Here is a 144,179-nt window from a genome sequence, read left to right as displayed (position 1 = left end):
TTGACCTATCTGATTCTCCAGGTTCTTTATGGAAGCACTTGTATTTTTGTTGTTGGCTCTTTGCTCCTCCATGAAAGCATTTGAATGTTGAGCCATCTGTGCCACTAGCTTTTCCAATTCAGAGGGTTCCTTTGCTTGAATTTGTGGAGGCTGCTGGTAGTTATTAGATTTGTAATCCATGCCAGCTCCTTGAGTTCTTCGCTGAAAATTTCCACCACCACCTCCAGCACCATAGTTATTGTTCCTTGGAAAGTTTGACGGCTGAGGCCGCTGGTCATACCATATTCCATTCACTTGTACTTGTTGAGGTGAATCATCTGATAACGAATTAGAGCATTCGCTGGATTTGTGAGCTTCCTGAGGAGTTGATTGAACATGAGACACTTGGAATTTTTGAAATTGCTGCTCCAAACTGTCAAACTTACTATCAATCTTTTTGGATAACAGTTCAGCGAGCAAAGTGTCATTGTTTTCTTGTTTTATCACTCCTCTTTTTACTGAGGCTGGAACACTCTCATTTTCATCTCTTGCCAACTTCTTTATCAGATTGAGAGCTTGCTCTGAGGTACTCTGCCGAATAGAACCTCCAGCTGCACCATTAATCACCAACCTTGTTTCAGGAGAAATGCCATTAAAGAAAATTGCTACCTTTCTGTCATTGTCTCCTTCCCATTGTGGACACTTCCGAATAAGTTCTTGGAATCTATTCCAAGTTGCACACAATGATTCTCCTTCAAATTGACGGAAATTCGTGATTGCATTCACCAGCTGATTATATTTCTCCATAGAAAAGAAATGGGCAAAGAATTTGTTTGACAAATCTTCCCATGTTGAGATACTATTTGCTGGTTGCCTTTCTATCCATTTGAGAGCACTTCCCTTAACAGCAAAAGGAAATAGTCGGAGCCTGATAGCATCAGCTGGCACACCATTGTGCTTTGTAGTGTCACAGATCATCAGCAATCGATCTATGAACTCATGAGGGTCTTCCTCGTTAGCACTAGAATATTGAGCTCTTGCCACCAAAGAAATCAATGATGGTTTCAACTCAAAATTGTTTGCTTCCACCGTCGGCCTGACTATGCTTGAGTTTGGCCTATTGAACACTGGTGTCAGAATACTTTCCAACAATCTTGGGGGGTGGATTGTGGCCTATGCCACCATCATCGTTGTTGTTTCCTTCCATCTCTTGTTTTGGTTGTGCAGGTACGCTTTTCAAATCTTCCCAAATTATCTGCCTAGCCGCCTTCCTCAGTCTCCTCTCAGTCCTTGAAATTTCAGGATCAAGCAAAAAGTCTTTAGGTGGAAGTCTACCTCGCATAAAACTCAGAAAAATTTGTTAATAGCACCTGTAAAATGCAAACAAGAATAATAAAAATAAAATAAAATTCAATCTCAAAAATCAAATGTTATTTGTAATATTGAAATTTTCAATCCCCGGCAACGGCGCCAAAAACTTGATGCTATCCGGCAAGTATACCGTTTCGCATAAGTAGTAAAGTAGTAAGAAAGATCGTCTCCTCAGGGATTGAAAACCAAGTACTAAAATAATCAGTCACTTTAAGTTGAAAAACTTGATCCTTTGTTGGGAAAATTAAATTGAATCTTAGTAACCATAAAAGTAAAGACTTATTTTTGAGTTTTTGTATTTTCAAGAATGAAAAGAATAATAATAATGGAGTTGGTTTTGAAAATATGAGAAAGAATTGCAGTTAGGGAACACTCTCCCTATGATCCCCACTTATTACTTTGGATTGATACAAAATACTTATTTATATAATTTCTCAGATAATTATGATCTCAATATATTAATAATTAAATCTCAATCCCTTGGTAACTTAACCCTTTAACCTCACTTAGAATCCTAATCACTTAGTAACCCCTCATGAGAATTAAGCAATGAACACAGTAATTCCAACATCTGCAATTAAATATACATCTATCCCTAGTATGCATACCAATAGTTATCTTATCTCCTTTCGAGATCAGAAACCCCAATATCCCTATTTAAGGTTCTAACCCTTAAACTATTTTCAACTATCAAATTGATCAGGTTTAATAAAGAAAATATCAAATACGCACAAGATAAGATAAAGAAATTTATATAAACGAGTAAAATAATTTAAATCAATCCGTCATAACAAAGGTTCACATAGGGTTGTGACCCTAACTACAATAAAAGAACTTAGCCAGACATAATCATATCTGACATAAACAAATATTTAAAAGAAAGCATAAAAACTATAATTACTGGAAAGAATGGAAAAGAATTCTTGATCTTCAGTCCTCTACTGCTTGCTCCGAGTTGTGAATTGGTTCTTGTGTTGTGCTCCCAATCTCCTTATTTATAACCACCGGCATTGAGCCCATCCAAGAGTTTGTATTTGATTTAAACTTTGTTTCCTTTTTTTCATGTAACAACCTTGGAGATTTGATTGATAAATTAGAATTTCAAATCTTGATTCAGTCTTACCACAAATCATCTAATCTTATCTCTAATTTGGATAGAGATCTCATTGCTGAATCAAAAACTTGATTTTTAAATCTTTTTCTTTTCCAAAATTGCCCCGTTGCAAAACACGAGGTCTGAGAATTCGCAAACTGACGCTCTCAGCGTCAAATTCACGCTTCAAGCGTGAACGCTTCTGTCTGAAAAATTTCTTCCACGCTGTCAGCGTGAGATCCACGCTTTGAGCGTGGATTTTGATTTTGCAAAATCCTCGTTTTGCTCCAGTTTGTTTGCTTTTTCCTACAAAATTAGCATAAAATCAGTATTCAATCCTTGATTAAGATTTTGACAAATTAACAGTGATTCTTGCTCTTTTTCTCAAGATTTCATCAACATTCTTTCTCTTTTTGGCTCAGATTTCCTTATATGCTAGGCGCATATCAATTCAATTTTAAAAAAAATTCTCCCATTGTTCCAGCTGACAATTTAGGATTGCTTGTTTCACAAATTGATAATAATGTGCGTCTTGATGAAAATTTTGTTCTTCATCTATCTATTGCTGGTTATATGTTATTGATATGAAGATAAGCCAATTCATCTATCTATAATAGAGAAGCCAATTTCTCTATTATACATTATTAATGAACTTTCCAACTAACCTAATGATTCACTTTTGTCAGAGTTTGACAGTACATAACTTCTACTTCGGCGAAGGGTCAGACATGACAGGAGTTCCAACCAAGATGCTGACAGCAAATTGTTCAATGAGAATTACAGTGCATAACCCTGCAACATTTTTTGGCATTCATGTCAGCTCCAAGTCGGTGAATCTCATGTAATCTGAGATTATAGTTGCAACTGGTGAGGTCAGAATTCTTACACTGACCACTACTCTTTGATTTAGAATGTTTGGTTTGAGGGGAACAAATGGAACATATGTAGAAGAGAGCTTTCTGCTTCTGATGTTGATAGTGATCGCCACTCTTATTTCTGTTTAATTCCATGTTCACATACATGTTGATGCAGTTGAAGAAATATTATCAGCAGAGAAAGAGTCACAGAACAGTGTCTGTCAACCTGCAAGGAAGCAAGGTTCCTTTATATGGCGCTGGTGCGAGCTTAGCTGGCTTGGTGGACAATGGGAAAATACCAATGACGCTTTTCTTTGAAGTGAAATCAAAAGGGAGTGTTGTTGGGAAGTTGGTGAGTTCTAAACATAGACAGCATGTCTCTTGCTCAGTCACCATTGATTCCCACAACAACCAACCTATCAAACTTAAAGAGAATGCATGTACATACGTATGAGTGGTTTGGTTTTGGTATAGCTGCAACTAGTTTCTTGTATGCTATTTCAATTCATTCAGGTGGTATGAAAAGGGAAAATTAGTCTATAAATGTAATGGTACAATTTTATTTCTCCTTCCTACTAGCTATTTGTCATTTCCGTTATTGATATCATCTTTCCTTGAACTAAGCTTTTTCCTATTGTCTGTGACAATAAGGAAATGATGACATACATATCAATGTGGACTCGCCTCAGCGATTTTATGAGTAGTTCAACTGGTTTAAACTTGTAGTTCCGGACAAAGTGGAGTAACTATAATTTGACCATTTTCCACTTGAGTAACCCAATAACTTCGTCTCTTTATTCAAGCCTCACTGTCACAGTTAAATGGGTGAGAAAAGCTGTATTATGGAGATTAAATATGGCCCCTAATCTTCCAATTATTTCCTATAATTCTGTATTAGCAGATTACATGAACCAAGACGAAGGATGAGGAGGAACTTAAAAAAAATTCCCAAACATCGTAGAGATAGATGCTTTACCTTAAAATTTGGAATCTTGGTTCCGCAGGCCTTTTCCTTAAAAATTTATGAGTAAATACCTTTTTTTTTTGTAATAAGAGTAAATACCTTTTTTAGTATTAAAGATCAAATAGGCCTCGATAAATTTGTCAAGGATCAAATAGGGCATTCGATACTAGGGTTAGCTGTTCAAAACTCCAAGAAGACATAAGACATACTCAAAACGTCGTTATATTACTTCCACGCTGGACTACTTAACGGTGATTCGGCAAACTAACGTTCCCACACGTGTACTCTGTTAGTTGGGCCGTTAGATGCCAAGTAACAGAAGGACAAACGTGACACTATTTTTGTAGAATTAAGGATCAAAATGAACTTTTTTATTGTTGGGGACCAAAAGGGACTTTGCGAAAATTGTGAGAATGAAAAAGAAAAAGGGTATTTACTCTTTTTCTTTCCTATTCTTCAAAACACCCGGCCGCCGCCACCATGTCTCAAATCTAGCTTCAAGAAATTTATTCCTGGTCACTATCGTAAACAACTGACATTCGACATTCGTCGCTTGACTACTGTTGTTTTCCTAGATGAAAAGAGTCCTATTCTGATTTCAAATCCCTTCTTTTTGACACTGCCTATAAACTCCTTACTCTTTTGCTTTGGTTCCTGCAATTAGACATTCAAACAACATTGGAACAACAGCAAATAATCCAGTCCCTTGTCCATGGTCGCCATTTGCTGTCCGTCGCTGCTGTTTGCCATCTGACATGTCACCCGTTTGTTGCCCGACGTGTTTGCTTGTTTGCTTCCCTCTGAACTTCATTTGGAAACCAAAGAGTGTCCAAGGAACGATGGGTAAAATTGGTTTGTAGAATTTTGGAGTTGCTTCTTGCTTCTGCTTTTTTCAAAAGCCAAAAATTTTGACTTTAAAAAAAAGTAATATTTTGACTTTTTTTGTTAACTTCCTCCGTTAAAAGCTAACATCCAAACAGTAGAAAAATTTCAAAAAAGCACTTTTTTTAATTAATACTAAATAGAGAAAAATAAATACTACTTGTTGATGGATCGTTTGGATGAGTTTTTTTTCTTCACGCTTTTTTTCAAGAAAAAAAGTACTTCTCGTTTTTAGTTCGTTTGGATGTCTGCTTTTAAAAAAAACAAAAGTCACAAAAAAAAGCCAAAAATATATTTTTTCCAGAAACTAAAAATTTTAACTTATAAGAAAAGCAAAACTCAAAAGTTAAATATTTTTTTCAAAAATTAAATATTTTTATATAAATATAAATAGCTTTAACTTTTATAAAAATCACTTTTAAAATAAGGAAGAGATAAAAATTACTTTTTTAAGAAGCGCAAACAAACGGGCTCTAAGTGCAAACAAAAGAAAAAGAGAGGCTAAAGTTAAGCAAAATAAAAAAAAATGTAATTATTTATATTTTAAAATATTTAACGTATTCTTTTTAACTTGGTCAAATTTAAGTACAAACATCAATTTATATAATTTACATCATTTAATTCTCACTTTACTTATTATGCACTGTATCAGATTCTTATTTTTAAACAGTTGTAATATTTTTTTCTTATTAAATATGTTATGGTTGGCAATAATGCAATATAGATTGAGTATCTCAGAAGATATCAAATAAATATATCTTTAACCCCAACTAACCTCTTTTTTTAATTTTATTTTTGCCATTATTGGTTTTCTCCCAAACCAAAAACGCTGCGTTGAAAACTGTTTGATTTCCATTTATAAAATCAAACCATGTTTTTCATCTTTTGCATCTCACTCCGCCGCGCCGTACTTCGCTGCTCGTCGCAGTCCACTCTATTTCCGGTGATTTTCTTAGCTCTCAGTTATTCTTGTTTGTTTATCATGTTACCAAATATATACTTATATAATTGTACTAACTATAATGTATCATTTTCCCCACGTTTGTGGTGTTAGTTAGACTTACTGTTAGGTCTCAAAGAGGTTGACTAATTTGTTTGTTTATTGAATTGTGGCTAATAATTTTATTTTTCCAACTCTTTTGAGCTAAGTTGTGTTCTTCACTTTGGATCTCTGATTCATGTTGTTTTGTTCCGCCATATTCATTGAATATGAGTATTTTGTTGTGCTACTTAGGAATAGTGATTTATTGAACATATTTTTTTTAAAAAAAGAAAATTTTGTTTTTAGAAAATTCTGCTCGGCTAAGCAGGAAGTTAAGAAAGTACTCATTGTTAAGAAAGTACTCAAACGATGGTTGAGATTAAGATTTTACTTCATTATTTTGAAGAAGAAAAGATTAAGGTTAATGAAATCCTGGGTTGAAGATTGTATTCATTTATCCTCTGCTGCATTTTTGTTGGGCTGAACTTTGTTCTATAAATCTTTGTATTTAAACTTAAAACAACAAGATGTTTACTATGTTCACTAGGTGCTTTTTGCCTTCAGATATATACCGTATATACAAGAAGAAGGTGCTCTCATCTTTAGACCAAAAGAATGGCTTTATTTGTTTCTACCGATTGTTTCCTTCCTAACCATCAGTCTCGGCTTGGATTTGTGCATCGTGATGGCCAAGATCGTTCTTGTGGTAGTAGTAATGTTTTACATCTTCAAAAGGCTGCTAAAAGCTCAAGGTCTCTCTCATTTTTGCTTTCTGTGCGAGGTTATATTCTTTGTCCTTTCTGATCTTTTGATGATTGATGTAAAACATAATGAAGAATCCAATTTTTTGATGTTTTGTTTTATTCTGTTCATCAAAGAATAAAAAAATTTCGGGATGCTTTATCCCACTCTTAACTGTGGTCATTCCTTTTTATGATGCATTTAAGCTGTTTTAGTGACTGAACAATTCACTTTCCTTCTTTAGCTTCTGATATTAAGCCACAAGTTGCTGTTCAGAGCAAGGGTCGATCATCCTTTTCACAGACAGCAGCTGTGCGGCATCTTACAGGCTCTGTCACCAGAACCCAGGGACTTCGTTTTGCTGTGGTATGTATTCCACAAACATCAATGCTTAACTATTTCATGCAATGTTTTTAACAGACGACAGACAACAGTCTGTTAGTCTTATATTATTTTCCTGTTTTTGTTTTTCAGTCAGGCAGAATGTGTCTAGGTTCTGTTGTGGTTTATTATTATTTTTTAAATATTTTGGGTGCTGGTTCTCTCGTGATTTATATTATATGCAGGTTTCTGCTCTATTTCTTTAAAAGTATTTTCTTATATGAAATTCTAATTTATATATATATATATATATTAATTTTTTTTAAATTTATATTAGCTTGCCCATTCCTACATTTTTGAAAATTAATTTATCCCGTACCCGTATTCGTACTAGGTATCGTACTGTACCCATTTCTATGCATTGTAGCTTCTTGGTGATTAATTAAGGTTTTGACAATAATGAAAATTTAAAGAAGTGGGAGAATTTTGGAGAGAATGGAAGTTGCAAATAGAATGGTGGTGCGGAGAGGATAAACAACAAAGGTGGGGATATGAAGTAGAGAAACAACATTGTAGTCAATCATGAAGAAGTTATCGCATTCTGCTTCAAGATTTTGCATTTCTTTTCTACTTAAAACCTGATTGTAATCATGAAGATTTTCTGATTGTTTTATGTTTCTTTGCTCACTTCTAAATGCTCTTCTTTTAGGTTGTTGCACGGTTTAATGAAATAATCACCAAGCCGCTCTTGGAAGGAGCTTTAGGTACTTTCAAGAATTATTCAGTTCAAGATGAGGACATTGATGTAAGTAAGCTGCCTTATAAGTTGTTGAATATTAATTTTTTGTAAACTACAATGTTGCTTTTGTATTTTGGCTAGTATTCTGTGGCTTTAATATTTTACTTCTTCTAATGTTTTTATAATGGGTCTACTCTTAGTATCCTTTCTGAAAAAACTTGTTGTTTTACTCACTTTTTCTGTTCTCGATGCATTTGATGTTATTGCCTTGTTCATATTCAGTTTTATTGAAATATGATGTAAAACAAATTATGCATGCTTTTCATAATAAGCTAAAACAAGAGGCCTGTCATTTTTCGCTGCTCTCCTACCCTTCATTTTCAGATTTTTGAAATTTGAAAACATTTATTATTTTCTATCTTAAAACAATCTTTTTATATTTATTTCATCTATGAGTATTGGCTTGGTGCAACTAGTCATAGAATTATGTCTCCATTGGTCATGGTTTTAAACAAAAATTTTATGTGCCATTGCTTTCACTCACAAAAAAAGAATGTTAAATAATATATGAATTGTGGCAGACTTGCCTTGTTCTGAATTTTAGCGTCATTTTCTTTTGCAGTGAATGCTGACAGAAACTTGTTGCTTTCCCCTCTCTCTTAGGTTGTGTGGGTTCCTGGTTGTTTTGAAATTGGTGCTGTTGCAGCAAGACTGGGAAAATCAGGCAAATATCACGCAATCTTATGCATAGGAGCTGTGGTATGATAAATCTTGACAAATAGATGAAAATCTTTTATAGAATTTTTATGATTAATAAGTAACCATTATCTTTATTTATGTTGACTTAATTTGTGCTTCTATTGTGACCAATGTTTGTTGTTAACAGATACGAGGAGATACAACCCACTATGATGCAGTTGCTAATTCAGCATCATCTGGAGTGCTTTCAGCTGGTCTAAACTCAGGTTATATTCTGTTAATGTCAATTGTAATGTGCAGATACAAATAAATCATACTTGAGTATTCAACTGCTGTCTGTTTTCTTGAAAATAAAATATGCATGCTAACATTGGTATGGAGACTTGTCTTTGTAGATCTAGAGTAACATCAGTTGATAGTGAGGTTATTTTATAATTTTTTGTTGTGGTTAAATCAGTAACACTTTACCTGCATAAGTTGACTCTAAGATTGATCTTCACTGAATAAAATACTGAAACTTTTTGTTTCCTCTAGCTAGTGACTATAAGAGAACATTTGATCTTTTTTCTTTTGTTTTTTGGTTGGGGACATTTAATGCTATTGTTAGCACTTGTTATTCCACTTCTTTTTCATTAATTGCCATTAACATGGAAAACTGAAGCATTTTGAAATGACTTTGCAGGTGTTCCATGCATATTTGGTGTCCTAACATGTGAAAATATGGATCAGGTAAGCTTCTGCCATATTATTTGCTGTGAAGGTTATGTAATTATATTCTTTGCTGATGAGAATTGTTATTACTTGGATTTTTATTTGTTCCTTTTTTTGCTATGTGCAGGCTCTAAATCGAGCTGGTGGCAAATCTGGGAATAAGGGTGCTGAGGCTGCGTTGACTGCTGTAAGTTGGTAACTTGATATTGTAAAGTTATTATGCAATAATCATCTCAGAATTTGTATAAAGCTTTCAAAAAATTCATATGCACTGACTGTTGTAGTTTTCTCATGTAGGATATTATCCACCTATCTTTGTATATATCACGAACAACATATTCCAAACCAAAAGTTTAAGTTGTTAGGTGAAGAATCATAAATGGCTTAATACAAATCCAACATGCTCCCTCGTACAAGAGCCTTTGAACTTGAAAATAATGTACACATCGACTTTACTTTGTGCTGAATTTAACTTTTATTTAAAAGAATGGAGTTGACAAAGATCAAATTCGTAACCATTTGATTATAGAGACTATGTCATGTCATGAACCAACCATCCCCAAAAGGTTTGGTTATCAAGTGAAGACTCATGAATTATTTAATTGCATCTCTAACCACATATCTCATCTTTCCTAATGAATTTCCTTTTCTATATAAAAAAAATTATATAAAGGTATCTCTTGAGTTGTGTAAAGTGTGTTTCGAGAAGGAGTAGGTGGACGGTACTTATGGAGTTTACATACTCTAATTGGACTTATTTAGAGCTTCATCCAGCTTTGAGATAAAATGGTTAACCATTTGGAAAAAATTTAGATTGTAACTAAGCTTACGTACTCAACCCCATATCTCAAAATCTCATTCTATTCTAACTTGAGGGGTTGTCATTATGCAACCACTTCTCAACAAGGACAGATGTCGGTGCACAAGTCCCCCTTAGTTGCGAGAGTAGATCTGTGTAGGTGAGGGTCGAGCCATAGGGATAAGGGTAAATTGTACGCAGGTTAACCTTTGTATTTTTGCAAATCTGTATAGGTGAGGGTCGACCCATAGGGATAAGGGTAAATTGTACGCAGGTTAACGTTTGTATTTTTGCATAGAGGCTATTTCTTATACTCAAACCCCTGACCTTTCAATCATAAGGAGTAATCTTACCGCTGCTCCAAGCTCGTACTCATGCAACCACTCCTGTCGTAGTTGTGAAATTGAATTGTGAATTGGAAGTCTGACAAAGAAAATCAAAATAAATTATTACACATTGGGACTTTTAACATTCTGAGTTATTCGTGAGATTTCTTACTACTTGAAGCAGGTATTAGTTGAGCTACAAGCTCATTGGCAGTTATCCTTTATGGTTGATTTCATGAAATGTCAATATTTGTGTTGAGATATATAAAACCATTAATATAGCCTCACCCAATAGCTTAAGCTTTTGGGTTGAATTGGTTCTTTACATAGTATCAGAGCCTCGTGTCCCGAGTTCGATCCTCATCGCCCCCCACTTTCTTTCAAGTGGAATTTCTTTCTTCGCACAAGTAGGTAGGCCTATGCATTGTCCACCTTTCAAGCCCAGTGAGCTTTCGTGTGAGGGGGCGTGTTGAGATATATAAAACCATTAATATAGCCTCACCCAATAACTTAAGCTTTTGGGTTGAATTGGTTCTTTACAATTTGTCTTGCAGCTTGTAACTTTTAACGGGTTAGTTGAACTAATGTTTCATAAACTTTTGTTTGTCGTACAGATTGAGATGGCATCTTTGTTCGAGCACCATCTGAAGTAGTCATAATGTTTGAACCAATCTTGAAGCGCTTTTGTTGGAACGGCGTGTTGATCGCTATTTTCACTTCCAGATGCTTATGTTGTAGTTCAAGGGATATATATTCTCTTATCTTCTGAATCTATCACGGGGTTAAATAAGCAGAAGATTACATTTTTTATTTTTTTTTTAAATTAAGTGTCTGTATTGGCACAGTTGTGGAATCAATTTTATGAAAGTGTCTTTTTGGCGAATAATAGCATTTTAGAATGACATCTCTCTCTCTCTCTTACCCAAGTAACAACACCATTATTAGCAGGGAGTTTTGTACCAGGAAGAACTTTAAATGTGTTACCAGGTTGAATGAGCAAGGAATCGATTTCCCTTTCTTAAATAGATATACCACCTAGAAAACAAAACATTTATCGTCAAGTACTAATTTGGTGTTGCAATGAAATGACCTTCATTGAGGAGTATTCAGCCAAAATTAAAGATAATCAACACGAAAGCTGATTCTTTCACCTCTTGGATCTCCTTCCTTTTTTTTCTCTCTAAACTCCTAAACAAAATCTTAGGGGACGTTTGGTTCAAGTGAAAAGAAAATTTATTAGTGAAATGACCAGGGATCTGCAGAGAAAGTAAGTTAGGTAAGAAAGTTTAAAAAAGTTATTTGGTTGAGCAAAATATTACCGGATAAATTGAGTGAAAATTCTTGAATTCATGTTTGGTTGAAGATAAAATATTGATGAGAAACCAGGATGAAATTACAAAATGCACCCTTTACAATATTATATTCTATACGATATAATGATGCTTAATTCAGAAGTCCGCAAGGTTTGGTGTACGCATTTATTACCAGATGAGATAAACATAAGACAAGAGATATACAGGATATCAACTAAACATGATATACCACATCTTCCAAAATGGTGGAGATGGGTCACTTGTCCGATGTGGTTGGTTGGGTTTTGGAAGCTTGGAATAAAAAAAAATATGAAAAGGGGAAGGGGCTGTGGGTGGCAGGAGGAGGGATGGTGGTGGAGATGGCTGAACGGTTGTGGGCTGCGGTTGGAGAATGGGTCGGGGAAGGAGATGTGGTGGATGTAAGAGAGGTGGGTGGCGGTGAGGGGGGAAGGGGCTGTGGGTGGCAGGAGGAGGGACGGTGGTGGAGATGGCTGAACGGTTGTGGGCTGCAGTTGGAGAATGGGTCGGGGAAGGAGATGTGTGTTAAGGGAGAAACCCTTAAAAGGAGAAAGGAAAGGAAGATGAAGAGGAAAAGAATTATGATATTATTCAAGATGATTCTGAAGAGTATCTCTTTACATGTATTTATACAATTCAACATTAACCAACTAATGTAACTACAAATGCTATCTGTCCATACACGTGTAAGCCATTATTATTCACATGCTTCCTAAGCTAACGCGTTTCAACAACTAATACGTGTCTAAACTACTAACCACTAAGCCACATAATCAGCTAGAAGAACTGAATCCCTTCTCTCACGGTTTGATCTCCTTCGACTTGTAACAATGTGGCGGATGTGAGAGAGGTGGGTGGCGGTGAGGGGTCTTCGATCAAGAAGGGGTTGTGGTGTGGTGGTCTTTACCGCCAAGGTTGAGGGTATTTTTGTCTGCTTTGGCTTGCCCTTCTTGCCATTTAGCCGGCTAACCACAAAATACCACCTTCAAGTTGACTGTTTGAACAGTGACTTTTGCTTGCTTCCTACGACCAAATCTCAAATGCTATGCAAATAGAACAACTGGGAAAAAATTTCAAAACTGTCTACCAAACATGGACGTCTTACTTTGCCAATTTGATTTGCACAGGCAACTATTTGAAAATCCCGAACCAAAAACCACCTTAAGGAAACAGAGCACATGAAATTCAAGTGACACGCACCTTTCTCTTTGACAACCAACAAAGCTGTATCGGGAGCAAGTTACTAGCTTCTCTCAACGGCATCAGATGTCTTTCCCCTGGCAAGGCATTCCACATACTTGCCAACAATACGAATGTTATAAGCATAGCAATTGTTTCAAAGTATGTTGGAAACCAAAATCCAGTAAGAGCACCATACAAGAGCATAAACAGAATAAATATAAGAGGCCGTAGTTCCCAAGGCCACAGAGGACATCAATATTTGTTGAACGGTTGAACCATTTCTAAGAGCTCTGCTAGCTGCTATGTAGAAGCGCTTCCCAACCCAACCACAAATTGGATGAGACTCACCAATGCCAACTTCAGCCAATCACCCATGAGGAAAGGCTCACATCTCCAAAGTAATGAGTATACCAATGGTATATGGAGACAAACTACCCCATGAACAAGAGAAGAATACGACACAAATGAAAGTAAAACCCAATTTAACCCAAAACTTTAACTTGTTAGATGAAATTCATGTCAATGATTTTATATTATATTTTTCTAACACTCTCGTACAAAAGCTCATTGAGTTTGAAGAATGGACAATTACGAGCCTATTTACCTATACATGTAAAACATGTCAATTTAATCAAAAAAACTTAAATAATTAGGTGAAGGTCTATATTATATATCTCTAACAATGCATCAAACAAAAATCAATGCAAAAGATTAAACAAGAACCTAAACAAAATAAGGACTCCCCCATGCATCCTCTACGGATACCCTTTCTTTCTGAAACACATTGCATTATTGCCAGCATTTCTGTGTGATGCGTTTTGGAAAGATATCTGTTTTTTCATATAATGAGTACTTGATAAAATCATCTATCGCACAAGGATTTTAACAGCATATCCATAAAGATAGCAATAAGTTGACAAAATAAAGTAAAATGAAACAATCCACCAAAAAAAAAAAAAAAAAGTAAAATGAAACCAAAAAATGTATATAGAAATATCTCTATATGAGAAATGATACTAAAGAGATACTCACACTAAGAAACATAATGGAGGTCTCTGAAATATGTTGAGAAGCCATTCTGGCATACGGGTTTCAAACATTAACGTCAAAGGCTGTTGAGTAGGGGTGTAAATGGGCTGGGCTGGGCTGGGCTTTGGCCATCCTGGCCCAAGCCTACGTCAAAAAAAGTTCAGCCTATTTGGCCTACTGGCCTATTAAAGGCTTTATTTGTAGGCCAAGCCCGGCCCATTTTCAAAAATAAGAAAGCCTGACATGGCCTACAGGCCTTGTAGGCCTCCCACTATATATACTGAGCAAAAAAATAATTGTATAGGCCAAAGAAAGTTTCATTCATGCATGCACTAGTACTTCTTATAAGAAAAAATTGACAAACAAGAAAGAGTCAACATAATACCTCAGCTCTAGAATGTATATCATAGAGGAATAGAGTCAAAGAAATGGGAAAAATAAGAAAAATACAATTACTGGATGCTGAAATAAAGTCTACAAGAGAATGTCATTCATCTAAAAATCTTTAAACCACCATCAAGACAAGGGAAAGAAGAGTATTATTGAAAGATCTTCATCAGTAACATCATAATCCAGCAAGGTACCCATTGCTCCATGGTATTAAGCTGCAACAGCAAGTAAAATTTGGAGACATTAGACAAGTTTTTCTTTCCTAAAATAAAATAGCACAAAAAGTAAGAGATATTGATATTTGGAACTTTGTGTCTTTGCACATAAAATAAATATTATTTTATTATTTTATTTTAATAAATTAAATAGGCCAGCCTACAAGGCTGTAGGCCGGGCTTGACAAAATTGGCCTATGGCCTATTTATTAAAAACGCTTTTTTATAAGTCTAAGCCTACTCTACTTTTCTGAAAGGCCGGGCCTGGACTGGGCTCAATGTAGGCCGGGCCGTAGGCTGGGCTGGGCCAGCCTGACCCATTTACACCCCTACTGTTGAGCAATTGTGATATATATACGGGAAATAATTATGTTGCATGAGATTATTATCTTATACGACAGAGATAAAGGAATAAATATATTATTTAAAGAAAAAAAAGTGGATCTCACTATCTTATTTCTATTATATAAGATAATTATCTTATGCAACATACGATAAATAGATTCATATATATAATAAAGTTCATTAGTTTCTACTATTTATTGTTTAATTGCTCGTGTTTAATAAAAATAAAATAAATAACTTATTCCAAAATTTTATAATTACGTAAAGTTATTAAATTCATACTAATATGATAGAATTTGCATACTACTTTTTAAAATTATTTCGCTTATTAAAATCTTCACTAACATCTAATGACTTGCGAATATATCATATCAACTCACATTCGTGTTAGTCTCCACCTATGAAGCACCGACACTTCAAGAATCCTGACGTGTTGTGTCCGACACTTTTCGACACTCACCGACATTTCGACACTCCAATACTCGTTGCAAAGACTCAAAAAGATTCAAACGTTATGTTGCGTTGCATTTTGAGTTCCAACTATTAGATTCGATAGATTAGAATTACAATTTTATTGAGTTTAATATAAATATTTGGAATATATTATGTGTTTTTGCAAAATTGATGGGTGTTATAAGTTTAATTTTATTTTTTTGTTAAATTATTGAATACTAAATATAATATAATATCAAAACGTGTCCTAACGTGTCGAAATTTAACAGTTTTTAGAATTAACGTATCGGAGTGTCGTGTCGTATTCCGCGTCCTGCGTCGGTGTCGATGCAACATAGGTCTCCACACCTAGTCTATACTAATACTTAATTTTGTTAAATATAATGTTCCAATAATATGTTATCCGAAGAAAAAAAATTAAAAACAAACAATGAAAATGGTTCCAAAGACAATAAATTTACATCAATAAATAGAAATATATTTCTTTAAAAAAATATATTTGTTTTCAAATAAAGATACGAGGTATGAAAGTAAAAAAAAAAATACGAGTGGTTTACAAAACTAAAGACTCCAACAAATTAAGCCCATATTTTATTATTATAAGGATGGGCCTAGGCCCAATTCAAACAAAAGCATTTGATCTTGCGTATATAAATCAATCAGAATTAGGGTTTCTTAGTTACCTATCAGGTGCAGAACGAACCCTAGAAGCTTAGAGAAGGAGAAAGAGGAGGAAAATGGTGAAGTTTTTGAAAACGAACAAGGCGGTGATCGTGCTGCAAGGGCGGTACGCAGGGCGGAAGGCGGTGATCGTGAGATCGTTCGACGAGGGGACACGTGAGAGGCCATACGGTCACTGTTTGGTTGCGGGGATAAAGAAATACCCGAGCAAGGTTATCAGGAAGGACTCGGCGAAGAAGACGGCGAAGAAGTCGAGGGTGAAGGCTTTCGTGAAGCTCATGAACTATCAGCACATCATGCCAACTCGTTACACCCTCGACGTCGATCTCAAAGACGCTGTCACACCCGATGTACTTCAATCTAAGGATAAGAAGGTCACTGCTCTCAAGGAGACCAAGAAGCGTTTGGAGGAGAGGTTCAAGACCGGGAAGAACAGATGGTTCTTCACCAAGCTCAGATTTTGATTCTCTCTATTCTTGTTTTGAGTATCAGATTTTCTTTTATTATTAAAAGACTAAGGGTTTTTTTTTTATTGCTACTTTTTTTTTTTTTGCAATTTTGTTTGCAATGCGTTATGTTGGGCTTTTATTTTAATATATGAGGTTTTTTAATACATGAGGAAAATGAATGCGATTGTTTGTTTTTGTTTGTTTGTGGATTAGATGCAAATTTTGACATTGAGGGTAACCCTTTCCTATTAATAGGATTTTCAACTCTAATTGATGTTCAACTAGAAATAAGGCTTTGTAATGCAAATTGCTTGTCACAACATCAATCACGGCAAAACGCTATTTTTAATTATGATACATACATGCCTGCGTAAGAAGAATTTTGAGTTGATGTAAATGGTGTACAATGTCTTTAAGAACACACTCATTTTGCAAAGTAAACACTTGATCAACTAGGCTTACACTTCAAGCACAAATGAGTTAAGTTAATGTAGGGTCTATATCCTATAAGAGGGAAGGAAGGACAAGGAAGTATAAAATTCAGTTGAAACAGTATTAGTTTCCTGCCTCTTTTGGCCTCTTTATTGGAGGTATTGGAATCCCTCTTGGATAGGAATTCAATCAGTGAGGATTCCTAATACTTCCCACAACTGTTACACCGCAGTCCCCTCCACAAACAAATAAACATATGTCCATTCATATGAGAAGATTTCTTCATGGATTCAAACGCTGTAATTGTAGAATGGAACTGAAGTTACAACCAGTAGGTGGTCATAAAGGTAAATGCTAGAAATGGCACCCTTCATGATGAATTCTCTTCTATAATCCCATAATTATTATATACGCTTCTTGTGATCACTGACAATAGGTCACATCTCGCAAGCAAAACCTTTTCGGTAATCCTGCATATTTCGAATGAAAGTTGCGCATAACTTAAATAAGTTGATAATCCTTGATAAGGTGTCCGAAGTTGTATGGTTAAAATAGAATAATCCTAAAGTTCAATTCATATGTTAAATAAATATAAAACTGAATTCTGGTTCATAACACATGCACTTAATATTTGTCATCAACTCTTTTAACATAGTGTAGATTTTATCCTTTTGTGGATGCTGTTGATCTCCAGCATAAAACTTATGAACCTCCCCTTTCACAGAAATCCAACTATATCCTGGTTCCTTTCTAATGCCTCGTTTTTTCATCACATCTCTCAAACTAACCGCATCTTCATATAGTCCTGATTCTATGTAAGTGTTGGACAAAAGAACATAAGTAGAAGGATATTCTGGTTGGGTGGATAGAATCTTTTGAGCAGCAGTTTCTCCCAACTCGGCATTTCCATGAATCCTACATGCTCCTAACAAGGTCTGCCAAACCATTTCATTTGGCTCGATTGGCATCCTGCTTATAAATTCCACTGCTTCATCCAATTGGCCAACACGACCTAAGAGATCAACAACACAAGCATAATGTTCCATTTCTGGTACCACACCATAGGTGTCCTCCATTTGATAGAAAATTTCCAGGCCATCCTCTACCATTCCTCCATGGCTACAGGCAAAAAGGATACATAATAATGTAACAGCATTGACCTTTACAACCGACTGTTCCATCTTTCTGAAGAGTTGAAGGGCATCTTCAACAAGACCATGTTGAGCATAAGTGGATATTATGGCAGTCCAAGTAACATTGTCTGGGTTAGATATCCTTTCGAAAATTTTCTTTGCTTCCATCACATTGCCACATTTGGCAAACATGTCAATCAGAGAACTTTCTATGCATGTGTCAGTATCCAAGCTGGCCTTGCATATCAGACCATGAATTTGCTGGCCATATTCTAGTAAACAAAGACCACCGCATGCTGTAATAACACTAGAAAGGGTAAAATGATTGGGTTCAAAGCCTTCATTGCGCATCTTTGAGAAGATGGCCAAGGCTTTCCCCCACTCAGAATATTGACAATATGCAGTCACCATGGTTGTCCAAGATACTATATCTTTCTCTTCCATTCTATTAAATACCTTCTCTCCAGCTTCAAGTGAGTCACATTTGGTATATGCATCAGCAAGGGCATTCGATGCACTAATATTCATCGCATCGAATCCACATTTCAAAGCCATCCCATGAGTCTCCTTTAAGGATGTCAGACACTTCAAAGCAGCAACTGAGTTGAACACACAACAGAATGTGTAAAAATCTGGTTTTATATCATTTTGGCACATTGTTGTGAACAATTTCAAAGCTTCTAATTGAGAACCAGCTTGTGAATAACCTGTTATCATTGCATTCCAAGGTGTGTTAACCAGACAACTTGTGAACTTGGAGTCGAAAAGAACCCGTGCATCAGACAAAGATCCACACTTGGAGTACATATCGATAAGAGCCGTTCCAACCAAAGTATTGCAGTCCAATCCACAATTAGAAGCATACCTGTGAACTTCATGACACTTTTTAATGTCACCAAACTGCCCAACTGCTTTGGAAACACTTATAAAGGTTAAATTATTAGGTGTAACTCCTTCTTCAATCATGTTGATAAAACAATTGAATGCTTGTAGGTGTAGACCATTAGATGTAAATCCTGAAATCATTGCATTCCAAGAGACATTGTTAAGCTCTGTCATGGTGTTGAACACCTTAACCGAACTCTCACTCTTCCCTAACTTTGCATACATGTTAAGAAGAGATGTACCAACAACAGCATGTGTCAGAAAACCTCCGACAACAACTTGGGCATGCACCATCTCACCCAACTCAACCGAATCTAATCCAACACATAACTGCAAAACAGCAGAGAGGGCAAAGCCATCAGGCAACACACCATGGCCCAACATCATGCAAAACAGCTCCACCCCATCATGGTAGTAGCCATGTTCATTCGACGCAACAATCATGACAGTCCAAGAAAACACATTTCTTTGGGACATACCATCAAACACCTTACGAGCAGCAACAAGATCCATACATTTGGAGTAAACATGAGCTGCATGATTCAAAAAAACCAACAAGTCACGGCCACCAAAACCCAATTTTAGAACATGCCCATGAATGCAATTCGCCTGTTTAAGAGACCCATTTTCCTCACAGGCCTTCAAGAGATCAATGAGTGGTCGAATACGGTGGTGTTCATGAGTTTCAGCAGCTGCAACGGGCTTTGTTGATCTGCTTCCGCGGTGGTCCTTTGAAAGCGTTGGAGCCTGCGGCACAAGAAGAATAGGTATAGGCTGGTGTGAATAGGCATTGTTTGTGGAAACACGAGAGAGACGAAAAGGATGGTGCCCGCACTGTGCAACGGAGAAGCTCATGCTGCAAGTGGTGGTCTCTTCATTCCTTTCACTAGTCCCAGAATTTCTCTGTTTCTATGATCTTATCTTCACTAGTGCTGCTGATAAAAAAATAAAAATAAATTATTATTATTATTTAAATAAAGGGGAAGGATATTGTGACAACTAAGTTGTGTTACTACCAAGTGACTACCAATCAATCTCACCATTAGATCGATTATGTTGATCTAACGGTTATATTTATTTCCATCTTTGTATGGTCATGATTTCTCAAATTTAATACTTTATATTTATTTTCACTTTTGTATGGTTATGATTTCCTATATTTAATGCTTTCACTTTAAATATGGGGAATCATGACCATACAAAGATGGAAATAAATATAACCATTGGATCAACATAATCGATCTAACGGTGAGATTGATTGGTAGTCACTTAGTAGTAACATAACTTGGTTGTCACAATATCCTTCCCCATAAATAAAAAATTAGGAAAACATAATATCTTGGAACCAATGTTGTCAAACTCGAGTTTTTACGTAGAAACGGAAATGGATGTTAGAAACGTAAAACGTAGAAACGACACGAAACTTAAAGTTTCTACTTTCTACCACTTAAGGTCAAGATAGATACAAAATTATATATATGCATGTAAAAAAATATCACATAATGAACATGTGTGTTGAGCCACTTATCTATCTAAAAAAGAAAATTATTTTTCATAACCAAGTATTAAAATTAGAAACAGTGATAATCAACAAGTAATGAATAACCAGTCTGCTCTAACTACTTTATACCAATGTTATTAAAACCGGTCTGGTTAATGACCCGGTCGAGATCACTAGGCCACTGGTTCAACCAGTAGGTCATTGGTTCAACCACATGACCCGTTGATTATATATAAATCTATAATTTATATTAAAAAAATTATAAATATACTCAAATAGCTAAAAAAAATAATATAAATTATAAATATTTTAATATAAAAAATAATAAATTATACATTATTGTCTAATAAATGATCAAACAAACACATAATGCTTGTTATATTGGTATTTCAGGTTCGATAAATGATATCTTTAACTATCAAAACAAAATTTCATGCATAGTGCATAACTGAGATAATATTAGTATTGTAGGTAGATAAGTTATGTAAGTTAATAAGTAACAGATCACTCAAATATGTCAATTATGATTTTTTTTATGGATTTTTTTTTTTAAATATTTTTTTTTTAACCCCGGCCGGGTCACCGATTTTTCACCAAAAATTGGCTGGGTCACACCGGATCGTACCGGGTCTGATACTTGACCGATCCAATGTGATAACCGGACTAGTCAGATGATCGGTTCACCGGGTTCCGGGTCAACCCGGCCGGTCCGGTTTTCACAACAATGCTTTATACACTCTGAAGATTTTGTATCATCGCTCATCAGGATATACTTCCACCTCTTTCAATGCACACAATGATCCAAAAACACAAAACGATTCTCATAGCATAACTTATAATAGAATTGCAGTTTTATAAGACATAATTATAAAAAACATATATCCAAACAAAAAGATATTAAGATACTGTGATTTGGGGAAAACAAAAATTAGGTTTTTTTTTAAAAAAAAAATTGCAAATCTTTTTTTAATTAAATTTTTAGTTTTAAGTAAAAACGGTAAAAGTGTACGTTTTTACCGTTTTTATGTGGTGTCTCTATTAATTTTAAGCAATGACAGTTTTTACTTAAGTTTTAACACGTACCACTCTAGTAAAAACGTAAAAACGTAAGCTTTTACGTTTTTACACTAGTTTTTGACAACAATGCTTGGAACTAATTTATGGCTTTATAATAATCAGTCATGTTCAAAATAGATATGATTGGTCGCGTCCAAATAAGGCGCATTAGAGTGTTTGGTTGCGCCGCGCGCGACTCATCCGATGATGATCACGTGGTAGTCAAAAGTCAATAATTTTATCTAAAATTTCGGATTGCCATAACTTTTAATTCGAGTCTCAAAATTAGGGTTTTTTTATTACACATAACTTTTTTGAGATCTATACAATAACATCTCATTGAAGGGGATTAGGTAAAAAAAATTCAATTTTTTTTTTCGAATTTGCAACAATGGTGCCACTACAAAAGCATTTTATCTCCCAATTTTTTTTCAAAAAAAGGACAACATATATTTATTTGCTGGGAACGTTTCTAACCATCACAATGGCTTCCTCACCATTCGCACGCATAGGCAACAAATGACAACAACAATAATGTTTCTTCTTACGGAAAGTCCTAAATTACTGTTCTTGTTGCTGGAAAAACCGTTGGTTCAGAGACTAACAATGGCAAAAAAGGAGTGTTAAATTGTTGGCTCGAGTTAATGGAAGTTGGTGGAACCATTGTAACGGGGTAACAGACACAAATGATGAAGTTCGTGTGAAAGAGAAGAAGAGACGAGGAAGTAATACTATTGACCACTAGGCCAAGAAATCGATGACACGTGCTGGCTGCTGCTCATCATGTTTGTTCGGGGGCTTCTGGGTTTAAACACTCTCGTGGTTATGGCACCATTATTGCAAATTCAAAATATATTTGGGGAGAACTTCAACTTAAATAACATCTTTCACATTCACAAAGATAAAATGTGTCAAATGGAGCATAAGGAAGCATTTTTGGGGAAAATTTTTGAACAGGTATATCCATATATGCCAACGCGTAGCTCTCAAAAAGTTACGTTGAATAAAAAAAAGCACCTCATGCAAACATTCAAGTTAAAAGTTATAGCCTTCCGAAATTTTACGATAAAATATTCCAAATTCGAAAAAAAATTGGATTTTTTTTATCAATTCCCCTTCAAAGAGATGTCATTGCGTAGATCTCGAGAAGTTATGAGAAATAAAAAATACCTGATTCGAACACCTAGTCAAAAGTTATGACATTGCGAAATTTTTCAGTCAAACTATTGACTTTTTTGTGTCACGTGTCAACACCGGATGAGTCACATCCAAATTGGACGCGACTCGGCACCATAATGAGCCTTATTTAGGCGTGATCGATCGCCCCCCATTTTGGCACAAGTGTTTACTATAAATCCATAAATTGGTTCCAAAATGCTACATTTTTGTAATTTCTTATTTAAATAATAATATTTAAATGTTTTCAATTTTTTATAAAATAAATGGTATAAATTTTCCAAACTTGTAGCTTTCAAGTTTTTTTAGATAAAAAAATTCCATAAGACATCCTAAATCCAATATCTTTGACCAAAAAGCAAAATTTTCATTTGTTAAACCATTTTTGTTCTTTTATAGAGTTGCTTTCTTAAACTCTCTCTCTCTTTTTCACATTACATTTTTAAAGTTAATTTTATATTTACATTAATTATAATGTCATTGTATACAAGCGACAAGAGTGTTTCTTACATTATGGAAAACTTGAGTTCATGTTGTGTGAAATAAAGAAACTTCAATGCTTGAAAGAGGTGAATTGAGTATTTTGAAAACTTATTAAAAAAAAAATATTTCAGAAATGGTTGTAGGTATTTGAAGGGAATAAGAGCAAAAGAATGCTCAAGCATTCTTCTGAGATGTTATGGACAAACTAAGTTTAGAAAGGTATGATATAAAGAAAAAAGTAAAATGTATTCAACAAAAAAAAAAATATTAAAAAAAATAAATAAAAAAAATCCCGAGATGTTCACGTTGATGACTTGGACAAACTGATATCTTGTACTTCACAAAAACCACACTAGGTCGATCTGGAATGAACAAACCATGACCTCAAGTGGTCACTTTTGAAGAATAATGCGCAAATAACATGAAATAAAGAACGTAAACAAAGACTCCAACAAACACAAAGTAGAACAGTGATTGATATGTTTTAAAAATTTTAAACTTCATAATATTCTATCCACATAAATAAGCATTGCTTATTACAAATATCTCATTTCCTACACAAGTATGCGAATTCTCCCCTCTCATGGAAATTTAAAAATACAATCAAATTTCAACTATAAATACAATTCAATATTAAACGAAGGCATTGAAACCAGACTATTGGACAGGAGTGACCCCTAAAGAATCTCTAAGCAGTTGCAGTTTCATTATCACTTTGTACTTAATCGGGCATCAGTCATTCCCACCTCAAAATCTAAGTTAGTCCTTCCTGAAACAGAACACTTCATTAGCCATAATTGCACATGTAACACTTAAACTTTATGCTAACCAAAGAATCCAGTGAAGAAGAAGAAGCATCTCAATTAATTCAACCAGAATATGTCTTTCCAAAAAAAGAGGGTAAACCTACCCAGGAATAACTATTGGTCGATGTGGGTGGAAATAAGAGTAGAAGTTCTAGGTTAGCAGGTTACTCAATAATAAAGCAAAATGCAATAATTCACAATACAAAGCAAGAATGTTTTACATATGCATTTATGTAAATATGCATATTTGAATATGTATGTGTGACCTGTCCATATCTACAATTGTAATTGGAAAACAAATCCATGCAACAATATATAACTGATTAGTAATCACATCTAGAACAGAACAAAATATGAACGAATTGAAATGCCAGCAATGTAAAACAAAATGGAAGAAGGGAAATAACAGCCTCACAGGGCATACATCATATTAAAAGGACGAAAGAACCAGAGAGAAAGTAAAAGATAAGAGAGAAAAAGTGAAAGGCGAAAGCCAATTTACTTTGATTATGAAAAGACTCACTGTTCAGAAGCTCAGAACAGTGCCTATATAGTACAATAGGGCCTAACTAAACTCTTAACAGTTCTCTAACCATCGTAAGAACATAACAGCTGTCACAAAAGAAATACAACAGAAATACAGTGCACCTATATTACTCTAGGTGCTACAGAAGTAAACTACACAAGCTATACTAATAATGTTCATGTTATTAAATATTAACAAAGCATAACAGAAGTTAAACCCTGAAGGCTTACTTGAAGAGTTTCTCTGTAATATAGTTCAATCGAGCAATATCAGCACCTACAAGTTCATCAGCCTTTTTCCCATTCTGAAAGAAATGGAGTGTTGGCTGCAGCAAGATAAAATATTATGTTATCTCCACTTCAGAAGGAAATATATCGTGGTGAAGAAGCATCTATATTAAGCCATATAAGGACAGCAGGTCCAGGTTTGCAAGGACAAGCATTATAAAGCAAATTTTAGTATGTCCAATTAATTAAAAAAATGAGAAATGGCATGTGTCAATTTAGTTACATATGAACAATTGAACACATCAGGTTAAACAAGTGCATTTCATTAGTCATAATCATCAGTCATTCACCATGAAAGTTCCCAAGCAAGTCAGGAGATAAAATCTAAAGTTCAAGTCATGAATTTCACTTTACCAAAAGCCTTGCAGAAATTTCTGTTTTGAAATTGTCAAGAATCCTTATTGAGTCCTTAATTACAAATCGATATTAAAATCAAAGCTAGAACATAAATGTTCAATAACACATAAATCTGTGCAAGTGCAAACTAATAAGACATAGCAAAGTCAATTGACAATGAAAGCATAGCTTACCTAATGAAAACAGGCTAAAGAACAATTGTCCAATAACACATATCTATGACTCAAATTCTATCTAATATTAAGTTTATTTTCCCTGTTTCACTAATAAAGTAATGATCCATTAGAGGAGCTACAGGAAGGCAACAGAAAGTCTAATATAGTTGAAATAATGGAAGCAATACCAGAAAGAATGCAGCAAAAAAGAGATATGCATTAATAAAAAGGATGGTTGAATTAGAGTAAAATTTCCCATTGCACAGCCAGATTCATGTATACAACCAGATATAGAAGTTTTTATTTCCACAAACAAAATCGGAACACATAAATTTCTAACAAAAAGATTAAATAAAGTACCACAGATGTAATCTGCAACTTGCCCAATGTGCCTTGAAGTGCTTCCTGGGATACATGGGGACAAAAGGTAACAATTTTAGCCACCCTGATGCATATGAAAAGTTTCAAGCCATCCCAAAACATACTTCTAAAATAGAGGAGACTAATGGAAAACCAAAAACAAAAGTAAGAAACCACAGGATCAAAAAAGGAAATAGTCTGATGGTTGCCACACATGTAAGTGAAAGGCAGCAGTATTTGACAACCAGCAAAAGTAGCAAGGGAAGAAAGGAGAGAAGCAAGCTAAATTTTTAATTTACATGCTAATTTTTCAAAATTGATCATATAATGTCCTTGTGGCTAGCATTTAAGTATTTTATATGTTATTATTAAATATCAATGTTATTAAACATGTCTTGTACTTTTGCCTTTTAATATAATAAAAAATAAAAAATAATGTCTTATTATGTCATACATTTATAGTATTCAAAAAGAGGATTATATTGACAAACTTTTTTTTTTTACAAACTTACAAACTACACTATGTCTGACCGGTCAGACATAGTGTAGTTTGTAAGAGTTTGTAACAAAAAGTTTGTAAATATAACCTTCCCCATTCAAAAGATAATTAGACATATTTAAAACATAAAATTTAAGCTATTTTCAATTATGAGTTGCAAACCTTATTGACAATCCAATTAACAGTTAAAAAATGGCCTTTTAAATTCCAATACATAAATCATAATTCGGTTCAAGATTCAAAATTATACATTACACCATTAAATGTATTCCACACCTGATCAATGTCAATCTTATATGTTGTAACATGAGGGTACTTCTTACTGAGCTCCCCAACTATAGGAGAAATAAACCTGCCTACACAGAAATATACAATAGGAAAACCAGGAAAAAATTTCTCTAGAATATAGAGAACACAAAATATATGAACAATGAAGCATGAACAGAACAACAACTCTTAACAGATTGTCAATGGCTATGTCATATCATCCTTACACAAGCATAATGGCAGTTTCAACAAATGACTAAACTTTCAACCAGAACAGGGGCAGAAATTTGTCTTGTCAATTTGAAGTTTTCAATCAAGCTCTTACAAATATTTTTCAACATCCATGAGGTGTTTGGCGAAACTACTATTGGTAGACAAACCTAATATCCTAATTCAGATATAGGTCAGAATTAATTGAACCAGTTCTTGTTATATCACAAAAAAAGTGGTTCTTTCGAGTTTAGCAATTAGCCGAAGATCCCTTGTGAAAAAGACAAAAAGAGATAACTGCAGAGATGGCTTCTGAAGAATATTTGAAAGATAAAAGACAAACATGCCACGCTCAAAGCGATTTAAATAGGAAATTGCGAAGAAATGCATCAGTTTTAACTTTAATACATGAATTTATTTTTAGTTGTCCTCCTGATTTTTTTTACACTTTGTTACAGAGTTTCTCTCTAGATATGACAGCCCTATTTGACTAAAATCTAAACTCAGAAATGCTTTTTTATGACATGTTTAATGATTGAAATTTGTAAGTATTATCTGGTACATAGTTTCAACCTCCTCGATGATTGATCTTTATACAACTATAATTTTATTCACATATTTTCATAAATTGGTTCATAATATGATTCTATATATTACTATTTGCGAAAATGATACTTAACCCAAGTATGGTATGGGATTTGTTCACTTTTCCCACCTGTGCGTTAAAAAGTGTCATTTAGCCTGCCCAAGATTCCACTTTATACCTTACTATGCATATATACCTAACACCTTATGATTTGGAGGTGCACATTTTACCAGCCTGTTTGGGATTTGTTCACTAAACCCCCTTGAGGTTTGCTTTCATACAGGAGACTTAAGGCAAAAACTACCTTGCATATGATTTTTACATGCTTATTGGATTAATGATGACACGGACAGAGTTTAAGTGCGTGAAGTGATGCATTCTGGAACATGGGCAGATAAAGTGTACCCAAACCATACATTGGTGAAGTGCAAATTATTGTTCAGTATCATTCATCAAGTATTCATTTTAATTTAAAAGTTTATGGTCATCTTCTCGTTGACCTTTTGCAATGGTCATGTACATGGATAACCAAAACAGCACAAAGAGTACAATTAAGTGCAAAGATCTTAGTCAACAAAACAAAAAAGGCATAGGAACTTACAAGGTCCACACCAAACTGCAGTGAAATAGAAGATCGCGTGCAACGAGTTATCTATTTAACAGAATTTCATCAGAAAGAAGAAATCAGCTCTAGATTGCTCCATAATTAAAAAGGGTAACATTTATTCACATAAAAAAATAACTGAACGAAAGAATAACAAAGTGTATTTACAATAACAAGTGAAGGGAACAAACCTCCAACTGCTTAAATCACCAAAAAACAAAATCTTACATAGAAAAGAAACAAAACAAGTAAAAAACACATACCTTGAACTTTGCTAAGGATATTATTGAACTCTTCCTCTGAATTAACAAGGATAACGTCGGAAGCAGCTGAAAATATGTTTAACATTGACTTGTTACAATGAAGTATAATAAAGTTTAAACAATTAAGAAAAAAATGTACTAAGAATTATAGTAGAAAGCAAAAACAAGAATAATTCATAGATGGTTAATGAAGACTTGAGTAATCTAGAAAAAAATTATAGATAAGTGCAGCATGTAAATTCACGCAAATGTGAAATGAAAATTAAATTAACATAAAATCAAATTGAAAATTGAGAATGAAAGAGAGAGGAGAGGGACCTGAGGCGGAGCAAAAGGAAAGGGAATTGTGGAAGGGTGAGAGGAGAGAGAGCTGAGAAGAAGCAATGGCGGTGGCGAAGAGAGAGGATGAGATTGGTGTTACTGTTGACGAGACTGAACGAATGTGATGGTTATGGTTGCGGGTGAAGATTGGGCGAACACTGTTCTTTATTGCATTGCGAAAGGCGAAGGATCGAACGATCAAGCTTCTGGCCATTTCTCTCTCTCTCTCTGATTCTCTCACGTTTTCTTTGCTCTGCTCTGCTCTGTTCTGTTTTAGGGTTTAGGGTTTATATTTTTCATCTCACTTCATTCTGTTACAAATCATTCGTTCTTTTTTTCACAAAAACTTTCCAACATTTGGTGTTTCATGAAGAAGAAATGTTTTTTTTTACTCATTTCCAAGGTGGAAAAGTGAGTCTTCAAAAATATTATTAAAAAGTTATTTAGTAAGTCAAAATATTATCATAATTTTTATCAAAATTTTGTATTGAATTTTCCATTTTTCCTAGAAATTGAGTGGTATTTATTTTGGTTTATATTTTACACACAAAATAAAATTATGAGAAAATCATATTTCTCGAAAAAAAATTCAAAAATCTTCTATCAAATATAAAAAAAATCGATTGTCACACTCACTTTTCTGCATATTTGAAAATAAATTTTTTATCAAATGAATATGTTTGATTTCTAATCTCAATTTTTAGTTTCTAAAATAGGAAAAAATTATACTTACTACCTATTTTTCTTACCATCTCTTAATACACTTGTCAAAAAGGGCCATACCCTTAGGGCTAGCCCATTTAGCCCTATAAAAAGCCCATTAATTTTTCAGCCCTTTGTGTGGAGGGCCATCTTAGCCCTAACCCATAAGGCCCTTCCATTTATTGGGTTAGGTTAGGGCTGTCCCATGGAACAAAAGAATTCAACTCATTTTCTGATTGGGGTTAGGTTAGGTTTGAAAGTGGTTGCTGAAACACTTTATAAAATAAAAGAAAGTGTTAAGTATGTGAGAGGATCAGATGGGAGGATAATTAAGTTTCAAGATTGTGTGGAACAAGCAGGCATAGGTACAAGCATTGATTTGAGATTAGATGTGTCAACTAGGTGGAATTATACATATTGGATGCTAGAAAGTGCACTTAAGTATGAAAAGGCATTTGATATTCTCCAAGTGATAGATAGGAATTACAAATATTGTCCGTCATGTGAAGAATGGAAAAAAGGAGATAAAATATATGAATTTCTAGAACCCTTTTACGAGACTACAAACATGATTTCAGGTTCGTCTTATCCAACCTCTAACTTATACTTTGTACAAGTTTGGAAGATTGAGTGCATACTGAATGAAAACTTGTATAATGATGATTATACTTTAAGTGATATGTCAATGAGGATGAAAGAGAAGTATGACAAATATTGGAAGAAATATAGTACAATTCTAGCTTTTGGAGCTATTCTTGACCCGCATTTGAAGCTTTTTTTCTTAGACTTTTGCTACACAAAACTTGATCCTTTTACCTCTCAAAATAAGGTTAAAAATATAAGAGAAAAGTTTGAGAAGCTTTATGAAGAATATGCGAGCAATCTCAAAAGATCAAGTGCTTCTATTTCTCATTCATCTATTAAATCCAATCTCCTGCACAAGTCAAGTGGTGAAAGTAGTAGGCCTAAAAATTAAAATTATACATCAATGTAAATTCTTTCATACTAATTTAATCATTTTTTCATTGTTGTTTCGTTTATATAATTGAGATATCAAATCTTGCAAGAGTTTGAAATGTTTGAGAATGAAAGTATGCTTGATACTGGTAAGAGTGAATTAAATCTTTATTTGAATGAACCAAAAGCTAAATTTGGTGATGGGGATGATTTTGATGTGCTTAATTATTGGAAGAACAATGAGAATAGATTTCCCACACTCTCAATTATGGCCCGAGATGTGCTGAGTATTCCAATTACTACTGTGGCATCAAAATCTGCTTTTAGTATCGGTGGGCGTGTTCTTACCAAATATAGAAATTCCACTCTTCCTGAAAATGTCCAAATGTTGATTTGCACCAGGAATTGGTTGCATGATTTTCACGTGAATCCTAATGGTAAGGCTTTGAGTTATTATGCTTAATATTTTAATATTGCTTGGTTATATAGGGATTGATTGTCTCATTTAGTAGTTTTTTTCAATTGGTTATGAGTTTTAGATGAAGATGATTCTAATACTAGTGATCATAAAAGAACAACATCACAAGCCAATGTGCATCAAGAAGTTCAAATTGAAGATTAGAGAAGTATTTCTGTTAGTAGCAAGTTGAAATTTATAGTTTAGATCCATTGATTCTATTTAGGTTGAGCTTAATTGATTTAATTGTGATGATATTTAGTATTTACATTGATTTTGTGCAGGATTGTTCCTATGGAGTTTAGGCCACTGCTGCTGCATACTTGGCCTTCATTCTTGAGTATCTGACAGCTGAATTTCTTGAACTTTTTGACAACAATGCTGGGAATTTACATTGATAGCAATGCCTCCATTCTTGAATATTTACATTGACAACAATACTGGAAATGCATGTAATTAGAATATTTTGTCACCTTGATTCAGTTTGTAGGAAAGTATGCTAACTTTTTTCACTTAATGCTTGGTATTCTGAAGATTTAGTCATTTAATTTCTTTGTTACAATGTTGACATCTTATTGTAATCTGCTGCCCCAGATGGATCACACAAGTCATTTTATATAAGATTAGTTTCCTCTACATTACTATAAAATCTATTATCATTAGTGTTCCAATAATCTATAAGAATATGTTGTCACTTTTTTTTATGAGAAAATGTTGCTCCTTAATCTATTTTTAATGTAGGTAAGGACTTTTGAGACACATTGTGGATCCCTGTGCCATTAACTGTTCTTGGAGAAGCTATTGCTGAAGAAGATATGAGTGCCATTCTCTTCATTTATGTAATTACTGAACTACGAAAATTTGGCCATATTTGTTTAAATATTGTTTCTTAACTTTATGATAGTTTACCCCAAATTATCATGAGCTTCTGATAGTTGATTGTAAGTGAGTTTTCTTTGAAGAGAAGTTTGAGTGTGAGACATCTTTAGCAAATATATATATAGGGAAAAAATATTTCTACAACCACTTTAGATAAGCTTATCTACAGCTACCCTTTTATAATTATGTTCTCCCGGGAGAATATAGTTATAACACTAAAGTTTTTTTTTTCTCTCTCTCCACGTCAGCAGACAGGTTCTAAAAAGTAAATGAGAAGAGAAAAAAAAACAACTTTAGTGTTATAACTATGTTCTTCCGGAAGAACATAGTTATAAAGGGTAGTTGTAGATAAGCTTATCTAAAGTGGCTGTAGAAATGTTTACCCCTATATTTATATATATATATATATATATATATATATATATATATATATATATATATACATTGTTTGTGAAGCTTAAGTATACCACCATTGTTGATAAGGTTTGAATGCATAATTATCAATATCGTATGATACACAATATGATTCGTACTGTACGATACGATTCACAAGTACAACGATACGTATCGTGGGGTGTAACAGAAAGTGATCTGTATCAGACGATATGATACGATACATATCATACATCATACGATATGAAAATTAAATTAAAAATTTAATTTTTAATAATAAAAAAGAAATAAAGATTTGATTTATGATATAAATTAAAAAATCTAAAAAATTATTAATAACAAGGAAAATAAAATAAAGATTTGATTTATGATTTAAACTCAAAAATCAATCTTAAAAATTTGTATTAATAAAGGAAATAATTAAATAAATATTTTAATATCTATTTTTAAATTATTTTTTATTATATTTTTCTATCTTATGAATCGATACGATTCACAATACACGATACGAATAATCAATCAAACTACTTATTGCGATTCAACAATCTTGTTTCAGTGCACCTCTTTTGTGACTAGAGAAGTTTGATACTTTTGTCATTCTCCTATTTCACAGTGAAAGATTTTCTAAATTAACGTAATATGTTTTTTACCTCCGGAGAGGTTTTTCATGTTTAAATTTGATGTGTCATCTTCTCCATTTCCCTGTTTTTTTTTTTTTTTTTGCGTTTTTGGCTTCTCTGGTGATTCCTGATAGTTTTCTGTGTTGGCCGACCGGTAAGATAGTTTTACCGACCGATAAACTAGCTTTTGCATGAATTATTTGAGGTACCCATCCCAACACAAACATGTATAAAACAAGACATTGAAAAATTGACTTTTTGATATTATGTTTTAAACAAAGCATTGTATTTTAGTGGATTTATAAATATAAAATCCAATAACTACAATAGGTGCATTTTAAGATTTATATTGCATATAAAATGATTACTTATGATTTAAAACAACACATAATTTATATTTAATGGATTTCATCTTATATCAAATATAAAAGTAAACACTGTATTTTATTTTATTTTTTGTAAATAAGGAGGGGATAAACATTGTATTTTAGTGGGACGTTTTGATATGATGTGCTACTTTAACTTTTGTTTTAAAATAATAACTCTTTGTAATACAGTAAAATTAATTCTCTTATAAAACTAGATTATTTTTATTAAAATATTATTCAAATTTTAAAAAATACAATTATACTATAAACTAAATTATAGAACGTAATTAAAAAAGCGTAATATTTCATTTAAATATAATTTGTGTAATAAACTATTTTTTTATGAACGTGTAAATGTATATATTTTTAATATTTCAAATTAAAAGGAGTATATTTAAGGTTGCATCTTTTATTAGCAAAGACAAAGTGGAAAGTCTTTTGAATATGTTTATAATCTTTTGAACTCAAATATTTTAATAAATCTTTTGAATTACTTATATTAAAATCATATTTTAATATCAAAGGGATTACTTATGATTTATAAAATCCTATAAAAATCATATTTAAACTTATAATTAATGACTTATAAGATTGGGTTAAAGTCATATCTGATTCATTATGTGCAATCGTTGTATAAAACACAAGTGATTGGGTTAGATTTATATTTTTTGTAATCAATTTATAACGAATTAAAGTTATGGCCTCTGCAAAAGGGCTAAAGAATGATTCAATCAGATGTGATGAAGTGGCTGTAGGGATTTGTTGCTTGTGATTGGCATTTCGCGGTTCCTTTGGTTGTGTAGATGACGTGAGTAGGTTTACGTGGATGACTTTGCTTGCTAAACTTTCAGTGCGCAACAGAACCAGTAAGTGGAGCGGAGGTTCAAATGTCTGTCCAAATCATGAGGAAACTATTATTCATGTTCTTCGTGATTGTAGACATGCTAGGAAAATTTGGCAATCTTGGTTTACAGGTTCGATACCCAATTTCTTTATGAATTCGAATTTGCAGGATTGGTTGACTTTAAATATCGATAACATGTGGTCCTCCAATAAAGTGAAGGACTGGAGGGATATTTTCTTTACTACTTGTTGGTTTTTGTGGAAGTGGAGAAATTTGGAGATCCATGAAGATCATTTCTGTCATGATAAGCAATCGCAGGCTTCAATTTGGATGTTTGTCCAACAGATTCTGCAAGCCCGAATTTATCAGCGCCGTGGTGATTCCAACGATAGCGTTTGGACAGCCCCCAAGCAAGGGTGGGTTAAGTTGAATTGTGATGGAGCTTCTTCTAGTGGCATGAAAAAAGCTAGTTGTGGTGGTATATTAAGAAATCACAATGTATCCTTTTTGGGAAGCTTCTATTGTAATTTAGGTTCCTGCAATCCTCTTGATGCAGAATTATGGGGATTACTGAAAGGTTTGGAACTGCTTTGGGGAACAGGATTAAAAAGAATAGAGCTAGAATGTGATTCTAGCCAAGCCATCCAGATGTTAAAGGAGCAGCATGAAGATCCTAGGGACTCTCAAGTCACTAGCAGATTGAGATTATGATTAAAAGCAAATTGGACTATTCATCTTGTTCATACCAAGAGAGAAAACAACAAATGTGCTCATTGGTTAGCTAAAGCTGGGCAGACTAATAATCTCCATTTCAAGATTTTTAAAGATCCTCCTCCTCAGTTGATGGAACTTATAGTTGTTGATGCTAGAAATATGTCTAGCTTGTTAGTTTCTGATTGGTAATTTCTTTCTGTTTCTGGGGCTTAGCCCCTCTTTATTTACAAAGAAAAAAAAAAGGATATAAACTTAGATCCTAACCATTGATTTCTGTCCATCAACGGTTATAATTTATTGGCTCATTAAGTTTGGCCCAGTAGATTATAACCGTTGATGGACGGAAATCAACGGTTAGGATCTAAAAGGATATAAACTTATATCCTTTAAAAGGATAGATGTTTTTTCCTATTATTTTATATAATATAACTTCACTTTCCTACACACACATTAAAGAGGTGGGGTCCACATGTTTTTCTTTCTCTTTCATCATTTCACTTTCTCTCTCCTCATTATTGTGTATGTTGGAAACTACACTCATATCATGTAATATAACATTAATAAAACTCTTTTTTTTTTTGGTAAATACCTTTTTTTTTATTATTGTGTTGTGTTTTTTCCCCCTTAAAATTGTTTTATAGAATAATTAATAAAATGTGCATTTTTTTCATTTTGAAATTTAAAAATAAAAATATAACAAAAGTAATTCGGATATATTCTTTAAATTTGATGCTAAATTAAAAGACAGTTATAAATTTATAATTTTAAAAATTATTTTTATAAAACAGAATTTTTTTTTAAAAAAATAATTTTAAAAACACAATCCAAACAGATCCCATATTTTTGGCTTCTGTTTAATGAGAATAATATGTTGACAAAAACTTCAATACATCACCACTATCGAATTCGGTATTTTTTTTTAGGGTTCATTTTTTCTACAGTTACTGCAGATAAATTATCTCTGCAGTAAGCCTAATACGACGTCGTTTTGGGCATAAATCATGGTGTTTTTGTAATTTTAATTTATTTCAGGATTATAGTAGTCTTTATATTTAATTTTTTAGGATTTTAATACCAAAATAACGTCGTTTTGGAAATAAATGCAGATAACTTATCTGCATTAACTGTAGAAATATTTTTCCCTTTCTTTTATTAAAAAAGAAAATACTTTTCCATTTCAGGATTCAAAGGTTACGTTGCGTTGCATTTTGAATTTCAACTATTAGATTTGTTGGATTATGATTACTATTTTATTTGAGTTTAATATAAATATTTGAGATATCTTATGTTTATTTGCAAAATTGTTGGGTATTATAAGTTTAGCTTTATTTTTTTAATTATTGAATATGAAATATAATATACACTACATAAATTAAAAATATTATATGATATCAAAACGTGTCCTAACGTGTCAAAATTTAATATTTTTTAGAATTAACGTGTCGGAGTGTCGTGTCGTATCCCGTGTCCCATGTCGGTGTCGGTGCAACATAGTATAAATGAAACGATAAAATGCATAAATAAGAGATACATATTAAAAATGTTAAATATCGTTTACAAAAAATATATATTAAATATCGATATAAATCCAACAAAAATTGAATAAAAAAATAAAAAAACTAATAATTACAATTTTACTTATGATGGTGAAGAATTTAATAATTAAATTACCTTAAAAATTTATTTCTTTTATTTCAAAATTCGGGTTACAGGATTTGTTTTTTAAATATAAAAATTTAAGATAGATATATAGACAAATAAATTTATTAAAAATTTATTATTTAATATTTATAGTATATGTAACCAACAAAAATATATTAAATATATAAGATTTGTTTTTTAATATTTTTATAGAGGATGTATATATTTATTTATTTATTTTTTAATATATAAAACTGAGTCAGTGTAGTGACCCCGTGATCTCCGGTTAAACTCGTGACCCCGTGATCTCCGGTTAAACTCGTGATCCTGTGACTCCTGTCCTCGGTCTGGTCGATGGTCGGGCCGGACCATGTCTTTAAACACTGGTTGTTTTGTTATCAACTCATATTTCCTTTAAATTTCTCTTTATACTTCAAATTATACTCCCTAACTTTTGTAATATATTTTTGAACTCCAACCTTGTAATCGTTGGTTAGATTCCAATTTCAATTAACCTCTATCATCACAATTTTACCTCAATTAATACAATATATACAAAAATTATATCTGAAAAGTATAAATGAAACAATAAAATGCATAAATAAGAGATACATATTAAAAATGTTAAATATCGTTTACCAAAAAAAAAAGTTAAATATTGAGATAAATCCAACAAAAATTGAATAAAAATAAAAAAATTAATAATTACATTTTTGCTTATGATGATAAAGAATTTAATAATTAAATTACCCTAAAAATTTATAAATTTATTTCTTTTATTTTAAATTATCCTAAGAATTTAATAAGATGGCAAAGAAATATATACTTGCAAACCCCAAATGAAACGAATGAAAATAGCATCTCACATCGTTCCAAAGAAGGAAAAAATGTAATCCCAAAACATTTGACATCCTCACATAACAAAAAAGAAAGAAAAAGAAACAAATATATTTTTTCAATATTACGTTGTCAGCATAACAAAAAAACCCATATTCCATTCCCTAATGTATCTATCACCTGTATACGTGGACCGAACAATAATGACGTGTCTATGTCACTGTGCTCTAAATTTATCCAGAGTTTATATAATACTAAGGGGGTGTTTGGTTTAGAAGAAATTTTAAAAATAATAGGGAAATGTTATTGATAGGAAAATGGGGGAAAAGTGAGTTTGATAGGAAAATGTAAAAAAAGTTGTTTGGTTGTAAAAAAATTTACCGAGGAAATTAGATAACATTTATAAAATCTATGTTTGGTTGTAGGTAAAATATAGATAGGAAAAAAATATGATATTACAAAAATAACCCTCATTTTTTCAAGCGCCTTCTCTCTTTCGCTCTGAGTTCTTGGGTATCAGTGGATTCCACAGTAGCTGATATTGAGAGTTTGAAGAGTCTGGTTTGAAAGGAGAGAGAAGGAAGAAAGGGTGTAGAGAGTTTGTTGAAGCATAGAGGACTCCATAGCAGGAGCACCCCTTTCATCTTCTTTCTACCAGAGTGGATATTATCGCACCTCTTGGTTTAAGAGTTCTGTTTTCCTTGTTGCAGATGTACTGAAGATCCTAATGGAGGCTCATCCTGAATTGTCAATGGCTATTGATCCATCCAACACCACGACTTTGCACACAGCTGCAACACAAGGGTATATTGAGATAGTGAAATTTCTATTACAAGCAGGTAGTAGCTTGGTTATCATTGCTAGAAGTAATGGGAAGATAGCTTTGCATTCTGCTGCGAGAAATGGTCATGTGGAGGTTGTGAAAGCACTTCTGGAGAAGGAGCCTGGGGTTGTAACACGGACATTCCACATGATTGCCATTTTCCTTTCGCGCGCAAAGTCAGGGTAGGCTTGTCTTTTGTTTAGAATTCAGTCTGAGCAATTAGGCAGCTTTCCTTGAATACCACATTGCCCATAGGATAAATTTGGCCGGCTAAATGGACAGAAAACATATGCATCTAGCTTATGTAGGAAACTGAGTTAGGTGGATAAATGTGAAAAAACCTTCAAGCAAACATGGTTAACTTAGATGCCCATCTATCATTTCCCTATCAATCTCAACCAAATCCCTTAACCAAACACCCCCTAAATGTAATTTGCGAGCCACTCTGAAAGACCATATTTGCAGTTGATCGCCTTTTTGCAAACAGTGATGAGTGACAACACTCTTCCAGTTTTTGGTGAGGCAGCATATGCTGCTGCTTGTCAAGTTTCACTTCTTCAATGACAATGTACACTCAGTAAGAGATGGATCCAACAGCTTCACTTCAACTCCCACAAGTTTTCCTTTTGCGCAATCTCTCTCATCCAATGTTGCTTTCTCAGCCTCGATTAGGAAATCACAACGAACTTCTTTCATTAGCATTGATAAACGGTCGTGATTTGGGGTCAGATCTGTCTGGAAAAGTTTCTTGCTCATCACAAATTGAATGTCGCTGCCATTCAACTCTCTGATACGGTTCTTGAATTCATCAGGCAGAACCAGTGGTGGGAGTGGTGGTAATCGCAGTGGCGATGATGCTGGCAGCGGTGGCTGCAGCGATGGAGACAGCGATGTTGGCGGGGATGGTGTTGGCGGGAATGGTGTTGGTGGTGATGTATTCTTTGTCTTTTCTTGATTTTTTATTCAGCCATGAGGGAGTGAGCCTTAGCCTTAACTCATCGTCATCCATTTCGCGCCTTCTTTTCTTTTCTTTCTCTTTCTCTGGTGGCTTTGTCTTTGACGTACTTGCCTCTCCGTGTTGCAGATGTTGTTGTTGCTGTTGCCGTTCTTGGAGACTCTCTTCATGTTGTTGGGGTTCCTCTTCTTAGAAACAACTCTTAATCAGAGCCAATTCTTCATCGTTATAATACTGTGGTGCAAGGCGCGATAAAAATAGATCCCAACAGTGAGGCCTAAAGGGTTTGGTAGACATCTTTTGACACGTCTCCCAACAATCTATAATCCTCCCCACCAATTCCCACAAAGTTTTGTTGTCCTTCTGAGTCATGGTGGCAAAGCAAAGTTGAAGAATGGAAGCGTACAAGGTTTCTGTTTCAGGGGTTTGGAATAGAGCAGAAAAAGGTGGTTTAAGGTTTATGTAACGGTCAAGTGAGTGAGTGAGTGATGGGGTTTCTGTTCAATTTATAGTGATCAGCTATCAGAATTAGAATCTTTCGAGATTGTAGATATGCTATATCGTCACAAGTAGAATTTTTGGAGATAATCTTTTAATATATGTGTAACTCGATTTGTTTCTTTTAAATTTTCATATCTTTTAAAGATTTAATATCAGTAAAGATAATTCCCATTAATAACTTTCAAATAAATAGCTGTCCAAATATGTGACTAACTAACACAGTTATTTTCATATCTTTTCTGATTTGATATTAGTAAAGACAATTTCCTTTAATAACTTTCAAAAAACATAGCTTTCCAAATATAACTAACTAACTAACGGTTTATTTGATTTAAATTTTCATATCTTTTCTGTTTTGATATTAGTAAAGAAAAACATAGCTTATGAGATCAGCTGCACACTTCTCTTGCCATGTTTGTTTGGTATTGGTGCTCATTGCTATGAATTTTCTCGGTAGAATAACCCCACTGTTCCCTGAAATTTGTCTTCTTTTCAGATCCTATATGAGTTTCTTCTGTTATGCTCTTCTTTTTTGTTTATTGCTCATTCTGTATCCTTGCTTGGATGTTGAGAAATTCCTCAAATGTGGTATATGGTTGATACATAACAATGCCTTGGCTTATTGACCCTGATACATAACTAATTTTTCTTCTCACTCATGATCTATATCAGGATGATTCCATGTTAGTTTGTGGCATTTTGATCATAGGATTCTTTAATATTATTGTTTCAGTTGATAATATGTTGCCTGCCTTCTTGATAGATATCAAGCCTTATCTTATTCCAGCAGTAGAGGTTGATCTTCCAGGATGTTCATTCAATCCCTCATTTGAAAGTCATCAGGTAGTTTCTTGAGAAATGATTTGTTCTTTTGCTATTTGGAATTTTTGTCTCATCATGACTCTTGATAAAGATTTTTAAAAACTTAATTGTTAAAGCAGTATATATTAGCTTATGCTGTTGTGGCAGAAATGCAAAAAATTTACAAAAATTAATTGGGCCCTGAACCAGTGGTTGTCTCAGTATGGGATGAAATATATAAGGTTCTTTGCAAAGTGAATAATTTTGAAACTGCAAACTAGTAAATACTTATTACATTATATTTTATGGTTGTAAATACATGTTGTAACCTGGTCATTGTTTCTTGTCCAACCTCAATCCGGAACACTACTAAGACATATGAGTTTGTAATATATTTGGGTATGTAAATCAGTGATATTTATGTTTAACTTTGTGGAAACCTTAGAATGTATTACAACAGAGAATATTTTAAACATGAATTTTTTTTTTAACAAAAAAATACATATTAAATTTTTGGAAAGCCCATGGGCTAGCCCTGACCCTTAAGTGGTGTTTGGTACAAGAGTATCTTGTAGATTACTGGTAAACCTTCTTTGGTAAACCTTAATTACCATGTTTGGTACAAGTAACACAAATGAGTGAGTTCCCAGATATCTACGGTTTACCGGTAAAGCATATTACAAAAATTGTTTACTGTTGTGATTATAAAAAAAAAAACGTGGGTTTCATGATCAGTGGGGGAAGAGAAAGCATATCAATATATTTTTGAGACAATAATACCTCCGACATATCGTCGGTAAGCTTCGAAGTTTGTTCTTCAATGGAGGTTTGAATTTGCAACATAGTATAGAGTTTTGGCTTACATTGGACCTTCTTGCTTTGGAAATTACTCAAGCGTCCAAGGCTGGGACAACAATTCGAGTTCGAAACTCCAGTGAAGCAGATATTGCATTTGTACCATTCTTTTCATCGCTGAGCTATAATCAATACTCAAAACCTAATCCACAAGAAAAGAAGAAGACCAGGAACAAACAAATTCAAGAAAACTTAGTGAAGTATCTGACAGAACTGCAACCATTGTAGATTTTATTTCAATTTTAAGCAAGCAATTAAAGAGTGTCGAACATTTTCTAAGGATCTGGAGTTGAAATTCAAGAGTTTTCCTCAAGCACTCACATCTCTTCGTGAGACCAGATGCAGTATATGAAGAGGTGGGAGAGATGTTGAACAAAACCTGATGTTCACCGACAGATCCTTCTTTCAACGGGTGTGGAGGTACGTCTATCAATTAGAAAAGTAAAAATAGTCGTTAATTCCTACTAAATATTTTGAAAAGACTCCTGAACGGCTTAGTACTGCTAGTGGTTCAAAACTTCAGGTTAATTACAAATTTCCTAAAAGCAATCATTGAAAATAATAATTTAAAAGTTGAAAGGGTTATTTTTGTAAAATAATCTCATATTCCAAGTCATATTTCCTCCTAAACCAAACATGGAATCAATAATCTTTATCCAAAATTCCCGGTAAAATTTTGGCGAAGAAAACATCTTTTTCTTAACATTCCGGGTAAACTCAATTTCTATTCTATTCTCAGTAATCGTGATTCTCGGATACCAAAAAATTTCTCTTGTACCAAACACCCCCTTAGGACTTTTGTCCCATGTGGGCATGTATCATTGTGGGCTTTTTTTGACCCTACCCCACGCGGCTAGAGCTAAATGGGTCGGACTGGTCCATTTTGACAACTTAATCTCTTACTACCAAATCGTATTCGTTAATTTTCGTCAATCTAACTGTTATAATTTATTATAAATTAATAATTAATTAATAAGTATGTCTCCATAAATTATAAGCGTTAAATTGGCAGAAATCAGCGGTTGATATTTAGTAGTAAGAGATAGTAAGAAAAAGAAGTAGTAAATATAATCTCCCATTTTGTTCTGAATGGCCCAATGACCTTGGGGCCCAAAACCCTATCCAGCCAGCTAAAGAGTATCGCCCAAGACCGCTTATCTTAGCACCAAGTTATACTTGCTACCGAGTTGGGAGGCTTATGTTCTGGATGGCCCAATGACCTTGTGGCCCAAGGTCAGGGCCCAAAACCATATCCACGTCAGCACTATCAGCCTTCAACCACGAAGAACCCAAGGCAATGATGCTCCCCAAGTGAGACACCAAAATGTCTCATCTAGGGATTATAACTCCCAAAGGAGACCGCCCCAGATGCCATAAGAGGCAACTGTCATATGCCTCATGCTGACAATCGCCAGGCGCAGGGGGTGCATCACTTGGCAGGCATAGCAGTACCTGCCGCCTTTAGTAGCGCCTGCCACCCTTAACGGAACCCGAGAAGAGTTGACCTTCTCCCCTTGAACCCACAGAAGATCAATGGGACCTTCATCTATAAATACAGCTCTGGACACAAAAGAAAGGCATCTTATGTATCGTTATTATGTACATTTGTATTAAGTCACACAATACACACACCCAACCTTCCTTGGTTATTAGCTTGCTTCATATTTGGAACAGTACTTTCTAGCCTGGTCTTTACCTTCGCTAAAGGTATCATCCATATAGTGACATCATCTCCAAAGGGAACATTGTAGGCTTATAGATTCCAACGGTACACATTTAAAATAAAAAAATTTGTTTGAAGAAGTTGTTTTGAAAATGATTCTAAAAGTCATGATTATTTTTTTGTTTTAAAAACTAAAAAATCAGAAAAACCCGAGGATTTCAAAAATTGTTTATTTTTTTATTTTTGAGTTAGCAATTTTATAAATATAAGAATTTATTAATGGTACTTTTGTAAATTAATTTAATTTTTTTAATTTTAAATTGCTTTACAATGACAATCTTGTAATTATGAAATTTTATTAATGGTACTTTCGTAAATAAGAAGATCCCCTTTAACAAATTTTACTATTTTTTAATTCCCAAAATCGGTTTTCAGAACAGTTTTTATATATATAAATGGGAAAACATTTTCTCCTTTTAAAGGAGAAAATTTTTCTCATGTTAGTGACACATTGTATAAGTGGGTCCCACAAAATAGTGGAAAGAGAAAAAAATTAAAGGTGGGACCCTCATATGCTTTGAGTCACTAACATGAGAAAAATTTTCTCCTTTAAAAGAAGAAAATGTTTTCCCATATATATATATATATATATATATATATATATATATATATCAAACATACTGTTTTTATTCCTTTCGTTTAATTGTTTGTAAAATTATTAATAAATAAATATACTCATGAAGGATCTTTTACTCTAAGATTAATGAAGTTTTATTTTTTATATTAGTCATTTTTCATTGATAAGATAATTATAATTTACTATAATTAATAATTAATTAATATATATAATTCAATAAATTGTAATTATCATATGAATGGAAACAATAATTAAAATGAAAAAGTAAGTTTTTAATCTTATACCGAAAATAAAAGATTTTCAAATTTATTATAACGGTTTTACAAATTTTGGCATCTTTATAGAAAGTTTATTTATTTTTTGGGTGTGGTATAGAAAGTTTATTTGTTTTAAAAGTTTTATTTATTTAAAAATATTTTACATTAATATTGAATCAAAATTAAATTTAACAGAAGTTGTAGCCAACCTGTGAAATAATTCATAACATAATGGAAATAGGTTCACTGGGTGATTAAAATTTCTAACCCAAACCGAACTAAGTAAATCGGCTAATACGAATTAAATTACTATTTGATTTTATTCTTGTACTATCTTGGTGGCCTAATTATTAATTTTATTTTTATGATTTGATATACAGGTTAAATCAAACCATTCATAAACACACACTCATATATATATATATATATATATATATATATATATATATATATATATATATTAGATTCCCACATTTTTTAAAAATTCCTTTTACCATACAAAATGACTTCAAATTTAGGATTTGATGTTTGTCATTTTAAATGACCTAAGTTATGTCATTTTATGAGAGAGATAGATACAAGGAATGGAAATCATGGAAGAGAAAGTAAGTGATTTTTTTAACTTAAATCTTAAATAAAAAAATATTATTTTATATCTATCTCTACGTTAAAATGACATAACTTTAAGGCATTTAAAATATCTAATACTTTTTCCTAAAATTTATGCTATAAACCAAACAGGCCTGCAAATTCAATTCTTGTTGGGTCTTGAAAAACAGTGTCCAATACCCATTAAGCCCAAAAGAGGTTATGAGTTCCCACTCAAAATCCAAAACAGGCTAAACCAAGATACTGTTCTGTTCCAATTGGGCCATTCCTAATAAATAAATAAAAACCCTAAAAACCGGATTTTGAGATTTCTAGGGTTACGCTTACGCATATCTGGTTTCTGTTCTGTCTTCATTGTGTCAACTCCAGCAACCAACGAAGATGGTGAAGGGACGACAAGGAGAGCGCGTCAGGTATTCTTCCAATCCCATTCTTTCCTCTTTGCTTTCTCTTCAATTTTAGATTTGTTTGTTTGTTTGTTTTGTATTGGTAGCACTTGCCTTATGCTGAATTTTATGGTGTATTATTAACACTCTCAAATTTAGGGTAGATTTTCCTTTTCTTTTTCAAAACCCCATGCCAATTTTTTTAGGGTAGATTTTGATTCATGACTATGATGCTTACAGTAAAAAGGGATTTGAACTATGGTTTTTGTGGCATTTCAGAATGTATATTTGTTTTTTTTTTTTTTATGAAGTCAAAGTTCTTGAGTGGATATGTTGATGTCAGTGATCTTATTTTGTTGTTATTCATTCCTTCCTGAATAGCCATAGCTATTTGTTCCTCATTTTGTGAACTGATATTTGTGAGTAAAATAAGCTAATAATATAATTTTTTGTTCTTTTGTATTAGGCTCTACGTGAGGGGCACAATCCTTGGATACAAAAGGTAAAAGCTTCTTGCACTGTGTTGTTTTACTAATTTGTATTTCGGGTATATCATCTTGTGTTTGGTTGTTGCAAAATGAAATGTCTGGTTAGTTGCCCTTTGGCATAATGTTACTTTTGTCTGATTTTCCATTAGTCTCAGCCAGATGGGCTTTGTTATGTTATTTGGTGTAATGATAAAGTGCTGGTATTTTTCAGATCCAAATCAAACCAGTACCCAAACACATCTCTGATCCAAATCGAGGGGGTGAACACAAAGGAAGAGGTAGCATGGTATGCTGGCAAGCGAATGGCCTATATCTACAAGGCCAAGGTGAAGAATAATCAGAGTCACTACCGCTGCATATGGGGTAAGGTCACAAGGCCTCATGGTAACAGTGGTATTGTTCGGGCAAAATTCAAGTCAAATCTTCCTCCAAGATCAATGGTAATAATTTCACTGCGTGATATTTAATTATTTATCATGAGTTGTTTTTTTAATAGTATTGTGATTTTTTTGACTTTTGATGCATTGCAGGGAGCCCGGGTAAGAGTATTTATGTATCCAAGTAACATATGAGGTAAGCCTACCTCTTTTTTTAATTTGTTTGTCCTTTCTCATTTCTATCCAGTCTTTCGATGTTACATTCTTGGAACTCCTGGGTTGTATTGTTATGCATTTTGTTACATCTTTGGATCTTCAAATATGTTTATCACATTCATGTTGATTATTCCTTTGTCATGCAACCCTGCTTGACTCGTTCAATTGCATTTCCTTGGTGCCACAAATGTACACTGACGCCCCAAAACCCAAGATATAACTCAGATTTCTTACACTAATGGATCTGCTTCACTTCTTGGGTTATGACTCAAGAAGGTTATGAATTACTTTTTTTATGATAACTGTATTAAGTCCTTGATTCTTAATTTTCTTTTAACGAATTTTTTGTGAAGTTTAAAAGCAGATCTCTGTTTTATAATGTTATCAATTTTATAATGTTATTCATCAGTTATGGAAAGTGTATCCTGGCTATTATTTAAAAAGAGCAATGAACCCTCTGCAATGTATTCTTATGGTTGGGTGCTTGTTTGTATGTGTCAGAATTTTTTTATGTTTGGTTGGTTTAATTAACTCTACTTACCTGCATGGGGTTGATGCAGTTTATCTTTTCCTAACTTTACATTGAAATTTTGCTTGCAGATTCAGGTGATTAGATGCTCGGTAAAATTCATAGCTGATTTGTAGGTGCAAGGATTTTTATTTCATTTTCGATGTAGTTTATTGTCGTTTATATCTGTAACTTGTGAGAATATTTTTTTGGTTTTTACGGTTTTAGGACCAAATGGTACTATCTATTGTGTTGGCTATTCTCTATGAAGATTATATATTCATTATTATGAAGTTTGTCTACTTTTTCTCCCATGTTTGCAGTTTTTATTTTCAAGTTATACTGAATTTATTAAGTGGAGATAGGTATTCGTAACAGTTTTTGCTTGGTTTTTATTTACTTCTACTTGGCTGTTTTCATATGGACATATATATTTTGATGAGGTTTTTCCCAATATTTCCAGAAAGAAACATGTGTTGTCAGATATTCAGTTGCAAAAGTAGAACTGTATCGCCTCACTCAGAAGTTAGCATATAACATTTTACTTTAATATTTATACTTAAACTCAATGACCAAGATCCTCTACAGTTTAATCTTAACTGTAGATCACCAACCTCGAAAAATACAATTAAAAGTGATGAGTTTATTTATGTAAATTTTGGAGTGAAATGGCAGTACAGTAATAGTTACTCATTGTTTGACTAGTTAAAATAAGTTTGAATATCATTTGTAGGAATGCACATTTTCTGATGGACGAGCAGTTGTTATTGTTTGAAAGTTTATTTCGTAATGGATTACTTCATTACTTTTATGTAAGAAATTTTATTAACTGAGTTTGATTTTTAAACAAGGACCTTCAATATTGGTAGGCTAAGAGTATAATTTATTTTATATTATATTGGTGCAAAATATTATTTATTTTAAAAACATTTGCTTCAAAAAAACTATGTACGTAGATGCGGAGCTTTGCTTCTGACGTCATGGAAACCCTGAAATTTATTGTTATTGCTATGTTATGCAATTATACATCAGAGGGTTGATGACGGATTTTGATGCGTAGGGTGGAAGGAAGCGGTTTAACATTGAAGCATGGATTGTTTTTTTGTTGTATTATTCTTGGCTAGTTTGCTACTGTGATAAAAAAGTGATCTTCTTGGAGAAGAAGTGGTTTTGAGAATTTCGCAGATGTGATTTTGGGGTATTGCTGTGTAGTGTTAGTTGTGTGGAGCAGCCAAGTGTTGGTAACGATGTAATGGGATTCAGATTTCTGAGTTCCCTTTTCTTTAATTTAATGTAATGAAGATTTGTTTTATGCAACGAAGAGTTGTGTTAAACTTGGAATTCAATCCATAACCATCAAGAAACGGCTATAATATCTCAAAGTAAGCAACATTAATACCATCTTTTGTCAAGGAAAACATACAAATATTGTTGGGTTCAACTTGCAGAAAAGTTGATTTGTTACTTTCACAAATAAAATCAGGGATAGCTTTCGGGGCTGTATTTTGAGAACAAAGTGACCGGATGAGGTTGAACGAGGATACATTTCAGGTTATACAAAAAAGTAAAATAATAAGTCCTACAAAAAATATAGTGGGTCGCATACAATAGAGTCCGTTTAAAAAAATTTGTCTATATATTTCGAGGAGTAGATACATTATATGTGATAGATAAAAACTTCTGCGTTAAGTGCATGTTTTTCCAAATATTATTTAGCAAGGAAAATATGGCATCCAATGTGCCAACGCCAAAACTGTTATAACAAGAGATAAACTCACAACAAAACAAGGATATAACCTCTAAAAAATAAATAATTGACATTCTATATCATCTCAACTAATTATGGTGTATCATGACAGGCTGTCTTTTGTTTTTTCATAAATTAATCGACTAATCCAATTGAATCGGGTAGAACCATAAATATGAGAAAGCTCTCTTTTATGTATGTTTTACATGTGATTCTTTCGGTCCTTTCAACTGTTGCTCAAAGCTGGCCACTAAATAGTTTACTTTTACTTTTACGCCAAATATATTGATGAAAATTTCATTTCCACTTCAAAGTGTACCTTTGATACATCATTTAGCATATTGTTCTAACTGATTTCTCATCATCAGAAGAAGGATTTAGTGTTCACAAGACATTAGAATCCCCATCTTCATCAATCCAATATTCGGGGTACAAAAGGCCTTTAAACAAATTTAGAAAAATATTTCGTTTTCTATAAATTAAACTTTTGCATTAGACCATAGCACTATTTTGTTCCTGACTATCAAGCTTGTTCTCAATTAGTCTCGGAACAAAATTTTCTCAACTTTAGTCTAGGAAGATCAAAAATATTTTGGATCCCTCCTATATCAAAATTAAGAATTTGGCCAAGTTTATAGGCCTTGTTTATATGAACAAAATTTAACTTAACAAATTTTAGAAATTTTAATAATTAATAATAAGAATTAATGTATAAATAAGTTAAAAGAAAAAAACAATTTAGAAATTGATTTAAAATATATATATAAAAATATGTTATAAATGGTATTTTTGTTTATCCATATTCAGACAATATTTGATTGGCTACAAACATATAATATGATAATATAATCCTACTAAGCTGTGTATTGAGTGCACATTAAATACATAATATAATATAGTTTAAGAGGCTCATATTGTTTTTCTCTACCAACCAGGAAGCATGGATATGATATTATGATAGCCAGGGATGGCAAAGTGGGCAGCCCGCTTTGTCCCACCCCGCCATCACCTCTCAAAAAATAAGTTAGCTCGTCCTGCTTTGCTTTTGAAAATGGGCTGAAAAACTCAGCCCGTCCCGTTCCGTTTGGCGGATTATGCGGGTTGGCCCACCGACCCGAACCTATTTTACACTGACTCGTCTCGGTTCGCCTATGCCCGCCATCAACCCGCCAAAAAATGAGTCCGCCCCGCCCCCTTTTCAGATGGGTTGAAAAACTCAGCTCACCCCGCCCCGTTTAACAGGTGCGACGGGTTGGCCCGCCGAGCCGAGCCCGTTTTGCCCTCTCTATCAGACCAATACAATATGAAATTTTTTAAAAGTTCATAAAAGACACGTTGAATTTTTAACATTATAAAATAGGAGAAATATTTTTATTTTTATTATAATTTTTTTTTCTACTACAATTATATAAAAGTAAATGGATCCCATTATAACAAAAAGAGAAAAAAAAATATTAGTGAGACTCACTTTTATACATGTGATTGAAAAAAATTTCTTCACTAAAAACAAAAATATTAAATCCTTATAAAATTTTAAAATCTATATAGATAAATTTATAAAGTTGTTAAACATATTAGTCAAGAATTTTTAAGTTTCTTTACAAAAAAAAATTACCATATACTTATAAGATTTTATAATTTTCATTCAACGTGAGAATTGAAATCTTCCTACACGCTTTTTGATTTCTATTATAACATAAGTACTATATATAATTTTTTCTTACATATAAATCATATACTTTTTGTCTCCACACCATAAAATTTTAATTATCACGTAAGTTGAAAATTATAAAACCCATATTTTTAACATGATTATATCGTACCTTTTTATGATCGATTGAAATTCTTATCTTTGACCTAATCACCTAAAAGAGCTTAATCTGTATGTATAATTACAAAACTCCGAGAGGAGAGAGAGAGAAAAAAATTGGACTGTGTGCGACTCTTCTTGAGAAAAATTAAGGAACAGCATTTCAGGGTTTTAGCGTTGTTACAGCATACAACTGGAACGGGAACAAAAAGGTGTGTAAGCAATTTCGATCACTTTTAGGTTGCTTGCTTCTTCATATTATTCTAATGATTCATCATCGCCAATTGCTCTCTTCCACTATCAAACTCACCCATCATCTCTCTCTTCTCTCACCCTCTTGCTCCTTCATTTCCCCAATACCCTTTGCCCAAAAGTTAACGTTTTTGACCTCTACAACCACATTCCCTACCAGGTGGAGAAACCCAGGTTTGTGCAAAGATTTCAAGTTTGTGGGGAATTTTAGTTTAATGAGATTTTATTGTTATGATAGTGGTGGGTCTAAAGAGTGGACTGAGGAAATTGAGTACTTGGATGAATCTGGTAGTGTTCTTTACAAGGGTAAGGGTATAAGGTCCGTGGAACCTGGGCTTGATGATCATGTAATGGTGGGTGATGTCAAGAAGCCCTTTTTGAATGCTCTGGCTGTGGCCAAAATTGTTGAGGTTGTCAAAAGGTGGAAATGGGGTCCAGAATTGGAGACCCAATTGGACAAACTTCAGTTTGTACCAAACATGACTCACATTACTCAAGCATTGAAGGTCATTAATGATAACGATGCATGTTTGAGTTTCTTTAGGTGGGCTAAGAGGCAATCTTGGTATTCACCTAGTGATGACTGTTATGTTATGTTGTTTGATGGTTTGAACCAGCGCAGGGATTTTGATGGGATCCAATCATTGTTTGACGAGATGGTTGGTGATTCTGCCAATGGTGGGGTTTCCTTGTTTGTTGCTTATAATCGAGTTATTCAGTACTTGGCTAAAGCTGAGAAGTTGGAAGTCTCTTTTTGCTGCTTTAAGAAAATACAGGATGCTGGTTGTAAAATTGATACAGAAACATATAACTCACTCATTACTTTGTTTTTGACTAAGGGTTTGCCTTATAAGGCGTTTGAGATATATGAGAGCATGGAAGCAGCCAATTGTTCATTGGATAGTTCGACTTATGAACTGATGATCCCAAACTTAGCAAAGTCGGGCCGTCTCGATGCTGCTTTCAAACTCTTCCAAGAAATGAAAGGAAGAGATTTCCGGCCTGGTTTAAACATCTTTGCATCACTTGTTGATTCAATGGGGAAGGCGGGGAGATTGGACAGTGCAATGAAGGTTTACATGGAGATGCGAGGTTTTGGGTACAAGCCACCTCCTACTATATATGTTTCTTTAATTGAATCTTATGTGAAGTCTGGAAAGTTAGAAACTGCCCTTAGGTTATGGGATGAGATGAAGAAAGCAGGGTTCAGGCCTAACTTTGGCTTGTATACATTGATCATTGAGTCCCATGCAAAATCAGGGAAGCTGGACATTGCTATGTCTGCATTTTCAGACATGGAGAAAGCAGGATTTCTACCCACCCCATCCACATATGCTTGTCTCTTGGAAATGCATGCTGCATCTGGACAAATTGATCATGCCATGAGACTGTACAATTCAATGACTAATGCAGGTTTAAGGCCTGGCCTCAGCACTTATACTGTTCTTTTAACTCTACTAGCTAATAAGAAGCTGGTGGATGTGGCTGCCAAAATTCTACTTGAAATGAAGACCATGGGATATTCGGTGGATGTGACAGCTAGTGATGTTTTGATGGTGTATATTAAGGAAGGTTCAGTCGATCTTGCTTTGAGGTGGCTGCGTTTCATGGGTTCGTCAGGGATCAGAACCAATAATTTTATAATCAGACAGTTGTTTGAGTCATGCATGAAGAACGGGTTATATGAGTCAGCCAAGCCTCTTCTTGAAACATATGTTAACTCTGCTGCAAAAGTTGATTTGATACTTTACACCTCCATTTTAGCCCATCTTGTTAGGTGTCAGGAAGAGCAGAATGAGAGGCATTTGATGTCTATCCTTAGTGCTACAAAGCATAAGGCCCACTCTTTTATGTGTGGACTTTTCACAGGCCCAGAACAGAGGGGACAGCCGGTGTTATCTTTTGTCAGGGAATTCTTTCAAGGTATTGACTATGAATTGGAGGAAGGTGCTGCAAAGTACTTTGTCAATGTTCTTCTCAATTACCTAGTTCTTATGGGGCAGATAAATAGAGCTCGATGTGTTTGGAAGGTTGCTTATGAGAATAAACTTTTCCCAAAGGCTATAGTTTTTGATCAGCACATTGCTTGGTCTCTTGATGTTAGAAACTTGTCAGTTGGAGCTGCTCTTATAGCAGTAGTGCACACTCTTCATAGGTTCAGAAAGCGCATGCTATATTATGGCATTGTCCCAAGACGGATTAAATTGGTAACAGGAGCGACTTTAAAGATCGTGGTTGCACAGATGTTGAGCTCAGTAGAGTCTCCATTTGAGGTTAGTAAAGTGGTTCTTAGGGCATCAGGAGATTCTGTCATGGAATGGTTTAAGAAACCAATTGTTCAGCAGTTTCTTCTGAATGAAATTCCATCCAGGGCTGATATCCTGATGCACAGGCTGAACATACTTTTCCCCAGTTCTGCACCTGAAGTTCGATCTCTATCCCCTCCTAAACCTCTCATTGCAGGCAGGGCTATGTAAACAGTCTTGATATCTAAGGTTAGTAACAGGTGTTTGAGATGTTATTTTTAATTCAAGGTTATTGTGTTGTGCACTTCTTCATATGTTTTGAAAGCCTAGTTATAAACAGATATGTACTGTTTAAGCATTTGAAATAAAATCTTTGAAGACTCAAGTCCCCCCCCCCCCCCCCCCCCCCCCAAACAAAAAAAAAAAAACTTTGCAGTAGATGCATAGAGTATGGTTTTTTCATGATTAAGGCATTTGTATATGTCAAATTAGGGTTTTCTATCCTGGTGAAATTAGGATTGGTTTAGTTGGCTTATTAGAGAACTATGTACTATTTCTCAGGTTTTAATTGATTGTTCTTATTGAGAAATTGTTAACCCTCTTCTATCTCTCTCTAAACTTTCCCTTGTTATTTCTTCTCTTTCTCTATTCATATTCAGGGTAATTTGCGCAGTGGCTTTCTCCTTTCATGAGAAGTTCCCTTTCTTTTTTTTTTAAGAAGAAAGATCTTTTTCAGAAAAAGGCTATGGAACTCAAAGTTTTCTCCACTCCCACATGATTTAGAGGAAGAAATCACCCAATGGGAAATTACAAGAATGATATTGAATTACAGGTGAAATATTGGAAGCTGGAAATCAAAGGGCAGGCAACCATTTGTTAGAATCTGACAGATAGGACATCATTATTGTGCCTGTTACATGGAAAGATAGATTTGTCAGAATGATGGTTTTTTTTTTTTTTTTTCCTGGAAATTGTTCCAAGGGTATCCCCCAGCCGAAAGCCAAGAACTAATCCCCTTGAGGCGGAGAGATCATGCGATCGTGGGTACAACCTCTATCAACAAAGTCTTTTATATACACACGGCCAGGGATCGAACCCTTGTCAACATGCTTAAAGGACCCAGCTTTCTACCAATTGTGCCGGGCTTTGTTAGTCAGAATGATGGTTTTTGATCCATGACTATTATACTTACAGTAAAAAGGGATTTCAATGATGGTTTTTGTAGCATTTCGGAATGTATATTCGTTTTTTTTTCTCTTTTTTCTGAAGACAAAGTTCTTGAGTGGATATATTGATGTCAATGATCTTATCTTCTTGTTATCCATTCCTTCCTGAATGGCCATAGCTCTTTGTTCCTCATTTTGTGAACTGATCTTTTGCAGCAAAATAAGCTAATAATATACTTTTTGTTCTTTTGTATTGAACTCTCCGTGAGGGGCAAAACCCTTGGATACCAAAAGGTAAAAGCTTCTTGCACTGTGTAGTTTTACTAATTTGTACTTCGGTTATTTCATCTTGTGTTTGGTTGTTGTACTTGGGTTATTTCCTCAGCGAGAAGGGCTTTGTTAGGTTATTTGGTGTATGATAAAGTGCTGGTATTTTTCAGATCCAAATCAAACCAGTACCCAGACACATCTCTGATCCAAATTGAGGGAGTGAACACAAAGGAATAGGTAGCATGGTATGGAGGCAAGTGAATGGCATATATCTATAAGGCCAAGGTGAAGAAGAATCAAAGTCAATACCGCTGCATATGGGGTAAGGTCAAAAGGCCTCACGGTAACAATGGTATTGTTCAGACAAAATTCAAGTCAAATCTTCCTCCAAGATCAATGGTAATAATTTAGAGCATGTTTTTTATTATATGGGTTGTTTTTTATTAGTATTGTGATTTGTGACTTCTTTGACTTCTGATGCATTATAGGGAGCCCGGGTAAGAGTATTTATGTATCCAAGTAACATGTGAGGTAAACCCGCCTCTATTGATGTTAATTTTTTAATTTGTTTGTCCATTTTCATTTCTATCCCATATTTCTATGTAACATTCTTGGAACTCCTGTGTTGTAATTTTGTTGCATATTTGGATCTTCAAATGTGTTTATGACATTCACGATGATTATTCCTTTGTAATGCAACACTGTTGTCGTGTTCAGTTGCATTTCCTTGGTGCTTCAAAAGTATACTAAAGCCAAAAAAAACCATGATATAACTCAAATTTCTTACGTTAATGGATCTGCCTGACTTCTTGGGTTATGACTCAAGAAGGTTATGAATTACTTTGTTTACGGTAGCTGTATTAAGTCCTCTATTCTTGATTTCTTTTAATGAATTTTTTGTGAAGTTTAAAAGCAGGTCTCTGGTTTATAATGTTTTAAATTTTCTAATGTATTAATCAGTTATGGAAAGTGTATCCTGGCTATAATTTAAAAAGATAAGTGAATCCTCTGCAGTGTATCCTTATTGTCTATGAAGATTATATATTCACTACTGTGAAGTGTGTCGACTGTATCTCGAATATTTACAGTTTTATTTTCAAGTTACATTGAATTTATTAAGTGGATATAGGTGTTCGTAGCAGTTTTTGCTTGGTTTTTATTTACTTTTGGTTAGCTGTTTTTGTTTGTATGTATATTTTGATGAAGTTTTTCCTCAAAATATTTCTGGAAACAAAGGTGATGTCAGATATCCAATTGCAAAATTGGAACTGGGTCACCTCACTAAGAAGTTAGTATATCATATTTACTTCAATATTTATATTAAAAAATTAAATTCATTGACCAAGATCCTCTGCAGTTTAATCTGAATTGCAGATCACCAACCTCGAAAAATATTAGTAAAAGTGATGTGTATATTTTCATGTAAAAGTAAAGTTTGGATTTGTTTGAGTGACAGTAGCGTAAGTGACATGTCCATTAGTATCTCACAGGAGATAAAATTATTTCACACGCACACATAAAAGTGTGTGTGGGTCCATGTGAAAAGAAAAAAGAAAGAAAAATATAGATTTTATACAACTTTATGAATTATGTTTGTGTAAGGAATAATTTTATCTCTTACCTCATAAGAAATATTAAACTCTTAAAAACAATTATGCTATTTGGATTAGTTCATTTCATTTGAGTTTTTTTCATACACCTAAACATAAGCTTGCAGGGCAAGTGGCATAACTCTATTATTTATAAGAGTAAATTATCACTTTCGTCCTTATTTCACCCATTAGACATTAGTTTTTCTAAACCCAACACGAAGTTCCAACATGATGTTCTAATTTGATGTTTCGAAGGTCTAAGATAAATTTTGTATAGTGTATATTACATGATCTATACATTAATTATTAATTTATTTTGCTCCCATATAAATTCATCCAATCATAATCTATCAACTAAGCACAATAAATTTAATTAGGGAAAGATTATATTTATAAAAAATTTATTTACAAATTCAATTATGACTTATTGGTAGGAATGTACTATTGGTAAACAAAAAAGTTATAAATATAATTTATTCCATTTAATTATCAATCATGCATTAACGTATAGAATATCATGATTCTTTGAATGAATTATAGACAATTAAATGTATAGGAATTTTACCCAAAAATAAATTAATATGTATAGCATAGCTAATTATGTATGAAGCATACATTATTTTAAATTTTTAATCATTGTGAGTCGTTGATATATTAAAATAATAAGCGACATATTTTCTTTTTATTTTTTATTTTCATTAAACTGTCTCTCTCCATTTATCTGTTGCACAATCAATTTTAAGAACTTGCAACCGACGCTCTATGCTTCGATTTATATGAGCCGATCTAGTTGTTGTGAAAAGTTAGGGTAAAAATGTAAAATTATGTTCTTAAGTTTTTACTAAAGTGATACGTGTTAAAACACAAGTAAAAACTCTCCTTAATAAAAATTAATAAAAATGCAGTGTAAAAATGTACAAACGGTAGAAACGCAAGTTTCTCAATTTCACGTAAACAAAAAACTAAACAATGTCTTATGAAAAAAAAAAAAAAAAAAAATATTGAACTAGGTTAACTTTTAACCCATGACCTGATTTTTTTAAAATAATAAATAAATAAAATCTATTTTCATTCCCCTAAATCAAAATGCACAACGAAAATTATTATTTATTAAATATAAAATTTTGATATTTTGTCATAATATCTAGTGTAAAAAAATAAATTGTATTGCATTATTAAATGCAATTATTTTTCTAAAAAAAAATTGTGTTACAATGTTACAAAATGTATTTTTCTAACCAAAATATTCTTCCTTGGCGCAAATAGAAAAAAAATTAATTTTCTTCAGGATTAATGTTAGAGGATAGAAATGTCATGAATTATGTCTCACTATTCTAAAATTGCCAAATAAAAAAAATAAATCACATAATTAAAACTTTGTAATAAGATAGAAATTAGGTTTTTAAAAGTTAATCAAAACCAAACATATTATTACTTTTAATTGTGTAAAGTGACGGGAAAGTATTTGTTTACGGACTCATTAAACATTGTCACTGTTTTTTTTTCTTCATTTTTTCTGCGGTTACTAGTCAATACGACGTCGTTTTGAGTGGAAATCATGGTGTTTTTGTAATTTTAATTTATTTCAGGGTTATAATAGTTTTTATATTTATAATTTTTTGAGATTTCAATACCAAAACGACGTCGTTTTGAGAATAAATGCAGATAACTTATCTGCATTAACTGTAGAAATATTTTTCCTTTTTTTTTTTTAATTTAGAAACTATGTTAATTTTCTACAATTGAGAAGTTAAATCAATTATAAGTCTTATTAAAGAGTATTTATGCAACTAAGCTAATAAGCTAATGTTAATTGTATTGATGCAAATGCAACTAAAATGGATGTTTTCTTATGTAGAATCAAGAAAACAATAAAAGAGTGAGGTGATATACTTTAAAAAGAAAAATAAGAAAAGGAAAATGGGTACACCCACACGTTTGTTGAGAGCAAGAGCAATAACGCTTGGAAGTGATTCGAGGTGGTGCGAACAAAAAATCAGCAAAAAAGCCAATAACTTGTGTGTATTGTCAACAAGGGGAAGGGGCTTTTCGTGTTCCTCGCCATTAACAGTGATAGTTTCTTCAATGACTTACGAGAAGGAGCTTGCTGCTGCAAAGAAAGCAGCTACTCTCGCTGCTCGTCTCTGCCAGGCATGCTATATTATCCATTCTCTTCCCTCAAAATCCTTACTTTTTGTTATTTTATGCACCCCCACAAATTTTGGTTTCTCAAGTTCTAAACTTTACCATCATTATTTTCAGAATCAAACATACCCCCCTTTTTATTTTGCTTATGGGTGTGCATTTTATTGGAATTATAGATTGATTTTTCGTAATTTCATTGCCCACTTTGCTGGGACAATTGATGTGGATTTTGTTTATGTTATTATTGCCAAAATGTTATTTTTTTTTGAGATATTTTAATGAGTTTGTCACGGGATTAGTCCGATTTAAGACAGATCCAGAGTTAAGGCTTTAAACCCTGCTAAAGACAGTATTGGAAACACATGTTCTCACCCCATCTACTCAATTCCCTGACTAACCGACCATCATTTGATATTATTGACTATATGTTTATATGATATTGGAAACACCCTTCTTAATGATCTTGCAAATGCAATAAATGAACCTAAAGAATAAATGAATAAATAAAAGAATATAAGTGAGGCAGAGCTCTAATATGATGCTTTGAATTTAAATATTCTCATATTGTATTTTGTTGTATATCCTGGTTAGTAAAATTCTTCAAATATCTGATTTATTTATTTTATTTTTATTTTTAGTTTTTGGTTTTTTATCTCCTAAGTGCTGCTAGAATTATTGCCTAGAAATAAATAAATAAAGAAGAAATGCTGCTATAGACTATAGTACCTATGGATACTGATTCTTCATTGTATGTTTTGTCCAGAAAGTACAAAAGGCTCTGCTGCAATCCGATGTCCACTCAAAATCAGACAAAAGTCCTGTCACAGTGGCTGATTATGGTTAGTTGTCTTACTCCTCAGAACATGCTGTTTGATTATATGTGGTAATATTGAATCAGGGTTGCATATTTTTCCTGCAATCACTCATATTGATAAGCTATTTGTAGTTGCAAAGTTCAGTTATTATTTATTGACTGAGTAGAAGTAGTGCTAACTAGGTACAAAATTATCCTCCTGGCTTACTTATATCAATACTTGAACTGGATGGATTACATTTAGACAAATAGAAGCTGAGCAGTGGGAAATGATGTGCACTTTCTAGTTATCTTCTTAAATACTTGCCATGTTTTATATAGATGGATAATATGGGGTTACTGATCTCAACATTTTCTGCATGTTGTATAGTTTATCAGCTTCTGTATGTAAGATATTTCATATCCTATCAAAAGAGCCATTAATTTGATCTCAAGATAATTTGCTCCTGACCTTTGAAAGAAATTCTTGTTCCTCTTCCTCATAGTATGATGAAGATGGAGTCCAGTCCTATCATATTCTCACATTTGTAAGAATTTTAAATTAAAAATTTTCTGTTTATAATCGGAATAGCTGATGCATTCCATTAATATTTAACTAATTCCAATTTCAAGAATGAGCCAACAATTTTCTTAACAATATCATTATAGTTTGAAATCTATTGTATTTCTATAATGATAATAAGGTAAGCTTTTGCAGTGCTATAGTTTCATATGTGTTAGAGATATAAAACCATTCCTGAGGTCTCCCCTAATAGCCTAAGCTTTTAGGAGAGTTGATATGGTATCATAGTCTCTAGGATCAAGTGCTCATGAATTTGATCCTTGCTGTCCCCATTCTTCATGATTCAGTTTATTTTATGATGGAACCTTTTTTTTATAAATCTGAAATTGCAGAAAACATAAATGGAGCCAAGCTCCTTACAAGATAAAATGCAGAAAATAAACTCCTAGAGACCTCAACTCCCAGAGATCTCCAAATTTTCCCACTAACCAATTCTGAATTCATGCATAAAGAAACCCCACTCTAAACATCTCTATATATACTAATTCCTAATTAATGGGCTTGGTTACTTTATTGAAGGCCTATCATTTTATCACTATGTGAGCTTGTGAGCTCAATTGGCAACAGCCTAATCGTTTAAGATTTGGGTGTGATGTTGATGTCGGGGTTTAATCCTCCTCTACTCCACGTATCTCCCTCTCTTACCCACATGCTTTCACCTTCTATGTAACTGTAAGAAGGGCTTGAGGATTGTTCATGCTTTAATCCTACAGGGCCCTTGCATAAGGGGATGTGTATTAACTTTAAAAGGGCTTGAGGATTGTTCATGCTTCAATCCCATAGGGCCCTTGGATGAGGGGAAGTTCAAAGAGTTGGTCTTCAATAATATTGTTATAAATATGTTAGAGGAATATAAAACCATTAATGTGGCATTCACTAGAATAGCTTAAGCTTTTGGCTTGAAATGATTGTTGTACATGGGTCATGAGTTCTATCCTCACCGTCTTCATTTTATTAATAAATAATTAAATATTATAAAGTTTTTACACATATGTAGGTGGGTCTGTGCATTGTCCACCCTTTGAGCCCAATGGGGTCTTATGTGATGGGGCGTTTTAATGGAATATAATATAAAACAATTAATGTGGTATTCATCTAATAGCTTAAGCTTTTGGGTTGAAATGGTTGTTTTACGAAATACAAACTCTACACCAATATCTTATCAGGTTTTGCATGCTATTTTTGGACTGTATATTAGAACTCTGCATGAGTTGAAAGATGTTGATGATTGGAGCACTGATCCCATTTTTTATGATTGAAATTGTATAAGGCTAAGGTTGGCTAGTATAAAGCATTTTGGCTTTCATGACAAAGATGAGGAAAAGCCTTCCACTTGTATATATTTACCTTTATGTTATAATATGCACCTGTACTGAATGTTTTGTATGTATTCCCTGCTATTTTATAAATTTCTATCGCACTATGTGTCTCCAAATTTTTTTTTTTTTTTTATAGATTCAAAGTAAGAGGACTTAATTAAATTTAGCTCAGCCAGCAAGTTCTTGGGCAAATTTCTCTTGAGCATAACAAAACTAGTCCATATTGTCTAAATTAGTGGATATTCCTTTTGTCCAAAAGAACAAAAAACAAAAAATAGTGAATATTCCATTCTAAGGTTGGATATTAAATCTCTTCTGGCAATTTTCTTTTTGTTTACACGTTGAGCTAGTGCTTCATTGTCTATTATATGGATCAGTTTGAAAAAAGAAAGTTATTTACAAATTTTGCAGCAATTTTCCATTGTAATTTTTTTTTTAGTTGCTACTCTCATTCATTGAGGTTTAGCTGTAGTGCAGATTCACTTAGTATAACTATGGGTTGCTTACATGTGGTTTACAGGTTCACAAGCCTTGGTCAGCTTTATACTTGAGAGAGAACTTCCTTCTGAACCATTTTCATTAGTAGCTGAGGAGGTGAAATTGTAAACTCTTAACAGATTTCTGGGACATGCAGACTCTGCTTTCTTTTCTATGCTTGAATGTTAAGTCCAGTTTTAAAACTCTAGGATTCAGGGGATCTTCGTAAGGACAGTGGCCATGATACATTGAAGCGCATTACAGAACTTGTCAATGATACTCTTGCAAGTGAAGGATCATATAGCTTTTCTACTTTAACAACAGATGATGTTCTTGGAGCCATTGATAATGGTAAGTCTGAAGGTGGTTCTGTTGGTCGGCACTGGGTTTTGGATCCAATAGATGGCACTAAAGGGTGAGTTTTTTTTTTTTTTTTTTGCGTTTAAATTCAATATGTTTTCAATACTTTCTTCTGTATGTCAAAGCTATGTTAGTTTCTCTTCCTAAAAAATTGGGATGTTGTTGCAGCATGGAGTTGTTTGTAATATCTTATATTATAAATATGTGAAATTTGTGTAGTATTATTAATCTTGATTATTTACTAAGATTGCAGTGATTGTTGAATATCTTATTTTGGTAAGAAAGTAAGGACAAAAATAGAGGTTGAAATTTAATTTGCCATCACTTAAATTCAAACAAATATATAATTATGGTTTTAATTTTGATAAGGAGATATTATCTATCACCTGGCTCGGTGAAATTGACAATTTGCCTAGAAGACTTCAGGTTGCTGAAAATTGGAATCTCTGGTCATGTTAATAAAGATTTAAATCTCTGTTTATGGAGTGACTAAAATTTGATGATACAAAATTTTGGAGTTGTATTTACTTTTATTTCCTTTACCCATCAAAATAACTAAACATTTGATTAAATAGTTCCTTTTATTCATTAGTTTCCTAATTTACAGTCTATATGTTTTATACTGTTTGTTTCACTTGCATGGTTGCTGTACTATCAATATGCGAGTCATGGAGTATCTCATGCTTGTGAGATGACATTATAGGTTTGTGAGAGGAGATCAATATGCTATAGCATTAGCTTTGCTACATGAAGGCAAAGTTGTATTGGGTGTCTTGGCTTGTCCAAATCTTCCACTGGCATCCATTGGCAGTAATCAGCAGCATTCTTCTTCTCATGAAGTTGGTTGTCTTTTCTTTGCTAAAGTTGGTGATGGAGCATATATGCAGGCATTGGATGGTTCTACACAAACTAGGGTTAGTGCTTATAGAATGTTGTCTTACTTGAAACTTCTGCTAATGTCCTTGACAATTGTGCTGTGACCAATTAAGTATCTTGTTATCATCATCCAGGTGCATGTCAGTGCTATTGATAATCCAGAAGAAGCATCTTTTTTTGAATCTTTTGAAGCAGCACACTCCTCACATGACTTGTCTAGCTCCATTGCAGAAGTAATGCTATTTCTATTGTCAACCTTTATCCTTTTTATTGTTTTTTCAGTTTCTCTTTCTACATTTTTAGATTTAATATGCAGACATTCCTGAACATTATGACTTCATGAACAGAAACTCGGTGTCAAAGCGCCACCCGTCAGAATTGACAGCCAAGCAAAATATGGAGCTCTGTCTAGAGGAGATGGGGCTATATATCTGCGTTTCCCTCACAAAGGATACCGTGAAAAAATATGGGATCATGCTGCTGGCTGCATTGTTGTGACTGGTGTGTATTTTTCTTCCTTCCTTTCTTTATTTTTGTTATGAATAGTGTTTGGTTTGGTTTTTATGTTTATCTAGGCCTACTTAATGTTGAGGTTTGTCATAAGATGTTTCTTCAGATATTTAAGGTGCTTCCGAATAGTTATGTTATACGATTTCAATCAATTGTTAGTTTTGACGTGTTTTTAGCATTGATCTTTGTTTGGTCTTATAATATATGCTGGAGTTTTTATGGTAAGTAAACAGAAGGTGGGAGAAGAAATTGAAGGCAATACTTTGTTTTTTGGTTACCCCTAAAGAGAGGGGAGGGGGGTTATTGAATTTTTTTTTGTTACAATTTTCAATACATAGCACACAAGTCCTCAATGAAGATATTATACTCTCACGGAATAGTTATATATGCTGAACTCTTATATACTCATGATTGAGAATGAAACATGCAGAAGATTGTGACTTCCGTTGACATGTTACAATATATAGGTTTTAAAAGGTTTGATATTGAGTGTGTCTTCTACTTTTGATCTTGTATACATGATTGTTTGACAATTTAACTTCTGCAGAAGCTGGAGGTATTGCCACGGATGCTGCAGGGAACCCTTTGGACTTTTCTAAAGGAAAGTTTCTTGATGTTGTTTCTGGTATTATTGTTACAAACCAGAAATTGATGCCATCGCTTTTGAGAGTAGTTAAAGAAGCACTCAATGAGAAAGCATCATCCTTGTAATTTCCTTTGTGTAAGATTCTACCACTGAGCTTGCTAACGTTGTTGTTAGCTCCAGTTAAATACATGATTGGATTTCCATGTACTTCTTTTCCTTTTCTTTTTCTCTAACTTTTTTTTTCTATTAATAAACCGAGATCTTTACGTAAAATTTTTGTATGATGATTAACTCTTCTATATTAACTAACTTGTCAGGGTTGATGTGATGACATGTATTATTTCAATGTATATATATATATATATATATATATATATATATATATATATATATATATATTTCTGCAGTTAATGCAGATAAGTTATCTGCATTTATTTTCAAAACGACGTTGTTTTGGGATTGAAAGATTAGAAAATTATAAAGACTATAATAATTCTGAAATAAATTAAAATTACAAAAATACCATGATTTTCGTCTCAAAATGACGTCGTATTGAGCTTACTGCAGATAACTTATTTGCAGTAACTGTAGAAAAAGTGAATTCATATATATATATATATATATATATATATATATATAGGCAGGATCCTTTGACACCGGTGTCAAATTTGAAATTTGACATCTTATCTGAGAGCCGTTAGATCAAAAAAGATCAATGGTGTCACATGTTTACAAATCAGAGCCGTTGATCTTTTTTGATCTAACGGCTCTCAGATGAGGTGTCAAATTTCAAATTTGACACTGGTGTCAAAAGATCTTACCTCATATATATATATATATATATAAATTAACCCAATTTTCGTGAATATTAGGAGAATAAGGAAACGATGGCAGTGACCTCATGCATCTAAATTTTGAGTTTGTTTTGTAGCAAATATGAACTTTGTAGCATGCAATTATCAGCTCTTGAATATGGCTTGAAAGGCTATTATTTATGCCATGGATAGTTCTTGTAAAAAATAAGAGATGGGAGAATTGTGTATGACCGCTACAGTGTTAACGAGGAGCTTAAGAGCGACTATAAATTCTTGTGAGTGCGAGGTAAGAATTGAGATAATATCATATACTTTTTATGCATGTAAGATTACTAAATAAGCAATAATTTGTTTTTGATTTAATTCAGATTAGGCTTTTAGTGGGTAAAATTAGTATCTTACGTGCGTATGTGTAAAATATATGAAGATGTGTGGGAGAACGTGAGTCTGGAGGGGGTACTCGGAATTTTAGGCCAGTGGGCCATGACATATAACACGATATGTTATAATACTATTAATAAATTCAAGAGCATATTCGTATATATGTTTGACATATGCTTTAGCCTAACTCGATGCCATTACTTTTCATCACTATATGCTGAGTCGGTTGGCTGTGTTTGGGTAAACTGTCAAGAATTAGTTATTGTAATGTGCTTGCTTGAAGATAAATTATCGACCTTAGACACTTGCCAAACAAACTTGTGTTGACAAATAAAATGTTCCCTTGTGGTGGGTACTTGAATTAAATTAATATTTTAGTAGGTTGGGTGACTCTACCTCAACCGGATACTGTAGCAATGATGATTTGGCAGTTAAAGAATCTGTTAGGGAGGGAAATATCTTCGGCGCAATCGGATGCAGTGAAGTTCAATGCATTATATTATGGTATATATAGACTGATCTTGCGTTCAATGTTGTTTTGTTAGGGAGAGGAACCATTGGTCTTAGTCAATGTTATTAAAAGTGAATTTTTACTAAATTTTTTTTTACTTAAGGTCAAGATATAAAATTATATTTATGCATGTAAAAAAAAATTATAAGTCATTATTTAAAATTTAATGAATAACTTCATATTTAAAATATATAAATCATATAATTATATAAAATATAAGTCCAAAAATATAAAAAAAAGTTTAACAACTTCTACGGTCAAATTTTAAAATAGAACATGAGTAAATAAAATAAAGTAAAACCCCGTTACCTCAAAATTGACAACAAATGTAATGGTAGTGTGTAACTATGCCACAAATAAGTGCAAAAATTTTGTTGCTTAGTCCAAAAACATAACAAATTAATATGCATGAGAACTAGGTAAATGACTGATATTCATTTGTTCTTGCCAAGGCAAAAATATTTGTATGCTCTTAGTTTATATAAATTGTATATATTAAATTAGTAAATAATTATTCTAAAAGTAACGTAGTCATTTTCTTTGATACTGACATTTATATATATTTTTAGGATTTGATGTTTGTCATTTTAAATGACATTAGTTATGTCATTTTAGGAGAGAGATAGACACAAAAAATTAAAATCGTGAGGGAAAAAGTGAGTGATTTTTTTTTAATTTAAATTTTAAATAAAAAATATTATTTTGTGTCTATCTCTCTCTTAAAAAGACATAACTTTATGTCATTTAAAATGATAAACTTTTTTTTCTATATTTTTAATATAAAACAATAATGTATAAATTATAATTTTTGTATTTGTCTAGAATAAATCTTTGTTAAGAATTTATCTCTTATTAGAACTGGTGAGATTTTTCAGGCTTTTTAGGAATTGATAAAATTGTACTTCATTCAGATTAATTCTTTTTTAATAAAATTTGCTGCCGAAAATTCTTAATAGTTGAAGAAAAAATGAATTTTGCTTTTGGTTCGTATGGAGGGAAAAAACAAAATCGCCATTGTCCTTATCCCTATCCAGATATATATTATTAGTAGACCGTCAAATTTTAACATCGATCCTTTCAAATATCTTAATTTTTTTAGATAAATTTAAATGAAAATGTGTGGCGATCTATAAACTTTGGCTTATATTTATTTCATTTTATATGAGATAAATAATTTTTCTACACACACAAAAAGATTCGTATGGAGGGAAAAAACAAAATCGCCATTGTCCTTATCCCTATCCAGGTATATATTATTAGTAGACCGTCAAATTTTAACATCGAGCCTTTCAAATATCTTAATTTTTTTAGATAAATTTAAAATAAAAATGTGTGGCGATCTATAAACTTTGGGTTATATTTATTTCATTTTACATGAGATAAGCAATTTTTCTACACTCACAAAAAGGTTAGGTCCCACCACTCTTTTTTTTTCTTCTCTTACTTGCGAATCTCACTTATAATTTTATTTCTACAAGATAACTATTTTCTTATAACATAAGAAAAAAATATTTCTCATAAACATTTTAGCGTGAGTTGTTCTATTTAATTTCAATTATGATATCCAATTTTAATCTATGTTTTTACACAAAAATAGTTTTTAAAAATAAAAAATTTAGTTTAAGTAAAAAATATAAAAATTTATTCTATCGTTATTATGTTTTTGCACAATATTTTTACCTATTTTTACTTACATTTTGACACTATATTTCTACCATTTTTATATTTTAACACTAATTTTTGAGAAAATTGATCTTAATAAGAGAACAGGAAAAAAGTGTCAAAGTTAACAGTTATTAAATATTAATAGAATTATGATCCATGATGTTGTTCCCTTTGCGTTCAAAAATTTGACTTAAGATAATAAATTTGATATCCATAATTATGAAATAATTACTGCAATAATGTGAAAGAGGAGGATGAGGGGCATTTGGGTAATTAGAGGGGAGTGAGGGAGGGTGGTTACTGATTTGATTCTTGTCTTCCTCGCCACTGTTCCCTGTGTGCATAACCAACAAACAATTCATTAACACCAAAACACTCAACCTCACTCACTTGCTTCAGAATTTTGAGATCTGAAATCGAAGAGAGAGAGAGAGAGAGATAGAAGAGAGAGAGATAGAAGAGAGAGAGAGAGAGAGATGAAGGAACCATCGTCGGTGGGATTCGAAGGCAACGGCGTCGTTTCTCCGCCGCCTCAAGCTCTACTCGAGAGACTCAAGGACTACGGTCAAGAAGACGCTTTTGCACTATGGGACGAGCTTTCCCAAGAGGAACGCGACCTTCTCGTCAAGGAAATCGAGGTAAATTCCTTTCGATCCGCACTTTCCATTCGCTTTTGTTTTTCTTCTTCTTCACTGCAAAATTCGCTTTCGATTCAATGCCGCTGTACTGCGAATCGAATCCGGAGCTTTAGATTTGCAACTCAACTTCGTTTCCTTTTTCATTTTCGGATCGTTTTCATTTTTGAAGCGCGGGATTTATGTTTTTTGTTTTTGTTGTTCTATTTGATTAACATGTTCCGTGTTGCAGAGTTTAGATCTTTCGAGAATTGATCGGATTATTCGATGTTCCCTGCGATCTCAAGGTTTCTGTTTTTTTTTAATCGAATTGAGTTTTTTTTTCTCTTCATGTGCATGCATGTTGATGATTGGTTTTGTGGTGCGTGTTGTGTTGATTGATCAGATTGCTTTTTCAGGGCTTCCGGCAGCTGCCATTGAACCTGTGCCGGAGAGCAGTGTGTCGACGGTGGAGGAGAGAAGCCAAGAGGAGCGAGAGAGATGGTGGAAAATGGGCTTGAAGGCTATTTCAGATGGCAAGTTAGCTGTTTTGCTTTTATCTGGTGGTCAGGTATCTCTGAATCTGTTTCGGACGCATACTTATGCTTTTTCTTTTTAATTATAATAATAATATTAATAATAATGTTATTTCATTGTTTTTCGATGCCAGTGACATAATTAGAATCTCAACATACATGCAATGATGCGTTTTGGTTTAATTTTTCATGTGAACATCACTGCACTAACACGGGCATTATCTATATGATCATGATGATGATAAAGAATTAAAGATAACAAGCAATATGATTTCTCCATTTTTTCTATGAGCATTATTTTGTTATAATGTCTACCCCTTTTGGGAATGTTCTCCATTAGAGACAAGTTGAAATTCGTGGGTCTTACATTTTATTGTTCCCAAAAAGCAACATCATTGGCTGAAAAGATGTTAAGTGTAAAAGCATATACTTTTTTTTAAAAAAAAAAATTAATTATATGCGGTATGCTACTTTCATGCAACTTTCTTATTTGTTTTTCACTTACGATAGTCGGTAATTGATTTCTTAAGGGACAAAAAAGCAGTGCCTCTAACTTGGTTTATTGTAATCATTAAGTGCAAAAAGCAGTGCCAATAACATAAAGTTGCTTTATGTTATTGGGTTACCCTTGTCTCTCTCATCTCATCGGATTCCACCAAAAAGCAAGTAGAGTATATATATCATTTGGTTAGCGGCATCAACATTAAATTTGAAATAACTAAATTTTAGTGTCCGCTTATTTAAGTTCTCTAATTTTATTTTATTTTAAATCAATTCCTGATTTTTCAATAATGAAAATCATGACTTTATTTGTGATATAGTCTCATAGCTGAAATAACTAAGAGAATTTATAAATGCTCATATTAGTAAAATACAGCTGAAATATTCAGATATTATTTATTTTTTGTTGCTTTTATCATGACCAACACTGTCATCATTGATGATATTATTATTATTATTTATTAATATAATGTAATAATAGCATCTTGCCCCCATGTTGATATTTGTTAACCCATTTTATGTTTTTTTTTGGTAAGCAATCCACTTTATGTTTTTATTAATGTGTAACGGATCATTTAACTTAAAGGCTTGAAAAACAATTTGTATATGCAAATTTTCTACTTAACCACGATGTCTAAAAGGCTCCTGTATTCTGGGTCTTTTTTTGGTAAACTGTATTCTGGGTCTTAGTTGAAATATAAATTCTGCAAGAAGTCTGGTGTTAGCCTGATGAATTATCGTATAGTTTTCTTGATATTTGAATCAAATTCTTAAATGTTAAAGTTCAATTTGTCTGTCGGTTTGGCTGACTAAAGAATGTCCCAAAACTATAAATGCAGGGTACTCGGCTTGGAAGTTCAGATCCAAAAGGATGTTTCAGTGAGTATTCTCACTTGATATTGAAAGCAAATTATTGAAGCTCAAGTTTCTTCAGTTGGCATGTGTTAACTGTTATCTTTAACAATATTGTTGGACTGGGAAATTGGTAAAAATTCATATAATGTTAAAATAACTATTGTCTGTTTAAACTGTTAGCAAAATATGATAAAATTATCACTACCCACCCATTGTATTCATCATTTGATTGAGATCTGGTGGGCAATTCTGGGCCATAGCTTCATTTGCTCTCTACTTTTCAAAAAAAAAAAAGTTGTATTTTTCTTTCTTTCATTTTATTTTTCTATTTTGTGTGGTTTTTAATAATGTTTATAACTTACACGCTATTTATTGATGTACCCTATCCTTCTATTTCTTGGTAAGATCATTGTAATTAGAACCTATGGTAGATGCTTCTTCCAGACAAACAAGTTTTGGGAAGACTACAAATTACTCTGAATAAAATGAAAACGAGGAAGCTTCTATTTATACATAGATTCGTTAATTCAAATCATCCTGGTTAGAAAGAAAGCAGAATATATTCATCATGGAAAAAGCAGAAAGGTAGTTGTTGAGTGTGGGGTATGGATGGGTTACAAACAAGTTAATATTTGGATGTAAAAGTTGTTGGAAGTTGAGTATTTCTGATTCTAGGACCGTTAACACTTTTACTGAGTCTATATATCAATACCAAATGCACTTCCTATAATCTACTTGAATTCTCTTTCCCTTTTGTCTTATCAAAGTTTCTGCCAAGTGTGATTCCTAATTTGTATCAAAGTAGCTGAAGCATTGTCTGCATTAATGTGAAATTTTTATAAGCCTTCCTTGATTTATTTACTCATTTGCTAATTTTTATATCTTAAGTTGTGGTATTTTTGTTGTTAGAATGTGCTTTGAGAGTAAATCGGGAAATATTTCTTTCATTTATGCATTATTATATTTTATTTTAGATATTGGACTTCCATCTGGAAAATCACTTTTTCAACTTCAAGCTGAGAGGATTTTGTGTATACAGAGACTAGCTGCTCAAGCTACAAATGAGAGTAAGTCTCAGTCGTCTTGGTTCAGTTGGTTCATGCATTATTTAATGTATCATTCTCATCATTTTATGTATTGCAGGTTCTGCTTCTTCAGTACAAATACCATGGTACATAATGACTAGTCCATTCACTGATGAGGCAACTCGCAAATTCTTTGAAAGTCGTAAATTTTTTGGTCTTGAAGCAGAACAGGTAAGATGTCTTCAAACCTTTTTTCTTGTACTATTAGTACTTGCTTTACAATGGTTTGCTTATTTTGGACTCACCTCTATGATATAGGTTACCTTTTTCCAGCAAGGGACCATCCCCTGTGTTTCCAAGGATGGTAGATTTATTATGGAGACTCCATACAGGGTATGGTGTCATTCTTTTACTGAGCTTTAAGTCAATTATGTTTTCTTCTAATTCTTTGCTTTTTTAATTGATATCAACTTCATACATAGAAAAATGAGGGTGACAAAATCTTACCATTCAACCTATGATTGCTGATAAATGATATATAGATTTGATCTTGTCATAATTGAAGCAACTGCATGCATCTCAGTAAGTTTGTCCAAATTTGAATTTCACTGTTGCTGCTGCTGCATCTTGGTGTGTATTGAGTGTTCAGGATAAAGTGTGTTGTGAAAGAAATTTATGAATACACGAGTTAATAAAAATTTAGAGTTCCTGGGCAATGTGTGCATAGGGAGGTCAGATTGAGTTACAATATTTTTCAAGCTCGAATTTAGAATCATATGCCTGCATGGCCTCGAGCTTTGTCCTATTTTTAGGTTCTGAACCTATCGCTTGAAGAACTTCCAAGTTATTGAGAAGTCTGCAGTTGGGGTAAAGGCGTACCTGTTGATGTTCTAAGTCAATTTTTCCCTGGGTATTGAATAATGCGTAATTATGCGCTGTTGAGAAAATCTGACCATTTTTCTGTGCTGTGATTTCTGGTTAGGTGAGTTTTAATGATTAAAACAGTAGTATGTAAGGAACCGAGATAGAAAACAGTCACAAAGGAACCAGAACTTGTACAATACTTCTGTAAATCTGATACCAAAATGATACCAGATCATATATGGAGTACGGAAGTAATAAAAATTGAAGAAAATGATATCTAGAGCATTTGAGAGGCACTAGTCTCTCCCAAGACTTCTTTAGAGAATAGTATAACTCATTAAAAAAAGCTCTCATCCACCAGCTTAAGCTTTTGGGTTGAATTGGTTTTTTACATAGTATCAGAGCCTTGGTATCCCAAATTCGATCCTCACCGCCCTCCACTTTTTCTTGTGAAATTTTCTTAGCACAGGTAGCCAGGTAGGTAGGCCTGTACATTATCCACCCTTCAAGCCCAGTGGGCTATCGTGTGAGGTAGTGTGTTAGAGAATAGTATAAACTATTAAAAAAAGTCTTCACCCACCAACTTAAGCTTTTGGGTTGAATTGGTTCTTTACAACTTCTCTCTACAATCTTTGATACCCCTTTACAGACCCCTCCTCTCCTCTCTTAAAGTTAAGCTGTTGTAGCTAACAGCTTTTTTGCACCCAAAAAACCCACATTCATGTTCTAAGTTTGTTGTGGGGTGTAATCAACTGCCCCCCTTCTCCTTCGACTCCTATACCTGTAGGATGGGTTGTTTTCTGTTGCAATCCCTAGTTTTCAGCATCTAGAATGTTTTATTTTTCCTCCTTAATCTTAGGAGTTTGTTTCGTTATTTGTTATTTAAATTCCTAGGATTAGTTTGTTTCTGATATTTTTCCTGTTTAGTTAAAATAGGATTCAGTTTTCTAGTTTTATCTCTTTCCCTGATTATAGGGATTTGTTGCACTGGAATATTTCTGGTGTCTATTTATTGTACGTTTTTTTCCTTTAGTTTTAATGGAAAAACTGGTTCCATCATTCAAACTTTCTATATGGTATCAGAGCTTGATTTTTAAGGGACTGATCCACCCATGGCTACCAATGTGCCACTCTTTGGCACCATGAGAGCCTACCAAACTACTTCTTCCAATACCACCGGTACAAATACCACTCCAACAACAACCCCACTCAATGTTTCAGCATCAAACCAAACCAACGACAACTCAGCAGCTGTCATTACCAACGATAGTCCAGCATTAGTCATCACTGGTCATCGATTCAATGGAGACAATTATTTGTTGTGGTCACGCAGCGTTCGTATGTTCATTGGAGGCCGTGGCAAGGGAGATCATCTCACCGGTACGGGTGATGCTGCTCCTCTGGAAACCAGTCATCCACAATACAAGAAGTGGTCCATTGAAAATAACCTTGTGATGTCTTGGTTGCTGAATTCCATGGTGCCTGAAATAGCTGAAACATACATGTTGTGCTCCACAGCCAAGGAAATTTGGGATGGCGTGAAGGAAGCCTTCTCTAAGGAAGATAACACAGCTGCCTTGTTTCACATCAAGGGGATTCTTCGTGATCTCAAACAGGAGGACAAGGATGTCACCAGCTATTATAATTCACTCCTAAAATTCTGGCAACAATTGGATCTTTATGATCAACATGAATGGACTACTCCAGCCGATACTCTTCAGTATAAGAAAATTGTTGAACAAGACCGCACCTACAACCTTCTTTTGGGACTCAATCCAATCTATGATGGAGCTCGCAGCCGCATCATGGCCACTCGCCCTCTGCCATCCTTGCGAGAAGTTTTTTCTGAATTAAAGTGGGAAGAAAGCCGCAAAGTTTTGACCAATAGCATCCCAAAAGTTGATGCACCTTTGGAAGCAGCAGCCTTTGTCTCTAGACCCAACAACGCAGACTCCAGACCTAGGCGAAATGGTAAGCTCTGGTGTGACCATTGCAACAGAACTGGGCATATTCGGGATACATGCTGGAAAATCCATGGCAAGCCAGCTGATTGGAAGCCAAGACAAAACAGAGACTTTAATCATGTTGCTGCAGTTGTAGAAGATGTTCCGCAAGCAAAATCCGAAGGCCATACATTTACAAGGGAACAAGTGATAGCCATACAACGCATGCTGCAAGATTGCAATAAGGACAAATCTAATCCCTCATCTGATAGTCATCAATCAGGTACATTCCATACAGCTCTCCAATCCGATCTTGATAAATGTGATTCCTGGATGGTAGATTCTGGGGCTACAGATCATATGACTGGTAATTCCTCTCTTCTTTCTGAATACTTTCCCATTTTCGAGGCAAAATCAGTAAAAACAGCAAATGGAGGCTTAGCCAAGGTTCACGGAATTGGTGTTGTTCACCTATCGTCAACCATATCTTTAACTGGAGTTCTCTACGTTCCATCTCTTACCTGCAATTTAATTTCTATTACCAAATTGACCAAGGATTTAAAGTGCACAGTCAAATTTACCCACGTTGATTGTATTTTTCAGGATTTGGCATCGGGGAGGACGATTGGCAGTGCTAGGGTCTCTAATGGTTTATATCAACTTTACACAGCCGCGGTTATGAAGACTCAAGACAGCACATTTGCAGCAACTAGCAATTTGAATAAGGCTCTTTTATGGCATTTTAGATTAGGGCATCCAAACTTTCAATATATGAAAAAGATGTACCCTTCTTTATTTAATGAGAATTCGAATTTTCCTTCATGTGATATATGTCAACTTGCAAAACAAACTCGGTCTCATTATCCCTTACAAATGCATGTTCCTTCTAAACCATTTGCCATTATCCACAGTGATGTGTGGGGACCTGCAACTGTTAAAAGCCTTACGGGTGCTCGTTGGTTTGTCACATTTATTGATGATCATACTCGAATGACATGGGTGTACCTATTAGCCAATAAATCTGAAGTCACATCCACCTTTAAAGTCTTTCACAAAATGATCCTTGCCCAATTTCAAACCCAAATCCTTACCCTTAGATCTGACAATGCACGTGATTATTTTAACTTGGACCTTTCAGCTTACCTAAAAGACCATGGCATCATCAACCAGAGCTCTTGTGTCAATACCCCACAACAAAACGGTGTATCTGAGAGAAAAAATCGCCATTTACTTGAAGTTGCTCGTAGCCTACTCTTTGCCTCAAATACATCCAAAAATTATTGGGGGGAAGCTATTCTTACAGCCACTTACCTTATCAACCGCATGCCATCTCGGGTATTACACTTCTCCTCACCTTACCAAACACTCCTCACTGCATTCCCTTCATTGACCTTAACCCCAAATCTCCCACCAAAAATTTTTGGTTGCACCGTGTTCATTCATAACTCTCAAGGTGGTAAATTGGATCCTCGGGCTCTTAAGGGCATCTTTCTTGGCTATTCCCCTACTCAGAAGGGGTATAAATGCTTCAGTCCAGCCACACATCGATTCTACATTACTAAAGATGTCACCTTTTTTGAACATCAGCCTTATTTTTCCCAAACCGCCATTCAGGGGGAGATCCCTAATTCCAAGGAATGGTTGTTTGTGACTAATACTCCAGAAAACTCTGCTTCAACAGCCCCTACACCGGTCTTAGGTGAATCTCAGGAAAATGACACTTCATCTAATGGCTTATCCTCTTCCGGCCCGCTCCAGAAACCGCCTGAACAGCAGCCCCTGCAAGTCTACACGCGACGGCCCAAATACAGAACAGCTTCTGAGATGCTTGAACATGTTGACAAACAGATTACCTTGGCTCCTGGTCCAACTGAAGAAACCATTAGTCCTGCACTTGACCAAACTGAATCCTTGCTGCCAAGTTCTGATGATGCTCTGCACATGCCAATTGCACTTCGTAAGGGGGTAAGGACATGTACAAGTCATTCCATCTGTAATTTTATATCCTATGCTAATCTTTCCTCCAGGATGCAGCATCTAGTCAAGAACATTGACAAAGAAACCATTCCTACATCCTACTTTGAGGCATCTAAGACTACTGAATGGTGTTCTGCTATCCAGGATGAATTGCATGCACTCAAAAAAATGGCACTTGGGAGATAGTTACCTTACCACAAGGAAAATCAGTGGTTGGCTGTAAGTGGATTTTTACCATCAAATATAATGAAGATGGGAGTATTAATCGCCATAAAGCAAGACTTGTGGCCAAAGGATTCACTCAGACACAGGGCATTGATTACCAGGAAACCTTTGCTCCAGTAGCAAAATTTAATTCAATTAAAATTCTTTTGTCCATTGCTGCTTGCCTAGATTGGCCCCTTTGGCAAATGGATGTGAAGAATGCATTCTTAAATGGTGACTTAGAAGAAGAGGTTTACATGGAAATTCCCCAAGGAGTGGAAGATGGTCAAGGATCTCGAAAGGTATGTAGATTATTAAAATCCCTTTATGGTTTGAAGCAATCTCCAAGGGCTTGGTTTGATAAGTTTACTGCAGTTGTCAAAAATCAAGGGTACTCCCAATGTCAAACTGATCATACTATGTTTGTTAAAACTGCACCTCATCAGAAAATTACAATATTAATTGTCTATGTTGATGATATTGTGATTACTGGTAATTGGGAGGATGAGATAAAGCAATTAAAGGAGACGTTAGCTCACAAATTTGAGGTCAAGGACCTTGGAAAATTACGATATTTTCTTGGAATGGAAGTGGCAAGAACTAAGGAAGGAATTTCAGTTTCTCAAAGAAAATATACTCTTGATCTGCTGAATGAAACAGGGATGTTGGGATGTAAACCTTCTGATACACCAATGGAGGCGAACTACAAGATAGGACTCAAACAAGAATGTGCTTCGGTAGACACTGAGAGATATCAAAGACTAGTTGGAAAACTCATTTATTTAGCCCACACTAGGCCTGATATTAGTTTCCCTGTGAGTGTGGTCAGTCAATTTATGAACAGCCCAAATGAAGAGCACTTGGAAGCCGTCTACAGAATCCTACGATACTTAAAGATGACTCCTGGTAAAGGATTGTTCTTCAAGAAAAATTCCAGCCGTGATATTGTGATTTACACGGACGCTGATTGGGCAGGATCCATTATCGATCGAAGATCAACCACAGGCTATTGCTCATATGTGTGGGGAAATTTGGTCACTTGGAGGAGTACAAAACAGTCTGTGGTAGCCAGAAGCAGTGCTGAAGCCGAATACAGGGCATTGTCCTTAGGCACTTGTGAGGGAATGTGGATTTTAAGAGTCCTAAAGGAGCTACACCTCGAATACAAGGATCCTATGAAGATTTTCTGTGATAACATGGCCACCATTGGAATTGTCAATAATCCAATCCATCATGACCGTACCAAGCATGTTGAACTTGATAGAAATTTCATCAAGGAAAAAATTGATGCAAATATTATTGATCTAAGTCACATTTCCACAGGGTCCCAGATTGCTGATATCTTAACCAAGTCTTTATCAAGAATTAAATTTGAAGGACTAATTTCCAAGCTGGGAATGCTGGACATCTACCACCCAGCTTGAGGGGGAGTGTTGCAATCCCTAGTTTTCAGCATCTAGAATGTTTTATTTTTCCTCCTTAATCTTAGGAGTTTGTTTCGTTATTTGTTATTTAAATTCCTAGGATTAGTTTGTTTCTGATATTTTTCCTGTTTAGTTAAAATAGGATTCAGTTTTCTAGTTTTATCTCTTTCCCTTATTATAGGGATTTGTTGCACTGGAATATTTCTGGTGTCTATTTATTGTACGTTTTTTTTCCTTTAGTTTTAATGGAAAAACTGGTTCCATCATTCAAACTTTCTATATTTTCTTACATAGTAGCATTGTGAAAGTTGGCTTTACTAACCCTTTATATCCATCCCTCTATTTGCTTATCAATCTGAATATCAAGCTCATGAAAGCAAGAGACAAGAATACAAATTATTCACAACAGAGAAGCTTATGATTAGTTAGATGGGAATATGCTAGGCTTCTTATGTCATGACATTTTTTTTTTAAATTTTTATTGTATGCTGCTAATTAAGACATTTAAATAATAATAATAATAATAGAAGACTAAAATATTAAAAATCCTTTATTTTTCTCTCTCCCCCCTTTTCAATTATTTTAAGATCTGTAAATGGAAAATATTTTCAGATCTCCCGTAGCAAGTAGCACTGTAGACTCAGTTTATCACTTACTAAAGTTGGAATAAAGTAACCCACGTACTTGCATTTATTCTACCCACCTCTTTATGATTAATGCCATATGAGCCTCACTTTTTCTACTTTTGGGGAAAGAGTATCTACTATAGGAGTTATATAAAGGTATCTTATTATTGTTTCGAATGGCAAGGAGCTCGATCCCCCTTAAGCAAGATCTGAGTTTTAAGTCTTGTGAATTGGAAAAAATAGGTGGAAGGACAATTTAGCACCTTAAGTTGTCCACCTTGCTTGACTTTTGATTAGTCGGGACCCAAAATAGGTTCTGGAAACCGGGGGATTTCAGGCCAAAAAAATTTAGGGAATGAGAAAATTTAGGAAATGAGCACTGGAGGAGATATTCTTTATTTACAACATACAGTTTTTCCTATCTAATTTTAATTCTATGTTGCTACCTTTTGACCCTCTAGTTCCTTTGTTTATGACCCTATTTTTAATTGTCTGGTGGTTTAATATTTTAAACTTTTAAAGCCAGGTAGCAAAGGCTCCTGATGGGAATGGTGGAGTGTATTCAGGTATCTTATGGCTATATGATCTCTTTTTTATCGTATTCTAATATGCAATGCTGACATAGACTGTATTTTTTTAATATCTTTACATATTGGTTGGTCAAATTTGAATATATTGGAATACCTTTTTGTTTTTTGTTCAGCTCTTAAATGTACCAAACTATTGGAGGATATGGCCTCAAAAGGAATTAAGTATATTGACTGCTACGGAGTCGACAATGCACTGGTGAATTTTCTTTGTTGTCTATTTTGTCTATTGAATTAGTCAGTTTTCCTGGTCAGTGCTTACTTCTTATTTAAAGACAGTATTGACCAGGACTTGTGAAACAGGTTCGAGTTGCTGATCCAGCCTTTTTGGGTTACTTCATTGATAAAGGGGTAGCTGCTGCTGCAAAAGTTGTCCGCAAGGTAACTAATCCATTAAGTATTTCCTGACTAGTCACTTAATCATCTCTGTGAAATAATCTTTGAATTTGAGAAGTCAAGTTAATTATCAATTTTACTTCTCAGTTGTGTGTAAAGAAAGAAAACCTTCTAGTTGTATCGATTTCCCTTTTCTCTGAAAATAATGAACATTGTATTTGAAGAGTTTATTCTTGAATAAATGGGCAACATACCCATTTGTTGTCTAGTTGTAGATTAAATTATGATTGTGTATGATTAGATGGATGCTGTGACGAACTAGTAGGTTGATAATATCTCTGCCTGAATTGTTTTTTTCCAGGGATGTCCCCTTGATTCTATGAATCAGTTGATATTGCTTGAGATAATCAACATCAACAACACCTTTATCCCAAATTAATTGGGGTCGGTGGTAGATGAACCCACATGAAAGATACAAAACGGTTGAAAAAAAGTTAAAAAAAATAAAAATAAAATAAAAATAAAAATAAAATAAAAAAAAATAAAAAAAATAAAAAAATAAAAAAGTAAAAAAGCCAAAAATAAATAAATAAAAAAAACAAAAAACAAAAATATAAAATAAGATAAAATAAAATAACAATATATGTATATATAAATAAATAAAAGTAAAAAAGAAAGGGACAAGAAGAAGTGGGGGAAATGAAGGGGAAAAGCACTAAAAAGGGACCATCTGGAACATAGGAATAACAGCGGGTCTAACCCTCCACCATTCTTGCTTGAGATAATAACTGAATAAAAAAATTTGTGCTTCATGTAAAGACAATCTTCAACATCAATATGATCTTTATCTCAAATTAGTTGTGGTTGACAATCGATGAACCCTAATAGAAACAAGAATAGATTATGGAAAAAGAAATAAAAAAATAAGAAAAATAATATTATATATATATGTGTGTATATATGGGTTCGCTTTTTCTGCAGTTACTGCAGATAAGTTATCTACAGTAAGCCAATACGACGTCGTTTTGGGGCAGAAATCATGGTGTTTTTGTAATTTTAATTTATTTCAGGATTATTATAGTCTTTATAATTATATTTTTTTAATAGAGTAAATACCATTTTCGGTCCTCAGCAAATTTTACGATGCCCGCTTTAGTTCTTAGCAAATAAAAAGGCTATTCGTGGTCCCTAAAAAATTCAAAGTGGACCCATTTTAGTCCTTTTGAGGGACTAATATGGGTCTTTTTTGAATTCGTGAGGGACCGCGATTTCAACTAAATGGGTCCATTTTGAATTTCTTAGGGACCACGAATAGCCTTTTATTTGCTAGGAACTAAAGCGGGCATCGTGAAAATTTGCTAAGGACCAAAAAGGGTATTTACTCTTTTTAATATTTCAATCTCAAAACGACGTTGTTTTGAAAGTAAATGCAGATAACTTATTTGCAGTAACTGTAGAAATATTTTTCTGTATATATATGTACCCTTCCACAATACTATTAGTTTTCCTCTACTTTGTTCTAAGACAAATCGCATGCCAATATATTTCCCACATCATGAAGTCTTGTTTTATTATTTTTCCCCAAAGTAAATTTTGTCCAACCTCTTCCTTTCTTTATGTAATGCTCTCAATAACAAACTTTTTTTTATCTCAATTTATGCTCTCTTATCTTTTCTTTCAGCATTAGTATTCTAACTTTTTGTGGGATATCTTTATTTCTTATCTTATCTATCTTTATATGAACACACATCCACCTTAACATTCTCATTTCCTCTCTTCCCTTCCTACCAACAAACTAATAATTTTCATTGGATTTGAGTTTTGGACCCAACTTATGATCCCAACACTCCAAGTATTGAAAGCATAACACAAAATAAAATAAAATTCCAGGGCCCAATTATTTAGGCCGGTGGACAATGAATTCCAGATCTGCCTAGCTCAAAAGTTTGTTTATTGAATAGAACTTAAACACAAGGTCAGCGTCAATTAATTAATTTAAATCTGAACAAGTGCAATTTGACTGGTAAAACTTTGAGTTACCAAATCAAGTTCTTTATTGTAGACCACTATTTAGTTTCATTCCCATGCTACATCAACTTTTTTTTTCTCTCCCATATACATGTTTATGATCCTGCACAGCTCTTAAGGAAAAGCTACCTGTTCATATGCTAACTTAGGAAAACATTGGAGGCAGGCATGCATAAAAATATATACCTGTGTATTAATTTAATTCTAATGTTTGAAACTTTATATCTTCCTGTGATGCTTGTAATATTCAGGATTTGTAAGGCAGATGATAAATAGGGTTTTTTATTAAATAATTCAATTAATTTTGTGCTTCTCATGTTTTATGCATATTAAATATTGTCATTATATGACAGGCATATCCACAAGAAAAGGTTGGTGTTTTTGTACGGAGAGGGAAAGGTGGTCCTCTCACCGTAGTTGAGTACAGCGAATTGGACCCATCATTAGCTTCTGCAGTCAATCAAGCGACTGGCCGTCTTCGTTTTTGTTGGAGTAATGTTAGTCTGTTTTTCCTCTACATAACCTCATGTTTTCTGCCTTCTGCTCGCACTTTGCTATAAGCTTTGAGGATCATTACCCTTAGAATTTTGGCTATGATCTTCAAGAATGGAAAGCTAGGGGTTGACGAGTTAGCACCCTCCACTTACTAATGAAGTGGAAACCAAAAGTATTAATTTTTGATAATGGCATGCTGAGATCCAAACAGGAGCTTTTATGCTTTGATACGATTATCTATTATTAGTTTGTGAAAAGGCATACACCGTTACAAACTATTGGAATCTTATGATAATGAAAATTATCATCTAGTTTTGTTTCTTATTATCATATATCCATGCTTTTAGGTTATGTACTAAATTTTTTTTGAACGATATAATTAGTCCTTCTGGTCTTCTTTAATATGCATCTTTGTAGTTGCTACCTAGGGTCTCATAAATCATAACTCAATTTTCTTTATCAACCAAAACAGGATATTTATAAAGATCTGATGACAATGACTCGATGTTGTCAATTAATCCATTAAGCTGATCCCACTAATGAGATAAGACTCGGCTGTTGTTGTTGTTGAGTAAGATGAATGCTAAGCATGGGTATTCTTGTATAGACCATAAAAACTTTTGCGTCTTACTCTTGAAATTGGTTATTTTTGCTGGCTTTCCAGATTTCTTATTAACCTTGTGATTTCAGGTTTGCTTACACATGTTTACTTTGGATTTTCTAAACCAAGTGGCAAATGGCCTTGAAAAAGACAGCATGTATGTGTATTGCCTTCTTTCACTCCCCCGTTGCCCCCATTATTTGTCCCATCTTTTGTTACTGTCCCAGGGACTGAAAGCTTAGTTTATAATTCAAATTATGTTATCTCAGTTAGTTTGGTTGATGTTATCAGTAGTTATATTTGAAATTAGTTATCTCTATAGTTATTGTTAGTTAGATTTCAAATTAGTTAATTTATTTTAATCTGCTGGAACAAGGTATAATCAGCTATAAGAAAGCCAATTGACTACGTGGAAAGTAAGCAATCACAATGTTATCTTCTTCAATTACTTTCTTTCTATTTTTCTCTCATTCTCACCTCTCTCCCTTCTTCTCGGCCATTTCTCTGCAATTCTGCTCCCATCCAGAAATTCACTTTACACCTTGCTTCTCATTGTTATCTGAATTCCAAGAGTGAATACATTTATTTATTGCAAGACACGTGACCGTTTAGTCTTCATGTCATATTGTCATATAAACAAATTCAAGCTAAAAAAAAATGTTATATTGTTATAGAACCAATTTGATGTTAGAGAAAAGATCATCCAATTCACTAGTTTAATCAGATTCCATGGACTACTTAGGAAGACTATTAACAATTCTTTTGATGCCCAAAGATGCCTGACTTATCAGCAGTTGAACACAATAGTTAGTGAAGTTTAAAGGTGGAAGAAGTCAAAAGTGGTGTCGTACCACTTTTGACCCATATAATTTGCCACCTTTTAGGCATTTTATAGATATTGATTCATGCGTTGATTTTATGTGCAGTTATCATCTTGCAGAGAAGAAAATCCCTTCCATACATGGATATACAATGGGATTAAAACTTGAACAGTTTATATTTGATGCTTTTCCATATGCTCCTACGACTGCGCTTTTTGAGGTGACTATAATTCTATTTTTTACATGAAATTGAGCAATTTCTTTCCTCGCATGATGCTTGTTTAAGGATGCTAATATTATTCTTGCATATTTTATGCATCCATGTTCAGGTATTACGGGAGGAGGAATTTGCACCAGTAAAAAATGCAAATGGATCCACCAATGTTGACACTCCAGATAGTGCAAAACTGCTTGTTCTTCGACTCCATACTCGCTGGGTAGTTGCTGCAGGTGGCTTCTTAACACATTCAGTGCCCTTATATGCAACAGGTAATTTATTCCTCTTTATTGCCAAGAGAGAAGAAAATATAATTGCAGCGGGGGCTCCTACTGACAGATATATATACATGGAGAGTGTCTGTGAGAAAGAGATAAAAGATTAGGATATTTTTTGCTAGAAAAATGATTATCTTATCTAACTCTTCATTCCTTTCAGGTGTTGAAGTGTCACCACTCTGTTCATATGCTGGTGAAAACCTTGAACCCATATGTCGAGGAAGAACATTTCATGCACCTTGCGAAATTACGTTCTAGCTCCGCTCTGTTTGTGCGGCTTTGTTGTGACATATACTACAACGAGGGAGTTCTGAGTCCCATACAAATCACACAATGAATTTGTGTATGTTCCTCATCATGCACCTGTATCAACATATGTGTATCTTCTCCAATCTGTTTTTGTTTAGCTTTTGGTTTTTGGTTTACCTTTTTGTTGTGGAATGTACATGTATCATCATTTTACTGACCATTTACTTGCCCATGCAGACTTAAATATATCGTCCCATTTTCGTCTTCCCTTCCCTATTTCCCTAGTTCATTCATGCCATGATCCATATTTTTATTTGCATTATTAATAGTAATTGTACCCGTTCCTTGAGGTAATTGGGGGAACAGAGGTGATGAGGAAATGACACGGGGATGAACATAGCTGCCCATTCAACAAGCAAATTTACCTTCAAAAGTAGGGTTTGAATTACGTGCTTTATTCTATGCACTGTAGGAAATTCAAATTTTACAAATGTCATTAACTACCGAGTCTTATTGTTGAAAATAATTTAGCATAAGCATGTGTTATAAAATTAATTTCTTTATCCGTGGGCTTGCAACAATAAGATGAGGAATATCCAAATTTTCATATTTGATGATACAATTTATTGTAAGTCGTATGTGAATCGCCACCCACAGATATATGCAGAGTAAAACACTTGTTTTAGCTTTTCCCGAATTTACTTATTTTAGGGGGTGTATTAGGTTAGAATTTTAAAAGATTTTTTAAGATAAAAAATCTTTTAAATTTTAAAAGAATATTTAGAATTAGAGGAATTTTAAAGACTTTTTTAAAAGATTTTTTTTACAATCAAGATTTCATAAGATTTTGTATTTTAAAGGATTTTAATATAATTTATAAGTTTAAAATGATAATATAGATTTATAAGATTTTAAAAAATCATATAAATTTAAAATATTTCAAAGTACAAGAGTCAATAAAAAAATAACAAAAAAATACAATGATATTAATAATAAAAAAGAGAGTAAAACTTAATATAATTTTCTCAATAAGTAAAACATAATATAACTTTTAACAAACATCACAATTACTAAGTAACAACTCCTTACATAATTAAAGCTATACTAGTCCTCCACGCATTAATATTTTCTCGTTCTTGTTATGGGGTTTGACCAATGGGTTAAAAATTATCTTCTTCCTTTGATATCAGAGCTATGCATATATGATTATAAGACCTAATTTTTATTATTTATTAAAATAATTTTATATTTGCATACAGAACTTAAAGTTCATGATAAAATCTCGTTTGGAATATTTTGCAATTGATTTTGAAAATCTTAGGATTTTTGTTCTATGTTATAAGAGTTTTCTAACCATATATTATATGCATGTTTTCATCGAGTATTCTAAAAAAAATTGAATATGAATTTCTGAGTTTTGTTACATGAAAGTTTAGAAAAATTTTCAAATTATTTTCAATCGATACATTGAAACCTTAAATTGTTTGGGGGTTTTGAAAAACAAGTTTTTAGTTATCTATTAACGCAAAAATTATTTGAAATCGTTTCCTATAGCGAAGAAATTTTATTCATGAATGTATTGTTACGAAATATAGGATTTATATTATGAAAGTTTCAATCTTTTTCTAAATTGATATTGTTTCATTGATTTAAAACAAAAATTGGTTTGAGGGTTTTAGTTCCCATGTTGTTTTCCTACTGTCTTATGTTATTTTTAATATAAAATTCACACTTTTTTGTTTGCAACCCATAACTTGAAAAATTATTTTTTAAAATTCCAAAAACTCTCAAAAATTGCTAAAAAATTTGCTGTTTTTGAGATGGATTATATTAGAATATTGTTGTTTTGTTGCTTATGGGTTATTTTGTAATGAAAATTGCTAAATAAAACTGCTGTTTTTGAGCTTTGACAAAGCTCCCATGGCGGAACCCGGTTTTGCGCAGGTTTACCTGCCAAAGGAAGAAGAAGATACTGTAATAGAGAAATTTCAAGAAATCCTAGGAGTTAGGGTGATATTGTGAGAGATGCATCATATTTATACTTCTTACTAAAAAGTCTCACAAAATCCACACAAATAGTAAATCCATTAAAATCGTCATATTTTTGAAAATCACAAGATTGTTTTTCCTTTGTTTAAAATCCTGATTGAATACCAACGAATTTGTACGAATTCTAAAATAATCTTTTAAAATCCTAATCGAATACTACATGATTTTTTTCAATCCTTTAAAAGTATAATTGAATATCAATGGATTTTTTTGTCCACAAAAAATTCATTAAAATCCTTTGAAATACCAATCCAATACACCCTCTTAGTTTTTTTGTTTTTTTTTTAAACGCTTTCGGATATATTCGATTTCATTTTAGTCTTTTCATGTTTTTTGATTGGTTAAGTCAAGGAGGAGGAGATTTACATATACTAATTTAAATTTTTAGATACTTATACTGATTATTACGATAGGATTCACTTGTTAGTATGTTACTTGGTTTGTTAGTTTGTTACTTGGTTTTTTCTATGTTTGTAATTTAGTTGCAGACCTTCCTTTATCTTAGGAATAGATTCATGGGTATCTGTATTATAGTTTGTTGCTGATATAGGTGTATTTAAATGACCAATACAGGAATGGAAAGTTAAGTTGTTCATTCGATAACAACTTCCTTTATGGTATCAAGAGTTAGACGATTCTAAAGTCAGTTTTTTTTCCCACTATGGCTGCCTCCACTCCCACCCTTAAAATCACCGACCCAAAATCTCCATTTTACCTTCATCCCTCTGATCACCCTGGGGTTATTCTCACTACTGTCCTTCTACGTGGCCAATCCAATTATGAAAGCTGGTCCAAACTCATGAGCAACGCCTTGAAAGCCAAAAATAAGCTTGGCTTTGTTGATAACAACGTTAAGCAACCCTCTGATGATTCCTCTGATGAAGCTCATGCTTGGTCCCTGTGCAACTCCATGATTAATAGCTGGATTCACAATACCATAGATCCTCAGATGCAGCCATTCATCAAATGTTTCGACACTGCAAAGAGTCTATAGGACGATCTAAAGGAACGTTTTGCCGTTGCAAACATTCCTCGTATTTTTTTTCTCAAATCTTCTCTCGCCATTATGAAGCAAAATGGTGTACCTGTTACTGATTACTACACTAAACTTCGCTCAATTTGGGATGAACTGGAATCTAGCCGCAAGCTTACTGCATGTGCATCTGGTGATACGTGTGCCTTTACAAAATCTGTCACTACTGAACTCGAACATGATCGAGTCTATCAATTCCTTATCAGACTCGATCATCATACATATGGTACTCTCATTACTCAAATTCTCAACAGCAATCCTCTCCCCACCATCAACCGTGTTTTTGCTATGGTAATTCAAGAAGAATCACATAAGGCTATGGTTTGGACTGTTGAAATTCCATCTGATGCTCTCGGTTGTGCTCTCCACACTACACCACTGGATCCTTCCAAGCCCCGCATCATATGTTCCCACTATGGACATCCCAATCATGACGTTTCCCGGTGTTACAAACTTCATGGTTACCTTGATCGCATGTCTGCTGGAAGGGGACATGGTCACGGCCGCTCCAACCCAGGATGTCCTGCCCATGCTTCTGCTCATGCCACTTACTCGGATGCATTACCTCCTACTACTGGTGTCCCAAAACCATTGTCTGCTACTGATCTTACTCCCGATATGGTTCAACAATTAATGTCTCTTGTTGTCTCATCTAAAGCAACAACTGACAAATTATCGGGTATAGTTTCCATCCCACATCCTTGGCTTCTGGACAGCGGGGCTTCACAACATATGACTGGCACACTCTTCTTCCTCACTAATATCCGAGTTATTCCTCTGTGCTCAGTCGGTTTACCCAATGGAACCCGTACCACTGAGGTTCAATGTGGGGATGTGCAATTCACATCTATGTTGTCTCTTACCAACGTTCTTTATGTGCCATCCCTTACATGCAATTTAATTTCTATCTCAGTTAATACACTGCAGCAATTGCATTGCTTTATTCACTGATTCCACTTGTTTTCTACAGGACCTACAGACGAGGAGGACGATTGGCAAGGGTGTTGAACATGAAGGGGTGTATGTGTTTCATCAAGCAGTATCTGCAAATAAGGTCTCTGGTGGAACTTCATCTACTCTGTCGCATCAACGCTTGGGACATCCTTCACAGCATTATCTATATTTGCTTCCTTTTGTTTATGGTTCAAATAAAATGGCTCCATGTGATGTTTGTTGTAGAGCCAAACAAACTCGTACTCCATTTCCTATTAATAAAAAGCATAGTGTTCAACCTTTTGATTTAATTCATTGTGATTTATGGGGACCATATCACACTGTTTCATCTTCAGGTGCACGTTATTTTCTTACAATTGTGGATGACTGTAGCCGTTTTGTATGGATCTATCTCCTACGCGACAAACATGAAGCTTGTTCTACGTTAATTAATTTTATTAAAATGGTGCAAACACAATACAACTTCACGGTTAAGAGTGTTCAATCTGATAATGGCACTGAATTTATCTTTTCTCCTTTGCGTTCATTTTTCGCAAACCGTGGTATTCTTCATCAATTTTCATGCCCATACACGCCCCAACAGAATGGTCGGGTTGAACGACGCCATCGTCACATTCTCAATGTGGCACGTGCTCTACGCTTTGATGGCCGCCTTACTCTTTCTTTTTGGGGAGAATGTATCCTCGCTGCTGCCCATCTGATTAATAGGATTCCCACTACCTTACTCAAAGGAAAGTGTCATTTTGAAGTTCTGCACAACGTACCACCAACCTATGATCATATTCGGTTACTTGGTTGTCTTTGCTATGCTACGGTTTTACCCAAACCATCTGATAAATTTGATGCCCGTTCTCGTAAGTGCGTTTTTATTGGCTATTCTTCGAACAAAAAAGGTTGGAGAGTCTTCAATTTGGATACAAAGGAAACATTTATTTCTCGTGATGTACATTTTTTTGAAGACCGTCTTCCATTTGCTTCCGCTGCTCATGATCCTTCACCGGTCATCACACCAATTATCTCTCCACCTGCACTTCTGTATGACCCATATACGCATGACACACCACTGCTCGTTGCTTCTTCTGATGATGCTCCTCAACCTGACACGGTGCCCACAGACAGGGGGAGTCCTTTGGCTGCCATTTCTGCACCTGTTTCTTCATCTGAAACTGCTGCTATAGTCTCAGCACCCCCAATGTCTGCATATCTTCTTCGGACTAGAAGGAATCATCGACCACCAGCCTACCTTCAAGATTATCAATGTCATAACACTACTACACCCCTTTCTACCAACACTCTCTCCAACGTCTCCTCAGGTATTTCCTATCCTATACAAAAGTTTGTTACTAATTCTATATTTTCTTCCCAACATCAACATTTTTTGGCTGCCGTTAGTAATTCTTCAGAACCATGTTCATTCAAACAAGCTATGAAGAATACAAATTGGAAACAGGCTATGCAACTTGAAATTCAAGCGCTGGAAGATAATCACACCTGGGTTGTCACTTCTCTCCCACAAGGCAAAAAGGCTATCCCTTGCAAATGGGTTTTTCGCATCAAATTTAATTTCGATGGCTCTATAGAGCGATATAAAGCAAGATTGGTCATCGCTGGCAACAATCAAATCAAAGGCGAAGATTACAATGAAACTTTCGCTCCGATTGCTAAGATGGTCAGCGTACGTACCTTCCTTTCCGTTGTTGTTGCCAAAGGATGGCATATTTATCAACTTGATGTTCAAAACACATTCCTCCATGGAGATCTCGAGGAAGAAGTGTATATGCGTTTTCCACCTGGTTTTTCTAAAGGCTCTCCAGGAATGGCATGCAAGCTACAAAGGTCTCTCTACGGTCTCAAACAGTCACCACGCAACTGGTTTGCTAAGCTTCGTGCTTCTCTTCTTAGTTTCGGTTTTCAGCAATCAAAGGCTGATTACATGTTGTTCACTTTTCGTCACAATAACGATTTCGTTGCGATCTTAATCTATGTTGACGATATAATTTTATCTGACAATAATAGTTCTGTTTGTGATCAAGTTAAGCTGCATCTCCAAACATGGTTCAAAATTAAAGATCTTGGCAAACTCAAATACTTCCTCGGTATCGAATTTGCTCACAGTTCCTCCGGTTTATTCCTTAGCCAACGTAAATTTGCGATGGATATTCTAAATGAATGCGGTTTACTTGGCTGCAAGCCCGCTGCTTTCCCTATGGATCAGAATCATCAATTGGCTCTGGCCAATGGTCCAGCCTTTGAAGACCCTACACGTTATCGACATATTATTGGTCGTCTTGTTTATCTCACTATTACTAGACCTGAACTAAGTTATGCAGTTCATACTCTTTCTCAGTTCCTTCAGCATCCTTTGCAAGAACATTATGATGCCGCTCTGCGTGTGTTGCGTTATATAAAAGGGAATCCAGGCCAAGGTCTTCTTCTTCGCTCAAACTGTGATCTTCTTCTTCGAGCTTACTGTGATTATGATTGGGCAAGTTGTCCCATTACTCGTCGTTCCATCACTGGCTACTTTGTTACACTTGGAGACTCACATATATCATGGAAATCAAAGAAACAACATACCATCTCTCGTTCATCTGCAGAAGCTGAGTATCGTTCTATGGCTGCAGCTACTTCTGAACTTTTATGGCTCAAAGGTTTTCTAAAGGATCTTGGTGTTGATCACTCAATGCCTATGGCGTTATACTGTGATAGTAAGACTGCACTTCACATTGCCTCCAATCCGGTTTTTCATGAGCGAACGAAACATATTGAACTTAATTGTCATTTTGTTCGCGAACATGTCATGACAAAAACCATTTCAACCGAGCATATTTCAACCTCTTCTCAACCTGCTGATATAATGACAAAAGCTCTTGGCAGAAAACAATTTGAGTTTTATTGTCCAAGTTGGGCATCTCCTCCCTACATGCTCCAACTTGAGAGGGAGTATTACGATAGGATTCACTTGTTAGTCTGTTACTTGGTTTGTTAGTTTGTTACTTGGTTTGTTCTATGTTTGTAATTTAGTTGCAGACCTTCCTTTATCTTAGGAATAAATTCATGCGTATATGTATTATAGTTTGTTGCTGATATAGGTGTATTTAAATGACCAATACATGAATAGAAAGTTAAGCTGTTCATTCGATAACAACTTCCTTTACTGTTTGATAAATTTTTGCAAAATAACAAATCTTACAGTTAAACAATATAACATTACCTTAATGAAAGATGTAATCTAATAAACCTTACTTACATTTTAAAACATTATGCGTTAAAATCAATTGATATGATAAATATTATTTATTTATTTTAAAATGTCGTGGGTGTGAGATTCATTTGAATTATTAACTTTCATGTATCTCGTCAAGTAAATCAGACTCAATCTTGCCCTTATAATCTTATGCCAGTTACCCTCAAATATAAGGGTTAAACAAGTTGATTTTTTCACCTTTTTGCCCCTCATTAATCATTTAATAATTATTTTGCCCCTTATTGCAAACTCTCTACCAATCTGCCCCTCTTTAATCGATTAAATCAAAAATTTAATCGATTAAATAATCAAATGAAGATTTAATTGATTAAATAATCAAATGAAGATTTAATCGATTAAATCTTCAACTTAATCGATTAAATCTTCCTCTTTATCAGAAGAACAACCTTATGTATGGAAGATTTAGTCGATTAAATAGGGAAAATTTAATCGACTAAATCTTCAAGTCAACGATTTTTGCCTATTTTGATTATTTAATCGATTAAATTTTTGATTTAATCGATTAAAGAGAGACAGATTGGTAGATAATTTATAGGGAAATAATACTCTCATGTCACATGAGATACTCCCATTTTCCTACACAAATTCGTTTTCCGTGCTAATTAATTTTTCTTTTCTTTTTTAATATATAATATGGGACCCACATTTAACTTCTCTCTACTTTTTTTATCTCCTACAATCCTACAACATAAGAAAAGTTAAACCCTAATTTATAATAAGAAACAAAATAGTTATTAAATAATTAATGAGAGGTAAAAGGATGAAAAAGCCTAAACAAGTTGCATTAGTAGTTACCAAGAGAGGGCGGATTTACCTTACTAGCGTTAAAACTTACTTGCGGTGCGGCTGTGCTTAAGAAATGAATGGAATCCCAGCCCGAATAAGATACAGAACTCTGTATGCACACAAGCTTATCACCATTTACAAATTCATTCTGCCAAGAGTATAGCACGATGGATTTGGGATCTTCTCACGTGAAAAAGTAGTTATGTGATCACTTTATTTAATCATAAATGAATTTTGTAATCAAATAACATAATCATATGACCATTTTTTCACACGAGAAGTTCAACCACGAGAAACGGTACCTCTGGTACAGTAAAGTCACTTTAGTTTACCTTCCGAAAATTTAAATTAATCCACCGCCAGTGTTTACAAGCACATCACAAAAATTCCACAGCAGAAAACCACGACAAGCACTACTCCCTACAGCTTGAAGGCATGCCAAAAACATTTTATATAAGTTCAGAAACATTCATTGCCATTTAATTAATTTGAGTTCCTTAATATTGCTCAATATCTCTCGAGATCTTGATATCATCGCTATTGATAAAGTTTACTGCAACACACTTCACACCATGATAAGGGTCAAATAGTGAATGCGTACATATACTAGACAACCAGGAGAGCAGGAAACAAAAATGAGACTTCTAGAGTACAAGCATTAAACTCTATCAACAGATATAAACCTCTCAAAATCCTCCAAACGTGCAAAACAAAGTTTCTCATATGAAAACTAGCCTGTCTATTATAGACACATTTTTTTTATTTTGTTTTTTTATAGGAAATTTCTATAATAGACACATTAGTTAAACTAGTTTAAGCATGATTCGATTAAATGTAGAGCTCTCGATTATTTGGAAGGTCATAATTGATAACTAGAGAAAACTGATGACAGACGGAAATATACGGACCGACTATGTTTCGTGATATTGACATGGGATACGATACGATATTCTCACAGGTTAATTATAATAAATGTTAGACTTTGATACGTTAGGACATATTTTGATATTAAATAATATTTTTAATTTATGTAATGTATATTATATTAAATATTCAATAATTTAACAAAAAAATAACTTAAACTTATAATACTCATTAATTTTGTAAAAAAACATAAGATAACATACATATTTATATTAAACTCAATAAAATGATAATTGCGATACAACGAATTTAATATTTGGAACTAAATACGCAACACAATATTTGAATCTTTTTTGAGTATTTACAACGCGTGTTAGAGTGTCGGGAAGTGTCAGAGTGTCGGACACGATACATAAGATTTTTTGAAGTGTCTATGCATCATAGCGGACCAATAACAAACGTATTCTTCCATGTTCAATTTAAATTCACAGAATCACATGGAGCAGCAATGCTTACTTGATTTCGCATTAAAAATTTTCTATAGCCCAGTTGAATATAAAAAAAATACATTTGTTAAAACCAAAAAAACAAAAAACAAATGCTATATTACGCTCTTCCACACACACACAGTAGAAATAAAATTATCAAGAACAAGTCTACCAAAATAAAAATAAAAATTATCAAGAACAATATCTAGCTGAAAGTCACATTAAATATCAACTAACTGTTAAATAAGTAATAGCACAGGAAAAATTAAAGCTAAGGTTACAATCAAAAAACCAGAATTTCTTGAAATACCAAAAATTTGAAACGCCACGACCGATAAGGTAATACCACTGAATACTAATGGTGAATAGAATCAACAGGATTTTTTATTCTTACAAGACTTTAGACACGTAGAACCAACATGATTTTTATTTTGTATCAAAATAAATAAATATGATTTTTATTTTTATTTTAGATAACAATGTGATAAATTTAACATATTATGAACTTGAGGGGCATATAAAAACTAAACAAGCCATGGAAAATTAGCTACGTGTCATCATGAGATGACAATCAAAGTGGAAACAAATGTTCTTTATTCTTCAAAGATTTTTTTAATGTTTATATGGTCAAATTTTTCCCAAATTGCGTGTGGACATCGTTGGATGTTTCTTAAACGCAAACGTGCCTTTCCGGATGTGAACACTTCAAATCATATTCGCTTTTGTGTTTATTTTGAAGAATTGACAAAATGTTTTGTAAACATATTATTGTGACAAAATATTATAGAACATTTTATATATGTAGAAATGGTATACTGTTTAGACTTCGTGCACAGATGCAATACAAGCATAATTTTTTATTTTTTTTTGATAATTTATTTAATAAAATTTATAAGCAATCTTGAATTGTTATTTTACATGTAAAGAAATATGTGGTCATTTTATTGGTGAAGAGGATATTAAACACGCAGGTCATAAGTGTATTGTTTTCCACTTGAAAGGGTAAACTGTAGATTTATTTTTGTATTAAATAAAATTCCAATTGTAAATCTAAGACCGTCAAATGCAATTAATGAAAATACGTAAAGTTATGTATATTTCTCCATTTTTATATTTTTTAATTTAAACATAATAAAATTATAATTTCTATTATAGTTTACAAATTTTTAAATCATTTTACATATTCTTGAGCCTTAAATAAAAACGATAATGAACTAACGATATCTTAATAGCATCATAGTGTTTATGATATTTTTCTAAATACTTCATATATATATATATTAATTAAAAGATTAAACCTTCAATTTAATTTAAAAATATTCGTATTAATTTTTAATTTTTTTTTAACAAATTGTTTCTTGAAAATTATAAATTGTTATGGGTTTAATATCTCTGCTTTTACTGCATATTTATTTATTTTTGGTCATATTCACATAAAAATAAGTGGATTCTATAGTACAGCGAAGAGAGAAAAAAAATGAATGATGTCCATTCACTTTTATATGAGTATGGCATAAAAAAAAAAATTGCAGCAAAAGCAAAATTATTTTTTGCAATTGTTATATTACATTTGTGCATATAAGAAGCTAAAATGGTGATATGGAAAAGATAAATTTAATATTTATTTTTGAAAGGTTAATTAAACTATAAAAGTTTATAAAAGATTAATATAATATTACCTTAAGTCTTTTTTAAAGATTATGTAAAGAAAACAGAAAACAGAAAACCGAAAAAAAAAATAAAAAAAAAAAATCTTAACTTAGGAACATAGGGAGGATGAGGGATGAATAAAACATTAGAAAAAGGCCACGTATGTCTTTTCCGAACCACAGCCACTCCCTCTAAAACCACACACTAAACAGCTCTTCAATCATCTTCTTCCTCTCTCACTTCTCTTATTCACATTCTACTTTTAAGGTATGTGCTTCTTTTTTTGCCCTGCTCTACTTTTCATGCCTCTCTTCTCTGCTTTGTAATTCAAAATTTGGTGTTCATGTCTTTTTTACTCTTATCTTAATTGCCTTTAATTTTGTCAATTCCTTGATTATTATTATTTTTTAGTAATTTTGATTGTTGGAGTTGTTAATAGTGGACCCTTTAATCTTAACAGCTCATATTTAAAGTTTCATGTCTCTCCATCAATTAGAGAAATTGTTGCCTTGTTACTTTTCATTCTAGGATTTTAACAACGTTTGGAATGTTTCTGTGATAAGAAATTAAAATTAGTTTATTTGTTCAATATTTCTTTTCCTGTTAATAACTTAACTGGTCAGTGTTTACAACATTAGTATTTAAGAGCCTATATTTTGGATACTCTTGTTGATTCAGATGGCTGCATCATCAGCATGTATTGTGGGGAATTGTTTATCTTTACGGAGTAATAGAATAACTCTAGGCAAGGATTTCAATGGAAGACATCTCTTCTCATCTTGGAGACTTGCATCATTGAATAAGGCATCAAAAGCATTCTCCATAAAGGCATCCTTGGAGCAAAGGCAGCTTCAAGAAGGGAGAAGGGGGTTTCTGAAATTGTTGCTTGGAAATGCGGGAGTTGGCTTACCTGCATTGTTGGGAAGTGGCAAAGCTTATGCTGATGAACAAGGGGTTTCCTCCTCCAGAATGTCTTATTCTAGGTTTCTAGAGTATTTGGACAAGGATAGAGTTAATAAAGTGGATCTGTATGAGAATGGAACCATAGCTATTGTTGAGGCTGTTTCTCCCGAGTTAGGTAATAGGTTGCAGCGCGTTAGGGTTCAACTTCCTGGACTTAACCAAGAGCTCCTTCAGAAATTCAGGGAAAAAAACATTGACTTTGCAGCTCATAATGCACAAGAAGATTCAGGTTCTCTTTTATTTAACCTGATTGGAAATCTGGCTTTCCCTCTAATCTTGATTGGAGGATTGTTCCTTCTCTCGAGACGATCTGGAGGGATGGGAGGTCCCGGTGGTCCTGGATTTCCTCTTGCTTTTGGTCAATCTAAAGCCAAGTTTCAAATGGAACCAAATACTGGAGTGACATTTGATGATGTTGCTGGGGTGGATGAAGCCAAGCAAGATTTTATGGAGGTGGTGGAGTTTCTCAAGAAGCCTGAAAGGTTCACTGCTATTGGGGCTCGCATACCAAAAGGAGTTCTTCTTGTTGGCCCTCCAGGAACCGGGAAGACCCTGTTAGCCAAGGCTATTGCTGGTGAAGCTGGTGTTCCATTTTTCTCAATATCAGGTTCTGAGTTTGTTGAGATGTTTGTTGGTGTTGGTGCTTCTAGAGTCCGTGATTTATTCAAGAAGGCCAAAGAAAATGCCCCTTGCATTGTCTTTGTTGATGAAATTGATGCTGTCGGAAGACAAAGAGGGACTGGAATTGGTGGAGGGAATGATGAAAGAGAACAGACCCTCAACCAACTTTTGACAGAAATGGATGGGTTTGAGGGTAATACTGGTATCATTGTCATTGCAGCAACTAACAGGGCTGACATTCTTGACTCTGCCTTATTGAGACCGGGCCGGTTTGATAGACAGGTAGGATTATATTATGAAATGTCTGATGCTTTTATTAATGAGTAAATTACTGAACATAAATGCTTTTGCAGGTAACAGTTGATGTTCCAGATATAAGGGGAAGGACTGAAATCCTAAAGGTCCATGGTAGCAATAAAAAGTTTGATACTGACGTTTCTCTTGATGTAATTGCAATGAGAACACCTGGTTTTAGTGGAGCTGATCTTGCGAATCTCTTGAATGAAGCTGCTATATTAGCTGGTCGGCGCGGAAAAACAGCAATTTCACCTAAAGAGATTGATGATTCCATTGATAGGATTGTGGCTGGAATGGAAGGAACAGTGATGACAGATGGGAAGAGCAAAAGTTTAGTGGCATATCATGAAGTTGGGCATGCCGTCTGTGGGTAAGAAATTAGGTGTTTTTTTTTTTTGCTTTTAAGTAAATGTTGTGTAAGATTGCAATGGAAGCAATGTGTTACGTAACACTTACATATAAGCTTAAGCCAGCAAAAATATCAGCATTAACACTTAGAAGCTGTTTTAATAAACAATTCCCAAAAAGTTGTTCTGAAACATCTACTTGATTTGCTTGCAGAACTTTGACTCCTGGTCATGATGCTGTACAAAAGGTAACACTAATTCCTCGTGGTCAAGCTCGGGGTCTTACATGGTTCATTCCTTCTGATGACCCAACTCTGATCTCCAAACAACAACTCTTTGCAAGAATTGTTGGAGGATTAGGTGGTAGGGCTGCCGAGGAAATTATTTTTGGGGAGCCTGAGGTTACTACTGGAGCAGCTGGTGATTTGCAGCAAATCACTGGTTTGGCAAAACAGGTACTTGTTCATTATATACTTTTGTTTCACATTGTATCTCCTTTTTCTTTCTTTTATTTTTGTGGGGATGGAAGATGTTAATATCTTATACCCGAATTAATTTGGAATTTGTTCTCATTTTGGCAACATTTTGTCAGAACAACTGGAGTTATGTTGGTACAATTAATTTGTGAGATCTGCACCAAGCTCCCATGATATGGTTTCTTGAATGCATGAAACTGAAATTTTTTTTGCTTATAATTGAAAGAATGGTGATTTACATTTTGAAGGATGAACTTTTAATTTTCCTTATAAAAAAATCTTTTGATTCCCTTTCTTGTCCTCCTATGCTGCTTCACTAAATGTAAATGATACACTTGCAGATGGTAACCACATTTGGAATGTCTGATATTGGTCCTTGGTCACTTATGGACGCTTCAGCACAAAGTGGGGATGTTATCATGAGAATGATGGCAAGGAACTCAATGTCAGAAAAGCTCGCAGAAGACATTGATGCCGCTGTCAAGAGGCTCTCAGATGAAGCGTATGAAATCGCATTGAGCCATGTAAGGAACAACCGTGAGGCAATTGATAAGATTGTGGAAGTCCTTTTGGAGAAGGAGACATTGAGTGGAGATGAATTCCGTGCGATACTGTCTGAATTTGTTGAAATTCCATCTGAAAATCGGGTCCCTCCTTCAACTCCATTACCAGTCACTGTTTGAAAGCCTATATGTGACATCTTTTATATGTGTTATCTCAGAAACCCTTCTACAGCCTGCTCCAAATTTGTGAATGACAAAAGCAGCTAGCTTACTTTGTCATTTTTTCAGTGTTGACAATGACAACAAAGAGTATATACCAAAGTGCAAATGTTTTGAGTGTAAAAGTTCATAGTTTCTCTACATCTATAATGCAGTGTAACATTTGTGAATAGTAATAAACCATTAATTCCTAGATATAATTGTAACTGCTGATATGAAATGCTTAGCTTGAGTGTAAATTTATTGTGTTTGTGAGTTCTGTCCTGTTTGGCACCAGTGCAAAGGATGATACACATATCCATTTGTTGAGGTAAGGAAAAGTCTTGGTAGCCAGATGGTATATTTCAAGTGTTGAAGGAGCAGGAATCGACTTGATAGTAGCAATGGGAATTAGGAACAGATAAAAACCAAGGTTTACTTAACTAAGAGCCTGTTTGGATGGTTTTTTTTTTCGTCCAAAAGCTGTTTTTTTTTTTTTCAAGAAAAAAAAAATGCACTTCTTAGGAAAAATCTGTTTGGATATCTGTTTTTTAAAAAAGCAGAAGGTACAAAAAAAGTCAAATTTTTTTTTTTTTTTTTAAGTTAAAAATTTTATCTTTTAAAAAAAATAAAAGTCAAAAATCAAATTTTTTTTTTCAAAAACCAAATATGTTTTAAAAAAATCTAAATAGCTTTAATTTTTGTAAAAAATATTTCTAAAATAAATAAGGCATGAAAAGCACTTTTTTTTTTAATTCCATCCAAAGGTCTCTAATTCAGTGAATGATTTCTTAGCATGGGCTTGATCAAGGTAAGTCTAATAATTCAAGGTGTCATAATTGCATTTTCAGCCGACTAATGTAAGAACCTGCACCGTTAATTAAAGAAGTTAATTAATTAATTATGTGAAATTAAGACATAATTTTATAATTGACCCTAATAATTATGAGAAGGCTTTAATAATTATGGTAAGTGATTAATAATGCTGAAAGTCGTTTTTCTGACGAAAAGTGCAGATACTAGTTATGCTACTCGGTTTAAATGCGTACCGACCTGGAAAATTATAAAAAATGTGTATATGTCACTAGAATAATATATAGGACTTGTAAAACAAGTTTCAAGTTAAAATAATGAGAACTGATGCCAGAGATGATACTGGCTATGGAAAAGCGCGTTCCGGAAAGGTGCTGCGAAAAATAAAATAAAAAAATGATAAATCTTAGAAAAATGAGTAGGTTTAGAATCCTAAGTTTGGGATTAAAATGTTAAGCGTAGCTATTAGTGCTAATACTGTGTGTTTATGACTTAAACCTCTATAAATACAACTTTTGCACTAAACTCTAGGCATTCCCTATTTTTCTACGTGGCTTGGGTGGCTGACCAGCCTGAGAGTGAGCATTAGGAGTGTGTTTGTGATCTGTTTCTGAGTGTTGGTCACTGTTATGAGAGAGTCTAAGGGCTGAGTGCAATTACCTTGTTGAGGGAGCCATGACCTTAGCTTTTTGAGCTTGAAGGAGTCACCTTGGGTGAGAAAGAAACCACCTTTGTTTATCATTTTCGTTTCTTGAGAAGTCAAAACTTTGGGAGCTTCAAGTGAGCTCCAAGATCACCTCTTGCTTCTGTTTTGAAGCCTTGGGTAAGTTCCTTAACTTGATCATGAGTTTTAATGGGTTAAAGGTTGAGTCTTGGCATGTTAATGGGTTAAACAAGTAACCAATCAGTTTATGAACTTAAAAGAGAGTAAAAATGCATGCTTTAACGTTTAGAAGTGTTAAAAATGGAACCTTGGAAGTGATATCTCGCGAAATGCAGAAAGTGCATTCTGTCGTGAAATATCCGGATATTGATATCCGTATATTGATATCCGGATATGGGCTCTGTGATATCCGGATATTGATATCCGGATATGCCCTCGGCATATATCCAGATATTCTGGGTTTTCGAAGAACAGTAGCTGCACTGTTCATACAGAACTGTGTTTGGGGTTTGTGGACCCTAGATTGGTTAAGTTGAACTTCTGTTATGATTAATCTAAGTCAGAATCAAAGTGTTTAAGGGCTTGTGGCTTTGTGAGAAGCCTAAAGACATGAAACGTAAAGGAAAGACGTTGTCTTTGTGTCTTATGCTTGTTGAGTATGATTATTGATATGATTGCTGGTCCAAAACAGATTGTGATTCTACTGTGTTTGGGCTTTGAGATTGGTTGGACTCTTGGCTTGGATTGCTAGCTTGCAAGGTAAGCTTTCGTGTCCTCGGTTTAGCCACTGTGTGGTTCCACCATACCCCATGGGGGAATGGTTTATATGCATGATGTGTTTACATGCTTTTATAATTAAAAATGCTGTTGAGCTTTATGTCCAAGGGCTTTTAATATGTATGTGTTGTTTCCACTTAGACGGTTAGCCTGAGTATGTGGCGTCATACAAGACGGTGACACTGTGGGTGGGTGCAAATGACATCTTGCATTAGTGTGGGTAATAGACGTATTCCTGCATCTCTCTGACCAGTAGATTAGTTATAACACACATGACATGATTATCTGCTGCATTGCACTATTTTGGAACTTATAATGTTTAACTGTTTTTGGAACTTATATTGCACATGTAAGTGAGCTTGGGTGGAAGATCCTTGAGGACCTCTTGTCTTACTGAGATTTCTGTTTAGAGATCTCACCCCACGTTTGGGGCGCTTATTTCAAGTTCAGGTAATCTAGGGGTTGAGACCTCTAGCGGCAGGAGGCCGGAGCTTAGTTGATTGACATGTTTGCTGATTATGCTGATGCACCTGCTTAGTGTTTATGCTTTTTCGATTATCATGCTTATAGCTTCATTGATGTTATTGTTGAGCCTCTGTTGGCTATGCCGTCTATTTGGTGAGCATGAGGTTTGTCAATGCCACATTGATTTGACTTTATGTTTTTAGCTATGAGTTGTATTAATGTATCAGGATCTTGTCTGGACTACGTGTTGTAGATCCGTGACTTAGATACTCACTTATTTATCTATTGAGGTATTTCAGTTAGCTGTCTTTTGCAATTTACATACAGATGATGTTTTTATGAAAATGATTAAGTAATCAACTTGACTTAGTATAATGACGTCATAATTGAAAAGAAAAAGATATTCTGCATTTTATTTAATTAAGCGTAGCTTAATACGATGATATGTTAACAAACCGGATATACATGGAGTGTTACAGCTAACATAGTTTATCGAGTACCACCTTAGCTTAGCTATATTTTATTCTTTTTAGCATGGTTGGTTTTTTGTCTGGAATTTTTTTGGAGTTATAGTTGATACACCAAACACCTATTAATGTTTCCAATGGACCAAGACAATGTTAAGTGACACAAAGTGTTCAAGGAAAAAGGTTGAAAAAGTTGGCAAGGGGTGTGACTATTTAAGAAATAATTTTAAATAAGGAGGTTTATATATATATATATATATATATATATATATATATATATATATATATATATATATAACTGATTAATAACTTCATAATATGATTAATGGGTGAATCTTGATATGAAGTGGTTAAATGGGCTCAGGATCATAAATGACTTGAGATAATCTTGTCCTTTTCATAGCATGATAATTTTATTTTTAACAACTGCAATGCAATGTTTTGAATGGTTAGATAATCAACCGCTATGAAGTGTTTTTAGTAGGGATGTTAACAAGTGGAGCGGGATCCGATTTTAGTTTTAAAAGGTTAAACTTGTGTTTAAGTGTGTTAGTTTGGTTTAGCCTGTTATCTGTTATGAATATAATTATCGGCATATGACCTAGTTTATTTACAAAAAATAAAAGCCTATTTTCGCCTGTTATACGATCAATAGCGCTAATAATTTCACAAAGATTCATAAATTTAATGTATATCCAAACAACATAATATAGAACAAAATAATTCAAAAACTCTGTTTAACCAAAAAATTGGGTGAAATGGGTTGAGGAGAGAGAGATGGCTATTATGAGCGGTATAAAAAATATAAATTATAAAATAAAAATAAAAGTTAGTATACTAGGTTAACTTGATAGGCTCTAAAATTGATCTTTTGAATTGGAGTCTGAGGCCTTTTTATTAAACGAGCTTTTATACAAATTCAATCAAATCCCTTCGGTTTGATCATATAATCATTCATTCGGTTTGAATTTTTTTTCAAATCCGATCCAATCCAATCCAATTTTTTTCGGTTTGGATTGGATCGGTTTTCGGTTTTTTGAAAATCCTAAAATTTATTTCATGATTATTGTGCAAATAATATCTTTTGTATATATTGGCTTTGTAAAAAAAAAAATTGAAATACAAAAGCATTAGTAAACTATAATATTGGTTTTTTTTTTTTGCAATGAGATATGAAGCTCTACAAAGATAAAATTTTGTTGATGAGATGTGACTAGATTTTTTTCTTGGGTTTAGTTGATGGGTTAATGGGTCTTGGGTTTAGAAATTTTTAGACTATGATTAGAAAAAGACGCAAGTAGGTAGAGGGGAATTAATATATTGGATCGGTTTGGATTGAATCGGTTTTCATCAACCCATCCAAAAACTGATCCAATCCAATTAAAATTTGCGATTTTTTTTCGGTTTTCGATTTTTCGGTTTATTCGATTTTCGGTTTTTCGATTCGGTCACCGCAGTTTGAATCGGTTTGGATCGGTTGATGAACACCCCTACTCGGAGTAGTATTTTCTATACACACTTTTATACATGTGTTTGTAGTTTTTATTATCTAATTTTAATGGGGAAGGTTATATTTACAAATTTTTTATTTACAAATTACACTATGTCTGACCGGTAATACACTCTTAAATAGAGTATTACCGGTCAGACATAGTATAATTTGTAAGTTTGCAAAAAAAAAAATTTGTCAATATAACCCTACTCAATTTTAATTAGTATTATTTGAATCTTAAGCACATTTTGTATGTGAGCCCAAAAAGTGACACGGATAAAGCATTCCCAATAAAAAAAAAGAAGGTTTTAATATAAGAGATAAATTTATCTTCTATATATACATAAAAATATGTGAGATCGTGGACATGTTTGGTACATAGTATAGGATAAAGCCTGATAGTATAAGGCATAATTGTATAAAACCTGATTAAATTTTAATATTATCCAGCGTTTGACATGTATAAGATAATTAATATATTGTATAGGATAATATCATCCAATATTTGGTAATACACTATATAATACTAGATAGGTTAAAAATAAATACTTTTTGTCAAAAATACTTTTTAATAATGAATTTACAAAATTCTTCCAAATATATAAGATGATATTATTTTTTATAGAAATATGTTGATCAGTGTGTCCAAAAAATATATTAATTTTTATAAAAATCAAGATCTCCAATATTTAAAAAAATTATATATTGAAAAAGAGAAAGGTTATACTTACAACTTTTTTTTACAACCTCTTACAACCATATCTTAATACCGTTGTTTGGCGGAAATCAACGGTTATGATTTTCGCAAATTAAACTTATTAATTAATTATTAACTCAAAATAAATGATAACCGTTGATTGGCGAAAATCAACGGTGTTAAAATATGGTTGTAAAAAAAAAGGTTATAAGTATAACCTTTCTCATTGAAAAATTATTTTTTATTTTAATATACTAATTCTTGAGAATTACATTAGTTAATACATCAACCCCTTATTAGGCCTAATCCTATCTTCCTAGGCCTGATAAAGTTATACATCATTTTGATGTATAAATGAATCTTGCTATATAGGCTTATTCTGTACTATAGTCACATTTTGTATGCTTTTTTTTTCTCTTTTCTTTTCACATAGACTCACACGAGTCCCACATATTTTATCTGTACGTGTAGTAGATAAATTTATGTTTTACATACACATAAAAATATATAAGATTCGTATTTTTCTTTTCTTCTTCACACGAGCCCATACACTTTTTATATGTATATAGGAGATAAATTTATTTTATCACAAACATTAAACCCAAAAAGAATAAAAAGAAAAACATGTTTGGGTTCTGAGTATAAAACACTAACAACAACCTTAGCACATGTTTCCTGCATGGGAAGGTTTGGTCTTCCTCGTACCAGCTTCTCTTGTGTTTATGTCCCCACCAATTTTCAAAACCCAATATCTCGCTTCTCCACGATTTCCTTGAAAACCCAATTGCAAAATGGGGACTCTTTTGATGGCAAAGAACAATTTGTAACCTTGTGTTCCAAAGGGCACATAAAAGAAGCGTTTGATAGCTTCGTATCTGAGATATGGACACGACCCCGTTTGTTCTCAAATCTCCTCCAAGCATGTATTCCCACAAAGTCTGTTTCTTTGGGAAAACAGCTTCATTCTTTGATATTAACTTCTGGGTCTTCCCCAGACAAGTTCATTTCCAATCATCTCCTCAACCTCTACTCAAAACTTGGGGAACTTCAAGCTGCTGTTGCACTGTTTGATCGAATGCCAAGGAGGAACATCATGTCATGTAACATCATGATCAAGGGTTACCTTGAAGTAGGCAATCTTGAGAGTGCCAAGAAACTGTTTGAGGAAATGCCTGAGCGGAATGTTGCTACGTGGAATGCAATGGTCACGGGGTTGACCAAGTTTGAAATGAATGAAGAGTCTTTGTTCTTGTTTTCAAGAATGAATGGATTGGGTTTCATGCCTGATGAGTACTCGTTGGGTAGTGTGCTCAGGGGATGTGCACATTTGAGAGCTTTGTTTGCCGGGGAACAGGTTCATGCTTATGTTATGAAATGTGGGTTTGAGTTTAATTTTGTTGTTGGATGCTCTTTAGCTCATATGTATATGAAAGCTGGAGGCTTGCATGATGGGGAGAGAGTTATCAAATGGATGCCAAATTGTAATTTGGTTGCTTGGAATACACTTATGGCTGGAAAAGCTCAAAATGGGTACTTTGAGGAAGTACTGGTTCAATACTGTATGATGAAAATGGCAGGATTTACACCGGATAAGATTACTTTTGTGAGTGTGATCAGTTCATGTTCGGTGTTAGCCACCCTTGGTCAAGGGAAGCAAATTCATGCTGAAGCAATCAAAGCAGGAGCTAGTTCTGTAATTTCTGTAATTAGTTCATTGGTAAGCATGTACTCTAAATGTGGATGCTTGCAAGACTCTATCAAAGTTTTTTTGGAATGCAAAGAGCGAGATATTGTGTTATGGAGCTCAATGATTGCTGCTTATGGGTTTCATGGTCAAGGTATAGAAGCCATCAAGCTTTTCAACGAGATGGAACAGGAAAATTTGCCGGGAAACGAAGTTACATTCCTGAGCTTGCTATATGCTTGTAGTCATTGTGGACTGAAGGACAAAGGACTTGATTTCTTTGACATGATGGTAGAAAAGTATGGACTCAAGGCTAGGCTAGAACACTATACTTGTGTGGTTGACCTACTTGGCAGGTCTGGTTGTTTGGAGGAGGCAGAGTATGTGATAAGATCCATGCCTGTAAGAGCAGATGCAATTATATGGAAAACGTTATTATCTGCATGTAAAATCCACAAGAATGTAGAAATGGCAAGAAGGGTTGCTGAAGAAGTTCTTAGAATCGATCCTCAAGACTCAGCTTCGTATATTCTACTTGCCAATATTCATGCTTCAGCTAAGAGGTGGCAGAATGTTTCTGAGGTGAGGAAAGTCATGAAAGACAAGATGGTGAAGAAAGAACCAGGTATAAGTTGGGTAGAAGTGAAGAATAAGGTTCACCAGTTCTGTATGGGTGATGAATGCCACCCAAAATTTGTGGAGATTAATCTGTATCTAAAAGAATTAACTTCAGAAATGAAGATGCGGGGCTATGTACCTGATACTAGCTCTGTTTTGCATGACATGGACAATGAGGAAAAAGAATACAACTTGATACACCACAGTGAGAAATTGGCAATTGCATTTGCTTTAATGAGCACCCCAGAGGGAATGCCAATAAGGGTGATGAAGAACTTGCGGGTTTGCGGTGATTGTCATGTTGCCATCAAGTACATATCAGAGATTAAAAATTTGGAAATTATTGTGCGAGACTCTAGCAGGTTTCACCATTTCAAAAATGGTGCATGTTCTTGTGGAGATTATTGGTAATTGTTATTCCAGGATCTTCATTTCAGATGTTGTACATGATCTTGCAGAGCTTATTACAATCAATTTCCTTTTTATTTATCATGACCTTTCTACTATAAATAGTTAGGCTTTCATAACTGAAACTTTAAATGAAAAAGGGAATTCTTTATGCTAAAATCTCATGAAGGATATTGGTTAGTGGTTGATTTTGACTACTGATGTCAGGTATAGTTGGTTATCAATTGGTATTACCTGAACTGCATTGATTGTAAATGATTTTTATTTAGCCAACTCACTGTAATAGTGTAAATTAATATTAGTCAATAAATTTGAATGAGAACTCTTTCCAACACCTCCCTCTAGATGGCATGTACTAGCGGTCAAAGCAGTGGAACCATGACTTCCGGTCACATGTATTTGGAAGTTGGAGTGAGATTGAGATGCAACAAAGATTATGGAAAGAGGTGCAATGCAAGAGAGAAACAACTGCATAAATTGGTAGGTTGTATAGTTGTATATGATGAATCAGAAATGGCTTTGAATCATACGAACATGGATAAATCAATGCAAATTCCTGTATTACGATTCAATTATTTGTTCATTTTTTTCTTTCACCAATTCTCATTAAAAATAAAATAAAAAGCCAAATCAGCACAAGTTGTTAAATTAAAAGGAATGAATTCATCCTATTTCATTATTGCATTGTCTTGTTTTCATTCTTTTGAACTAGGGGCTTCACACACTTACTCTCTGCATCTTATTTTGGTTATTTCATTATTAATCGTTTTATTCTTTTGAAATAGAGGTTTCACAGGGTCACTCGTTCACTTTATAGGCACCTTATTTTGGCTGTATTGTTGCTATATTTTCGTTCATTTGAAACATAAGCTTCATCCGGTCACTTTATATAATTTGGTTATGAAGACTTAGGATTTGATGTTTTGAGATTTATGATTAAGTTATTTTGTCAATTTTTAGTTTTTAATTTAGAATTAATATATTTATACATCATTTATATGATATATTTCAAGTTATTTGATATAATTCAATACGATTATTTGAATTGCTATTAGATTCTGTTTTAGGTTATGGGTCGCTACTCTAAGTCTTGGAACAGTGACCATTTTGTTACATTTCACCAAATTATTTACCAGACTATCACGTCAACAGTAAAAATTTTCGGAATGTCACGCGGCATAATTCGATACACTGTGTAGCGAAATACATGGTCAAAATGTCAGAGTGCACAGTTAGCAACAGGACACGTGTCAAGCCAGCAATAATTCGCTACATTGTGTAGCGAATTACTCATCCAACATAACTTTGTCACATCATCTTGCATAATTCGCTACACTTCGCTACACAGTGTAGCGAATTACTGCTGGCTTGACATATGTCTTGTTGCTGACTGTGCACTATGATATTTTGACCACGTATTTCGCTACACTGTGTAGCGAATTATTCCTCCAATTAAGACGTGCCACATCAGCAATCATAATTCGCTACAAAGTGTAGCGAATTATGCCGCGTGACATTCTAAAAATTTTCACTGTTAGCGTAGCAGTCTGATAAATAATTTAGTGAAGCGTGGGAAAATAGTCACTGTTCTCTAAGCCTTCCTAAACACAATTGGGTCAACAAAGGAATGGGTTATAAAAAATGATCAAATATCTATTACCTAACTCAAATTCACCAACTCCTTCAGTTTTAATCAGACTTATATAAATAAGGGTGGCACGGAGACTGAAGAGAGTGACATACAGCCACTGTTTGGCATACTTTTGTTTTAGCTAAAAGTTATTTTCATGTTATCAAAACAAAAAAAAAAGTTATTTTCAAGCTAAAGTTAAAAATAAGAATTTAAAATAAAATAAAATTTATTTGGTAGTTATATAAAATTTTCAACTTAAAAATTATTTTAAAGCTCAAACTAAAAATAAGTTGTTTGGTAAAATTATCTAGATAAATTTATATGGATGCATCAAATCATGTTATATGCGTGACTATGTCCTTTCTAATTCTCAAAGACTTCGTAATGAACTTAATTTCTAAATATCATTTTTACCGTTACATTTTCTTACACTCATTCTTTTCTTCCATAATTATCACATCCTCGCTTTTAACAACAATCTTGTGCTTGTGATACTTCTCCAGCACAATGCATTGTAGCCTTGTGGCCATTTACAATGCTTAAACATGTTGTCTTTCTTTGTTTTTTTTTTTGTTTTTTTATCTATAACTCTATTAAAGAATATAATTTTCTTTATTTTTCATTATTAATCACCAGATTGGAAAAAAGAAAAATGAAAAAAGAAAATATATGGTGGAGAAGTCTATTCTTTGATGCATATGAATTTTTGAACCCTCCACTCATTTTTTTCTTTTTAGAGTAAACACCATTTTTAGTCCCTGGCAATATCTACGAAGTCCTTTTGAGTCCCTGACAATAAAAAAGACCAAATTGGTCCCTGAAAGTACAAGAAAAGGGCCACTCTACATATTTGGGAGTTGACATAAGGACTAACATGGCCCCCTTTTTTTGTAATTTCAGGGACCAATTTGGTCCTTTTTTATTGCCAGGAACTGAAAAGGACTTCGTAGATATTGACAGGGACTAAAAAAGGTGTTTACTCTTCTTTTTAATACAAACTATAATCTAAAATACAAACAAGAAAGGAACCAATGGCAACCTAGCGTGCAAAATATCCATAAGGGACAAACGGACAATTTTTTAGTGATCCTGCGCCTATGTGCTTCTTCCGTGAAGATATTGACATTTGTATATAAATTATTTTACTCTCTTCTCTCTCCTCTCTCCTAATTAGTTGTCACATTTTTATTGGTTTGGACCACTTAACATTTAATGCTCCCGGAGCATCAAAACTCTTCTCGGGACAAACACTCTCTTGGTGACATTCTCAGTGTTTTGAAGGGGAGGAAGATATCAAATATTTTGCCTAAAATTTGTAAATACAAATTTAGAATAAAAATATAATTAAAAAATAAATTTGAAGACCCTGAAAAACCTTATGTACATATTAAAAATAGTAAAGTATATTTTGGGTCCTCAACAAAAATCACGAGGCTCAATTTAATCTCTTAGAAAAAAATACGACTCATGGTCCTTCTGAATTTCAAAATAGACCTAGTTAGTCAAAATTATGACCCTCTAAAATTCAAAAAAGGGATATTAGTCTCTCAAAAAGATTAACATGAGTCTTTTTTGAAATTCAGAGAAAAAATGAGTAAATTTTTTTCTAAGAGATTAAATAGGGCTGATGATTTTTATTGAGGACCTAAAGATACTTTACTCTATTAAAAAAAAGCCTTCTTCTAGAGCTTCTAGTTTTTCTTTTCTTTTTTTCATTCATTATCAAAAAACTTTTTTATATTATAAGAGTTTTTATAAAAATATTTTTGGCTAAATCTATTTTTTTTCAAAAAGAAGAGAAGTAAAAAAAAAAAAAACAGCCAAATGAGTACCAAGTCTACTCATTATTTACTTAAGTTGCTCATTTCTTTTAACCGTGGTTGTATTAAGCATTCATTGATAAGTAAAATTGAAAATTTTCTCTCCTCTTTTTTTTTTTTTGGTGAAATTTTTTCTCTCCTCTTAAATCATTCAATGTTATGTAACTACACATGTAGGATTAAATATAAATATATTATTGTTATAAGAGACCAATAAAAAGGAGTTACGTCCACATGTTAGTCATTTCTTTCTTAAATTTCACATTTTGATAACAGGTTGTTCTCCTTTTGAAAGTTTGAACTTTGAACTGAGAGAGATGCGGTTTACTTTCATTTTTCTTGTGATGAAATAATCAGAAACATTGGGCTCAATAACCATACTAGTGCAATTGTAAAAAAGAATTACCCAACTAATTCAGTCTTGAAACTTATTACTAAACCAATGCAATCATTCTCAGATGCTAACCATACGACGATAATCAGGGTAGTAAGTCATTGAGTTATTAGTTCAACAATAATTCAGTGGTTGAATCGGATGACTCAATTAAGTATATACAAATGTATATTTTATAGAGAGATTATACTTATAACATATTTTTCCTTACAACCATTTTTTTACTGTATGATCAAAATTAAATCAACGGCTCTCATTTAATGTTATTTTATAATTGTTTATTTGATTTTGATCTAACAATAAAAAAATAGTTGTAAGATGTTGTAAGTATAACTTCTCTATTTTATACTCAAAATTCCAAAAACATACTCAAATACATGTCAGAAATGATATCAATCATAATATAAAAAACAACAAATCACACACCATTGTCATTGTTACCGGTGAAAAATATTAATAAAAGAAAAACATGCTCATCCTCTTAGAAAAATCCATGTAATGTCAATTAGGCCACCCCAAATTTTAACAAAAAGGCCACCTTAAACATTTGAGATATTACAAATCTACAACATTAACTTTTGTCACACTATCAAAAGAAAACAAACAAGTCAAATTGGTAGCATATAAACATATAATTCTACCCAAAGAGTCGAAGTTATATCAAATTTAAGCTCTCTTTCTTCATCAAATCAATATGAAACTTTGTCAACATTGCCTTCAGTTTCATTTGCATTTTCCATGGTGTTGTCTTGACTGTCATCTTTATCATCATCTTTCAAATTTAATTGTTCTTAGACAAATGCCATTTTTCATACAAGTTAGTAATTAACATAAAATGATCAGATAATAATATTACAATAATTATGCAATAAATAAACATACCAATATCATTTAGAGCCGGTTGAATGGAAATATTTACAAGGTTATTGCGTTAAGGCTTAGCAGTTAAGTATGGTAGTGACTCCTCTACTATCTAACTAGAGTGGTCCTCAACAGTGGCGGACCAAGGAAAAAAAATTTATGTCCGCACATTTAGTGGCAAGGCCCTCGAATTTTTTTTTTTTGTAAAGAAATTTTAAATCAACGCTTAAATCCGCTCATAATCTAATATAAGAATAAATATCATTTTTGGTCCCTAACAAAATATTCGGTCCCCACTTTAGTCCATTATAAAAAAAAGTAGTCACCTAGTCCCTATGAAATTCAAAGTGGACCCATTTTGGTCTTTTTAAGAGATTAATATAGGTCTTTTTTAAATTTGTGAGAGACCACGATTTTAACTAAATTGATCCACTTTAAGTTTTTTATGGACCTCGAGACTAATTTTTTTTTTTGTAAGGAACTAAAATGGAGACATTTTTTGCTAGGGATTTAAAATAGTATTTACTCTTAATATATATATTGAATTAAGAGACAAATAAAAATCTGCAACTAAGAAAATGAAAAAAATAAATTTGAATTCCAAAAGTTTATGACCGCACTTGCGGGCATTTGCGTGCAAATGGGTCCGCCACTGGTCCTCAAATGTTTCAAAATATTTTGGATCATAATTTCGATGCTTCAATCGATTATTATGTTTATTAATTTGCCAAATTTTCAACATTAGAAAATACCATGAGATATACTTGTATATAAAAAAGTGAATAATCAATGAACATAATACCTTTGTGTTAGCCTCAAGTAAACAATCAATCGCTAGTTGACAGTGGCTATCGTGTTTTTTGGACTTTCACGACAAATATAGAGGGACATTATTGATCGGCTCAATCCAAGATGAAAATATCGAGGTATTACTAATTGCTTTGCCATCATTGAAAGTGAGTCGAAGAAGGCTTCAGAATATTTTTTTTACTTCTATTCATCTATACATTACACAAAAAATGAGTATACGCCTTATTTTTTATTGGCATCGTAACATCTTATTAGCGGTCTCTAATGTCTACCTTGGCTGGGAGACCCCGGAGGCCTATCATATTTTTGCCACCAACACGTTGCAAGAAACTTTAATCATGACTAGATAAATTATTATTTGTGTCCTAAAAATAATTATTTTTTAATTATTAATTTTATTTGACTAACTTAATGTAACTACATTATTTACTACCTTTATGTCATCATACAACCTAAACATGATAATTATTATCGCTACATTATGTACTAACTTAATAACACTTCACTAAATATAATTTAAACTATCTTGACGTCACTATTTACTTCCACGACACAACCTAAATAATATTTAATATCATATCATTTAAATATAAAATAAAATAAAATAAGTAAGTTAATGAGAACTTACTTAAGATAGAACTCTTATATAGAGAAAAGTGCACAGAGAATTTGTAGAGATAGAAAGTTTTAAGAGGAGAGTCAAGGAATGAAAGAAATGGAGTGGGCTGAGAAAAGCGATATTTATATGCAGAAGTTTGCACGAAATACATGTGAGATTGTTCCCTGATATTTTTTACGTGACTCTTCCATATTAATAACAAATAATTAAAATTGATTTAATTAAAAAAAAATCATGTACTAAAAAGATGCCGGACTAGTCCCATATGTATTTCATACATCCTTAATTATTTTTTTTATTAGAGAGACAGCTATACTTATAACCAATAAATTAATTATTAAGAATTAATAATTAATTAACAAATATGTTTCGATAAATTATAATCATCAATGGTTAAAATTTAGTTGTTATCAAAAAAAAAAAAAAAAAAAAATTAGTTATAAGATGTTATAATTTATAAGCGAAAATAAGTTATAAATAATTTTTATTAAAAAATTAAAATGAAAAACATTTATTATTATACAAAAAAAGTATTTGTCATTTTAAATGACATAAAATTATGTTATTTTAAAAGAGAAATAGATATAAAATAATATTTCTTTATTTAAAATTTAAATTAAAAAAAATCACTTACTTTCTCCTCTGTAATTTTATTCTTTGTGTCTATTTCTATTTTAAAATAACATAACTTATGTACTTTAAAATGACATACATCAAACCTTAACATTTGCCCATGGTTACTTCTGTATAGGTAGGATGGCGTTGCACATGATTAGATACCACATTTTAAACAGTGCCATTAATAGTTACAATTAATACGTATTAGATTCTGAGAATGATTCCTATGTATCATCAAATATTTAAGGATTGATATTTTCTCATGTTGTAGAATTGCATGAAATTAAAAAAGTAGAGAAAAATTAAATGTGAGTCTCACATTTTATATTATAAAAGAAAAGAAAAATTAATTGACACAAAATGAATCTATGTAGAAAAATTTGTTGTTCTCATGTGACATGAGAACATGATTTCCCAATATTTAAACCCTGAAATATTCTTACTTTTACGAACAAGTCTTCTAAAAGTGATAAATTAATACCTCATCTATTAATTACTCGCTCAGAATTGCATGACAGCAAATGCGGTACCGGTCAAAACATTTCGATGAAAAAGATTGAAAATATCTTAATCCATCTTCTTCTTCTTCTTTTTTAAATACAAAACCACTTGAATATTTTTAAATTTTACAAAATTGGTAGTAGTAATATATACCTAGAGTCTATTTGGATCCTCTTATTTTTAAGCTAGAAATTACTTATAAGCTAAAGTTAAAAAAAAAACTTAAAAAAAAAGTTAAAAGCTGTTTAGAAATTACATAAAAATTTTAGTTTAAAAATTAATTAAAAGCACATATCTCAAGAAAATTATCTCTCTCTATCTTTATCACTCTTCATTTTAAAAGAAACACACAATTCAAGAAAAACAGATAAGAGCTTAAAAAAAACTCCTCCTAAGAGCTTTTAATTTTCAGTTTTTTTCTTCATTATTAAAAAAAGAACTTTTCCTTATAAGAACTTTTTCCAAAATCTATTTGGCCTAACTTATGCTTATAAGAAACTTCTAGCTTAAAAAAAAAAAAATCCAAACAGGCACCTAATCCATGCCAACAACCAATAACATGTAGATGGAAAAAAAACTCACATAATTACTTACAAGTTTTCTTTATGACTACTAAATTAGAATTCATTAGTTCAAAGTCTTCTTTAATGTTATAAAAGGTTGAAAACTTCAATTTCAGTATCTCAAATAAAATTAATGCAGCAATAAATTGAGTTGAAAAACCTTATAGAACTTAGAAAATATGCTTGATAATAGATGACAACGAAGATGCACAATTCAAACTGAATACTTTCAACCGTCGTTTTTCATAGTTGATATAAACAGCACTATTATAAAATAGGTAGGAAATATCATAGGATATTGTGACACCCAAGTTATGTTACACTCATGTGACACCCAGTCAATCTCACCGTTAGATCGCTTATGTTAATCCAACGGTTATATTTATTTCCATCTTTGTATGGTCATGATTTCCCAAATTTAATATTTTATATTTATTTCTACCTTTGTATGGTTATGATTTCCCATGTTTAATGCTTTCACTTTAAATTTGGGAAATCATGACCATACAAAGATGGAAATAAATATAACCGTTGGATCAACATAAGCGATCTAACGGTGAGATTGACTGGGTGTCACATAGGTGTAACATAACTTGGGTGTCACAATATCCTATCTCAATATCTTGATCCAACTTATAACCAATTCTAGTGCTTTTCTATGTTGAGCACACATGAACTGAACTAAAATAAAATAAAAATCATGATAATATTAAAAATTAAACACTAACAACAACAAAAATAAAATAAAACATAATTTACATTTGGGACCCACATCCAAACCTCTATCTCTCTCTTTCCCATGTTCTCTCTCTAGATTATAGATATCTATAATCTGTCTGTCCTCTTTCTCTCTCTCTCTATCGGTCTCAGATTATTTGTCTGCTAGTTTCCTAGAGGCAAGAAGGTCCTCTTTAACCGCACAAAAATAATACAAAAGCCAAAAGAAGTTAATAAATTGAGCAAAAGCACACTGTACTTCTGTTACAATCTTCGTTTTCTATGAAAATTCTTACATGGGTTGTGTTCATGTCTTAGTTTTCATGGTTGGTTATGTGAAAATTGAGATGGGTTCTTGTTTTTGATCCTCTGGCTTAGAAGATAAAAAAAAAAAAAAAGACTTTTTTTTTAAGTGAACCCATTTGGGTATTCTCAGTGACAAGGTGCAGATTGTACTACAACAGGTGAGGCTTGTTTCAGCTAACACTTAGAAACAAGGATTTTTTCCTTTTTCCCATTTAATGGGGTCTGGTTACATGGATCAAATTTGCATTTCTGGGTTTCAAGTTTGAGATTTTATAATGGATATTTGACAGTTCAAACTAGTTCTCAATCTTTAATTTAAGTTCTGTTATGTTTTTCTATGTAGGCTTGGCAAAGCTTGAACCTTTTTGTTCTTAGTTCTGCTAAAGTTTTTCAACAGTCTAAGGCTGGATCAGTATAAGGGTATAGATTTTATGTGGATTTTTGAAATTGGGTTGTTCTTTTTATTTTTTTCCAAAAATGGCATGGTCCACTCGGTTAAATCTTCAATTTTGCTTTACTTTTCCGGATTTTATGGGTAGGTTGAATCTGTGGTTGCAATAGGCATGGATTTCAAGTGAGTTCAAATTTGAAGCCTGATGGTTTTGTTGTCAAAATTTTCTGTGTATTTTTCTTAAAGGGTAGATGAATTGAGGAAAAGGGATATAATACTGCATAGCTGTTATTAGTTGGAAGTTATTGAACTGAGCTCAAAATGGCTTCAAGAGTAGAGACCGATGAAGATGATGATAACAAAGGTAGTATGTGGGTTTTGGATCAGAAGCTTGACCAGCCTATGGATGAAGAGGCAGGAAGGCTCAGAAATATGTACAGAGAAAAAGTATGATGCAGCATTGCAACTTAGTTTAACATTCTTTCTCTTTCACTTTGTTGATTTTTTTTTTAGTATTTTATTTTATTGAGGAAACAAAATGGAATTTATTACTTCTAATTAGCATTCTTAATTTATGCAGGAATCAATACTTGTAATGATGATTTGTCAGTCCAGAATTAAAAAGTTTAATTAATGTATCTATCTTCCTATGTCTCTCCCTATTCCAAAGGATGCCTGAAATTTCATTTAGGAATCTATAATTTTGATTTAGCCCTTCTTTTTAATTTCAGCGCTTAATACATAATGTTAGTTGCTGACAGTGACAAGGACTTCATCTGAACACAATTTGAATGAAAAAAAGAGTGCTTTCCTTAGAATCAAGAAAGACCCTCTGTGGATTGAAATAATACCACTAATCTCATTTCAAAAACAGATACTTAAAGCAATTTGAGTACATATCTAAATTTCAATTTGACTAAGAGATCCAGATTTTTCTTTGTTATACAGATGCAATAGTAAGCTATTATGTAAGCTAATGGGATTTGGTATATGATTCCTTGTTGATGTAGTTTTGATTTGTTCAGAAATTTTCTGCATTGTTGCTTCTACGGCTTGCATATCAGAGTCTTGGTGTGGTTTATGGAGATTTGGGCACTTCACCCTTGTATGTTTTCTACAATACATTTCCTAATGGAGTGAAAGATCAGGAGGATGTAATTGGAGCTCTTTCTTTGATCATCTACTCTCTTACTTTGGTGCCGCTCCTCAAATATGTTTTTGTTGTATTAAGAGCAAATGACAATGGCCAAGGTATAGATTGTTTTATTGATTTTTGGTGTTTGAGATATTTAGCGATTGTACTTAGGAAATAGTTAGTACTATATTATAACTTCATAAAGTGACAATTGGCACCATTTCTTCATTTTTAATGATATTTCTCTGTCCATGAGGACCTGTTTGAATACTGTTTCTAAAAACAGTTCTTTGGTTTTCAGAACAAAAAAACCTATTTGATAATGCCTGTTTTGTAAGAAAAAATTAAAAATTGTAACTGCTTTTTTGTTTTTGGAATTAAATTTAGAGAACATGTCTGAGTTGTTTTCATTTTGTTTTTTGACTTTTAACTTTTAACTTTCAAAACAAAAAATACAGAAAACACCTGTTTCCATAACTATTCTACAAAACAGTCTTAATAACAAAAAAACCAGAACGCAATCAAATAGACCCTAAAGATTCCCATTGCCTACATTCTGTGTAGAAAATATTTGCATCTCATATGATAATGTTCGACAGATACAAATCTGAAAAGAGATGGATATCTTAATACCAAAAATTTCCCCCTTCCCGGGCTGTATGCAGAACTTTATTATTCATTGTTACAATTTCTTATAGCCAGGTATAACAAACATATAGTCTGGTATAGAATGAATGACGTCTGAGTTTTCACCAATTTTCTTTTTAATTAATAAACTGTCCATATTCCTTTCATAACTGTAAGTAAAATACATTAGCTTTTCATATACGTCATATTAGATAGATATTCCAGTTTCACACTGCTGATCTGCAACGATGTTTTACAGAACTAACATTTATGGAGCAGGTGGAACATTTGCACTTTATTCCTTGCTTTGCCGACATGCAAAGATAAAAACCATTCCCAACCAGCATCGAACTGATGAAGAGCTAACAACGTATAGCCGGTCTACCTTCCATGAAAGATCATTTGCTGCAAAAACAAAAAGATGGTTAGAGGAACAAGAATCTAGGAAGAGTGCCATTCTTATTCTCGTCCTCGTTGGCACCTGCATGGTTATTGGAGATGGGATTCTTACCCCAGCTATATCTGGTATGCCTTCTCCCTGAAGCTGATCCTCTTGTTCCCATTTTTTTTTTTAAATATATCTATTAATGTCAACTTACCTGCAAGTAAGTACATATGCTTCAGTATGTTATGTATGCACATTTGTGCAGATTTACCTAACTGTGAAAGGAAATCAATAAATCATTTTGTGGGATGATAAAGGAGCACAATGACGTGGATACAACTTGATAGGATTTTGAATAGCCTTGTATATTACTTGGTACTAATAGACTCAGCAGCAAAGATGTGTTTAAAATTGAAACTTGAGAAGGAATACATGATCTTAGTACACTACTTAGAAACCTTGTCTTTTTTCTTACTTGATTCATTAATTTTATTCTAAGGAGCATGTCATTTGTTTCTATAGATGTATTGCTGATTGGCATGTTACTAGTTCAGTTTCCACATGAGTTACACCTACACTGATAGTTCTCCCCATATATTGGTGATGTGCACGATATACTCTGTTCCAGTCATCACTTTGGAGAAGTAAAATATGTCATCTTTTATCTGATTCTCACACCATATGTATTTTAGAAAGATCCTGAGAAAAACTAAATTGTTCTTTGATATGGATACAATCCACTCGAAACACATAGGGCTGTGGTATTTATCTTCTCTTAAAAATTCTCCGCTGCAGCAGATAAATCAGCCATTGTTGATGTTCCTATTTGAGTAAAAGGGTGGGCTGGGTCATTTGATAGTGGGATTTTCTAAGCTTAAGCATTATTGTATATTTTACACTGTTTTCTGTATTGTTTGATATGCTAATATGAGCTTGATTTCGTTATACAAAGGTTGATGAAATGAGTCAGAAATAAAAAAGATAAAAAAAAAGATGATAAATTGATGCAAGGCATGATTTGGAGCTTGATAATCCTTGTGGTTGTATTCAGGGGCGGACCCAGTAGGGGGGCTAGGGTGGGCTCCCGCCCTCCTCTAAAAGTTGGAATTTTTTTTTTTATAATATATGTAAAAAAATGTGATGATGAAATTACCGTGTTGTTCACATTTTTTTCTTCAGTTCACCATGCATCTATCCACACTCTTACCCATATTTTTCTTTGAGAACATCATATCATCCTCTCTCTCTTTTCTGTGTTCCGTCCATCACCAACCTTCTTCTCCAGCCTTTCAATTTTGGCTGTATAAATTCTAAAGCCAGGCAGAATCAACTTCCACCTTTCTAAGATTTGCATGTATGTATAGTCATAAACTATCTTTGATTACATATTTTGAAAAAAATAATTATTTTGAGTTTTAGCACGGATTCAATTATATTTGAGTTTAATAATATGAAAACACGTAGAGCAAAAGTAAGTGAAGTGATATTAATTTTTGTAATAGATTTCTTTCAATTTTTTGTATATTAAGTTTGTATTGTATTTCAAGTACTTATATTTATGATATAGTATTTTTTATTTTCGCCCCCTCTTATTAAAATTCCTGCGTCCGCCACTGGTTGTATTTCTCCTTGATATATGTATACCATTAGCATCTGTGGATTTTTGAGAAGTGTGAGCATTCTAGCTTAGTTATGATACTTTTTTTTTTCACTAGCAGGTGTACATGCATAAGTTGTGCCCCTGGGGTTCTTGTTTAAAGCATTATTACTTATTAAAGAAAATATGTTATAAAAACTTGAGTCTGGATGATTAAGAGAATTTGATTATTTCTCGAGTTCTTTTTTCTTTTTCCATTTGTATTTTATGCATGTTGTATTGCAAAAGGCTCCAGACTACATGTTTTCACTGCAATTAGTTTTTTTCCCCCTTGAGTATTATCTTTAAACTTTAGTACATTTCTAGTTATTTCAAGAGATTCGTAACCACATCTGTTGTTGTAGTTTTATCAGCTGCTGGTGGCATCAAGGTAAATCAGCCCGGTATGAGTAGTGGTATGGTCCTATTCCTGTAACAAGACATTTTTCTTCTATTTCTACCGCTATGTATGGCAATACTTAATTGTTTTCAACTAATTTTAAGTTCATAGGTCTTGAAAATCTTCTTTTTGTTTGGGCTACAGGTACAGTAGTGCTGGTTGCTGTCGTAATATTAGTTGGGTTTTTCAGCATGCAACATTATGGCACAGATAAAGTTAGTTGGCTATTTGCTCCAATTGTCCTCCTTTGGTTTCTTCTAATTGGAGGTATAGGTATATTTAACATCCGGAAGTATGGAAGCAGTGTTCTAAAAGCTTTTTCTCCGGTGTACATATATCGCTATTTTAGAAGAGGAAGAAAAACAGGCTGGACTTCCCTTGGAGGTATCATGCTCAGCATAACAGGTAAAAATTAACTTTTTGTTGCTGTTGGTTTCCTTCTTGTATTTCAGAATCATTAACATATGAAGGGAATATTTATTATTTTGTACTTGATAACTTGTGATGATTTTTATCAGGGACAGAGGCTCTTTTTGCTGACCTAGCTCATTTTCCCGTCTCCGCTGTACAACTTGCATTTACTCTACTTGTGTTTCCTTGCCTTCTTTTAGCCTATTCTGGACAAGCTGCATACCTTATGAATAACTTGAGTCATTCACAAGATGTTTTTTATCGTTCTATTCCAGGTTAGTTAAACTTTTCACTCTATATTTGAAATTTCCATTTGTGACGTACCTGTAGTAGTTAATGGATGCTTCCCTCTTTCTGAATTTATGTTAAATATTCTATGATAATTTTCTCTGTATATTTTGGAATGCATTTATTTCTTGTTCTTTTTCCAATTGTTGGCACCATGGGATGACTTGATTAGAAGTCATTGTGTTAGGGTTCAGATTGATAAAGATGGGACTTGGAAAGTGTATGTTCGCGGAAATAAAAGCAGTTAAAGAGGTTAAGATTGTTAAACAGGGTTGTTAGTGAAATGCCAATTCTGTTTGGTGGTTGGATAGGTGGTTAAATAGGGGGAAAGCTGTACAGAGAAAGCATTCAGAGAGATTGTTAGCAGAATGGAGTCTTGGAACTCAGTTGAGAAGGGGCGACCCGTGCAAAGGAGTATTCTCCTTGTTCATTCATTCTCCAATAACAGATACATCATTCTTTACTGAATTCTCCATTCTTTTGTCTTCTACATTAAGCTCTAGAGCCCTAACACATTTGCAATATATTCTATGAACATCAATGTTAAAATAATCTTCCTTGCATTCTGCTTATCGTAACAAACTTAAAAAGTTCCTAACAACTTGAATGAATTGAAGCTGATACTGCACATCCCTAAATGATAAGGTCAAACCTTAGTTAACCATTACATAGAAAGCTTTCAGTGGAGGGCCGTGTTTATTTTTAAATTTCTCCTTTCTGGTTCAAACAATTTTCATTTCTAAAATGTTATTTTACGGTGGATTCTTGGATTTTCACTGCCAAAGTTTTCTTGTGTTTTCTTTCCCTGCCTGGATTAAATTGCATCTTGCTGTGGTATGTGCCTGAGTGGAACTGCCATAGTATCTTGTTCCTGATGCAAAAGCTTGCGTCCAATCTGTTTGAATACTCTGATTCAGTGATTTGGACTAGTTTGCCTTACTGATTGATATTATACAATATCTTTAGAGACAAACCTATTACAAAAATTGTCTATTTGTCTGTTAGAATGATGCATATTTGTTTCTTCATGTAGTAATTGTTTATCTTTTAGATGTTGATTATCCTTAGTTCTGCAGATAGAATATATTGGCCAGTATTTGTTGTTGCAACTGCGGCAGCCATAGTTGCAAGTCAGGCCACAATAACTGCAACTTTTTCGATTATTAAGCAAGCCCTTGCTCATGGATGTTTCCCTAGAGTTAAAGTTGTGTATACATCAAAGAAATTCCTTGGCCAGATATATGTTCCAGATATTAATTGGATCCTTATGGTTCTTTGCATTGCCGTTACTGCTGGGTTCAAAAATCAAAACCAGATTGGAAATGCATATGGTAAATTTTTCCCTTTTTGAATGTTATGATGAATATTTTTATGCTATTGAACACATTTGCTTTATGTACATTTTTAATGTCAGGCATGAGAAGTACACATTTGTGATGCAAAATAGTTTTCAATATCAACATCACTTTTATCCCAAACTAGTTGGGGTGATGCAAAATAGTCTTATTGCCAAAATATCACGTGGAGTGTAAAATGATCTCATGTCATAGGAGATAATTGCAACCCCAAAATGATATCGTTTTGGGGTTTCGGAAAAAAATGTAAGGCATTTTGGGAAAATTCATGTTGCAAGATAGAAGCAAAATTCCCAAAACGCCCTATATATATGTTTTAATGTTTCTCCTGGACCCACATTGGAGTGGGTGGATATTACTTTTTCTCTTTCTCTCTCTTCTCCTCACATGGTCTCATCTACTACCATGAGTATGTAGGAGAAACATTAAACCCATATATATGTATATATGCTTTTATTGTTTTGGGTAAAACCCAGTTTTTGAGAACCTTGTTGCCCAAAGTTCCTATAACTTATGCTGCGAACACCGAGCCACAGGGCAATGCATAACCAACTGGCTAGACTTCTATAGCAAAAGGCATGATGGTAGACTCAAAGTCTTGTTTCAATGTTAAGACTAGAGAGAATTAAAGCAACAAAATATTTTCCTACAAACATATATAGGCTCTTCAAACATCAACGCCTCTAAGCAAATGCTTCAAATAGTCTTATTAAGGGCCCTTCCCTAATTCTTACATCTAAATGTTTAAGTAGATTTGCATTTCGTGTGTCAATACAATATGCAGTTTAAGGAACTTTTAAATGCTTGTGGACATGTTTAATGCTGCACCTATGTTTTACAATGTCACTTTGCAGCCTTTCTTTAAGTGAAGTGTATTCAATTGTTTAGTTTATCATTGTCATGACAGGGACTGCAGTTGTGATAGTCATGCTGGTTACAACATTCCTTATGATTTTAATCATGATTTTAGTGTGGCGCTGCCATTGGATTCTTGTCCTCATCTTCACTGGCTTATCATTGATTGTGGAATGCACATACTTCTCCTCAGTACTCTTCAAAGTTGATCAGGGTGGGTGGGTTCCCCTTGTAATTGCTGGAGCATTTCTTGTTATTATGTCTGTTTGGCATTATGGTACAGTGAAACGCTATGAGTTTGAAATGCATAGTAAGGTCTCAATGGCATGGGTTCTTGGACTTGGCCCGAGTTTAGGTCTTGTTCGCGTCCCTGGAATCGGACTAGTCTACACAGAACTTGCAAGTGGAGTGCCCCCCATCTTTTCTCATTTCATCACCAACCTACCAGCCATCCATTCTGTTGTTGTTTTCGTTTGTGTGAAATACCTTCCTGTCTACACAGTCCCAGAAGAAGAGAGGTTCCTTGTCAAGAGGATTGGACCTAAGAATTTCCACATCTTTCGGTGCGTGTCACGGTATGGCTATAAAGACCTGCATAAGAAAGATGATGATTTTGAGAAAAAACTCTTTGATAACCTCTTCATGTTTGTTCGGCTCGAGTCTATGATGGAAGGATGTTCAGATTCAGATGAATACAGTTTATATGGACAGCAAACAGAGCGGTCAAGAGATGGCCTGTTGAATAACAATGGAAACACAGCTTCTTCCAATGTGGATTTAACAATTTCCTCAGTAGATTCAATAGTACCAGCTATATCACCACCACATGTGAATATCACTGTCAGATCCTCCGGTCAAGTAAGCAGCCAGACCGAGGTTGACGAACTCGAGTTTTTGAATAACTGCAGGGATGCCGGGGTGGTTCACATACTAGGAAACACTGTTGTGAGGGCAAGGAGGGATTCAAGATTCTACAAGAAAATAGCTGTTGATTATATTTATGCATTTCTTAGGAAGATATGCAGGGAAAATAGTGTGATCTTCAATGTTCCTCATGAGAGTCTCTTAAATGTTGGTCAGATTTTCTATGTATAGCCTCCCCCTCCTTTTGTGATTGCCATTTAGTGCAAAATTGAGCTAAGTGTAGTATATGAACAACAAAATGTTACAATTCGAGGGAATTGACTTCAAAACAGCACAATAGGTTGTCCAACTCATCTTTCTGTTAAAACTAGGTTGTCCTACTCTTTTCCATTTCAAGTTGCCTAAGTAGTTTGGATAGGAGACATTAATATTTCGGTAAATTACACTTAACCCACCTATATAGTTAGGGGTTTGTTCACTTTTCCTAATTTGCCTCATTGAATTTAGTGAACACATCCCATATCAAAAGGTTGAGAAAGGTGAACAAACTTCAAAATCTAGGAAGATTTGGTGGAATTTGCAAAACTATTCCATGCATAATAACATGGGTTTAATGGTTTGTAAGAGATAAATTTTATCTTTTATACACACATAAAAATGTGTGAGGCTCATGTAAAGAGAAGAGAGATAAAAAGAAAATACGGGCACTATATATTTTTATGTGTGTAGAAGATAAATTTATCTTGTACAACATGAGAAACAATAAATCCTAATAACATATAGGGTAAGTAAAGTTCATGGGGAACATAGGTAATGATTTATTAAAATAGAGGGGGGGGGGACAAGAAACCCCAAAATTGACCTTTATTTTTCATTGTGTGGAATCAAAGTTATTTGCTTCATGTGATGGGATCGTGGAGTGCATTCTCTGTTTTCTGTTTTCTTTTTTAGTTTAAGGCATTGATTACTCAAAGGAATAATTCAGCGTGCATTAGGGTACGTGGACATCTGTTGTGACCCAAGTGGGTGAGCCCAATCAAGGAAAGCCCAATCGCAATAGAAGAAAGCCTGCGTACTTAAAGGACTATTGTCTTTAAATACTTGTACCCATTGTCTTTAAATACTTGTAAGGATACTTGTAAGGCCCATAGTGTTTAAATACTTGTAAGGCCCATTGTCTAGAAATAGATATGAGTTGAGTAGTTAAACAGTGTAATAGAAAAGCATTGTAAGAAAAACTATATTAAATAGCCCTGGGGGCGTAACAGAATAGAGAGAAAAGATTGGACAATTCTCTCTCTTCCTCCTTACTTCTCTCTAAACGGTTATTCACCTTTGAATCTCTCTTTCTCTATCTTCCAGATCTGAACTAAACCCCTTCATTGGTGCTTTCATTGCTCCTCAACCTACCTGCTATGGCTGAAAACACGCGTTTAAGGGATCTGTCACAGCGTTTTGAAACTTTGGATGAACAATTCCGAGCTGCAGAGACTGTTCGTGCACAACAGTATTTGGGTTTGCAAGAATCCAACTCTCAGTTGCAGGAGTCCTATCTCCACTTACAGGAATCTCAGAACCGTTTACATGTAGATCTGGCTCGTCTTCTGGAGTTGCAACAAAATTCTCCGGGACGCGGAATTTTGGGTTCTGGTCCGCATGGTAATGATAATTCCAGAGCGCGCCAAGTCAAGCTTGATTTTTCTCGTTCTTCGTCAGGTGATCCAACTACTTGGATCGTGGCTGCGGAACGATATTTCACCTTCTACCAGGTTCCCTTACCAGATCGTTTAAATTTAGCTGCCTTCCATTTAGATGAACCTGCTGCTAGTTGGTTTTATGGTTCAGATCAAAATGGTTTAATGCCTGATTGGCGCACGTTTTGCACGACTGTTCTTCGCCGTTTTGGGCCCTCTGAATTTGATGATCCTGCAGGAGCCTTGGTTAAAATTCATCAAACTGGATCTGTGTTGGATTACCAATCCACATTTGAAAAACTAGTGAGTAAGGTGCCTGGCCTTACAGCTCCTTTGCTACGGAGCATTTTTATTTCTGGTTTAAAGGCCCATATACGTCGCCTTGTTTTGACTCATAGACCTCAAGATTATCATGAGGCCTTTTCTCTGGCACGTGTGTATGAGGATCAGTCTTCTGACTATAAACCTTCGCGCACCTGGTCTAATCCACCAAAACCTCCACCGAACCAGATAAGCTCTACTCTAAGCTTAACCAACAAACCGCATTCTTCTCTGCCCTCTTCGGGTCCATTGGCTGCCATTCCTATTCGTCGGCTTTCTCCGACTGAGATGCAGGTGAAACGTGAGAAGAATTTATGTTATACATGTGACGAACCATATTCTTTTGGTCATAAGTGTAAGGGTCGTGCTACTCTTCTGTATATGGAAGGAACAGATGCTGATCCGGATGATAGTTTTCAGGAGGAGGTTGTTGAACTCCCTACGCATGATATTACTTCCGAAATCAGCCTCAATGCTCTTTTTGGCCACAACTGCTCGCGGTCTTTTCGTCTCACAGGGTCACTACAAGGGAAGCCTATTCAAATTTTGGTGGATGGGGGTAGTACCCACAATTTTATAACGGAGCGTATGGCTAATTTCCTTGATCTCACCTTGCAACAGGTGTCCCCTTTCCTTGTACAGGTGGGCAATGGAGATGCTCTGCGGTGTCATGCTTTTTGTCCTGCTGCCTCTTTAATGCTTCAGTCCCACGTTTTTGTTGTGGATCTTTATGTGTTGGATCTCAAAGGGGCGGATGTGATATTAGGGGTCCAATGGCTTGCGACTCTTGGGCCGATTGTCACAGATTATTCTAAAATGACTATGACTTTTCAACATTTGGCCACTACAGTCATTTTACATGGCAACTCAAATATTGCACCCACACCGATTACTAATGCTCAGTTCCACAAATTAATGGTCCAGAAATCTGTCTCTTCATGTTTTATGTGTCTCACTAGTAATGTACCAAACCAGCTTTCTATACCCGCTCAAGCCCAAACACCTCCCTCTATTCAACAAATTTTACACAAGTTCCAAGATGTCTTCGCCACCCCTTCATCTTTACCCCCTGACAGAAACTGTAATCATTCCATCAACCTCTTCCCAAACTCGAAACCTGTTCAAGTAAGACCCTACCGATATCCACATTTTCAGAAGACGGAGATTGAGAAAATGGTTGCTGAAATGTTGGATACTGGTATTATTCAGCCCAGCCGTTCACCTTTCAGTTCACCGGTTATTTTGGTCAAAAAGAAAGATGGGACGTGGCGTTTTTGTGTTGATTATCGCGCCCTTAATACCATTACTATTCCGGATAAATTTCCTAGTCCTACAGTTGATGAACTGATTGACGAGTTGCATGGTGCCCAGATCTTTTCAAAGTTTGATCTTCGGTCAGACTATCACCAAATAAAAATGAATCCACTGGATGTTCACAAAACGGCATTTCGAACCCATAGCGGTCACTTTGAGTTTCTTGTGATGCCTTTTGGGCTGTCTAATGCCCCGTCTACCTTTCAGGCCGCTATGAATCACATATTCACTAGGTTTTTGCGTCGTTTTGTTGTCATTTTCTTTGATGATATTTTGGTGTATAGCCCTTCTCTACAAGCACATGAAGATCATTTAACTCAGGTGTTACAGATCCTGCGGCAACATAAATTCTTTGTTAAAATGAATAAATGTTTATTTGCAGTGCAGGAGATCCAATTTTTGGGCCACGTGATTTCGGCAGCTGGGTTTAGTCCGGATCCTTCCAAAGTCCAGGCGGTGTGTGATTGGCCGATTCCTAATTCTGTAACGCAGTTACGAGCTTTTTTGGGACTCTCTGGTTATTATCGCCGTTTTATTCGTGGATACGCTATGGTTGCTGCCCCACTTACTGATCTTCTGGCCAAGGATGCTTTTCATTGGACTTCAGCAGCTGAGCATGCTTTTGTTTCTCTTAAGCATCTCCTTACCACCGCTCCCATTTTAGCGTTGCCAAATTTTCAGCTACCCTTTGTTTTGGAAGCTGATGCTTCAGGGGTTGGCGTTGGGGCTGTATTGTTGCAGGATAGTCATCCTATTGCTTATTTTAGTCGCAAGCTTTCCAAGCTCATGCAACTGAAATCTACCTATCTACGTGAGATGTACGCCATCACTTCGGCTGTTGCCAAGTGGCGCCAATATTTGCTGGGATCCTCTTTCATCATCAAAACGGATCACCATAGTTTGCATCACTTAATGACACAAGTGATCCAAACTCCTGAGCAACAACAATTTCTCGCGAAATTGTTGGGCTACAACTATTCAATTCAATTCAAATCTGGCAAACATAATATTGTGGCTGACGCTTTGTCGCGCCAACCGGAGGGGACTTCTCCTATCACGGTCCCCACCCTGTTGATTTTGTCTACACCTACATCTCATTATAGTTCCATCATACAGACTGATTTACAAGCAGATCCCTATGCTGCACAAATTTGTAATGAATTACAATCCAATGCATCTAAATGGCCTCACTGGCAGCTCCAAAGTGGATTGCTTTTTCATCATCACCGGTTGTACATTCCAGCAGCTTCATCACTGATACCACTCTTGCTACATGACTTCCACTCTTCCAAAATTGGGGGCCACGCAGGTGTTCGACGTACTTTCCTCCGTTTAGCAGCCAAGTTCACCTGGAACAAAATGAAGAAAGATGTTCAGGAGTTTGTTCAACACTGTGAAGTGTGTCAGAAAGCTAAATCGCCCAATCATGGCCCCTACGGATTACTACAGCCGTTACCCATGCCGGAACTCATATGGTCCGACTTAACAATGGATTTTGTCACACATCTTCCAACTTCATCTGGGTTTACGGCGATTATGGTGGTGGTGGACAGACTTACAAAGGGGGCCCATTTCGCGGCTTTACCGACGAAATACTCTGCATCTAAAGTAGCTACGGTGTTTTGGGACACGGTGGGGAAGTTGCATGGCCTTCCCCGTTCCATTGTTTCTGACAGAGACCCTATTTTTCTCAGTGAGTTTTGGCAAACTCTATTCAAACTTCAGGGCACACAGTTGCATTTTAGCTCCGCTTACCACCCACAGACGGATGGTCAAACGGAGCGGGTTAATCGAACTTTGGAACAGTACCTCAGATGTTTTGTTCATGAGAATCTGACTGCGTGGCATAAGTTCTTGAGTTGGGCGGAGTTTCATTACAATACTGCTCATAACCGGTGTACTGGAACTTCTCCATTCCGGGCGACTTTTGGGCGTTTTCCTTCGGATTTGTTATCCTACACCTTGGGTTCCACTTCGGTTGAAGCAGTGGACTCAGATCTTCATCACAGGTCCATGATCCTGTCATCATTAAAACACAGTCTACATAAAGCCCAAGCTGAGATGAAAGCACATGCAGACAAGAAACGGAAAGACATCACCTTTAATGAGGGAGATTTGGTTCTTCTTCGCTTACAACCTTTCCGGCAGCTCACCCTGCACCGTAGTTCTTGTAACAAGCTCAGCTTACGTTTTTATGGGCCGTTCCGAGTGCTTGAACGTATTGGGAAGGTTGCATACCGTCTTCAGCTTCCTCTAACGTCTCGGGTTCATCCCGTGTTCCACGCCTCTCTATTGCGGCCGTTCTTTCCAACTCATCGTTATCAGGTTCATGATCTCCCTACGGAATTACGCACTGTTCCGCCACAGCACACACCAACAGCTCTGCTCTCTCAGCGCAACGTTTGGAGACACGGTCGTCCAGTGGCCCAAGTCCTTGTCCAGTGGGAAGGGTTGTCGCCGGAGGATTCGACGTGGGAGGACGCGGCGTTGTTAAAGGCTCCTCCACGAACCAAGGTCTCTTCTTTGGAGCACCTTCATCACTCAAAGGTCAGCTCCGTTTCTGATGAAGTAGTGCTGGCCATTAATGACTCACAGGTTTCTATGCCAAAGGACACACCTAATCCTCATCCAGAAACCTCAGAGTCCTCAGCCAATCAAGGTGCGTTGGGCCAGATTCTTATCCCTTTGACAACCGCTCAAGCACAGCCACCTGTCCCTATTGTCTCAGCCTCTCCTGTCATGGCTGCCAGCTGTGTTCCACCCAAACAAGACGCTTTGGACGTTTCTGGGCCATCCAACCTCGTGGGCGAGGTTTGTTCTGATGAGGAAGGAGTTGTTGTGACCCAAGTGGGTGAGCCCAATCGCAATAGAAGAAAGCCTGCGTACCTAAAGGACTATTGTCTTTAAATACTTGTACCCATTGTCTTTAAATACTTGTAAGGATACTTGTAAGGCCCATAGTGTTTAAATACTTGTAAGGCCCATTGTCTAAAAATAGATATGAGTTGAGTAGTTAAACAGTGTAATAGAAAAACATTGTAAGAAAAATTATATTAAATAGCCCTGGGGGCGTAACAGAATAGAGAGAAAAAATTGGACAATTCTCTCTCTTCCTCCTTACTTCTCTCTAAACGGTTATTCACCTTTGAATCTCTCCTTCTCTATATTCCAGATCTGAACTAAACCCCTTCAACATCACAAATGGTTTGTGCGTGACAAATAAATTGAAATATTGCAGAACCATTCAATTTTCAGTAGTGATAATTGCACACTTTTACATTTGCAAATTTATCCAAGTTATACATAGTCTATCACCATCAAGTGATTAGAGTTTGTATCCAACTAGTCGGAAAATTGATAAACCGGTGAATATATCTTCTCCGTCAAATTCAAACCATGACCTGAAGATTCAAATTTGAAAATGATTGAGCACATATTTAGTCACATATTAATATTTTACATAATGTAATTTAAATTCACTATAATGGCTTAAATGATCGTAAATTTTTCAAAAAAAATGATACATCCTGAAATTGGTCAAGCATTCCGAAGCCTAAAAGAGAAATGTCATACTAGGGAATGCACTAAATAAAATAAAATCGAAGTAGCTAGCTCATTACTATGACAATGCGTTCTAGTATGGTTGTAGAATTGAGCATGGGGTGACTCTACGGAGTAATAACAAATAGAGAATTCCAAAATAGATTGGAATGTGGCCCACAAGTTATCATGGTCCTAAACCTGACTCAGCTCGTGACTTAGATGGGTTTAAAAGCCCAGTGGTTATTTTCTTTTTGCTTTTTTTCTTTCTCTTTCTACTTAATTTAATTTTGAAATTTCTAGTTCCTAAAGAAACTTTGTGAAACATGAGTTAAGGCTGGTGGTGAGCATTCGAGTTATTTTAATGAATAAAGGAAATAGGTAATCTTTGGCCATTTTTAAATGAGTTTAATTTTGATCACTTATCAATTTGTTAATGCAAAGATTTTCTATATTATTATTTAACCATATTTTAACATACTATTGAAAGAACTCAACTTCTTATGTAATAATAATAATTATTATTATAATTAAATTATTTTAATGGTATAATAAAATTAATTAAATAAAAGTGTTTACTAAATCAAAACTATTATTCAAAATGAAATTAAATATAAAGGTAAAGTTGTACAGCTTCCTGTACATTTTTTTTTTTGTAAATGAGTTTAGAAAATGATAAGTTGTTTCTGTTTAGAAGTTAGGAAATGCCATAAGATTGAATATTAACTTATCATAACCAATAATTGAATATGAAAATGTTTAAGTAGATTATTAAATTAGTCCTTAAAAAATAGCAGAGTAAATTAGTAGTTAGGAAATAGTAATTTATTTTTTTAATTTATTTTGTAACAAAAAGTTTACCTAAAAGATACAATTTGCACCATCATTATTTTTAAAGTCCAATTTGTAGTGAAATAAAAAAAAAATATTGGAGAACTTCTAAATAGATTAAATTCCTTTTAAGTACTATTTTGCTTCCAATAAAATCTTTTAAGTCCTAATATAATCATTTAATAAAAGTTGAAGTCAAATAATTTATAAATCAATTTCCGTTGGTGTATTGCTCAATGTTATGTGTGCCGTTCACTCATTTGAGTGTAGTCTCTGACCACTAGTACTATATAAAGGCATTCACGTTGAGGAAATAGACAAAGATTGCCCAGTTTACTTTATAGTGATAATTGTAAGAAGAGGTCCTCTACCACTCACATCTTTCAACTCAAGGAAGCCACATGAACCAGTTGCTTCGCCTTGGACTGATACAGATTCATGGGGATAAATTTTTGCATAAAATTATAACTTACATGCATTATTTTATTTTTAAAAAACAAATTAGATGCATTAGATTTATACAAAAACTTATCTTCAAAAGCTTTGGCAAACACTAGTCTTCGTGTTAACGAGCCAAGTCGGGTCAGACTTTGATCTTAAAAGATTAAGTCTGTATTTAAATGTGTCAGTCTGACCTAGTATGTTACTTGTTACATGTTATAAATATAATTATCGATTTGTGGTATGTCTTATTTACAAAAAATAAAATCTTGGTTTATCCTATTAAAAAGATTAAATCAACAAAAAATTATTCAAATGGAATATACAATCAACAATACTAATAATTTCATAAAAATTCATAAATTTAATGTATATCCAAACAATATAATATAGAATAAAATCATTTAATAGAGTGAAATAGATTGAGGAGAGAGAAAACTATTATGAGTAATATAAAAAAATATAAAAAGAGATAGATTATTCTGCCTACATTTATCTACCTCTCTCAAAACCGTTAGATTACAATCTCATCCAACGGTGGAGATTTGCAGAATAAAATAAATCATTTTCCTCTTTCTTTTTCCTCACTGTCTCCCACACTCTTTCTCTCTCCTCCCTCTCTCTATCGATTTGCATAATTTACAACCTGAATTTATAGTTGAATCTATATCCATGCAATGATTAATGACTTGATAGTTCTGTTGGATAAGTATAATTTTCAAAATTTCTTGAATCTGATATAATTGAACACAACAGAAACCACAAAATTACAAAAAAATAAAAATCACAAATAACCCTTCATTTGAATTAATCCACGATTATAACAATAGTTGGGTTGGATGAATTGAGAAAAAAACTTGCACCTTTTTTTGATGTTGAAGCACTATTGAAGAAAGAGAAAGGGGATGAGAGAGAAAGAATGAGAGACAGTAGGAGAGACAAAAAGGTAAAAGAGTTTATTTCATATTATAAATCTCCACCTTTGGATGAGATTGTAATCTAATGGTATTGAAAGAGGAAGGCAAAATAAAAGTAGGCAGAATAACCTATCCCAAATAAAAGTTAGTATACTAGGCGCTGAGAGACTTTAAGGTCAGACTTTTGAATTGAAGCCTGATAACTTTTTATTAAAGGAGTTTTTATATAAATTCATCCAAACCTGATTCCAATAATCAATTTTAGATATATAAACTCAAACATTCAACAATCGAGCCAGATACCTTAGGAGGCGTTTGGTACAAGAGAAAAAAAAATTCACCGGGAAAATAACTTTACCGGAATATGGTGGGAAATATTTCGTCCTGGGTAAGTTACAAAAATGTGTTTGGTTGACCAAAATTTATTCCGAAAATATTTGGATAAGTTTCTGAGTTAATGTTTGGTTGATTGTGAAATAGTAATAGGAATATGAGATTATTTTATAAAAATAATCTCAACTTTACAAATAGTACACACAAAAGTGGAATTAATTTCGTCCAGATTATTTTGCTACTTTTTTATTTCTCGGACAACAAAAGATACCAACTTATCAATGGAATAATTTATAACGTGTCCTTATCAAAATTTACACTTAACTACAAAAAATGGACAAAAATGTTACCCCGTAAAGTGTAGCCGTTATTGTTATCAAACATGAATATCTAATTCTCCATACCCAACTTTTCAAAGAAGAAAAAAAGAATCTGACTAACAAAGGGCCCTTAGGAAGTGTTTGGTTGAGGAAATTTTTTTTGAATACTAGGGAAATAGTTAGAAAATGAATTTGGTAGGAAAATATAAAAAAAGTTGTTTGGTTGACCGAAATATTACCAGGGAAATTTATTTAAATTTGTAAAATATATGTTCGTGAGAAACTTCGCACCTGTTTTTTCACTTCCTTATCTCAAAATACCACATCTCAAGTGGTATTCTGTAACAGTAAATTTCATCCAAAAATCAACACAAAAGTCATTTCCCCATCTATCCTATTTGCCTAGTATTTTTTTGAAAAAATCTGAATCAAACGTGATATTTTTTAATATCCACTTACATTTTTTCATCAATCTCAAAATAAACCTTCAACCAAACACTAGCTAAAAGACACTTGTTTCTTTAACACCGTTAGCCTCCATGGATATATATATATTCTCTCAATCCAAGTATTGATCAGTACCATTTTTCAAATTAATATTATTGTAGGTATACAGGGTATTTTAATATTTTAATAATATTGTACTCAAATCATTAACATCATGTTACTTTTTGACTGCACATGCGTGAATGATATGCTGATCATAAAAGAGGTAACTTTGTCAAAGCCTGACCAGTTATTAATAAAATATATTTGCTTGTCATTGTAAATTATTGTTATCAAACTGAATCTAAGACCTAAAATCTACTGTATCATAGTGCTCTGGCTCTATGGATTTTATTAAAAAAAAAAAATAGGTTAAGGCGATGAGTGGGTCCCATGATAATAGTTTTGCATTAACGAGGCACTGCAGTTGCAGTCAAGTTATTTCTTTTTACATTGACTGGTGACTTGACTAGTGGGATGCCATAGCCCATATGCCACTGTCATGCATGCCAGTGTGCCATTGTATTTTTTTATGTCCTCTGTAGACTATTGTTCTTTTGCTTGCAAGTTGCATTTGTTTTGTAGTAATTGAATAAATTTTTTTAATTTGATATATTCTTTTTCAAAAGAAGAAATTTTTTGATGCGGAGGGAAATTCTTTTTTTTTTTTTTCCAAAAATACTGAAAAAAAATTCAAATGTAATAAAAATGTACCGAATTAAATACATCTAGGAAGGCGTTTGGTACAGAAGAAATTTTTATTTATCCGGGAATCTCAAATTTCAAAAATATGATTTTTACATTCAGTTTACGATAATATCCGAAAATTTAAAATTTAGAAAAATTCAGTTTTCCGAAGTAACTCAATTGGTAAATAAGTTTTCAAGAATTTATTTGAATCAGAGATTCAAATTCTGTTTCAAACAAATTTTTAGAAAAATTTTAGGGGCCAAAGGATGTGTCTCTCTTCTTAAAGGGAGATTAGTCTTATCCTTCCTTCGGTAATTAGCCTTCGAGCCTCAGACCAGAGGAGGTTGAATAGGGATACTCTCCAAGTTATATTAAAAAAAAGTGATTATGCTTTACAAAACGAATTGTAAAAATTATATTATATTTAATTATTAAAATAATGTAAATATTGGACAAAATACAATAAAGGAAAACATACATTATTAATTTGTTTCTACTAAACTAGGTTATAAAATATTGTCCCCATTATGACAAGAATTTATTTTTACTTTTTTAATAATCTCTATTGGTTCATTATCTTAATTTTATTTTTCATAAAATAATACACAACATAAAAATCAGCCTATTACTAAACTATTTCTACTGTATTATTTTCATAAATCAATATAAATACAACCGAACGTCAAATTATTATCAGTGCAGGGATGTAACGTTAGCAGTCACCAGAGTCTGCTGCATAAGGGATTTTTTTTATTAAGATGCAAAACACACATTTTGAGGATGACCGTTAAAGGAAAAAAAAAATAATGTTATAAGAAAATATTTAGGTTATGTTATAGAGATAGAAATTGTGGAATTTCTACATATTTTTAAAAAAATAAAAAATACGGGTCCCATAATTTTTATCTCTATAACATAACCTAAACACTTTCCTACAATATTATACTTCTATTTCCGATGAGTAAAACTCCAAAACTGCAGCTGAGCAAACTCCAAAATTGCAACGACTCGCTATATTCTACAAATAAGTAAAGTCATGTGAGATCAAGTATAATTTTTATTTTATGAAAGAATTAAAAAAGTAATAAAATTAATACACTAAAATATATATCAGAGTATACTTGTATTATTGTATATATGCTAATCAAATTTTGTCAAGAATAACAATAAATGATATACATAGTATTAATATTTTCTCATATTGTTAAACAATAAAAAAGAACACCTTAATATATAAATCTATAATTACTTTTTAATATAACTTGTTAAGCTTACAACTTACCATGATATGTATTCATAAAATAAAATTTTCTGTTTACTTTTTTAATATAATAATTTTCAGAAGTATAAATATATACAAACTTATATACATAATTCTAAATATTAAGAGCATGCATGGTAATCATTTTATTTTCTGATCCAATTTTTGGAGAAAAGTATTCCTTTTGTGCCCGAAATTAAAAAGCTAAAAAATGTTGCTGTTTTTTTTCTTCCTTAAACTGATTTTATCAAATATAATGTTTAATTACAATTATTTTTCTTATCTAGATTAATAATATAAAAGAATATTTTAAAAAATGTTATGATTCACACATTAATTGCATGATTGTCTCTTATGATATACCTAGAGTCAGTTTAACATGTTGCATAAGTGCATTATTATTATTTTTAATTTCTGATGATAGTATTTATTTTTTATTTTAATTGCATTTTAACATTCCAGTTTTTTTTAGTCAAATTTTCTCATTTTCTGTGCATTTGGTAATATATGCGAAAAGAAAAGAAAAGAATTAGTGCAGCAAAAGTTTGAGAGTATTAATCAGTGTTTAATTGATGGGGAATATTACTCTCATATTACATAAGAGTAGTTCTCTCATGTAACAGAGAGAATTCAAGTAGGGCCCACCATTTAAAAGCAAAAAAAAAAAATGAAAAAAGAGGAGGTACAATTTTCGAAGTGAAAGAAAATGAGATAACTATCTCATATAAAATAAGAGTAGTATTTCTCTTAGCGGATCATTGAATTAGTCATGCAATTGAATCACTATCGGCCAGTTGACTTGGTGACTGGCGGGTTGAATGTAACTCGGCAGATCAAATTATTTTCTCCTTTAAATCAATTTTTAAAAATTGGATAAAATATTCTGTTTTCAACGTGAATCAAACTCAATCTATGAAAACGAGTAATGTTATCATTTATTATTAGGATACCCTCAGTTATTAGTCAAAATTTATAATATATTTATTATATAATTTAATATAAATTCAGTGACGTAATACTTTAACCGAATCGATAATCGGATCGGATTTTAAAATATCAGTATTAATACTACAGAATAACATTTTTACTGCGTAAAATAACATAATTTTATATAACTTTCTTATTCTGTAAATTAATTTAACTTAATTAAATTAAAAATACAATTTTAAACGTTTCATTAAAAATGATAATAATACAAATTAGTAACAGTTTATAAATTTAATTTGAAGATAATAAATATATTAAAAAATGACAAAAGCTGTAAAAAAATAATAAGAACAATATAATTAACCGGAAAAAAAAATGCTGGGCTTTGCTCTGCCATCGCAGCAGGTTCATCATTACTCATTATCGAATCAAATGTTATTATTTATTTTTTTGGTCATAAAATCAAATGCAGCTATAATTTCATGAGTACATATTTTGTAAATTCATACTAATTATTGTGATCACGTGGCTGATGCAGATTGCAGTCAAAGCAACTTATATAATGATATATTTCTGCTAGCCTACTAGTGTTCACCTTATTACTTTTTTGTAATTTTATTTCAGATCTTCTGTAAGATTTGCATTAATCCATGTGCCTTTATACGTATATAATAAGCAAAATACTATTCTCATTTTACATGAGATGAGAGAACTACTCTTATGTAACATGAGACTAATATTTCTCATGTAACAAACTATAACAAATTATATTTACAATTTCCTCTCCTTATTATCTCTTATAATTAAATTGTTATCATTAAATTAACTACTCTTACTTAATATTATTTTTATAATATTAATTTAATTTTGATTTACAAATAAAAAAATAATTATAAGAAAAAGGAAATAGTAAAATTAACTTCCTTCTCATTTTATAAATATATGATTCATGCCATTCTTTTGGCGGATCATGTGATAGATAGTACATTCCTCTTTTATAAATACTAGTTCCACTTACCATCCAAGAATGCATGTAAGAGAATCAATCACCTTCACTCTTATTCACACTCACTCCCCTTTCATTTCTCTGCTCTCAAAAGAACACCACCACCATCACCATCATGAAGAAGCAACATGAATCTGCCACCACTCCCACCTCCACTATTGCCACTGTGCCAGCCAAAGCTGAGGCTGCCACCACCTCAACATGTCACTGTTGTTGTCTGGTGACAAAACTGATGAGAAAACTCAAGAGACGTAGTAGGAGCCGCACACTACGACCCTCTAGTGCAAGTAGACAAGGTTCGTTCCAATGTCGCTATGATCCATTGAGCTATTCCTTGAACTTTGATACCTCTGGATGTGGGAGCTTATTGGATGAGGATTACTATAAGTTCTATGCCTTTTCTTCAAGGTTTGTGGCAAATACAAGAACTTCATGTCCCATTGTTCAAGTAGAAGGGAACTCTCATTAGGTCAAAAACCACTAGGATGATCTTCTTGATCAATATTTTTTTCTTTCCCTTTTTCCCAGGAAAAAAAAAATTGTGGGTTTCCCATTTTTTTTTTATCACAGTTGAGTTTTCAATTCATGCACTACAAAAGATGGGTATCATTCACAAATTTTCACAGTTGAGGAATCTAATGTCTAAGAGCTTGTTGATATATATTGAAGCACCAGTTGTAGTTAGTTTTGTTTGATTAGTACTAGGATGCAACTAATTTCGAACGTTATTTAATTAGTTACTTGCATAACTTTAAATTCACTATATATAGTAGTCACTTGAAAAATCTCATTTTCCGTCAGGATGGGCATGTTACTTCTTTGCAGTTTGGAACATGTTTATGAAATGTTGATAGATGGTCAAAAAGAAAGAAAGAAAAATTAAAGAGTAAAAATTAAAGACCAAGGCTTAGGACCTTGTAAGCTTATTTTAAATTGGCAAAGAGTTCGTTATTAATTAATATTGGCTTAGGGACACACGATAAAAAAAGTTAAGCATTTAGCGGGTAGTAGGTAATTTGTTCGATTTCCAATGTATTTTTAAAAAAAAGTTAAAGCATTTAAATAATCGAATATAATGTTTATGTTGGAGGTTAAATTCTTCGTCAAGTCACAACTTGTCTTTCCCCTTCGGTTGAGATGTTATACTCTCTTACTATAATAACTCAAAGAAAAAAATTACATGAAAATTTAAGTGAGATTAGACATCAGTATTCCAATAGGGTCGAAGAAGACCCCTCTAATCTCTTGAAAGATTTTCGGAAGAAATTATATATCACTCACTAACAAAGTAATATTTTTAAGTACTTCATGTAAATATCTCATTTGAAGTGCCAAGTATAACCAAATATTAAAACTTGTTAATGAAATTGAATTGTAAAAAACTAATTCAACCTAGAAGTTTAAGCTGGTAAATGAGGTTACATTAATAATTTTATATATATTTAACAGACTAACACGCCCCTTCACATGAGAGCTCATTGAACTTGAAGGGTGGACAATGCTCATATCCACCTACCTGTGTTAAAAAATTTGCAGCAAAGATCGAACCGGTGACACTGAAACTCTAATACCATAGAAAGAATCAATTCAACTAAAAAAAATTGATGGATGATATTACATTATATATCATAATAAGGGAAGTCATCACTGTCTAGCATGGCGATGTTCTTCGAGGTTGAATGTCTGTACTGTATGAATGTGATTATAAAAGTTAATTATATAGTATAGTTTTTATTTTAAAACGAGAGTGTGAGAAGGTGCGATATAGAGGTTGTGTTTCTTGAAATGTGGGAAACCATGTGCAGGTCAGCTACTTTCTCCGAGCACATATATGTTAATAAGGAAATTATGAGACAAAATTCCGCAACTAATGGTCAACAAAATTAGCACCAACACACATGGTTTTGTAAGAACGGTCAACAAGTTTAACATCAAGAGCACATGGTTTAAGCGATACTCACTAATCTGTGTGTCTATTTCATTTTTTAATATCTTAATGATTCCTTGCACAAAGATATAGGTGACAGCAAAATCCATGTGTTTCCAAACAATTGATCTAAAACTATATATATTCTGAAGTTATATATTATTAAGGTTTACCAACTTTATGTCATGAAGTTATTTTTGTCCACCAGAGTTTCAGAATATATATATATATATGAAAGGGTTTCATAATCTTAATCCTCACGCTGTTAGTAATTAAGTTCCTTCCTTAGAGCCTTGCAGTGGATGAGAATTATGCCTAGTCACATCCTTTATGTTTTATTGAACTCTTCTTTTTGATGTCTTGTCTTGGCATGCTTCCCAAATTAAACTAGTAAGATTACAAGTAGCTAGCACGTGTAAATGCAACAACACGAAATGCACACAAAAGATTAAAACTTAATTACAACGACATAAAATTAAAGCATATTGGACGGAAATATAATTAATTAAAGGAAAAAAAGTTTCCGATGTTATTTTAGATAACTTTATTTAATGTTCATCGAAACGACGTCGTTTTGATGTTGAAAAGTTAAAAAATTAGAGTGACAAAGACTATTATAACCCTGAAATAAATTAAAATTACAAAAATACTATGATTTCCGTCAAAAAAACATGTCGTTTTGATGAACATTAGATAAAGTTATCTAAAGTAACATAAGAAAAAACAAACCCTTAATTAAAATCAAAGGGACAAGAATCTGAACCCAAAGATGCCCTTGTCAAAACAATTCCCCCTCCCCCCTCTTAAAAATGTAGAAAAAAAAATGAAAGATCTTGCTGACCCAGTGTTGTCGAGTTCTCCAAATTTATAGAATAAGAACGTCATAACAGACAATTACATTTGTTCACAAACAGAAAAACACGTCCGTTAGGCAAGACATGTCATTTTCCCAACTTCTTATAACCATTATGAATTTAAATAATTCTAATAGTATATTTTTATTCTTTGCACCACTTTTTTCATCTTTTAAAGATTAATAGTCATAATTTATATATTGCTCGTAATGTCAGAAATAAGTGACAATAATAAATTGTCTGACAATGAGTTCTCCATACATGATAATTTTTATAATCTAAATATCAAAATGTCTCGTTTTTTAAATTATTTCTCAATCTGCAATAACAAAATCTCGCTATTAGACACAACAGGACTTATCTCTTTATTGGACCCAATATGTACATATCCTCTTGTGTCTGACAGCAAGACTTACCATACTACACCTCGTGGTAATTAAAGTCGTGGTCGTCTGTCCTTCACCCTTATATAAGCCTTCATTCCTTTACAATTTCTCCCTCACTCCCTCAACTTTGCAATATTCTCCTTTCTCTACAACTTCTTCATGGGATTCTCTCTCAAGTTCTATACCTTATTTCTAATCCTTCTCTATTTAATTTTTTAGTGTAGCATATTAATTGTAGGAAGTGTAGTGTAATGTAGTATATCATATTTATTGTGTTCTAGACCTATCTTATGGGCTCATAGTTCTCAACAACCTAACAACAAGTGACAATCAAAGAGATAAGAATAGGCACGTTATCGACTATCACTAAGGGATAATGGATAAACAACTTATCATATCCCCCTAACAATCCAACTTTGATCAGGATTCTACATCTACAAGTAAACCACATATAAATAAGGGGTCAAATCTACCAGGTATATACTTTATGCTCTCTACCTCTTTAGCTATCACTGTGCACATTCTCCATACTCTGCCTAAGCCATTATTATTTGTGCACAGTAATTTGTTATTGTAGGAAATCTTAGATTTATGCGGAAGCGGTTTAGGACCTAGTACATTGGTATGCTTACCGAATCATCCTTGTTTCACAATTACCTTTCGGTGCGCAGGTCTCGTGTAGAATCTTCCCTTGTAGGATTCCTCTTCACGAACAGCTCACCTCAGCGCCGCAGCACGAACAACCTCCTTGAAGCTGGACTGTGGCAGATCTTCCAAACTATCTCTCGAGGAGGAAGGGGAAGTGTGTGGGCGCACTGATTAGATTCTGAACTTGCCTCTTTCTCACAAAAAGGACCTTGGAGGCTGATGACTTAAGAGGAACTATTTATATGGGTTCCAAGAAACCCTAGCTCATTGGGCTCTAGGTTCCTTGGGCTCTTCTCATACTAATAACCCATTTGGGCTTTAGTAAAAGAGCAAACCCAACAATCTCTCACTTGCTCTTTTGGATACAAACTTGAGTCGTAAAACCCAAGATCATGTAACCCATAAGTCATCATCTATCCGAAAAATACCCCATCCCTTGTCTCAAGCTAGCTTGGGGATCTACCATGCATCTGTTATTAATCAAGGCTCCTGATAATCAACGAATGATTATCTAATTCGGTGCTACTCCACTAAAAGCCCGAACTTGAACTCCAAGATTAACAACACTTATAACATGAATATGCATCGCCCCTTTGTAGAATGTCTATAATTGATTGACAAGTTTTCTGTAACTCAATCAATTATTTATTCCCTTGACTATGATAGTTTCTCTGATGGATTACATGCACTGGCCAGTGTCTTTAATATCCAAGTACCGAAACATATCAAGGGGACATATCCTACAAATTCCATGTTGTTTATCTCATAAATACCGATAATCAAATAATCTCACTCCCAAAATACCGAGTTATTGGTCGTCAATAGATCGAACCTCACCCGTTGGTAAATCAAAGAATGAAAACTATTTGATTACCTATTTATAATAAACTCAGGATTAAGAGCAATCACATAACTATAGTTAACTGGAGATTTGATACCTTATGACAGAAAAACAACCTTAATCAAATCTCTCCTTGATTCTTTCAATGTGAATGTTAATTCACACCAATATTTTACAATGATTCGGACAAAATCATTTCATAAAATATTGCAGCCTGAATAAAGTGCCCAACTTTATTTAACGACTGTGACTCCATTCATCAATTGTGAGAACCTATGATCATGTCCTCCATGAACGTATCCATATGATCATATACTCCACAATTTGATCCGGACCTTTATGTTTGTAAATAGTGCGCAAAATAAATAAATAAAACCTTATTTATGAAATTCAAAAAATTATTTTATTGTTTCATCGTCTTACTCCAAGAGCACAATGAAACCAATAACTCCCACTTGCTTAATGAAGTCTGGGATCCTCCTAAGACCCAAAGAAGTAACATGCCTCTCGAACACAAGTTCAGGCAAACACTTAGTAACTGGGTTTGCAAGATCCACCTCTAATGTTATCTGAGCTTAGTGAAAAACTCATAGCTCGAGGTTGATTTTCTTGAGTCAATATCCACTTGAAATAACTGAATTTTTGAAAACTCAGCTTTTCAAGACTCCCACTAGAATATACCAGCATATAATCTCTCGTTCTCCAAAGATACTTGAGTACATGCTTAACAATAATCTAGTATTCCTCTAGGTTCAAAATGGTACTATCTCACTACTCCTACTACGTGACAGATGTCTGGTTTAATGCCCAACATGATATGCGTGAGTCTACCTTTGCCAAAGCATAAGATATCTTGCTCATGCATTCTTCCTTCTTAGAAGTCTTTGGTCACTCCTTAGGAAGATGAATTCCACATCTGAGAATTATAATTCTTCTCTTAGAATTCTCATGTTAAATTTTGGGTTTTGTCAATGTAAGTAGCCTGAGGTGATGCCAACAACTTATTCTTCCGGTCTCATAAGAGTTTTATACCAAGAATATAATTGGCTTCCCCAGTACTTCCATACCAAAACACTAACTTAGCCAACTCTTTATGCTTGATATTACCTCCACATTGTTTCTAATAAGGAGCATATCATCTACATAAAGTACCAAAAAAGCTACTGTCTTCCGCTGTATCCTTTACATACAAATACACATCATTCATCAAGGTTCTCTCAAAATCAAAATTTTGATAACCTGATCAAAACTGATGTTTCAAGACCTGGATGCTTGCTTAAGTCTATGAAATAGACTTTCATAACTTGCATACCGTGTGTTCCTACTCATTTGCTATAAACCCTTTTGGTTGTTGTATGTAGATATCCTGACATCCAACTCCCAAAATGAAATCTCATAATTGAGACTTATAGCAACTAAGAGAATCTGGATAGACTCAAGCATGGCGTCTGGCAAAAATTTCCTCCAAGCTAGCTTTGAAGGTTTTCACCTTCCTGTCCATCCTCTCTTTGCCTTTTATGTCCACATGCACCTTGTGGGTTTTACCCTTATTGGTGTCTTTACTAGGACCGAACGGAGTTGAAATACAAGTATTTCATCTCATTGTTCATAGCCTGAGCAACACTTGATCAACAACATCTTCTAGTGCATTATCGTAACTAGTAGGATCAATATCACTCAACAAGAGACAACTTGAGAGTTAACAAGGTTCTCTCCCACTACGAATGTACTGCACTAAACCTTGTGTATTTATAGGTAAAACAAAGAGTGGGTCAAATGATGGATCTTCAATTTCTTGAGGATCCGCTTATCCTTGATATTGTTCCTTTACATGTGATACTAATGTTTCTACTAGTTTCACTTATATATTATCATGTTGAATGTCCAATCATGGTTCTCTTGTTTGTTCACTTAGAGATATATCTATCCCCTCTTGAACAATGAAGGGAACAATGGATGAAGCTTCTAGAGATTCTGGAAATTCTTGATCTGAGATAAATCTCATCAAGAATAACCTAACTTAAGAGCTTATAATTTCTTATCTAGTCCTCCTTGAAGAAAATCATGTGAGTGCTCACTTAGATTATCTTGATCTTAAGACTAAATAAAAAATCATCCCTAGTTCTCTTAGGGTAGCCAAAAGATATGCACTCTTCCATACAAGATTCCATCTCATTTGACTGTTGTTGTAGGACGTGTGCCGTAGCACCCTAAATCCGAATATGGTTTGATCTGAGCTTGCACCCTTTCCATAATTCTTTAGGTGTCTTTACAACAAACTTTGACGGAATCAAGTTAAGAAGGTACATTTCTTTCTCTTAGGCATCTCCCTTGAACAACATTGACAAAGATGAATAACTGAACATGATCTTCACCAAGTCTAGAAATGTTTGATTTTCGCATACTGAAACTTCATTCAACTAACGCGTTCTTAGAATTGACAGTTACGAAAACTATCCCCTCTTAAATCAGGTAAGACCTGAACTTACCAGACAGGTAGCCAACACTTTAGTCAGACCAAAGTGTTTTTGATTTGGACACCTACATGTTTTTCTGCCTCAGACTAAACCTCTTGAAAATTTCCAAAAGTTTTAGACTTATGGCGCACTTGGTTCATCTGTCCAAATCCAAAGTAAACATTCATATAATGAAGTACTCATCACCTCTTCTGGTCTGAACGCTAATTGGTCCATATACATTAGTATGTACCAGTTCCAGTTGAATAGTTGCGCAAACCTTTTTGGTCCTTGTAGGATTGCTTGGCCACTTTACCTTCCAAATAGGACTAACATGTAGCTGTTAGTTAAGAGATTCTTGAACTTTCAGTCCCTCTTTTAACTAAAACATGTTTTCTACTTGAGATAATGTGACTCAATCACAAAGGCCAAAGTTATGTTTCATTTGAAACTTTTATTTCTTTGGTGAAAATCCTTGTTCATCATCCTTTCCATTCAACACAAAAAATTTAGGGGGGTTTATGACAAAGGTAATAAAGACTATTTAAACAATGTACCAGAACAAACAAGACGAATATGAACTTCGAAATGTAAATGAGGAATCAATTGCATTGTCAACCCATGTTTTAACCAAAACAACTAACAAAAATTGAATTCCTCTTGAAATCTAGAACAAATAAACAGTCACCCAAAACCATAGTCTTATAAATAACTAGTCCTACTGCAAATGCAGACACAAGTTCAGATTTTCAAGCTTAAAATATCTATGTCCATTGCTGACAGGTATGCCATGTTTGAACTACTACAAAGAGTAACAAACATAATCAGTGATTCCTGAATCAATAATTCATTCACTGATCAGGCCTTGATATGCCCATGTCTGGTTCTTTTCATCACCTCTGGGCAATTTTTCTTTCAGTATCCCTTCAGTCTGCACTTGAAGAACTTGCCTTGCGACTTCTTCAAAGCAACTGGTTTGACAACTGATAACCAAGT

General features: G+C 33.7%; 13 protein-coding genes and 1 pseudogene across 19 annotated transcripts; 12 read left to right on the top strand and 2 right to left on the bottom strand.

Moving 5' to 3' along the window:
• The first annotated feature begins 3,111 nt into the window (after positions 1-3,111).
• On the top strand, positions 3,112-3,754 carry LOC133304458 (uncharacterized; annotated as a pseudogene).
• A 2,197-nt stretch (positions 3,755-5,951) lies between these two features.
• LOC133304471 (6,7-dimethyl-8-ribityllumazine synthase, chloroplastic) lies at positions 5,952-11,421 on the top strand. Of its 3 annotated transcripts, none has more exons than XM_061504511.1 (9): positions 5,952-6,089; positions 6,693-6,909; positions 7,114-7,235; positions 7,900-7,995; positions 8,593-8,688; positions 8,816-8,894; positions 9,311-9,357; positions 9,467-9,526; positions 11,079-11,420. In XM_061504511.1, the coding sequence occupies exons 2-9, from the start codon at positions 6,744-6,746 to the stop codon at positions 11,115-11,117; spliced, it is 705 nt and encodes a 234-aa protein (XP_061360495.1). In that variant the 5' UTR covers positions 5,952-6,089; positions 6,693-6,743; the 3' UTR covers positions 11,118-11,420. The 3 variants fall into 3 exon arrangements, with proteins under 3 accessions (XP_061360495.1, XP_061360496.1, XP_061360497.1); XM_061504512.1 differs by having other exon boundaries at positions 6,057-6,089; positions 6,676-6,909; positions 11,079-11,421; XM_061504513.1 differs by lacking the exon at positions 5,952-6,089 and adding an exon at positions 6,183-6,227 and having other exon boundaries at positions 11,079-11,421.
• A 4,684-nt stretch (positions 11,422-16,105) lies between these two features.
• LOC133304469 (large ribosomal subunit protein eL27) lies at positions 16,106-16,723 on the top strand. The gene has a single exon (XM_061504509.1). The coding sequence runs from the start codon at positions 16,147-16,149 to the stop codon at positions 16,552-16,554; it is 408 nt and encodes a 135-aa protein (XP_061360493.1). The 5' UTR covers positions 16,106-16,146; the 3' UTR covers positions 16,555-16,723.
• An 815-nt stretch (positions 16,724-17,538) lies between these two features.
• On the bottom strand, positions 17,539-19,844 carry LOC133304456 (pentatricopeptide repeat-containing protein At3g57430, chloroplastic-like). Its single transcript, XM_061504493.1, has one exon. It carries the CDS (start codon positions 19,842-19,844, stop codon positions 17,553-17,555), a length of 2,292 nt encoding a protein of 763 aa, XP_061360477.1. The 3' UTR covers positions 17,539-17,552.
• A 3,839-nt stretch (positions 19,845-23,683) lies between these two features.
• Positions 23,684-28,738, bottom strand: LOC133304473 (thioredoxin O2, mitochondrial-like). Its single transcript, XM_061504515.1, has 7 exons — positions 28,444-28,738; positions 28,126-28,191; positions 27,860-27,910; positions 26,472-26,551; positions 25,697-25,741; positions 24,768-24,862; positions 23,684-23,974 (listed from the first exon to the last, which is right to left on the bottom strand). Exons 1-7 carry the CDS (start codon positions 28,658-28,660, stop codon positions 23,965-23,967), a joined length of 564 nt encoding a protein of 187 aa, XP_061360499.1. The 5' UTR covers positions 28,661-28,738; the 3' UTR covers positions 23,684-23,964.
• Positions 28,739-44,234: 15,496 nt separating this feature from the next.
• On the top strand, positions 44,235-46,243 carry LOC133304465 (large ribosomal subunit protein eL33w). The gene is made up of 5 exons (XM_061504504.1): positions 44,235-44,372; positions 44,812-44,847; positions 45,045-45,273; positions 45,364-45,406; positions 46,027-46,243. Exons 1-4 carry the CDS (start codon positions 44,341-44,343, stop codon positions 45,403-45,405), a joined length of 339 nt encoding a protein of 112 aa, XP_061360488.1. The 5' UTR covers positions 44,235-44,340; the 3' UTR covers position 45,406; positions 46,027-46,243.
• A 3,386-nt stretch (positions 46,244-49,629) lies between these two features.
• Positions 49,630-124,303, top strand: LOC133304460 (pentatricopeptide repeat-containing protein At1g79490, mitochondrial). Of its 2 annotated transcripts, XM_061504497.1 has the most exons (5): positions 49,630-52,238; positions 52,649-53,449; positions 53,596-53,824; positions 53,914-53,956; positions 124,294-124,303. In XM_061504497.1, exon 1 carries the CDS (start codon positions 49,758-49,760, stop codon positions 52,218-52,220), a length of 2,463 nt encoding a protein of 820 aa, XP_061360481.1. In that variant the 5' UTR covers positions 49,630-49,757; the 3' UTR covers positions 52,221-52,238; positions 52,649-53,449; positions 53,596-53,824; positions 53,914-53,956; positions 124,294-124,303. The 2 variants fall into 2 exon arrangements, with proteins under 2 accessions (XP_061360481.1, XP_061360479.1); XM_061504495.1 differs by lacking the exon at positions 124,294-124,303 and having other exon boundaries at positions 53,914-54,183.
• On the top strand, positions 56,934-62,938 carry LOC133304467 (SAL1 phosphatase). Of its 2 annotated transcripts, none has more exons than XM_061504506.1 (8): positions 56,934-57,168; positions 57,926-58,001; positions 60,378-60,451; positions 60,544-60,749; positions 61,398-61,614; positions 61,705-61,803; positions 61,918-62,071; positions 62,628-62,938. In XM_061504506.1, the coding sequence occupies exons 1-8, from the start codon at positions 56,938-56,940 to the stop codon at positions 62,789-62,791; spliced, it is 1,221 nt and encodes a 406-aa protein (XP_061360490.1). In that variant the 5' UTR covers positions 56,934-56,937; the 3' UTR covers positions 62,792-62,938. The 2 variants fall into 2 exon arrangements, with proteins under 2 accessions (XP_061360490.1, XP_061360489.1); XM_061504505.1 differs by having other exon boundaries at positions 56,936-57,168; positions 61,398-61,608.
• On the top strand, positions 66,393-82,519 carry LOC133304464 (UDP-N-acetylglucosamine diphosphorylase 1). Of its 2 annotated transcripts, none has more exons than XM_061504502.1 (15): positions 66,393-66,676; positions 66,906-66,960; positions 67,072-67,223; positions 68,529-68,568; positions 69,519-69,611; positions 69,688-69,800; positions 69,888-69,962; positions 77,134-77,173; positions 77,311-77,393; positions 77,498-77,575; positions 79,912-80,055; positions 80,744-80,811; positions 81,581-81,695; positions 81,805-81,964; positions 82,131-82,519. In XM_061504502.1, the coding sequence occupies exons 1-15, from the start codon at positions 66,515-66,517 to the stop codon at positions 82,226-82,228; spliced, it is 1,476 nt and encodes a 491-aa protein (XP_061360486.1). In that variant the 5' UTR covers positions 66,393-66,514; the 3' UTR covers positions 82,229-82,519. The 2 variants fall into 2 exon arrangements, with proteins under 2 accessions (XP_061360486.1, XP_061360487.1); XM_061504503.1 differs by having other exon boundaries at positions 66,644-66,676; positions 67,059-67,223.
• Positions 71,724-73,226, top strand: LOC133304476 (uncharacterized). The gene is made up of 2 exons (XM_061504517.1): positions 71,724-72,659; positions 72,980-73,226. Exons 1-2 carry the CDS (start codon positions 71,774-71,776, stop codon positions 73,012-73,014), a joined length of 921 nt encoding a protein of 306 aa, XP_061360501.1. The 5' UTR covers positions 71,724-71,773; the 3' UTR covers positions 73,015-73,226.
• LOC133304459 (ATP-dependent zinc metalloprotease FTSH 2, chloroplastic) lies at positions 93,695-97,020 on the top strand. Its single transcript, XM_061504494.1, has 4 exons — positions 93,695-95,177; positions 95,249-95,562; positions 95,754-95,994; positions 96,357-97,020. Exons 1-4 carry the CDS (start codon positions 93,990-93,992, stop codon positions 96,696-96,698), a joined length of 2,085 nt encoding a protein of 694 aa, XP_061360478.1. The 5' UTR covers positions 93,695-93,989; the 3' UTR covers positions 96,699-97,020.
• LOC133304455 (pentatricopeptide repeat-containing protein At2g41080) lies at positions 102,771-104,899 on the top strand. The gene has a single exon (XM_061504492.1). It carries the CDS (start codon positions 102,771-102,773, stop codon positions 104,802-104,804), a length of 2,034 nt encoding a protein of 677 aa, XP_061360476.1. The 3' UTR covers positions 104,805-104,899.
• On the top strand, positions 113,569-122,317 carry LOC133304463 (potassium transporter 10-like). 2 transcript variants are annotated; one of them, XM_061504500.1, is made up of 9 exons: positions 113,569-113,801; positions 113,987-114,481; positions 115,060-115,285; positions 116,076-116,321; positions 118,183-118,233; positions 118,362-118,622; positions 118,736-118,903; positions 119,993-120,247; positions 121,179-122,317. In XM_061504500.1, exons 2-9 carry the CDS (start codon positions 114,356-114,358, stop codon positions 122,219-122,221), a joined length of 2,376 nt encoding a protein of 791 aa, XP_061360484.1. In that variant the 5' UTR covers positions 113,569-113,801; positions 113,987-114,355; the 3' UTR covers positions 122,222-122,317. The 2 variants fall into 2 exon arrangements, with proteins under 2 accessions (XP_061360484.1, XP_061360485.1); XM_061504501.1 differs by lacking the exon at positions 113,569-113,801 and having other exon boundaries at positions 114,458-114,504.
• Positions 124,304-136,186: 11,883 nt separating the features above from the next.
• LOC133304454 (uncharacterized) lies at positions 136,187-136,540 on the top strand. Its single transcript, XM_061504491.1, has one exon. It carries the CDS (start codon positions 136,187-136,189, stop codon positions 136,538-136,540), a length of 354 nt encoding a protein of 117 aa, XP_061360475.1.
• The last annotated feature ends 7,639 nt before the right edge of the window (positions 136,541-144,179 follow it).

Source organism: Gastrolobium bilobum, unplaced genomic scaffold (genome assembly GCF_033153095.1).
Source record: "Gastrolobium bilobum isolate Gb01-03AN ecotype WA unplaced genomic scaffold, APGP_CSIRO_Gbil_v1 utg11839, whole genome shotgun sequence".
In the NCBI taxonomy this organism is placed as follows: domain Eukaryota; kingdom Viridiplantae; phylum Streptophyta; class Magnoliopsida; order Fabales; family Fabaceae; genus Gastrolobium; species Gastrolobium bilobum.
This window is presented reverse-complemented; position numbering and strand designations above follow the sequence as displayed.

Coding starts and splice junctions, on each gene's coding strand:
- LOC133304467 (XM_061504506.1), top strand. CDS start 56,938: ATGGGTACACCCACACGTTTGTTGAGAGCAAGAGCAATAACGCTTGGA. Junction 60,452..60,543: donor TTTCATTAGTAGCTGAGGAG/GTGAAATTGTAA, acceptor TTAAAACTCTAG/GATTCAGGGGATCTTCGTAA. Junction 61,804..61,917: donor TGTCTAGCTCCATTGCAGAA/GTAATGCTATTT, acceptor CTTCATGAACAG/AAACTCGGTGTCAAAGCGCC.
- LOC133304471 (XM_061504512.1), top strand. CDS start 6,744: ATGGCTTTATTTGTTTCTACCGATTGTTTCCTTCCTAACCATCAGTCT. Junction 7,996..8,592: donor TTCAAGATGAGGACATTGAT/GTAAGTAAGCTG, acceptor CCTCTCTCTTAG/GTTGTGTGGGTTCCTGGTTG. Junction 9,358..9,466: donor CATGTGAAAATATGGATCAG/GTAAGCTTCTGC, acceptor TGCTATGTGCAG/GCTCTAAATCGAGCTGGTGG.
- LOC133304464 (XM_061504502.1), top strand. CDS start 66,515: ATGAAGGAACCATCGTCGGTGGGATTCGAAGGCAACGGCGTCGTTTCT. Junction 66,677..66,905: donor TTCTCGTCAAGGAAATCGAG/GTAAATTCCTTT, acceptor TCCGTGTTGCAG/AGTTTAGATCTTTCGAGAAT. Junction 66,961..67,071: donor ATGTTCCCTGCGATCTCAAG/GTTTCTGTTTTT, acceptor TTGCTTTTTCAG/GGCTTCCGGCAGCTGCCATT.
- LOC133304456 (XM_061504493.1), bottom strand. CDS start 19,844: ATGAGCTTCTCCGTTGCACAGTGCGGGCACCATCCTTTTCGTCTCTCT.
- LOC133304455 (XM_061504492.1), top strand. CDS start 102,771: ATGGGAAGGTTTGGTCTTCCTCGTACCAGCTTCTCTTGTGTTTATGTC.
- LOC133304469 (XM_061504509.1), top strand. CDS start 16,147: ATGGTGAAGTTTTTGAAAACGAACAAGGCGGTGATCGTGCTGCAAGGG.
- LOC133304476 (XM_061504517.1), top strand. CDS start 71,774: ATGTTCATTGGAGGCCGTGGCAAGGGAGATCATCTCACCGGTACGGGT. Junction 72,660..72,979: donor ATCTGATAGTCATCAATCAG/GTACATTCCATA, acceptor TGTATTTTTCAG/GATTTGGCATCGGGGAGGAC.
- LOC133304473 (XM_061504515.1), bottom strand. CDS start 28,660: ATGGCCAGAAGCTTGATCGTTCGATCCTTCGCCTTTCGCAATGCAATA. Junction 27,911..28,125: donor TATCCTTAGCAAAGTTCAAG/GTATGTGTTTTT, acceptor TCTGTTAAATAG/ATAACTCGTTGCACGCGATC. Junction 25,742..26,471: donor ATAAGATTGACATTGATCAG/GTGTGGAATACA, acceptor CATGTATCCCAG/GAAGCACTTCAAGGCACATT.
- LOC133304460 (XM_061504497.1), top strand. CDS start 49,758: ATGATTCATCATCGCCAATTGCTCTCTTCCACTATCAAACTCACCCAT.
- LOC133304459 (XM_061504494.1), top strand. CDS start 93,990: ATGGCTGCATCATCAGCATGTATTGTGGGGAATTGTTTATCTTTACGG. Junction 95,563..95,753: donor GTTGGGCATGCCGTCTGTGG/GTAAGAAATTAG, acceptor ATTTGCTTGCAG/AACTTTGACTCCTGGTCATG. Junction 95,995..96,356: donor TCACTGGTTTGGCAAAACAG/GTACTTGTTCAT, acceptor ATACACTTGCAG/ATGGTAACCACATTTGGAAT.
- LOC133304465 (XM_061504504.1), top strand. CDS start 44,341: ATGGTGAAGGGACGACAAGGAGAGCGCGTCAG. Junction 44,848..45,044: donor ACAATCCTTGGATACAAAAG/GTAAAAGCTTCT, acceptor GGTATTTTTCAG/ATCCAAATCAAACCAGTACC. Junction 45,274..45,363: donor ATCTTCCTCCAAGATCAATG/GTAATAATTTCA, acceptor GATGCATTGCAG/GGAGCCCGGGTAAGAGTATT.
- LOC133304463 (XM_061504500.1), top strand. CDS start 114,356: ATGGCTTCAAGAGTAGAGACCGATGAAGATGATGATAACAAAGGTAGT. Junction 118,623..118,735: donor TATCATGCTCAGCATAACAG/GTAAAAATTAAC, acceptor GATTTTTATCAG/GGACAGAGGCTCTTTTTGCT. Junction 118,904..119,992: donor TTTTTATCGTTCTATTCCAG/GTTAGTTAAACT, acceptor TTAGTTCTGCAG/ATAGAATATATTGGCCAGTA.
- LOC133304454 (XM_061504491.1), top strand. CDS start 136,187: ATGAAGAAGCAACATGAATCTGCCACCACTCCCACCTCCACTATTGCC.